Raw genomic sequence first — 144,179 nt, 5'->3', positions numbered from 1 at the left:
ACTTAATCCTATTGTAGAAAATAGTAAGTGATTCCTAAAAGATTCATGAATGTTTCTGGATGAGCTTCAACTTTTTAAGTTCCAAGGAGATGAAACATTTCTGTGTACATTGGATTTATGTTCATTGTATACTGTAATAGATCAAAATGAATGAATAGAGTTCATGAGGCTTTATTTTGGATAAAGTGAAGTTTAAACAGGACATTTTTTCACTTGTCAGCTAATGGAAATTGTATTACATAACAACTTTTTTATGTATGGTAAAGAAGTTTACCAACAAACAAGTGGCGTAGCAATGGGGGCACACATAGCGCCTGTTTTTGCTAATTTAGTTATGTGTTGGTGGGAAGTCACATTTTGGAGAAGATGGGTTTATTTAAGTATGCCAGATATTACATGCATTATATTGATGACCTGTTTTTTGTCTGGGCTGGTAATGGTGAACAGCTAGATGCGTTTTTCCAACAAATTAATCAACCAGTGTCTTGGCTCAAATTTACTGTAGGTAATAAAGGTACAGAAGTCCAATTTTTGGATGCTGAAGTTAAAATAGATGTTGGTAACAAAGTATGTTGGAAGCAACATTTATAGAAAGAAAACTTTCACTAGCAATTACTTGTACTTTGATAGTTACCTTCCCAAATATATGAAAATTAATGTATTCAAAGGGCAAGTGATTAGACTTAGTAGAATGGTCAGTGATGACCATCAAATTACAATAGAACTGGATACACTTAAACAGTTGTTTACTGACAGAGGATATCCCAGTGAAACCCTTGATGAAGGCATATAATATGTTAAAAATAATGGGAAACATAGATTTTCACCCATTCTGAAAGTAGGATTTCAGAAGAAGAACTGATCAAGTGTGGGTGAGAATGAGGGGTTAAAATGCGCATTTCCGGTGCCTATGAGTACTGATGGGCCAAATATTAAAAAGCTGATTCAGGAAAATTGGAAGATTATTTTGGGCAATGAGGAACTGACTAGAATTATTGGAACTAAAATGAATTGTATTAATAAAAAGACAAGAAATTTAAAATAAATTTTGGAAGGGGAGCACAAGAATGAAGGTCAAGATAAGAGTTATTATCCATCTACGAACAGTTTCTTGTACAAACTGTAGTCAGTGCAGATTTATGATGGGGATGCAGAGTCACCATTTCAAACATCTAAAGTAAACTTTAATAGCTAAAGATAGGTATGACTGTCAAAGTGAAGGACTGGTATACCTTGCAGTGTGTTCAGATTGTGAAAATTTCTATATAGGTAAGACCATTAGAAAGTTAAAATACAGGTTTGGAGAGCACATTTTGGCTATAAAGCAAAAGGATATGAGTAACACTTTAGCCAAACATTCTGTAAACTGTAAAAATTTCAGAAAGTTTATCTTTTTTGTAGTTGAAAAAGTGAATATAGACAAATTTGTGGGATCCTTTAATAATTTTTTAGAAAAAAATTGAACTTAAATGGCAAATATTTTTAAGAGCTGATATAGCACCAGGTATTAATGACAAGATTTCTGTCAAAAGTTATTTAAAATATGTTAACTTTTGACTAAGAAACAATATTGGCTAGTATTGTTCAAGTTTTTATAATATATGTATGGTTACATAATAGAAGATTCCTGTATAAGTTTTAAGGATTGTTTTATAGTTTATTATTATTGAAAAGTATGAGAGAAAGTGATGTTTTGGGTAATTATATGTTAAATGTGTATTCCTTTTAAGGATTAGTAATGTAGGAAATGATGTCAGGAGAATAATGGTATAAAAGGAAATGATGTATGTAATTTATTTTATTGTTCTGAAGAAGTTCTGTAATAAACGAGACAAAAGTGCTCAACTTATTCTGGCTCCAGTGTATGTTTTTTGTTTTATAATACGAAGCATTTATGTTTCAAATACACAGTTATGAGGAATATGTGTAAACCCTTGATGGAATAATGTATATATACACAGAGATGTTATTAAACCTTTTGTTTTGCAATTACACAATTATCTAATGTAGTATTAAATTCTTTATTGCTGCCCTCAGTTAAGCTCCACTAAGGACAGCTAAGTCTTGCAAAGCACTGCTTAAACCAGGAATGGTTTTGCAGTGCTTGGATGGTTTGCGTATTGCTAAGCAGCAGGAAATCTTGCTAAGCAAGGTCCATTTAAGCACTGCTCAGCCCAGCTAAGCTGGTTTGCTCACCACTAAGCACTGCCAGTTTAAGCAATGCTCAGCTAAGCTCAGCGGGTTTCTGCAGTGCTAAGCGAAGCATCACAATTTAAAAAATGGCTCAATGGCACTAAATGGCAGGAAAACAGCCTTATTTAAGTGCCACAGGCAGGAATACAGCCAGAATCTGTTGGAGTTTGATCTTGGCAGCGACTATTGCAGCAGTTGGAGAGGGCGCATGCTTCTGGGTGCAGCTGTGGGGCATTCTGGACAATAGGTCATGGTTGGACTCCCTGTTAAAGACCATGACTTCTGGCTGCTGCAGGGCCAGTTCCAGGGATCGGAGTATAAGGCGGAGGCCCGGGACTGGCTGGCACATGATCTCACCAGTGGAACTAGTATCCCCTGCACAGGTGAGCAGGTGTGTCATCATTATGATCTGTAACATCGTAAGGGGGATCTCTCGGCCACTTTGGTCCAAGATGCCAGAGATGGGAATGTCCCACCATTTTGTAAGTATTGTTATCATTGTTTTACCAAATTCTACTCTGAATGTGTGATAGACAGCTACTCGTAATGTTGTGTTTCTCTCCCCACAGCTGCAGAGGAGAGCTAGCAACCAGGATGCCCATGCAGGGCACCTGGCCCGGTTGCTCTATGAGTGTGGTGACTACAGATGCATCTTGCAATCTATAGTCATCTAAACAATAAAGAGTAAATTAGCAACTGCCAGTAAGTATATTCAGTGTTGATTGTACTGCAATGAACGTGGTCATAGACCTGGACTGATATAACTGAATAATGCCAGGCACAGTTCAATACAGATGAAAGCATGAAACCTGATAATGTTAAGGAAATAAAATTCAATTTAATTAATAATATGTTAAGGAAATAAGTGTTTTATAGCATTACTAATGCTAAGGAAGTGAGGTTCTACTACATTCATAATGTTAAGCAAATAAAAAAGTTTCTACTGCATTAATTGTGGAATTACATCTGTATTGCAACACCTGCATTATATATACAGTTCAAATAAAGACTGTAGACATATACCGATCAGTGCATGAAGTCACCCCAAATAAAGTTGTGTTGTGCAATATGTGTGTATTTTGGGCTGTTATAAAATCAAATATTACATCTGCTGTGCAATACAAACAGGAATAATACCACTAAGTGACTGAAGGTTTGCTAATAAAGAGTGTTTTGCTAAACTGTAGATGTGAAGCTGTACTACAAAATATAATGCATTATGATATTTTTTCTGCACTAAGACCTGAAACAATAATAGGAACACCCACTGTATTTTGTGTATCTCAGGATTGTCTTGTGTTAAGCATTGCATTTCAGCTATATGCATTATTGCTTTTAGGTGCGCTGCTGCAGGCAAGTGTGAAACTGTAATAGCTGTAGACTGCAAATATACCATCTACAACTGTATATGGGCCAGGTAGCCAACCCAGCAGTCTGATATGGTCTGTACACATAACACATATTCCCACCCACTAGGGGTTCATTTTCTACACCTGCATTCCATATATTAATGCACAGTCCACCTACTATCTCTATCATGCATGACTCTCATGTATGTGTGTTAAACTGTTAGTGCAGTCTTTTATAACAATCAACTGCTATTACCAAGTCATATTATCAGGTGAGCTCTAAGCACATATCAGTGAATCAATGTTCAGCAGTGGCTCAGTAGCTTAGTTTGATAAATGCTAGATGTGCTGTACATTTTTCACACAGGCTGGAGTTTGAATCCAGGGACAGGTACGACTAAATATTTATTTCAACAGTTATATATTGTTAACAGATGTTCTCCCCCACAGGAATGACAGGTAAATAAATGGCTGTAGTAGTTGTTCAAATGGGTTAATCATTTCTTTGTTCAGATGTACCAGAGTGTTAAAAGCATTGCTCAGCAAGGTGATTAAGACATCAGTAAATAAAGTCAACAAGTACAATACTAATAAAAGTTAATAAAATAAATAAACATTTTTAATCTTGGTACAGCTGTATGCCTGGTGTGTCTGTGAATGTCTTCTGATAGTCTAACCCCATGCCTGCCAAAGACGGCATGATAGGTAATCTCACTGTACTGTGCAAGATACATGTCTCTCAAGTATCACGCTATCACAGACTGTGATCAGTTTTGCCAAATGCCTTGGACACAGATGTATCATCCACTTAATTTACATCAATAGCACAGTCATACAACATCAGTCCATAGTGCACCTTGGTAGTCATATATGTCCCCCTGACATGTAATACTCCCGTGTAGTTGTGTACCTGTAGATGTTACAGCTTGGCACATACTGTCCCATGCAGATAGCTTGAGAGGTATGTATGTGCTACAGCAGCTATTGGGCACTTGTATATATAGGTTCATAGGTTCATACTAGGCTATCTGCCCATGGGCATTTATAAGCCTAGCCCATAGTTATGTGGCTTTCGCCACCCCTTTAGTTTGAATAAAAACTATGCCTATCATTTTGCTGTGCCTCTGTCAAGCAGTGACACTGAAGTAATCCCTGGGGTATATCTGCAATCTCTCATCCATTGGTCAAGATTCCTCTTGAACAAGGCCAGAGAGGTGCTCTGCCTCACATGTACCGGGATTTTGTTCCACAGCATAGGGAGTATCTGGGTGATGAATCTGTCCCTCCAGCACATTCTATTTATAACCGTGTCAAGGTTTAAGTCTCCCGCCCTTGTGGTTCTGAGGGATCTAGATTTTTTGAGGTGAAGCATATTCATCAAATCTAGGTTTGACATGGCCTTATATGTCAGGCACAGGTCACCTCTGAGCAAGCGGTATGAGACTGAATAGAGCTGGAGTTCTTTCAGTCGGGCAGCATAAGACATATTTTGAGACCCTTTATCCTTTTGGTGAGGAACTTTTGGGGCCTTTCAAGCTGCAGCAGGTGTCTGGTCAGATACATTCGAACGGGCATTGTACTCAATCATAGGTCTAATGAGTGATGAGTACAGGGATGACCTCCTTGATCTAGATGTGAATCCCTTCATGATCAGGTGGGCGATATAGAAGGTTTTCCTAACTACTTTAACAACATGAGTGTCAAACGAAGGCTACTGTCAACCTGGGTCCCCAGATCCCTGATGACTTTTTCTGTGCTCAGTGGATTGCCACCTATATAGTAGCTAGGGGTAACCTTGTTTTTCCCGAAGGGTATGACTATGCATTTTTGGCGTTTAACTTCAGGCCATGGCTCTGGCACCAGTTATCCGTTTCTGTGAGGCCCTTCTGGAGGATATCTGAGTCATCTGCAAACTTTGTCAGCCATAACCCTCCTGTGTTTGCTTGTACTTCAGAAAAGTAGATGGAGTGGACCCAGGACTGAGCCCTGTGGGACACCACTTGTGACAGGCTTTGAGTCTGACATGGCTCCAGCAACTCTGACCCTGTGGGTTCTGTCACTTAGCCAGTTTGCAACCCATCTTGTGATGTATGGGTTTACATTCAAGCTGATGAGTTTTTCAATGATACCTGGCCTTTGCCAGGTCGAGGTAGGCTGTATGGACTGCCTTTCCTCATCAATGGCCTTGGTGACTGTCTCAAAAGTCAACCAAGTTTAAGAGGCAGGATCTGCCTTTGACAAAGCCAAACTGGGTTGGATCCAAAGTCTGCAAGTTCCTATGTCTTTATTTATGAGTTCCATTATGATCCTCTCCATGGCTTTGCAGATAAGGCTTGTCAAGCTAATGTAATTTCCAGGGTCTGTGGAGGCACCGCCCTTATGAAGTGGGACCAATCCTGAGGTGAGGCTAAGATTAAACAGCTGTCCTAACTGTGGGTTTAATTCCTCATTGAGTTCGTGAAGCACACAGGGGACACCATCCGGTCCCATGGATGCTGTGTTTTTGCCTTAGTGAGGGCAGTTCTCACCTGGAGATGTTTGGGGGCTACAATCCTCTGGAATAGATATCTCTCCTTTGGGGGGAGAAGTTTGCACTGAACCTGTCAGCCAGTATGTTGGCAATGTGTGTAGGTTCAGTAATTTTCACATCATTTTGAACTAATTCTGAGCATATCTGGGAGTTTCCTCCTAGGTTTCTAACATAGCTAAAGAAGGCCTTATGATTCTCTTTAGAGTCCTTGGCGATTTTTCTCTCAAAATTTGCCTTGGATGATTTTATGAGAGCTCTTAGTTTTTACTTATAATGATCAAAGGTGTCTTACCTTTCAAGGATTTTGCTCTATCTTGTAGTAGCTTCCTCCTTTGTTGTAGAGCTTGTTTATGGCTGGGGTCCACCAGACTGGACGCTTGCCTTTGGTACAGAGAGTCTTAGTTTTGTTTGGGATTGCCTGATCCATGCAGTCCTGTAGGTGCTGGTAGAAGGCATTTGTAAGTGATTCAGCGGTTTGAGTAATGTTTACCACTGGCTCAGGGGCCTTAAAGGAGACCACACTAGTTTTAGAAGTGTGAAATCGGCTTTTGAGAAGTTTTTCACTGTGGTCTTTTTGTTTCAGGTGGGTTTATGATCTGATCTCACCAGTCATTTTGATCCCATGTTTGTGATGATGAGATCAAGTATGTTTTCTCCTCTTGTGGGGATGGTGACTAGTTGTTCCATGGCATTTGAGTTTATGAACTCCAGGAATCTTTGGGTTAGAGTGTTCGGGCTTGAGTAGTGTTCCCAGTCTATATTAGGGTAGTTGAAGTCACCTAGTATGATGGTGTTTGGAGATACATTTATCCCTCCAATGTTTTCAGGAAGGCCATGTGAGGTTCCTGAGTTTGAGAGGGTGGCCTGTAACATGCTACAAATTGCAGAGCAGTCTTGCCTATGGTTAATTGCACCTGGATGGTCTCCGATGCATCGAACCTTGAGGTGTAGGTGTCCTTTATGAATATGGACACCCTCCTTTCTTGGTGTTGTCCGGATTATGATATGAGGTGAAACCTGTTAGTGCTGGGGTGCTCTCAGGAGCCTTGAACCAGGTTTCTGTCACAGCACAGACATCGATGTTCTCCATATTGAGAAGGGCCTGCATCTTGAGATTGAGACTTCTGGCATTGAGCAGCATTACCCTTAGTTTTTTTCCTTTTTGGTGTTCTAGGGTGGTAGGTTTAGAATTTGAGCCTTGCCTAAGGGCAGACCTGTAGAGTATATAAGTTCTATTGCAAACAATACAGCCTATACTGGTAGTGATGGCGTGTATTTCTCTCTTCTCCCACCCCTTATCTGCATCATAATTTATTATTTTTATACATCGGGTATGGTTTACTTTTCACATATGTTGTTCTCAAAACATTATGTTGGGCCTTGTGTTTTATTATTGTTATGTATTACAATGGTTGCATACTGACATATCTTGTTAAATTACATATGTTTCTGGCCTTATGCTGTAACTGTTACTGGCATACTGTTACAATACTGACTGTTATCACACTTACTGTTGTGTTCTATATACCACATGTTCTTTTCATTGCTAACCTATATACATTGAAAAACCTCAACACCATAGCTCATCTGGGCAGACCGGTTCCTGGCAATCCACCTACCCTACCTCTGCCGCCCATGGCATCAGGACTCAGCATGTCTAGGACCCAAGCTGGTGCTCCCCCATCTGCTGGTTCTGCACCACCTATGGATGGAACCACCTCAGGGGACAAGGCTTGTCCCCCACCTGGGAGCAGGTGCAGAGATGGTGTAGTTACCCAGCAACAGCTACAAGGAATGGTGCACAGGATCATGTAACATGGCTACAAAGATCAACTCCACTGGATTGAGGGCAGACTGGTGAACCTGGAGGGAGAAGGTGGCCCCAGTGCCCATCCTCTAGCACAGCTATCTTCAAGGCAGTGATGGAGCAGTGTTGACTGCACAAGGGTGGGGAGCTCTGTCTCACTGCTGCCATCTGGGGGCACATGCCTCTCCGATTCCACAACACCCTTCCTGTCCAAGGTGTTTACCCCCCTCATGTGTCATACGCTGCCCTTGTATACTGTCTTATCTGTCTTGTCTGTTTGCAAATGCTACTTCTCCTTTCCAACTTACCTCCCTACACATACTTATATCCCTTCCCCAACATTCCACTCTTTCCTTAAAAAGAAGGGCATCTGTTCCACAAAAAATATTGCCTCATACATTGCTCTCCATTTTGCACCTGCATCCACTGGCACACTTTAATCATTACATGCATCAATCAAAACATTTATGATGCCCTTAGAGGCTCCAAATTCTAAATTGTCTGTAACCTGCATAGCTGTTGCTGTAGAAGAAAAGGAGAGCTATGGTCCTTTCCTACACCTGTCCTGCACATCCCTACCTGTCTTTCAGTATGTTTCCCCCTGCTTGCCTCCATTTCACCACTTTCCTATCACCCCATTTTTCTTTTCTTTTTTTAAAATTAGTGCAGGTTTGAGCAGAGGTAAGTGGTGTGCACCATCGCAGCACATTGCAAAAACCTGCGCAAGCACACTTAAAACTGCCGTAATCACCTTCTGTGTTTCTGACACTGTTAGTCACATCTGCAAAAACAATCACCCTTGCCGAGTCTCAAACCTGGGACCATATCCGCTATAGCATAGTGCATTGGTTGTCTACTAGGCCACTCAGCTCTGAAATAAAACTGGTGCTTCCATAAACATATCCTGATTGCCAATGACACACTGCTTGTACATATAATTGGAAAAGTGGCAGTATAACTGGGACTGTAATGCAGACACCAAACCAGTACACAGCAAAATAAATAATGATGTATCTACATGAGGCCTGGGATAGAAGTCAGCTGCACTGACTGTTGCAGAATTTCCACAGTTGTGCCACCTACTTTTGGCACAGTTGTCACAAAGCCTTTTCTGTGCACTAAAGTACTGGCAAGTCAGTGCAGAGTGAAGTGAGAAAATCATGACAGACAGTTCAGTTTCACATGTCATACCCAGCCAAAGATGCTAATGCAAGTCTTGTGTAACAGACTGCATGCATGCACATATACCTTGAAAATGCACCTACTGCAGTATTGACTTAGTAGCCCAGTCTTTTAATTTTGCTACACACAGTCCTGGAAATAAATCCTATGTGTTGCACTTCAGTTACATGCTTGTGAATACAACAAATAATGACTGAGACCTGCAATTTTAGCAAAAACAGGTTGCTGCTAGTGCATGCACTGCTACCCATCTTAGCATTTCAAAAGCCTGTAGGTAGGGATACACTACACAAATATGTCTAGGCTACCTTTATGTCACCTAACACTCCCCGATTGGCACTGTTACATAACATATGTACCTTAAGCACATGCCTCACTTAAGTTCATAGGTTAATAGGTTCATACTAGGCTATCTGCCATAAGGCATTTATAATCCTAGCCAGAGTGTGTTTGGCTTTCGCCACCCATTTTAAATTAATTTTGCTATGCCCTTTTTCGAGGTTAGTATACTGTGCCTCTGTCTAACAGTGACACAGAAGTGATACTCGGGGTAAACCTACGATCCCCCATCCACTCATCAAGATTCCTCTTGAAGAGAGTCAGTGAGGGACTCTGCCTAACCTGGACTGGGATTTTATTCCAGAGTGAAGGGAGCCTCTGGGTTATAAATCAATCCCTCCAGCATGTCCTATTTATTTCAGTGCTGAGGTTCAAGTCTCTCAAGCGCGTAGCTCAATGGGATTTGGATTTTCTGAGGTGCAGCATGTCCATTAATTCCAGGTTGGACATGGCTTTATACGTCAGGCACAGATTGCCTCTGAGTAGGCAGTATGCCACTGAGTAGAGCTGGAGTTTCTTTAACCGGGCAGCATATGGCATCTGTTTGAGCCCTTTGATCCTCTTGGTGAGGTACTTTTGGGGTCTTTCCAGTTGCTGCAGGTGTCTGGTAAGGTACATCCCAAAAGGGGCATTGTACTCAATTATGGGCCTGATGAGGGATGAGTAGAGAGGCACGATGACCTCCCCTGATCTAGATGTGAATCCCTTCATGATTAGGTGGGCTATATAAAATGTTTTTCTAACCACTTTGGCCACATGGTTGTCAAATGAGAGATTGCTATCAACTTGGGTCCCCAGGTCCCTAATTACTTCTTCTGTACTTAATGGATTACCACCTATGTGGTAATTTGTGGGCACTTTGTTTTTGCCAAAGGGAATGACTATACACTTTTTGGCGTTTAGCTTGAGGCCATGGCTCTGGCACCAGTTGTCTGTTTCTATGAGGCCCTTTTGGAGGATGCTTGTGTCAGCTGGAGAGTCGATTATAGTGCCCAGTTTGTAGTTATCTGCGAACGTGGTCAGTCACAGTCCTTCCGTTTTGGCCTGTACCTCCGAGAAATATATACCGAACAGGAGAGGTCCCAGGACTGAGCCTTGTGGGATGCCACTTGTAATTGGTTTGGAGTCTGACATGGCTCCTGCAATTCTAACCATGTGGGTTCTGTCCTTGAGCCAGTTTGCAACCCATCTAGTGACATAGGGTTTATATTTAAGCTGGTGAGCTTATCTATAATGTCTGAGTGGGGTATTGTATCGAAGGCTTTTGCGAGGTCCAGGTAGGCTGTGTGGACCACCTTCCCCTTATCAATGGCCTTGGTGACTGTTTCAAAGAAATTGACCAGGTTTAAGAGGCAGGATCTGCCCTTAACAAAGCCAAACTGGGTAGGATCCAGTGTCTGTAGGTCCCCAATATCTTTTTTTATGAGGTCCATGATGATCCTTTCCATAGCTTTGCAGACCAAGCTAGTCAGGCTTATGGGGCGATAGTTTCCAGGATCCATTGAGGCACCACCTTTGTGGAGAGGGACCACTGTTGCTGTACGCCACTCTTTGGGTACATATCCTGTGGTAAGGCTGAGATTGAACAGTAGTTTTATGTTTGGGTTTAGCTCTTCTTGGAGTTCATGTAGGGCAGCCGGGACACCGTCTGGTCCCATTGATGCTGTGTTTTTTGCTTTGGAGAGGGCGGCTCTTTCCTGAGCATCTGAGATGTCAGGGGGGCAGCACTCTGCTCGGATAGATATTTGCCCTTTTGGTGGGGAGGGGGGAGAGAAGTTTGCGCTGAACCTGTCAGCTAAGATGTTGGCAATGTCTGTGGGTTCGGTGCATTTTTTGTCATTTTGGACTAATTCTGAGCATATCTGGGAATTCCCACCCAAGTTCCTAACATAACTGAAGAAAGCCTTGTGATTATCCTTAGTGTTCTGTGCAATTTTTCTCTCAAAGCTGGCCTTAGACGATTTTATGAGTGCCCGTAGTTTTTTGCTAACACTGATCAGAGATGCCTTCCCTTTTTGGGATTTTGCTCTATCATGTAGTAGTTTCCTCCTTCTATTGCATAGTTTGTTTATGGCTGGGGTCCAACAGACAGGACATCTACCTTTGGAGGATTGGGTCTTGATTTTATTTGGGATTGCATGATCCATACATTCCTGAAGGTGCTCATAGAATGCGTTTATAAAGGATTCTGCGGTCTGGGCCGTATTTTCCACAGGCCCAGGGGCTTTGAAGGATTCCACCTCGGTTTTGAGGAGTGTGAAATTTGCTTTAGAGAAGTTTTTCACTGGGGTTTTCTGGGCAGTGGGTTGGGTCGGGATGTGAATATCCAGTGAGATTAGTTTGTGGTCTGATCTTATCAGTGAGGGTTACACTTCTGGTCTGGAGCATAGAGTCCCCATGTTGGTGATGATCAGGTCCAGTATGTTTTTCCCTCTTGTGGGAGTGGTAACAAGTTGTTCCATAGCATTTGAGTTTATAAATTCTAGCAACCTTTGAGCTAGGGTGTTGGAGCTAGAGTAATGCTCCCAGTCTATGTTTGGGTAGTTGAAGTCGCCCAATATAAAGGTGTTTGGAGAGACCTGCATATTTTCCAGTGTTCTCAGGAAGACCTAGTGGGGTTCCTGGGTTTGGGAAGGTGGTCTGTAGCAGGCTATAAACTGGAAGGCAGTTTTACCCACTGTTAGTTGCACATGGATAGTCTCTGATGCTTTGTGCTGTGCCACCAACCTGGAGGTGTGGGTTTCTTTAATGAATATTCATACTCTCCCTCCTGTTCTGGTTCGGTCCAAGTTTTGGGGCCGAAAAGCATGGTATGAGGTATAACCTGGTAGTGCTGTTATGGATACCCTCACCCTGGCTCTGCTGTAATGATAGAGCTGACACTGTTCCCTCACTGGCATATACAGCTTCCAGTCCTCCAATGTGTTCATATTCCCCATTAAGAGTCCTGGGCATAAAATAGCAGCTGCAGCCTGCAGCATATGCATCACTATGTACAACTACCCGCTACATACCTACCATACCTCACAACCACCTAGAACAAGGGATCCATACAGCACCTATACATGAAGGAACGCAGGGCAGAGATCAAGCAACAGGGATGTGTATCACAGTCTACACATACAAATATACACAACTTATAGACCAGCATCTACTGCAGCAGCATTCATATTCTGATGTATATGATGTATGGCACTCACATCTATCTTCCTCTTTACTGACCTCAACCCACATTGTTTAACACTGAACTGTCGCATAGCCAAACATAACATGCAAAACTGTTGACATACCACATAAATCCCAACAGTGAACAGTATTTGTACCTACACTCTGTGATGCTGTATTCTTCATACCTCAGTGATATCCAACTCAAAGCCTAGGAAAAGGGTCAAAGCCTACATGAAGGCCTTAAGTATTGCACTGCTGGGCCATGTCATTGGCTAATGAAATTGCAACCCAGCTGTTCTGGATACAATTAGCAAGTCTGAGCCACTGACTGGTGCACAGGCAATCACCTGTTCATGAACATTACCTACAAAAGGCAAGCAGCTGCCTATGGTAAACAGGTCTGTGACTTGCTTTACAAAGATAGACTGCAATATCACAAGTATTATACTTCAGGATGTCTGCACAAAAGGAGTGCAGCATTTTACCAGGTATGTAACAGAAGCCCCCATGTAATGGGATGCACATGGGAGGAAGCAGTTATGGAATAGGGAATAATACAGCAGGTCTGTAGTAAATATCTTGGAATGACATGTTGCCAATAGTCAGCTGTCCAACATCATCAGGATTCCCTTTCAACTCTGTCTGCTGTGACATAGATCACAGCTCTGGCCCTCTGAGTCCCTCCTACAATGGCCATCTCCTGTATAAATGCTACTGGATTGTGTGTTAGACAATAATGATAGTAAGTAATGTTGGACACAGTTGGCATATCACATGATGTACTGTCATTCAGCTCCTCTCAGTCTGTGCATGTCACGCAGGAATAGTTCAAACATTGTACAGGTGTTCCTGACTGTCCCTGATGTACTCTGGCTAGCTCACTGTGTAGTCGACATCCATATCTCATCACTGGAGAGCTATGGTTATAATACCTGGTCTCTCTACAGCAGGACTTCAGGTCATAGCCAGTAGTAGTAGTAGGGGCACAGGCCCAAGTCAATGACAGAGTCTACATATTGAGCATACAAAGTAAGGGAATGCATACCATACCAGATATTACTGTACAGTAACTGTTTTCTGAGGGTTCTGGAGTGTGACAGCCAGATTCCCCACAGTCTGAGAATAGCCATTAAGTATTGTCCAACCATTTGTCAGACATCCACAATTTTTCTGGCAGAGGGTCCACATATATCAGGCACATGTACACATTCCATAAACATATGTGTACTGCAGAAGTTGGACATGTACAGGGGAGATACCCTACAGCAAGTTTGTAGTGCTGTTTGTGATTGCATCACATGGATGTTGCTGGACTGTCCCCATATACTTGTAGCAAAACTCACCTATTTGTCTGACAGTGGCTGTATGACATGGTACTGGGTGTAACCCATAGGGGACACACCATAGTAGACAGAATTGATGGGGGTGGAGATATAACACACTCCATCACAGCTCATGGGGCCATAAGCAGTATTTATAGGATCATAAGATCATAGGAGGTTACTAGGCTATTGGCCCTGAGGCCCTTAAAAGCCTAGCCAAAAGTTTAGCCCAAGTTTACACAAGTCAGCACTTGATACCCAAGTCCAACAGGGACACGGGTGGAGTCCCAAGGGTGTATGTTCTGTTTCCCATCCAGTTATCCATCTTGCACTTAAAAAGGGGTAGAGAGGTACTCCATGTTTCATGCAAAGGGAGTCTATTCTACAGATGAGGGAGTCTCTGGGACACTAATATGTCCCACCAACAAGTCCTGTTGATGTCACAGACCAGGTTGAGAGCACACATGTGGGATACTCAAGCTGAGCTGTACTTGGTATGCAGCACTCCCATTAAGGTAGGGTCTGTGATCTCCTTGTATGCCGGACAGAGGTTACCTCTGAGGAGTCTGTATGAAACTGAGTAGATATATAGGGCTTTTAGCCTATTAGTCTATGGCCATTGTTTGAGGGCCTGGATTCTCCTGGTGAGGAACCTCTGTGGTCTCTCCAGCTGCTGCATGTGCTTTGCAAGATACATGCCAAAAGGAGCATTGTACTCAATAATGGGTCTTACTAGGGAGGATTACAGGGATGTTATGAACTCCTTGTCCCTGGATGACATACCCTTACTGATGAGGTAGGCCATGTAGAAGGCTTTCCGTACAATGGAAGCAACATGGTGGTCAAATGTCAGGTTGCTATTAACCTGTGTGGCCAAACCTCTCACAACTGATTGTGTGCTTAGGACATTATTACTGTGATAATTTGTGGAGACATCACTCTCCCCACAGGTGATGATGATGATGCATTTTGTGGCATGCAGCGTGAGGCCATTTTTCTAGCTCCCATCATTTGTCTGAGTGAGACCCTCTTGGAAGATGTCCACATCACTAGGGGATTTGGAGACAGCACACAGCATGCAGTCATCTACAGACTTGGCCAGCCATAGCCCACTGGTTTTGCCCTGTACCTCAGACAAGTATATCCCAAATAACAGAGGCCCCAACACAGAACCGTGGGGGTATGCTACTTGTTACAGGTCTACTGCTTGAGGTGGCTTCTCCTATATTGACTAGGTGGATTGTATCAGTCCACCAGTTTGCTACCCATCTGGTAACATATGGACTGATGCCTAGTTGAAAGAGTTTATCTATTATGGCCATGTGAGGAATAGTGTTGAAGACTTTGGCCAGGTCAAGGTAGGCAGTGTGTACTGCCCTCCCCTCATCCATGGCTTTGGTGACTGTCTCAAAGAAGTCAACCAAATTTAACAGACATGATCACTTCTTGACAAAACGAAACTGTGTGTGACTGAGTGTTTGGAGGTTGCCAGTGTAATTGTAAATTAGCCCCGTGATAATCTTTTCCATGGCCTTGCATATCAGGTGAGTTAGGCTGATGGCTCTATAATTTCCTGAATCAGTGGATGCTCCACCTTAGTATACTGGGATGACAGTGGATGTCCTCCACTTGGATGGGACAAAGCTGGTACTTGGGCTTTGGTTGAATACAGTGCCTAATGGTGCTGTGAGTTCATGTCTGAGTTCATGTAGGATGCAGCCTGAGATGTTATCGGCTCCCATGGAGGCTGTATTTTATGCCTTTGAGAGGGTAGTGAAGAGGGCTGGTATTGTGGGTGATGGTGACTTTGAAAGTGGCTGCTTTATGGTCAGATATCACCAGGTAGGATGATACTGTAGGGATGCTGCAGTGATTACTCATGTTGTTTAATATTAAGTCCAAAATATTTCCACATCTTGTGGGGGTATCAAGCAGTTGCTCCAAGGTGTTTGCATTGACACTGAATCTCTGGCCATTTGTGTGCTGGCATGTGTAGTTCTTGCAATCTATATTTGGGTAGTTAATGTCGTCCAGGTTCAGGATAAAGGGTTAAATCCTGATAGAGTTGAACAGGTCCGGATAGGTGGAAAGTGCATCTTGAGTCAGATTTGGGGTCTGGTACTTAGCTATGTTTGAATACGGGTCTTGTCAATGGTTAACTGCACCTGGAGTGTCCCCCTGTGAATCATACTGTTTGACCAGCCTGGGGGTCTGTATGTCTTTGATATATTGTGACACCCCATCTCATTTGGCTTTACTGGCCACAGTTTGAGGTCTGGATGTATGATAGGATGGGTAATGAGGTAAGGCTGGGGTGCTCTCTGCAGCTCTGAACCGTGTTTCTGTGATTGCACCGATGTCAGCATTTTCCAGGGTGAAGAATGCTTAGAATGAGTGCAGTTTCATGTTTAGACTCCTAGTGTTTAGCAGTATGACTTTTAAGTTGCGCTTTGTTGACATTTTTATGTTGGTCGTCCTAACGTCATCACTTTTCCTAAAAAAGGAACCACTGGGGAGGCAAGAACCTTTGCCAGAAGCTTGAATCCTAGGTGAGACAGATGCAGGCCATCTCTAGCAAAGCATCATGGTCTGTTGACCATATCTTCCCAGGCTATCAGACACCGGATTTCCTGTAGTGGCACCAGAAACTAAGCCAGTTGTTAAAGTCAATCATTTCCTGTTTGTATTGAGGCATTATTCTGGGTGATGGCAGAATGCTGCTTAAGACTAGGAACATACCTGCCTGGGGCACATAATCAGCATGCTCAATCATTTCTCTCTGCATATAGTCCAGGGAGGTATGTCTCAAGTCTTTCACACCAACATGGAGTATGCAGAGTCATAACAGCACCTGCTGTTGAGAGACTTCAGTGAGTATGTGACATGGCAGATTCTGGGACCTGACAGACAACTAACTGTGACTTTTTCTTTATCCAGCCTGGTGAGAGGCACACCTGTGTGTCTCACAATAGAGTCTCCTATGACTAATGTGCAGGGTTTGTGTTGAAACCTTAATGGGTGTGAGATACAGGTGTGTGGACTATGCATGGTATGTTGTGTGGAGGGGTATGGAGATCATGTGTGTTTCTGCCTTGGAGGTTTCCTTTCTTTGGGATTGTTTATGTTGAGGACCTCCGCATATGTGGGTGTGTGTTGTGTAGGTGTGGGTGGAGTTTGAGATGTAGTGATTGTGTTGACAACCTTTCTGGTGCCAAATATACTGGCTTGAGAGTGAATGAGCATGGATTCTAGGTTCCTAATGTAACTGCATCTCTCACAAATTGTGTTCCTAGGTGGTGGTAGTTATGGTTGTCCATGTACATGAGGCAGTTGCTATACTGTGTCAGGACACTCATATCAACCAGACTGACAGGAGAAACTGTAGAACATTGTTCATCCATATTTGTCAGAATCTGAGGGATAAAGACAAGAGACACCTAATGTGTGGGGCTAAAGCCCAAGTGCTTACCAACCATAAGAGGCTTATAATAATAATAATACTAAAAATTTAGACAGACTATAAACAAGCAGTAATAAATGCAACAGAAAAGTGGCAGCAAGTGGCACAAGAAATCAAGGTGAGCAGGAAAGTGCAAGATGTATTGCCACTATGATGTTGATAGCCACATACATACTGTGTTGATAGATGGTGATGTATCATATGGTAGTTAGTGGAGGATAGTGCTGGCCAATTTGGATGTGCAGAGTGTGCACACAGTGGAGAGCAATGTATGTGGTCCTGTGACATGTTCCCCTCTTCTTGTCTTTCAGAAATAACGTACAGATGGAGGCACCCTCCTTTTTTTGCTGCCAAAAATAAACTGATCCTGGATGGCTTCAGACTGCATCACAACATCCTGCTGTCCTGGAGTAACTAGATTTGGGACCAATGTGCTGCAATGTGGGATGTCATCATCACATCAGTAAACCAAGTAGAACTACAGGAAAAACGCTAAGAGCAGATCCGACACTGTGCAACTGATATGATAACTGCTGCATAGCAAAGGACCACTGCTGTGATCAGGGACCATGCTGCCACTGGTGGAGGGCCTGCAGCACAACAGCCACACTTTGCTACAGTGGAGTTCCTCCCAAACCTGGGATTATCCACCAGCTCCAAATCATCCATCATCCCATACATCATGGTGGTGGGTGGCACAGCTTCCACAGCAGGGAAGCATGCAGGTAAGCCTCCTGTGCTCATCACTGTAGTACTGTAGCAGTCATAGTGGCAGCCTCTGCATACCAGTGCATGGATGTCAGGTCAGTCTGCATTGGGGGTTGTTTGTAGTGCACACTCATGCACACATACTAGGAATGTCAGCAATATGGGTAGTATCACAGTTCCTTCTGTGCATGTTGATATATGCACATATTATCCTGTAACAATGCCACATATGTGTTTGCTGACAATACCTCTCCCTCACATTTCCATAGGCACATCTAGTGTGGCTGAAGTCAAACATCCTGCAGTCAGTGAGTGTGAGACTGTTTGGTATGACTCACATATACTACAAGAATGTTAAGGGCTGCCAGTTTGTCATGGACACAGCTGTTATGCTTAGCCAGAGTACAATACTTGTATGTTCAGTGTTGGAGGGGTTCGCTGCATTGCATTGAAATGGCATTCACAGTAGTGTATTTGAAGGAACTGTAACATATTTGCACTTATTTTTGTGAAGGTATCTGCAGTCTGCTATACAGGGAGCAATAGTGTGGTGGGGACGATGCACTTTGTTTTTGGTGTAGATCCATCACATACATTGACATATCACTTATCTCACAGGTGTATATTACTTGCAACATTAACTGCACATAGCTACAGTGCATGTTATTAAGGGCCTCTGTTATCTGTATATTTTGTAGTCTGCTTGTGTGTTGTGCATGGGATCAGAAATAACATGTGATATGTATAATGCAGATGTAGCACCTCACCTGTATGTGTGTGTGTGGATCCAGCAGACATAATAGTACAGGTATTAATGTAGTTATGTGTTCTTCCTCCTCACAGTTGGCCATGGGAGTTGGAGTATGTCCCCGTCACAACCTGATGGCAGTGTCTCATTGGACTCTGATGATGATGGTGGCCATTGTGAGGCACAGTTGGGGTTGTTGGGGGCTGAATCTGTCATATAGGTTGACATTCCACTTTCTCCCCCAGTGGGCATGCATATACCCAGTCCCCACAATGTTGGTGTTGCCATGCATTGCTTCACTGATGTAGTGGACAGATGGTGAGGTGAGATATTGTCAGTTCTTGACTGCTCATTTTCTGTGCTAGAACATGTGGTGGAAGTAGGGTGTCGGACATGTGGCCATAGGTCAGCAACATCTGCTGAAAGTCCACTTGGCCGTGTACACTCACGCTCCCATAGTGTCAGTACCTCCAGCACTACACAAGGGAGGCTGCTGTCCACACCATGGTGTGGCAGGCCATTGGGACGTGCTCCTGAGCAGTCCCATGATGGACACAGGCCCAGCAGATACCAGTCACTGTCAGCAATTAGTACTGCATCTGACCCTGGGCATAGTGGTGCCATTGACACTCCTGGCAGAACCGGTTCCCGTGTTCATTGCCAAAGACAGTGAACTGTCCAGACTGCGATGTATGGTCCACTGCTGTCCAACATAGCCACATGTATGGCTAGCACATGGCTTGACTGTGTACACATGCACACACTCATACACAAATGTCACATGCAGGTCACCAACAGACACATACGACACCTCTCCATTGCCCAGCTGGCCACCACCCCTTCCTGACTCCCACACACAATTTCAACTGTTTGGCACAGCCTAGGCCTCTGGCACCCCCACACCACAACCTGTGCATGTGATGATACCTGTGCCACATCCCTGCCATCCATAACATCAATGCAGGGACATGCAAATATGTGTCAGATGCACAGGGTGACTATAGTACATTACATAACATTGTTTACTGTGGTTCTGTTATACAAGGACAGGTGTCTGTCTGCTGGCATGTGTCATGAGTACACATGAATGTGTTTGTTTCTTTGTTGCATGATGTTAGATTGGCAGAGGTGTCACAGACTGACAGGTGTCTCTCATAACGTTGTATGTTTCTGTTGCAGGGGTGTGAGTGGCTATACTGTGGAGACTTGGTGGCAACACAGTGGCTCAGGATAGCATGATAGCAAAGCAGAAATATGACATCAGCAAGATAATGCTTTATATGTGCATAGATACCTAGGTGCATCTGTGTAGAGCAGTGTGTCAAGGGCAATGGGGCAGACAGTGTACTCCTGCATGCATACCCTGTGACAAGGCATACCACCCTTGATATGTGTCACCTGGGTATTGTGTACCTACAAATGTAGGTGGTGGCAGATAGCATTTATACCTAGGTAGTTGTGGGCAATTTAGAGGCAGCAGGTACTCACAGGGCCTTAAAATGTAAGGCCATTGCACATGCACATAGGCAAGACAAACAAGCTGCTGCAAGGGGATATATTTACACACACACACATTCATAGAGTTGCCCTTTCTGAGATTAGAACCCCTACCTATCTAGTAGTATGCAGCATAGCACTAAGTAGTTATCGCATATGCCACAGAGCTTATGTATTTTGTACATTTTTGCCAGTGCTGTTAAGATGGATGAGATCAGAAGGCCCTGTAAAGGGGGTCCATTAGTGGGTGGACAGAGACTCAAAATGTATAACCATTGCACACAGGTGAGACAGGTGCACTGCTGTAAGGGGGTATAGTTACAACCACACATACACACATGCTCACAGAGTTGCCTTTTCTGAGATTAGAACCCCTACCTATCTAAGAGTATATACTGTAGCATTGTGTACGTATTGCCTGCGGCACACAGCTTACATGTTTTGCAAATGTTTGCCAGCGCTGTTAAGGTGGATGACATCAGCAAATCCTGTAAATGAGATCAATAAGGGGGTGGACAGAGACTCAAAATGTATAACCTAGGTGAGACAGATGCACTGTTGCAAAGGGGGTATACTTACAACCACACACACACACACACACACACACACACACACACACACACACACACACACACACACACACACACACACACACACATACACACATGCTCACAGAGTTGCCTTTTCTGAGATTAGAATACCTAGCTATCTAGGAGTATATACTGTAGCACTGTGTACTTATTACCTGTGCCACACAGCTTACATGCCTTGCAAATGTTTGCCAGTGCTGTTAAGGTGGATGACATTGGCAGATGTTGCCAGTGAGGACACTGTTGTGGAGGACACTAATCAGGGGACCATAAACACTAATCAGGGGACCATAAAATGATTGACCATTGCACGCAAATAGGCCTGATGGGTATGGCTGTATAGCTGTATGGGTAATATCTACATACACATAGAGACATACACACTCAAGGTGGCTGATATCACATAAAAACCCCTTCCTACCTACTATTACACACTACAGCTCACACTACTAGTTGCACATGCCACTGGTTACATTTGGTGTACAAGTGGCTGCAGCACTATATCAGTCTGCACCTTTATGTGGATATATATATATATATATATATATATATATATATATATATATATATATATATATATATATATATCATGTGTTATCTCTATATATTTATCTATATTTAGATATATAGACATATAGATAGATATGTAATATATTTATATGTGCCACATACTGATAGATTAGGGTGATCATGTCTGAGGGGGATAGGGAGAGATAGATACATATACATAGCTGTCTGTTTACACAGAGATATATTCATATCCCAGTTCTTTAGGCAGAGTCATCAGACCTGGGACGACAGTAGCTAAATCTGGGAGCATGTCCAATGTGACTGTCAGTAATTCCAAGGTTGACTCCAGGCCAGACTTACCTGTACTTCAGACCTGGAGTTCATGTGCTACAACCACTTGGCTGCTGCACCTGCTTCAGCAGTCCAGCACCTCTCTGATGTTATGTTCAAGGGATTCCCAGCTATGAGCTGCACATAATTTCTGAGTCATACCTAGGGTGTATACAGATTGTAACAGACTGTACAGGATTTTGCATCATATATCTGGTACATATTAGATAGGATTGTGATTTTCTGGTACATCAGTGGCAAATCCTTATAGATTGATGTTAGGTACTGATGAGAGACATTTGAGTTGCTGATGGCATACAGCAAGGAACCCATGCTACTGCATGACCTTTTATTCTCCGCACTTTCTACTTTTATCTGGCTTGTAATTAATCCTTCTCCTGATATATGAGTCTTTGTTCTCCTCCTGTTCATGGCTGTGTCCATATTTCCTGTTCTAAGTAGTTGTAGGTATGCTCTGACTGTGTTACATCATGTAACAGCACACACAGGGTTACAGACTTCACACCTCTGACTGTACATGTTTAGTAGGATGCCCAGCATTCCACCCCATATGTCTGCTCTGCTCCTGAGATGTCTTTTTGGTAATATACTTCTACATGGTGCCCACTGACTTGTTATAGGTACTGACACAGTTATGTGAAGGCCTTTACATCCTGCTGCTACTCTGATTTGTTCCAAGTTGCTGTTATACTAGCCACCTTCTAGGTTACTCACAGCATGTGTAATGTCCAAAGCCATGGCCCCCTTTCCATTCATTTTCTCTGACTATGCCCGTCTTTCTTGCAGTAACTAATAGTGACATAGTGACAGTCTTTGTGACTCCTACCATAGGAGTACCTCACATGCAAAATTGTAGGTGCACACAGCTTCGAACCATGGATATCATCAACCATGCTAATGTACTTAGCTCACTGAGCCAGACCAACCACCAGAAAATGAACTGTAAATCCTGAGAATATCAACAGCAGACAGACATACACTTTGACCCCTGCATATTGAGGAACTAGAACATGGCACCAGGTTGTTTGGGACATCCCTGGGATTGTGGGGGTCTGCTGATATAACCTTGCAAACAGTACTGTTACTGCAGTTGTATGGAAACACTGGTGTGTTGGGGATAGGGGGACTCTAGCATTGACAGTCATGCATCTGCCTTATCACCCCGCTGTTTGTCATTTCCCTCACATAGTGCAGTGGGTTTTTCTGCATTGTGGCATACTGCATATTATGTGGCAGCCAATACTGGACAGGGAGTTTCTGTTGTCCTACATAGATGTTAGTTCTTTGTATGTAGCCCAGTATCCCACTCTATTCACTTGCATTCATGCAGCAGGTCCATATGTATCCTACCATAGGTCTAGTACCCCATACATTTGTTGTAAAGAAGAGTGACTTCCCTTGTGCCTGCAGCAGTTGAGATAACAGTGCTTCATGTCTGCTTCTGTGAGATGCACACAGTATGCAGCCAATACATGGTAAGGTACAGGTTGTGTAGTGTGGCTGGCATCCTTTTTACTATGTATGTGAGTTGAAGTGAGGAGTCAGTCCCTAGGACCCTAGGTTGTCAGTGCATGTGCTGTGCATTGTCTATTTGCCAAGGCCAGGGCATACTGGGCATGCCTATGTCTGCCTACAGTGACAGACTAAGGGGGTCCATCCTCTGAGTCCCCCTGTGGAAGGTTGTGGGGACCTTGGCACTGGTGGGGGGCTGTGTGTCCCTTCCCTGTGATGATCCTGCTGCAGTTGTTTCCACAGGATCATATTGTGTAGCATGGCACATACTGTGAACATCTGTGCACATGTAGCTAGAGACTACTGCAGGGGTCCACCAGATATATCGAGGCAGGGAAACTGTGAGTTGAGCAGCCAAAATACATGCTCTATGATGTTCCTAGTTGTGTGTGTGCCTCATTATGGTGTTCTTCAGTAGGTGAGTGTGCATTTCTGATGGGTGTCATCATCCATGGTTCCAATATGTAGCCAGCATCCCCCAGTAGATGGCTGTATGGGATGTCACCCTAAAAAACACCTGGTATGTGATAAGTGCCAGATATGGTAGTAGTGATAACTACCAGGTCTGCCAGCACACACATTCATGATAATGCCCTGAACATTGACATTACTTGGCAGTTGATGGAGTGATACATGTTGTGGTTGATGGAGATTCTATCTTTCTCACCAGGCGGTGCTTTGATGTGCATGAGTGCAGTCTATGGCACCCAGTATCTCAGGGTAGTGTGCTACATGGTGGAAGAGACACATACTGATGGCCCTCTCCTCAGGGATGTGGGGTAAATAAATGTGCTCACTGGCATGTGTTTCCATAGCATCCAGGAAATGGTAGAGTACCCTGGATGCTGATTCCAGTAAGACCCACAGCATGTCCTAAGTTGATCTTTGAAAAGTAAATGTAGCTAGTATTCTAAGGTCTACACATACCTTTGTTTCCACTGGGATAGGTTCCTCCCTGTTGGCTGAGGGTCTAAGTTGAGGGCAGCAAAGCTCAGTGAGTTGTTGTAGTATGTCCCTGTCCACCCTATAGTGCTCTACAATTGCCAGCTCATGTTACCCTGGGCCTGAACACTCTTCTCCTTTTCATTCTAGGCCTACTGTCAGCATAAGCATCAGCAATGCCCTCAGTCTCCAGCACATACAGATGTAGCCAAGCAACAGTATCCCCTAGCATTCTGCCAGTTAAAATTCCCAAGTCTGCACTCCGATGGTGCAGAGTATGGTTGAAAAATCAGATTGTAGGATGTATGCATGCTTTATACTGGTGTGCTGCAGATGCTGCCTGTGTGATTGGCTAATGATAACTTCAGACATGGTTTGTTTTCCCAGGCTATTTCCTTTCATTTTTATTTTTTAAATGCCTTCCCTGCCAAGCAGTGTGGCACACAACCCAGTGGTGCTTGTGTAAACACTGCTCAACCTTCTGGACACCTCTTATTCACAGACATGTTCAGCATAGTTTAAACCAGCTAAAACCTGTACCCCAAAGCTAAACAAAGCTTAGCAGCAGCAGACACCCACCTGCTTAGCTGTGCTGAGCTACATGCAAATGGGCACCACAGAGTTCCAATCACTTTATACATAATGTGGCACACCCGCTTTTGATGTCAGCTACCTCCTCTGTGGACACCTACATGGTTCACGGCTACACCAACTTTATGTGCAGACACGGTAGCCTATTTTTGCTATTCAGTAAACCCAGGTCATTTGCATACTGATCCATGCACGCAACCTTGATACTTCACTATTCAAGGACCTGGCTCTTTTGAAACCACTGAAATCTACCATAGTACATACTGCTTACAGGGCTCTATAATGCATTATTCTGACATATGTCTTTTTTTTGACACGCAAATGTGATATGACTATTAAAAAAGTATATGATTTTTAATTATTTTGTATTATTTTTTGCATATACAGGGTATAGTTTTGCACATATCTAGCCCTAATATGAAATCCCTGACCTTCTAAATGGGGTTTTACAGCCTATTTTCAATTTTTGCTTTCTTGTACATGATAATTTTCTGTGTACACTTTGGACACCAACACAGGGTCTGCACAACTACCTATCTGCTTGCTGGAAAGCTCCAGCACCCTCATTTTACCTCATTTGCATGAAATTCACCTCCTTATGATGTGATTTGCATTTCACAGACACTTTCATGTCTTCCTGCTCATACATGCCCTTCTGCTCTTTTCACAAGATCCCACGTCTGCTAGTTTTAGTGTTGGAGCCATGTCACTTATGCCTAAATGGAAAATCACTCCATGTAGGCTTTACTGAATCCCCCCCCATTATCTTGTTTATGTGCAATGCAACAACCCAAGCTGCAATTCTCTCGTTTTTAACAAAGAGCTTATATACTGACTTCCCCTAAGTACTCAGGATGCATTTCTACCTCTTCTAAATATCACATGATGTTTCTTTAGATCACAGGTTATTTAGTAATGTATTATTTAACAAAACTGTCTGTTACAAAATATCCTAATATTTTACCTCTACAGCCAATTCTCTAAAAACATAATAAAAGATTTCTCTGACTTGTGTTGCAAACTGCTTTAAATCTTTGAAATTATTTTGCATTTGCTGTATTATTTATTTTTGGAGATGCTTTTCAATGCTTTTCCAAAAGTACTGTATGTATTACACTGATTTATCAGTTTCTCCAAAGGTAGGATACAGTGATGCCAAATGTGCCAAGTTTATTCATTTGTTCATTTATTTATTAATTCAGTCATTCATTCATGTATTCATTCATTCATTTCATTTGGTAAACAGTCAGACTGCTTTCCCTTCTGACAGTCTATGATCTTAGCTGGTATACATAAATAAGAGGAGAGAGTAGAAGACCAACAAAAAAGGAGTGTAAAGAGGTACCTTACTGTCCTGTCTTTTGATTGCCAATACATTTTTTGCACTATTTTTGGACCTGTTTTCATACAGACTACCATTGCTGTGCTCCACATCCTTCACCAGGTCTACTTAGCAAAACATTCACTACCCCTGAGTAATACCAACATTTTGTACTAGGGCCTGTAAGCAACCTAATGGAGCCCTATGTGACATGGTATCTAACATCCAGCCTGTGGCAGGGCTACTTTAAGCCTACTCCAAAGTGCTTTCTCCCACCTTCCTCCTAGGAATGTGCTCTGACAATCTCCATGGGGGTCATGGTATACACAAATGATACTAATCTACTCCCCATGGAACTGATGTCAATATGCTGCTCCATCCCTCAGCTGTAGCACATAATGTCTACGGTGATCTTCTGTAAGTGCATTATATCAGTGCATGGATACAACTATAATACATGTAATGTATATCTGCTAAGTGCTCAAGTTTTCTGTTTTGCTTTTCTTATGACTATTTATGTTTTGTGGCACATTTTACTTTAATCATTTGCTATGAATGTTTTTGTTGCCTCTGTCTTCTTAGCCTGAGTTGTGGTTGAAGAGGGTTGACAGACCAACTCATTTACCAGGTTAACACATGTAACAAATAAAAAATTAATAGTAATATAAATAGATATATTGCCACATAGTTTGCTAAAAGATACAATATTCTAAAAGTAGTATATGCTGTAGTCACATGATCACACTTACAGGTATATATTTTATATGTTAGCTTGCTTCACAGAAGCTGTTTAGATGTTTTCAACAGAAACATCCAGGTGTCCTTCAGGTCTTTGACATCATCAGGGAGTTTCTGACCCTTAGGTAACACCAATGTGCTTTGTAATGTCTCCTCACAACTTACACACATATGTAAGCACGCACACAACCACACATGAGTGTGTGTGTGCTCACAAACAGACACGTGCACACAAATATATTTAATATCATGGCACTCAACTAGAATCTTTTTACTGATACATAATTTTAATCCACCAGCTTTGCACCACATCATGGGGAGAATTCGATAAAGCCTACATGGAGTGATTTTCCATGTAGACATAGTGTCACAGCCCCAACACGGAAACCAGCAGCTGTGTGATCCAGTAAACATAGCAGTGGGGTGTGCACGAGCGTGCGAACACAGAAGTATGTGTGTGTGTGTGTGTGTGTGTGTGTGTGTGTGTGTGTGTGTGTGTGTGTGTGTGTGTGTGTGTCCAAATATCCCCCTTTCTAGCAGCATGACTGTGTTAGGTGCACAACCTGTTCCACCATGCAGATTGCAATCTATGTTCAGCCCAGGTGTATTCTGGGAAAACAACTAAACCAATGTATATGTCCCAAGAGTATAGGACAACAAACATGTCCTACTTTTGTGTAATAGGTGCATTAATGAGTCATTTTACATCAGAAACACCTTAGTGTTATGATAAATAACATAATCTATGCAAATGCTACAAAAATAAGCTTTCATACTGGCAAAACAAGAGAAGTCATGTCTTTTGCACTTGCCATGGGTATGGTGTGTCCTGGCCACTCTCATGATAGTACAAAAAGTGTCCCACATTGGCCATTTGATAAGGTGGCAACCCTATTCTGTCTTGCCTATGTGTGTGCAATATGTATACATGTTGAGGTCCATTGAGTAGCTGCTGCTGCTAAATAACCCACATGTATCTAGGCATGAATGCTAACTACCACTACCCACATTTGTGATGACTGTACGTTGTGTGCTGTCTGTCACTGAATCACCAAATGATGTTAACACACTGCAGCAGGGTCTTAGTACACACTGGTGCCAAGGTCCTGGCCTCAAGCTAAATGCAGAAAACTGTACCATCATACCATTCCGCAAGAATATGGCTCCACTTTTTGCCACAGCAACGGAGACCCCTTAAACACACAACCTGTGTTGAGAGACTTGGGTACTCACGTTGATAACAATGTCGCATTCAACCATCGTATAGTAGCAGTGGTCAGAAAAGCCTTGTACATGGTTTACCTCATAGGTAAAGGGATTGCATCCAGAAAAAATGTAGCCATTACCTCTGTATAGTCCTCAGTCAGTAGACCAATAATGTGCTGCAACACCCTGTTTGGTATGTACCTATCCAGACAGCTGCATCAACTGGAAAGGCCATGGTAATACTCACAAAGGTGATCCATGGCCACCAACACCTATCCCATGCAGACAGGCTTGAATCAGTAGTGCTCCACTTGGTATCAGACAGGTTGCCCAGAGGTGGCCTGTGTCACACCTAGAAGGGAATGTTCTACCCTGCCCTTCAACAGCTGCTCCATATATGTCAGTCTAACTCCTTGGGTATTACCAGCACGAGAGGGCTGAATCTGATATGTGACATCAATACAACCTGGTGGAGAGACAGGTTTGTCTTCCAGAGGCAGTCTTCTCTCAGGAATGCACTTCCTATACACGTCAAACAGAGTACTATGCAGACCCTCTTCAAGTGCAACCATGACTAGTGGATGAGAATCCACAAATCTGTCCCAGGGATCCCACCTGTGTCACTCAATGACAGGGGCAGCAGGTGTTGATTGATTATTCTGTTTGGGATAAGCTAATGGCTAGCTTTGTAAAGGGCCCAGGGCCATTACACTAGTAACCTTCTATGATCCTACGAACAAATTATCCTACTAAATTCCCAGGTGGCATGTATCAAGAGTAGCATGCTGTGACAAGGGATATGAATGCAAGATTACACTGTCTTCCCCCATTGTGCCTAAAACATTGTTCTATACATACACCCCTAGGTAACTATCCACATATACAGCCGTACCTTGGTGAAGTCACATATCTGCATTACCACCATGCCATCCTGAGCCACAGTATTGGCACCAGGTCCATGCAGTGTAGACACATAGCTGCCTGGAACAGAAACAAAAACAGGTCTGGGAGACAACAGTCAGTCAGCAATACTAACAGCAATGCAGCATCATGGAACAAAGGTACATACACTTGAATATTAACTTATTACACATGGCAGCAGACAGCACCCTAAAAGGCATAACACTACTGCACTACAAACTGGTATTAACTGTACTATATCACCCTGTGTATCAGACACATATTGGCATATATCTGCATCGATGGTATGGATGACAGGGATGTGCACAGGTATCCTCAGATGCACTGGGTGTGGTGTGGGGGTTGCCAAAGGCCTAGTCTATGCCACACAGTTGACATTGTGTGTGTGTGTGTGTGTGTGTGTGTGTGTGTGTGTGTGTGTGTGTGTGTGTGTGTGTGTGTGTGTGTGTGTGTGTGTGTGTGTTTGTGCATGTGTGCGTGTGTGTGTGTGTGTGTGTGTGTGTGTGTGTGTGTGTCTGGAAGGGTGCTGGTCAGCTGGGTCATGGAAAGGAGCTGTGTGCATCTGGTGGTCAACTACATGTGACAGTGATGTGTGAGTGTGTGCATGTACCCAGTCAAGCCACATGCTAGCCCTACATGAGGGTATGTTGGGATAAGCTAATGGCTAGCTTTGTAAAGGGTCCAGGGCCATTACACTAGTAACCTTCTATGATCCTACGAACAGCTTACATGGATGCTTCTCTACTGTGTAAGCTATGCCACCCACCTCCATGACATATGGAGAGATGGATCTTTGCGAGCTGGTCGCTGAACCCAGGTTTGCCAAGAAGCTGTGGACCGTACATGGTAGAATGTACAGTTTACCGTCTCCAGCCATAAACATGGAAACTGGCTCTGCCAAGAGTAGCACTGGCACCACCATGCCCAGGGTTGGTGGACAACATCTCCATGCACATCAAAGAAGCAGACCACAACAGACACAAAAAAGACAGCCCCTTAACAACAAGAAGTGCAGCTACATCCAGTTAATGTTACCAGTATTATACACCTATATGATGAGCAACATGTCAGTGTATGTGATGGACCTTCACCTAAATTACAGTGCACCTGTTTCCACCATACTATTGCCCTCCTTTATAGCAGACTGCCTAGACCTTCACAAAAATATGTGCAAATATGTTACAGCTCCAGCAAATATGTTACTGTGATTACCAATGTAATGCACTGCAGTGAACCCCTCCACAAGTGAATATTCAATTATTGCATTATGGCTAAGCTCCACAGTTGTGTCCATAGCAAACTGGCAGCCTTTAACAAGCCTATGATATAGTTGAGCCACAACAAAACTGTTTCATGCTCACTGGCTACAGGATGTTGGTCTCTGGCCACACCAGAGGTACTTATGGAATTGAGGGGGAGAGCTATCATCAGCAGACACAAATGTGGCATTAGTACAGGGTAATATATGCATATAGAAAACATGTGCAGTATGCACTGTGATACTGCCACATTGCTGACATTTACACTATGTGTGCACAAGTGTGCATTACAAACTCCACCAAATGCACATTGACCTGACATCCATGAACAGGTATGCAGAGGATGCCACTATGACTACTACAGTATTACAGTGATGACCGCAGGAGGCTTACCTGGATGCTTCTCTACTGTGTAAGCTATGCCACCCACCTCCATGACATATGGAGAGATGGATCTTTGCGAGCTGGTCGCTGAACCCAGGTTTGCAAAGAACTCCCCTGTGGCTGAGAGTGGCTGTTGTGTCACAGGCCCTCCACTGATGCCAGCAGCATGGTCCCTGGCCACAGTTGCGATCCTTTGCCATGCATTATTTATCATATCTGTGGTCCGGTGTTGAACCTGCTCATAGTTCCTTTCCTGTAGCCCTGATGTGATTTACAGATGCTATGAGGTCTGCCCACAGTGTACTGCATTACTGCTGATCATGGCGACTCCTCTTCAGTAGGATCTGATGATGGAGTCTCAGTCCGTTAAGTATGGCATCATTCTCCGCTGATGAAAATGGTGTTTTCCTACATCTGTACATCACTCTTGAAAGACAAAAAGAGGGGAACACATCACAGGACCACATACTTTGCTCTCCATTATGTGCACACCCTGCACATCCACATTTGCCAGCACTATCCTCCGCTAACTATTACATCATACTCCACCATCTATCACCACAGAATGCATGTGGCTGTCAGCAGCAAAGTGGCAATACATCATGCATTAGCTGCCTGATCTTGTTGTTTCCTGCTACTTGCTGCATGTTCTCTAAGTTGTTCAACTGCATCTTTTCGACTGCACCTATTACAGCTTGTTTATAGCCTGTCTACATTGTATGCAGTAGTGTCAGCTGCATACTTTTGTTTTAAACATCTGTGCTGTTGGCCCACCCCTTAGGTCTCTCTAGCCTTTCTCCCTCAGATTTTGGAAAATATGGCTTCACAATGTCCTAAAGTTTTCCATACCAGTCTGGTTGGTATGGGCATCCTGCCCCAGTGTAGCAACTGCCTCATGTACGTGGACAACCATCTACAAACACCATCAAAGAATGCAATTTGTGAGAGATACAATGACATTAGGAACCCACAGTCCATGCTATCTCTCCCTCAAGCATGCATATCTGGCAACAAAAAAGTTCTTGATGCAATCAATAGACCTCACACACCACCCACACCTACACAACACACGCCCACATATGAAGAGTTCATCAACATACACAACCACATCCACAAACAAAGGAGACCTCCAAGACAAAAACACGTGTGAACTCTGCAGCCCTCCACAGCACATACAATGCATAGCCACACACCTGTGACCCACAGGTACAAAGGTGTCACCATTAATCAAACATATTAGTCAAGGGAGACTCCATTGTGAGACACACACATGTGCCTCTCACCAGGCTGTATATGGGGAAGGTCACAGTTACTTGTCTGTCAGGTGCCAGAATCTGACATATCACATACACACTGCTGTCTCTCAGCAACAGGTACTTTTATGAGTCTGTCACAGTCCATGTTGGTGTGCCTGACCTGAGAGTACTTCCCTGAACTATATGCAGTGAGAAATGAATGAGCACGCTGATTATGCGTCCCAGTCAGGTATGTCCCTAAACTTATGCAGCATTCTGCTGTCACCCAGAATGATGCTGCAATACAATCAGGAAATGATTGACCTTAACAATTGTCTTGGTTTTAGGTGCCATTCCAGAGGATCCAGTACCTGGCAGCTTAGGATGATATGATCAACATACAACGATGCTTTGCTAGAGAAGGTCTCCATGAACTTCAGGTGTCTGTCAATGGTTCTTGCCACCCCATAGTATCTTTATTAGGAAAAGTGGTGAGCTTAACACTACCAACATGCAACTGTTAGCATATTACAAATTGAAGACCATGATGTTAAATGCTAGGATTCTAAACATGAATCTGTGCTCATTGCAAGCAGTCTTAACCCTGGGAAATGTTGACATCTTTGCAGTCAAAGACACATGGTTTAAAGCTGCAGAGAGCCTTACATGGTCAACCATCCTATCATACAGTCATACCCCAAGGTTTAAGCAGTAAAGCCATGGGATGTGGTTTTCACTATGTTTGAAAGACATACACACCTCCAGACTGTTCAAACAGTACGACCCTCAGGGAACACTGCAGGTGCAGTTAACCATTGCAAACACACCTATTCAAAGCATAGGTAGTTACCAGCCCCCACATGTAACCAGGAAGCCCATTCTGCCTATATGGACCTGATCAGCTCTATAAGGATTCAAGTCTATATCCTGATCCAGGGTGACTTTATCTACACAAACATACATTGTAGGATGTACTCATGCCAGCACACAAATGCCCAGAGATCCATCAACAATGGAAATGCAAACACCTTGGAGCAGCTAGATTCTACTCCCACATTAGATGAAGGCCTGTTGGAGTTGATATTAAACAAAATGGGTAACCACTGCAGCATCCCTACAGTATCATCCTCCATAGTCAAACTAACCATACAGTGGTCATGTTTGCAGTCACCGTCTCCCACAGTATCCATCTAGCTAGGGTCAGACATCCAAATGATTCCATAGGTGACTGCAGCCTCCTGAGGGATGATATAAACAGCTTCACATCCCTCACCCCCTCTGTAGGAACTGTCACTGTCACCAATATCCAAAATACACAAAAGTGCTATCCATGCATTTGTATACATGTATAGTCAGGTATACCCAACAGGACTACTTCATCCTCTGCAAGCATACGTAAACCTGTGTGGTGGACATCTGCAATAAATAGTGTCTATAACAAGGATGAAATACTGCTGTCTGAAACAAGCGGGGTGCAGGTGCCCAATCTGAAGCAATGTGTCTTTAGTCTGCACAAGTAAATAAGAGCACTAGTGGAATCCTGCAAAGCAAACCCCAAGGCCGCATTGGCAACATCCACTACAGACAATCATATCTCCTTCTTCACATATCTCTGCAACATCAAAGGAAGCACTCGGATCTGCTCTGTAGTCGTGTCAAGGAAACCAGATATACAAGTGCTGTAGGTATAGTATACCTGATGCCTGACAGCGTCAGTGTAAGCTTCACCTCCAGCTCTCCCATCAGTACATCAGTACATCCCCAGTACCTGCCCCCTTCCCCTTATGTGTAGGGAGCAGGTCATCACTGCCATCTCATAGTCATTGTATACAGCCACCATGGGAGCCAAGCACATCAGAGGATACATCCTACATGACCCCAAGCATAACCTTGCAGCAGAGGGCACTGTATTCAGCCAAAGCCTGAATACCACCTTTGTCCCAGCTGTGTGAAGGACACCCACTGTTACACCTTTACACTAAGGTGGGGTGTCCACCAATCTGGCACATTATAGACCCTTCAGCCTAACTAGGCTGATCTGCAGGGCCACGGAACAGATTATAATGAACCTCATTAACAAGGACATTTGCAACTTCCACACACTCAGTGACGCACAGTTAGGCATTGTCAAGGGGGGATCATGGCTGTTACATCTGGTTGATCTCTATGACTCAGTAAACAATGTCATGGATGAGGGCGAGACAGTGAACAGTGCCTACTTTGACTTGGCAAAAGACTTTGCCAGTATCCCCCACTTGCACATAATAGATATGTGCTCCCAACTAGGCATCAGTCCATATGTTACCAGATGGGTAGCACACTGGCACACTGACAGAACCCAGCTGGTCCACATAGGGGAAGCTACCTCAAGCGGTAGATCCAGTTCAAGGCTCCAGAAAGCACCCCTGCAATACCAGGCTACAACTCTTACCACACTTTTCGGTCACCAAACCAGGAACAAAACACTAAAGGTTGAGGAGTGTCCATATTCACCAAGGATATTCAAAACACTAGGCTAGTTGCTCAACACAATGCATCTGAAATTCTCCAGGTGCAACTAATACTAGGCAAGACTGCAATCCAAATTGTAGCTTGCTACAGATCCCCCACCATGCCCTAAGATTCTGACTACACCTTTCTACACATACTGGAAAATATTAAGATACAACCAAACAATCTAATACTGGGTGATTTCAACTACCCTGCCATTAACTGAGAAAACTACTCGTGTACCAACACCTTTGCCCAACGGTTCTTGGAATTCATAAATTCCAACACCCTCGATCAACTAATCCTTAGTCCCACCAGGGGCTCCAATATCCTAGACCTGCTGATTATCAACATGGGAAATCAATGCTCAACACCTATGGTCACCCCCTCATTGGTCAGGTCTGACCATAAGCTAATCACCCTTGACACCCACATCCCACCCCCCAGGAAGGAAACCTCTGTAAAAAAAACTTCTCCAAAGCCATCTTCATGCTACTCAAGTCAGAAGTGACAAGCTTCATGACACCCATGCAGACAGGAACTGAAAGTTTGACTCCTGAATCCTACACTAAGGCACTGTATGAACACATCCACTCGTGCATGAATCATGCCATCCCCAATAGAACCAAGACACTCTCCTCCAAAAATAGGAAGCCAATCTAGTGGTCCCTTGCCATAAGCAAACTTTACAATAAAAGGAAGAAACTGTTGCAGAAAAGAGGAAAATCCCAGGATGCAAAAACCTCCCTTACCAGCCTCAGTAAGAAGCTAAGATCCCTCATAAAATCCTCCAAAGCTAGTTACAAAACTAAAATTGCCAAAGATTCCGAAGACAACCACAAGGCATTCTATAGCTATGTCAAGAATCTAAATGGCAATGTTCAGATCTGCTCTGAGCTACAACAGAATGGCATTAAGAATACTGATCCCAAGGATATTGCCAATATCCTGCCAGATCGATTCAATGCAAACTTCACCCCCCTCTCACCCCCTAAAGGGCCAATCTCAATACCAAAAGTTTGCCAAATTCCAGTAATAATGGCCACACAGGTAAAAATTCACTCTCCAATGTGAATACAGCATCCATGGGACTAGACAACATCCCAGGCTGTGTACTACATGAACTACAAAATGAACTGGCACCTCACTTAAGTGCCATGTTTAATGATAGTCTCACCTCAGGCTTCATGCCCATTGAGTGGTGCACAGCTACAGTTATTCCACTCCACAAGGGGGGATCCAACTTGGATCCCGGGAACTACTGCCCCATCAGTCTGACTAACCTGATCTGCAAGGCCATGGAACGGGGTCTATATTAACAAATCGAAAAACCCTTTAACTGAATACCTAAATGTTGACACCTATAACGCGAACTGCAAAAATCCCGAATGCACTAAACAGCGAAAAATAAAATAACGGACTGTCATAGTCGGCCAACCCTACCACCCGCTACATACTACCTACCCAAACAAAATAAATAAACCACATACATGGAGAAAAGATGGCTGCAGTTCTGTAAGCACTGCTGAACTGCAGCTTTCTAATTAACCTGAGGAAATCTAAACCCTGGGTGGATAATATAAAGCTTTTAACATCAAATCTTCGATAAAATAACTTCAACTACACTTAACTATCTATTACTAAGAAGGAAAACCGGAAAAAAGGAATATATTTCACTGGATTACAACAGATTAGCTGGCTCTGCAGAGAGAAGTAAACAAGGGAACCATGTGCTTTCTATACTGCAAGTCTTTATGTTCAAATAAGATGCCAAAAGAGGAAAAAAACATGGATACAACCACTACTAAAACAAAACTTTCGGAATTGCAGTCACCTGAAAAGGATGTGATTTCTAAAAGACAAAAAATTACTAAAATACAGGAACAACAGAAATCAGGGACCAAATCTAAATCTGAACAACCATTAAACATGGAAGATATCAGAAATGCTCTGCTACCCATACAAGAAGCTCTGAAAGAACTGACTTGTCAAATACAAACATTTGGGAACTCATGTACTCAGTTGCTGGAGAGAATGGACAAGACGGAAGCTTGAATTTCTGAAACTGAGGATAAATTTATTTTACTTGAAAAGAAATCTAATCTACATGATGTGGGTATACAGGCTATGCAAAACAAGCTGATGGACTTAGAAGCAAGATCCAGGAGAAACAATATTATTCTCAGAGGGATTCCAGAATCTATTCAGTATAATGAATTAATTCCATCCATTTTACAAATATGTGAAGTGCTGTTAAATGAGTCTGATGCGGTGAAACAAATTATTATTGAAAGATCGCACAGAGCTTTGAGAGAGTCACAAGCATCTTACTTTCCTAGACCTGTATATGTTAAAATACTTAACTATCAAGATGTAAGCAGAATACTTACTACTGTAAAACAAACTGGAGGTTATATCATGTGGAAAATTAATAAAATATCCATGTCACAGGATTTACCCATACAGGTAAGACAAGCTAGACAGTCTTTCATACTGTAAATTTCTTATTGACAAACAAATTAAGTTTCAAATGAAATACCCACATATGCTTATATTTACAATGGATGGGATTAAACATGCTATTTCCACTAAAAATGAGGCAAAAAATCTGTTTCTTAAAGTTTTCAAGGCTTTACCTGTATCAGAGACTTGAACTGAACTTTCGTTGAGACTGGCATGCTGCTGAGGTCGGATCCATTGTTTACTGTGTTCCCAGGACTGGATAATCCTTTGTTTGCATTTAAAAAGCTCTAGGCCTCTTCCAGAGTAATAAAACTGGTTGTTTTTGCTTATCTTGATTATCTGCATTCGTTTCCCATCGTTTTATGGCTTCTATGAAGTGTTTTCAATGAGGAGGAAGACAGGAAGTGCCTAAAATGCTGTTGTGGGTGCAGATTTCATTGTGACACTTCCGGGAGTCCATCTGTAAAAGCGGTCCCCCGTTGCGAATATTTCACAGGGTTTCCAGGCTTGGGAAACCAAAGAAAACTGCCTTAACATCTTTTTATTAATTTAACTTCAAAATAACACTGTTGTATGGTAAAGTAAGCACATAGGAATGTTTTATTTGTTTCTCTTATACATGTTAATGTAGAATTTTGTGGTTATATTATTTAGAGAGGGTGCAGGGATTTAGTAATGTTTGTATAAATATGCTTCTCATTATAGTTCATAATGTACTGTGTTAAAGTGATAATGCATTTTATATTAGTTAGTTAGTAGCTTGCTTTAGTATAAAACTATGATAGTGTGGGTTTATAACTAGGGATACCTGTATTTACCTATATATTTATTTTAATACAGTGTTGTATTTTAATATGGGTTTTTTTTTGTGTGTGTCTCTATGCATGTGGTTTATCTATAGATAGCTAATTCAAATACTAAAACTTCCTTTTTTCAATTTATTTTCATATGTACTGTAATATTGTGTTTTAATTTGATTTGCTTAAATATACTTGATTGGGGAGATGTAGCTCAATGCAGTGCTTGTTAGGGAATGTTTAGTTTAGGCTTTGTTGTAGTTAAGTTAGATTATATAGGTCTCAATTATGGAACATGTTTGAAATTTTATAATGTGATGTTTTCCTGTTTGTTTCTTTTCTTAAACCTCCTCTTATTCTATATTACACAAGACCTATATATGTCCTGGTCCGGGGTTAGAGTGGGTAAGCACTGGTTTAGGACGGGATATATGGATTGCTTCCAGATCATGTATGGTTTTGAATATACTGTATTTTTTTAATCTTTTCTCTCCAAAACCTTTATTGTACAGTCAACCCTGGTAATGTGGGAATTAGATTCATGGAATGTTAAAGGGCTCCAGAATTTAAAGAAGAGGAAACTATTGTTACATGTATTGTTGTAGGCTAAGGCGTGGTTTATTTTACTGCAAGAAATGCAGTTAATGAATGATCAATGGGTTGATATAAAAAAAAAGAAGTGGATCAGAGAAGTAATAGCATCGGAAGGTAAGTCAAATAGTGCTGGGGTAGCTATAATTATTAAAGACCAATATAAGGACAAAATTTTAGATTCTAATACAGATAAAGATGGACGATGGTGCAATGTTATTCTGGCATCTACCTTATTTGATAAACCTATTTTACTTTTAAACATATATGCACCTTGTAATGATCAACAAATATTCATAACATCACTATATTCAATTTTAACACAATTTGATAGATACTACGTAATTGTTAGAGGTGATTGGAATGCTTATCAAAATCCAAAGTTGGATAGATCTTGTCCACACAAAGCATTTAATAAGCATGCTGTATTGGCACTGGATGATATTAAAGAAGACTTTCAATTATATGACCCTTTTCACTATTTAAACAATGCTAATAGTACAAATAATTTTACATTTTATTCCCCATGTCATACAATGTGGTCCAGAATAGATTTCTTCCTGATTTCAAGAACATTGATTAGTTTAGAACCTATAGTTGTTATACATGCATGGTATTTATCAGATCATTTGAAAATTTCGCTGAGTTTTGCTAAGGAGATAAAAGGTACCTTGCGGCAAAGAGGCTATAATTGGTCTCTTAATCCAAATCTGCTGAATAAGGAAGAAATAATACAGGAAATTACAAAGTACCTTAAAGACTTACTGGTTAGTCTAAAGAAACAACTATATGCCCCAGATAATGAATGGGCAACAGTTAAAAAACAAATGAGGGATCCTTTTGCAAAAAGCCTCTTATTATAAAAAAATACTAAATAAAGATATTCAAAACTTGGAAACAAAAATTAAATTATTGGATCAACAACTGATTCAGAATTTTAATGAACAAACAGAGAAAGAACTATTTAAATGTCAGAAGGATCTCTTCTTAATACAAAATAGTAGATTAACATTCCAAGAATATAAGATGTTAGCGAGATATGCTAATCATGTTCAAACACCATCGAGAGCGTTGGCTAGGCTCATTAATCAATCAAAAATGACACTACAAATTTCGGAAATACAATTTAATAATAAAATATATTCTAAAACAGAGGATATTATTAATAATTTTGAGAAAATATATACAAAAATTTATGATGGGCAAAAGGATATGTCCTTGCATAGAATCTATGAACAATTTTTACAATCAATTAAGTTTCCAGAAATAGGAGAGGATATTCAAAATGATTTAGTTAAACTGATATCTGAAGAAGACATAGTATATACAATTCAACATTGAAATCACATAAATCACCAGGTCCTGATGGGATGACAGTGGAGTTTTATAAAAGATTTGCGGATATTTTTGGTAAGATACTTTCAGTTATATTTAACTACATAATTAGAAATACTATTAATGTATCCTCATCTTAACGCCTCAAAGACTATTTTTATACATAAAGCCAATTCATATCCTCACAATCCCGATAATTATAGACCGATATCATTAATGACTGTAGACATGAAAATTCTAACCTCCATTATAGCATCTAGACTGAAGAAAATCATGACTCATATAATATCCAAAGAACAGGCTGGATTAATGACAGGCAGACAAACCAGTGACAATACTCTTACATTACATACTATGATAACACATGCTAAACAAAATAATCTTAATAAATATGCCCTTATAATTGATGCACAGAAGGCCTTTGACAGGGTTGATACAAATTTTTGTTTGCTCTTTAACCTTATTTTAATATATCCTATGAATTTGTTCAAATGTTGCAAATATTATATAGTAATCCCTATACTACACTGTGCATTAATAGAAGCCTCTCCAAAAGAATACAGATTAAGACTGGAACACACCAGGGCTGCCCTTTATCCCCTTTACTATTTAATCTTTATCTTGAACCTCTGTTTTTATATATTAAACAGAATGTCTATCATAATGTCCCAATAATTTATGGAACTAAAATCTGAATGGCAGCTTTTGTGGATGATCTTAATATTTATTGTGCATCTCCAATATCTGACACTGACAAATTATTGAAGGCTGTTAATGATTTTTCAGAAGTCTCTAACTACAAAATTAACTTGGAAAAAAACAATATTTTTCCTTTAAAGACACCTAAACCTTTTTTGTTATTGCCTTTGGTTGGGCAGGTAACATTTAAAGAAAAAATTAAATATTTAGGTATTGAGTTTTCTACAGACAATAAAGACTTCTACAATAATAACATTAAAACAATTTGGGACCAAATAATTTCTGATTTCGGGAGGTGGAAAAATTTACGATTGCCACTACTAGCAAAAGTTTCAACTGTCAAAATGAATGTGTTACCACAATTACTTGATATTTTTAGGTCAGCCCAATTAATACTTTCGAAGACATTTTTAAAAAAAATTCATAAAGAATTGGCTAAATTCATTTGGGAACCAGAAAAAAAAACAGGATATCTTATGATAAATTAATGACCCCAAAAAATAAAGGAGGACTGGAGTTGCCTAACTTCGAATTGTACTACCTAATCGTGAACTCTAATAGAATTCTAAGAATTGCCAACTATGATACAACTACTACTAAGCAGACACCAACTTGGGTGATTTTGAATTATAAATATATTTTAAAGTTAAACATTAATCCTAAAGCAATACCCTTTTTAGGTAAAGATATTTTGAAAATTTGTGGGATTATTGAACACATTAAAACTAACATATTATCTATACAAGATTTATTTCAATCTTTGGATCTGGGTCAGTATATGATGGTTTTTCAACCATTTCATAGGAATCTTAATTTAAAATTGAACAATCAATTAATTGATCTTAAAAAGTTTCCACTAATAGTTAATTTAACTTTGATTGATATATACAAATATCTGGACCGCTCGGCCAATCAAATAAGACAAGAATTTAACTTACCCAAAAATGATCTTGTTATTTTGAGACAAATTAGAGAACTTGCTATGAGCTACTTTATAAATTTTAAACCTGAAGATGAAAATGTTGATAAATGCTTTGAGTTGTGGCAAGCCCTCCAACAGGATATTAAATATATAACAACAACAAATAAATTAATTAAAGACTTTAAATTTCATGATAAAATTCTGTTATCCAACTACTGGGAAGAGAAAATTTTAGTGACAGACAAAAGTAATATGTTAAAAGCAATTGACCTGACTATCAAATCTACTTCTCTTCAAAAATTGATGTATGCCCAGTTGATGATATGGAATAATGCATATTATACATGCCTTACCCTGCATAAATTTAATTCTAAAACCTCTCCAACTTGTCCATACTGTAAAAATCAACCGGCTGATCTTCTTCATATGTTCTGGAGCTGTAAATGCATATATAAGCTTTGGAATTCACTTATGATCCAACTTCAGAAGATGGGTTACCAAAGTACAACGTTGTCATGGAAATTTACGATTTTACATATTCCTCTGAAAGAACTCCCTAGATCACAAAGTATTATATATATTAATATTTTTCTGTTAATGAAGCTTTATATAACCACTAATTGGTTAGATCCATCTAAAACATCTTGGGAAAGCTTTAGAGTTTTGGCAACAAGGCATATATTAGCTCATAAACTACTCTTAAGTCCAGATAATAAAAACATTAATAACCCAAAAATTTGGGAACAGATATTTAATATTATATTAGCATAATACTTTTAACTTGAAGGTATTCACATTTATATACTTGCTTGGAGAGAATTTTGTATTTAAACTGTATATTACTGGAAATGTTATTAACTACCTTTTGTTTTTTCTCTATTCTTAATGTTTACATGGAAGCATTCTTGTAAATATTGTATATTTGTTTGGTGTGATAGTTAGTGATATTAGTTAGTAATCTTTTGTTTTGTATTTTTTCTCTTAAAATTTTCTGTTTGTTTTTATTTGTGTATGAAAATAATATAACAATAAAGATTTATTATGGAAAAAAAAAATAAACCACATACATACACTAACCAAACCCTACTTCTAATCTAAAGTAAAGCACCAAAACCCTACTTCTAACCCTACACTAAACCCCTCAAACACAACTAACTATGCACTATTCTTAACACCTCCCTAACCCTAAGGTCCGTAATTACTGCACAAGTCCCCTACAGACATACACCCAAAAAAATAAATACACATACATATAACAAAACCCCACTTCCGACACTACACTAAACTCCACATACACAACTATCTATGCACTATCCTTAACCCCTCCCTAACCCTAAGGTCTGTAACTACCGCACACTTCCCCTACAGACATACACCCAAAACAAATAAATAATACACATACATACAGCTAAATAAAACCCTACTTTTAACACTACACTAAATCTTACATATATTACCTATTAACTTACCTTAACCCACATCCTAACCCTAAAGTCCTATCTATCGCACACTTACCTTACAGACCTATACCACAGATGGGCCAAACATTGCACTTCGACATTTCCATTTTCGCTGTTTTGGACATTTGGATTTTCCATATTTCCTACAATACGTGTCACTCTTTCCGTATTTGCGATTACGGTCTTTTGCTCTGCTAATAGGAACCCCATGGAATGTATTATCATGGAACTTATAAACAAAGACATTGGCAACTTTCAAACACTGGAACCCACACAGTTTGGGTTTGTGAAGGGCCAATCTTGTCCCCTGAACCTGATTGTCTTCTTTGAATCAGTTTTCAGAGCTGTGGACAAGGGTAAGGTGGTCCATACAGCCTATCTGGACCTTGCCAAGGCCTTTAATACCATCCTCCACTCTGGAATCATAGATAAACTTACTAAGCTGGGCATTAATCCCTGCATCACTATATGGGTTGCCAACTGGCTTACTGACAGAACCCACACTGTAAAAGTAGCCGACTCCAAATCCAGCTCCAGACAAGTGACAAGTGGAGTACCTCAGGTTCAGTCCTGGGACCGCTCTTGTTTGGCATCTACTTCTCTGAAGTACAGGCTAACACTAAGGGACTCTGGCTAACAAAGTTCACAGATGACTGCAAACTGGGAGCCATTATTGAATCCCCAAATTATGTGGATATTCTACAAAAGGGCCTTACAGAAAGAGATGCTTGGTGCCAGAGCCATGGGCTGAAGCTCAATGCCAAGAAATGTATAGATATCCCCTTTGGGAAAAAAACATGTACCCATGAATTACCACCTAGGTGGCAGTACATTAAACACCAAAAGTGTGATAAGAGTAAATTGCCAAAACAGTCAGGAAATCCTTCTATGTGGCACACCTCATCACTAAGGGCTTTTCATCCAGAAAAAAGGAGGTCGTTGTCTCACTGTACTCATCCCTCATTAGACCCATTATAGAATATAATGCCTCATTTGGTATGTACCTCTCAAGACATCTGCAACAACTGGAAAGGCCGCAGAAATACCTCACTAAAAGAATGACAGGCCTAAAGCAGATGCCCTATCCTGTCTGTCTATAAAAACTCCACCTATACTCTGTTGGATATCATTTACTCAGAGACAATCTCTGCTTAACATGCAAGGCCATGTCAAACCCAGAGCTGTTGATCATGCTACATTTAAAGGAATCCCAATCCCTCAGAGACACATGCTCCAGGGATATAAACCTTGTCATCACAATGAATAAAACATGCAGGAGGGATAGGTTCCTGACCCAGAGACTGTCCATACATGTCAAGCAGAGTGCCTCATTGGCCCTCTTCAAAAGGAACCTTAATGATTGGATGGGAGATAGGAAATTCACCCTGGGGATCACATCAGTCGCCCTGCTAGACAAGCGTCCAGGGAAGTAAATACTGTGGGAAGAAATAGCCAGGGAATTGTTATGGCTAGGATTGTATAGGCCCTAAGGCCGATAACCTAGTACCAACCTATGAATCTATAATTAGCAGCATAACCCAGTGTTATGTGTAATTTACCCTTCTGAGATGCAAGGCACAACCAGTGGGCTATGGCCAACCATGTATGCAGAAGAATGCATGGTATGTGCTGCCACAACATTCCCTAGTGATGTGGACATCCGCCAAGATAGTGTCACGCAGGCACATGACTGGTACCAGAAACATGGCTTCAGGCTACATACCAGAAAATGCAACATCATCCTCTTTAGGGAGATTGATGCCCCCACATATTTACACAGTACTAACAACATCCTAAGCATGCAATCAGTTGAGAGTGATTCGTGCACACAGTTTGATGTCAACATAACATTTGAACACTATGTTGCTTCCATTGTAAGAAAGCCTTCTAATTGGCCCACCTCATATGTAAGGGTATGTTATCCAGGTTCATGGGGTGTATAACATCCCTGTAATCCCCCCTAATAAGGCCCATGGGTGGCCACGGTGGTGCAGTGGTTAGCATTGCCGCCTCACAGCAAGAGGTTATCTGGTTCGATCCTCAGCTGGGGTGCCTTCTGTGTGGAGTCTGCATGTCCTCCCTGTGGTCACATGGGTTTCCTCCGGGTGCTCCAGTTTCCTCCCACATCCCAAAGACATGCTGCAGGTGGATTGGACACTCTAAATTGGCCCTAGGCGTGTGTGTGCCTTCTGTGGAAGTTGGGCGCTGGGCTGGCAACTCAGCACCGTAAAACTCCACTGCCAATCATGTGCAGACAAGGTGATCCGCTGTGGTGACCCCTAACCGGGAAAAGCCGAAAGAAGAAGAATTGAGTATAATGCCCCTTTCATCATGTACCTCTCAAAGCACATACAGCAGCTATGGAGATCACAGAGGTTCCTCACGAGGGATTACCAGGCCTTCAAACATCTAACATACACAGATAGGCTATAAGCCCATCCCTCTACCCAGTTTCTAACAGACTCCTCAAAGGTGACCTCTGTCTGCATACTAAGTGATCACGGACTCCATCATGAGGGGACTGCTGCACAACTGTAAGTCAAGCTCTACTCTAGTAAACCACACACCCTCAATTTGGTTCTATGACATCAACGGGACTTTTTAGCAGGTCAAATATGTGTCCCACACACTCACCCTCCTGTGGAATGGACACCCTGTCCACATTAGGTAGAGTACCTCTTTACACCTTTTCAACCAAAACCTGGATAACTGGATGGTTAAAAGGACATACACACTTGGGATATCACCTGTGTCCCTGTTGGACTGGGTCATTGGGTGTTGAATTGCATACACACCCTTGTATGATCCTAGGTATACCAGTTATTGCCCTGTGTGCTGTGATGGACTGTATTGTTATGTGTCCACACCCATCACTGCTATCTACTGTGGTGTGTCCTCTATGGGTGATGTTCAAGTACCATGTCATACAGTCACCATCTTACAAATAGGTGAGTGGTACTACAGGTGTATGTGGACAGTCCAGCAACATCTGTGTGACACAATTACAGAGAGCACTGCAAATGTGCTGTAGGGTATCCTCCCTGTAGTTGCCTGACATCCGCAGTACACAGATGTTTGGAGAATGTGTACATGTGTTTGATATATGTGGACCCTCTGCCAGACAAATTTGGATGTCTTGAAAACACTTGGACAATACATAATGGTTGTTTCCACACTGTGGGGAATCTGGCTGTCAAACACCAGACACCTCAGAAAATAGTTGTGGTACATTAATATCTGGTACTGTATTCATTCCCTTATGCTGCATGCTCAGTATCTTCACTCTGTTGCTGAGGTGAAGCCTGTGTCCACACACTACTACTGGCTATAACCTGCTGTTCTGCTGTAGGGGATCAACAGGTATGCTAGCCATAGCTCTCAGGCAATGAGATACAGGTGTAGAATACACAGATACCAATCCAGAGTATATCAACAACAGTCAGGGACACCTGGACAATGTTTAAACTATGCCCGTGTGACATTCGCAGACTGAGAGGAGCAGACAGTGCATCATGTGATATGCCAGCTGTATCCACCAGTACTTACTATCACTATTGTCTACTACACAATCCAGTAGCATTCATACATGAGCTGACCACTGCTGGGGGGACTCAGGAACCAGAGCTGTGATCTATATCACAGCAGACAGAGTCAAAAGGAAAGCCTGTAGGTGCTGGACAGCTGACTAACAGCAACATGTCATTCTGTGATATATACTATTGACATAGTGTTGTGATCTCTATTTCCCATGACTGCATCCACCCACCTGTATCCTATTATATGGGGAATTCTATTACATACCTGGTATAGTGATGTACTCCTTTATGTGTTGACACCCTGTGGTATAATGCTAGGATAGAGCAGTGTGTCATAAGCAAAGTCACAGACCTGTGTGCCATAGGCTGCAGCAGCTTGCCTTATCTAGGTAATGCTCATGAACAGGTGATTGTCTGTGCACCAATATGTGGCTCACAATTGTTAATTGCATCCAGAACAGCTTGGTTGCATTTTCATTAGCCAATGGCATGGCAACACAGTGCAATATTCAGGCCTTCATATAGGCTTAGGCCCTTTTCCTGGCCTGTGAGAAGGACATTATTGAGGTGTGAGGACTACAGCATCACAGAGGGTAGGTATAAATACTTTCCACTCTTTGAATTTATGTGGTATGTCCACAGTTTTGCATACTGTGTTTGGCCATTGTGAACAGACTTTCTGATTATTTGGCAGTTTATCGTTTAACAATGTAGGTTGAAGTCAGTAAGGAGACAGACAGGTGAGAGTATCATACATCTTTTGCATCAGAATATGCATGTCGCTGCAGTAGCCACTGTTCTATCTGTTGTGTATGTTTGTAGGGGAAGACTGTGACACATGTCCCTGTCACTTGACCATTTGCCCCACTCTTTTATATATGTGTGTTGTGTGGATCCCCTGCTCTAGGTGTTTAGAAGGTATGAAGGTCTGTAGCATATGTTTCAGGCTGCAGCTGTTGCATTCTGCCCAAGAATCTTACTGGGGATTGTGAACACATTTGGGGATAGCTAGCTGTATATATGAGTGAGGAGCAGTGTCAGCTGTGTTGTTACAGCATAGCCAGGGTGATGCTACCCATAACATCCCAGGTGAGACATGTGCCTCAGGTACATATGTTATGTAATAGTTCCATCCAGAGAGTGGTAGGCAACATTTAGGATGCATACACATATTTGTAAAGTGTGTCCCTACCTACAGGTATTTGCCATGGTAATATGGGTGCCAGTGATTGCAGTAGCAGCAACTGGTTATGCTTAAACTTGCAGAGCTCAGTCATGTATTTGTTGTTTGGACAAGCATGTACCTGACATGCAACAGACTGGAATAGATGTCAGACCTGTGGGAGGCAAAATGTGCAGCAGGCTAGGAATGACTGCAATAGCAGCATCTGGTTCTGCTTAGTGTCAGTCAGTTATTTGTTGTATTGACAAGCATGTAGTTGCAACAGACTGGAATGGAAGCCAGGACTGTGGGTGGCAAAATGTAAAGCATGCTAGGAATGTACCAGATTGAGCTACTGAATCAGTACTATAGCAGGTGTATTTGCAAGACATATGTGTATGCATACAGTCTGTTTCACAGGATTGGCATGATCATGTGTGTTTATATGGGTATGACGTGTGCTACTGAACTGTCTGTCATGATTTTCTAGTCTCAATCTGTACTGACTTGCCAGTACTTCAGCACACAGAATAGGTTTTGTGACAACCATGCCAACAGTAGGTGGCACAACTGTGGACATTCTGCAACAGTCCATGCAGTTGTCAGCTGTACCTGATATCCTAGGCCTCACATACCTCCATCAACATTTATTTGGCTGTGTACTGGTTTATCTGCATTACAATCTCAAGTACACTGTCATTTTCCCCATTATATGTACAAGCAGTGTGCCACTGGCATTCAGGATATGTGTATGGAAACAGCTGCTATACTTCAGAGCTGAGTGGTGGAGTGGGCTAATTCACTATGTTGTAGTTGACAGGGTCCTGTGTTCAAGGCTTGTCAGGGGTGAATCATTTGCTGATGTGCATCACTGATACTCAGGATATGTGTATGGAACCACCTACTATTCTTCAAACTTGAGTGGCCTAGTGGGCTAATGCACTATGCTGTAACTGACAGGGCTCTGGGTTAGAGAATTGGCAGGGCTGAAGTTTTTTCTGATGTGCATCACTGATACTCAGGATAAGTTTATGGAAACACCTGCTATTCTTTAAAGCTGAGTGGCCTAGTGGGCTAATGTACTATGCCCTACTTGGCAATGTCCCAGTTCCAAGACCTGACAGGGATTTTCATTGGCAGAACAGTGCCAGAAAGACAGAAGGTGATTAAAGTAGTTTTAAGTGGGTTTGCATGACTCTCTGCACCACTTAGCTCTGCTTAAACTTGTGCTAATTCCAAAAAAAAAAAAAAAAAAGAAAAAGGAGGTGAGAGGAAACTGGTGAAATGGGGGCAAGCAGGGAGAAAAACAATGTGAAAGGCAGGTAGGGATGTACAGGATCAGTGTAGGAAAGGACCATAGCTCTCCATTTCTTGTACAGCAACAGCTGTGCAGGTTGTAGACAATTTGAAATTTGGAGCCTCACATCCCAGACAGATGGGTGTGGGTGACATAACTTTGTCGATTATTGCTGTAATGATTGTGGGCAGTGTAGGTGTGGTCGAAATGGAGAGCTATGTATGTGGTGATATTATTCTGTGAGACAGATGCCCTTTTTTTTTAAGGAGAGAGTAGAATGTTGGGGAAGGGATATAGGTATGTTTGGGGAGGTAAGTTGGGTAGGCGAGGTAGCATTTGCAAACAGACAAGACAGCAGACAGGGGTGGTGTATGCCACATGAGGGTGTTAAACACCTTGATTGGGGAGGGTGTTGTGGAATCAGAGAACCAAGTGCCCCCAGACAACAGCAGTGAGACTGAGCTCCCCACTCATAGGCAGTCACCACTGCTCCTTCACACCCCAAATGTGGCTGTGCTGGGGGCTTGGCAACAGGGCCAGCCTGCACCTCCATGTTGGCCAGTCTGCCTTCAATCTGGTGCAGTCAATCATCAAATCCCTGCTGCACAATTATTCATACCATGCCTGGTAGCTGTCACTGGGTGACCACTCCCACTCCGTACCCACTCCAGGGGAGGGACGGGCCCCATCCCCTGACATGGTCCCACTTGTTGGTGGTGCAGGATCAGCAGAGAGGGCAGCTCCAGGTTAGAACCCAGACATGCTAGGACCCATTGCCATTGCTGGTTGAGGTAGGGTAGGGGGATCTGCAGGAACTGGCCTATCCAGTTGAGCAATGGTGTTGAGGTGTTTCTTAGTGTATAGGTTAGTAATACAGAGAACATGTGGTCAGTTGTAACAGCATGCCAGAACAAATCACATAACCCAGTAATGTAACACTGCATAACATTTAGAACACAACAATAATTGAGATGACAGTCAGTAGTGTAACAGCATGCCAGTAACAGTTATGGCAAAAGGCCAACAACATAGGTAATTTAACAAGGTATGCTAGTATGCAACCACTGTAATACATAACAATAATAAAACACAAAACCCAACATAATGTTTTGAGAACAAACCATACCCGGTGTATAGGAATAATACATTATGATGTACATAAGGGGTGGGGGAAGAGAGACATCATGCCATTACTACCAGTATAGGTTATATTGTTTGCAACAGAACTCTTTTATACTCTACAGGCCTGCCCTTAATTTATGTATACATGTGCCTATAGCTTCTGCAGCACCTACATACCTCTCAAGCTATCCACAGGGCACAGTATGGGCCAAGCTGTAACACCTGCAGGTACACAACTACAGAGAACTATTACACGTCAGGGGAACATATGTGACTACCAAGGTGTAATGTGGACTGATGTAGTGTGACTGTGCTATTGAGATAAATCAAGTGTCTATTAAATCTGTGTCCCAGGGATTTGGCAAAAGGTATCACAGTCCGTGACAGGGTGACACTTGGGAGACATGTATCATGCACAGTACAGAGAGTTTATGCTTATCATGCCACCCTTGGCAGGCATGTGGTTAGACTTATCAGCAGACATTCACAGAAACACCAGGCATACTGCCGTACCAAGATTAAGCAGTTTTATTTGTTTTAATAACTTGTATGAGTATTGTACTAGTTGACTTTTTATTTACTGCAGTCGTATCACCTTGCTAAGCAATGTTGTTAACACTCTGGCACATCTGGGCACACAAATTAGTAACCCATTTGAACAGCTAACACAGACATTTATTTATCTGTAATTTCTGTGGGGAGAACGTCTGTTAACAATACATAACAGCTTCTATTAATATTCATTAGTACTTGTCCCTGGATTCAAACCCCAGTCAGTATGTGAAAAAATGGATTTCAAACCTAGCATTTATCATGCTGAGCTACTGAGCCACACACTGTGACCTGTAATAGAGGTAGAGTTTTATACAAGACTGCAGTGACACTTGAACACACATGCATGAGATTCATGTATGACAGAGATAGTAAGTGAATTGTGTATTAATACTTGGAATGCTGCTGTACACATTTAACCTCTAGTGGATGGGAATATGTGTGATGTGTACAGACCATATCAGAGTGCTGGATTGCCTACCTGACCCATATACAGTTACATATGGTATATTTGCAGTCTACAGCTATTATCGTTTCATACTTGCCTGTTGCAGCTTAACGAGGTTCAGGAATGCATATAGCTGAAATGCAATGATTAACACAAGACAATCCTGAGATAAACATGCCATTATACCTTAGCCATTACTATTCTAGGGACAGATCTTAGTGCAGAGCAAATATAATGCACCATAACTTGTAGTACAGCTCCACATCTACACTTTAGCACAACAGTTCTTTATCAGCTAACCTTTAGTCTCTTTGTGGTATTATTCCTGTGTTTACTTCACAGCTCTTGTAACACTCAATTTCTTGACCAACAGCCCAAAATACACACATTTTGCAAAACACAACTTTATTAGGGGTGACATGAAACAGTGACTACTATACAGCTAATAGTCTTTATTGATGAACACTTTAGATAATGCAGGTATTACAAGACAGCTGTTATTCTACGATTTATGCAGTAGTAACTTTATTTCCTTAACAATTCTGAATGCAGTTGAACTTTTTATTTTCATAACATTGTGACTACAGTTGAACTTTATTTCCTAAAAAATTATGAATGCAGTTGAATTTATGTCCTTAACATTATGAATGCAGTTGTACTTTACTTTAACATTATTAATACAGTATAGACTTTTATTTATTTAACAATATTAACTTTCTTTCTTTAACATTAGCAGGTTTCATGCTTTAATCTATATTGAAATGTACCTGGCATTGCTCACTTATATCAGTCCAGGTCTATGACCACATTCATTGCAGTACAGTCAACACAGAATATACCTACTGGCAGTTACTACTGTACTCTTTTTTATTTATATTATTATAGATTGCAAGTTGTTTCTGTACTCACCACACTCATGGTGCAACCTGGCCAGGTGCCCTGCATGGGCTTCCAGGTTGCGAGCTCTCTCCTCTGCAGCTGTGAGGAGAGAAAAACACCATTATGCATACCAGCCTATCACATATTCATACTAGAATTTGGTAAAATGATGATTACAATACTTAGAAACTTGAGGGGTATTGTCAGCCCGAGCATCTTGGATCCAAGTGGCCAAGAGATCCCCCTTCCTACACTTCAGGTCGCCATAATGGTGATGCACCTGCTCACCTGTGTGGGTGATATCAGTTGCACTGGTGAGGTCACATGCCAGTTGGTCCCAGGCCTCTGATTTGTATTCTGACCCTTGGTACTGGCCCTGCAGCAGCTGGATATCATGGTCTTTCACAAAGAGTCCAACATGACCCTGGAATCCAAAATACTTCCACCACTGCGCCCAGAAGTGCACACCCTCTCTAACTCCTGTCATAGTCTCTGCCAAGATCAAACTCCAACAGATACTAGCTTTATTCCCACCTGCTCAGCTTAAATAAGGCTATTTTCCCACCTTTTGCTGCCATCAGGCCAGTTTTAAAAATGTAGCATTTCGCTTAGCACCATGCAAACCGGCTGAGTTCAGCCAAGCAGTGCTTAAACTGGCAATGGTTAGCGGTGCACAAATCAGCTTAGCTGAGCTGAGGACTGCTTAAACTTAGAATGGCCTGTCTGTGTATTCGAACCATGCACCTACTACACACAGGGCTTTGACTCTAATCATTCAGCTATGTGGATATGATGACTACTGCTATAAATTTCTAAATAGCTCTCAGCTACATTTAAGTGCTGCTGATCTCCGTGCCATGCATACAAACTCATATATGCTTAAACATAACCTTTAATTTAAAATTAAAAATATCCGGTTTCTATTTTTAGCTGTGTGGCACATGTCCATTGCTAAGCACTGTACAGCACAAACATAAAAAAAAATAATTAAAATTAAAATTGAAATAAAATATTTTACTTTTATATTTCCGTGCCACCTGGCACTTTGACAGTGCAGGGGGTGTGTTACTCATCTCTGGACACTGTAACACACTCCCTACACTGATTCAGTAACTGTGTTATACTGGTCTCCATCAGTAGCGGACCTTCAATAATTTGCAAGGTGTGCTGCCTGAGGGGGAGCCACAGACACAGCCATGGTACCCTCCATGTAGGACTTATACTATTCTTACACAGAGTTTATTAAATCCCCTCCCTTATCTAGTTAACATATAAGGTTCTTCTAAGGCTTTGTTCTGAAAAATGCTTTTTTCTCTCTGGTCATCTGGTGATGCTGCACACTAAGTTCATACCTTCTATCCATGCCTTTCTCCACCTGTATATTTGCCTACTTTGAGAACCTTCTCTAATTCATCAGTCCTTATAATTGCACACCAGTGTTCTTTATATAACCTGCTAATCCATTTTATTTCTTTCTCCCTAATTTATCCCCATGTTTTATGCAGATGTGCTTTCTGAGCATGTGCAATGCAAAAAATCACTTTTGCCTTTCAAACATACCCCACCATAGGTTCCAGCATTATATTGGGTTTCGCTACTGCTACCCCTCCCATAGATTCCACCAGTTCTGTTTCAGTGTTATTAGTAGGCTTACAGTTTACTCGCCCATTACTGCCTAAGTTATTGCATTGTATTTATTTTACTTTCTACATTTTTCATTGCATTTTCAGTTCCTTTCTAGTTACATATTTGTTGAATATGTTGTACCGAAGGGTGGTTATGAGTTCATAGGTCCATAGGTTCATACGTAGGTTCTAGGCTATTCTTCCTAGGGCATAATTAAGCCTAGTCATAAATTTTGTGCTTTAGCACTCCCTCCCAGGTGGTTTAGTTACCTGCACCCCTGTCGAGCAGGGCCACAGAAGTGATTCCTGGGGTGAATTTCCTGATTCCCATTCACTCATCAAGATTTCTCTTGAAGAGTGCCAACGAGGAGCTCTGCCTCACATATATGGGGACCCTGTTCCAGAGCAAGGGGAGTCTCTGGGACACAAATCTGTCCCTCCAACACGTCCTGTTTATTGATGATTATGTCCCTTGAGTGTGTCACTCTGGTGGATTGGGTTTTCCTTAGGTGGAGCATTTGTAGCAATTTGGGGTTTGATATAGCCTTGTATGTCAGGCAGAGATCACCTCTGAGTAGCCGGTATGTGACCGAGTACAGTCTGGGTTTTTTTAGCCTCATGGCATAGGGCATCTGCTTAAGGCCCTTTATCCTTTTTGTGAGGTACATTTGAGGCCTCTCCTGCTACTGCAGATGGCTTGCTAGGTACATCCCGAATGGGGCATTATATTCAATATTGGGTCTAATTAGGGATGAGTAAAGGGGGACAATCATTTCCTTATTCCTAGATGTAAACCCCTTTGTGATAAGGTAGGCCATGTAGAAGGATTTTCTAACCGTTTTAGTAATGTGGTTGTCGAAAGAGAGGTTACTTTCTACCTGAGTCCCTAGGTCTCTTATCACACTGTCTGCAATAAGTGGGCTGCCAGCTGTGTTGTAGTTCATAGGTAATTTGTTTTTCCCAAAAGGGATAACAATGCACTTTTTGGCATTTAGTTTGAGGCCATGGTTTTGGCACCACGTATCTGTATCCATAAGATCTTTTTGAAGGATGTCTACATCATTAGGATTCTCTATTATGATTCCCAGTTTGCAGTCATCTGTGAACTTTGTTAGCCATAGTCCCTCCATGTTTGCTTGTACCAGTGAGAAGTAGATACCAAACAGGAGGGGTCCCAAGACTGGGCCCTTTGGTACACCACTAGTCACAGGTTTGGAGTCTGATCCTGCATTGCCTATTCTCACTGAATGGGTTCTATCAGTGAGCCAGTTTGCAACCCATTTTGTTACGTAGGGGTTTATATTTAGGTTGGTGAGTTTGTCTATAATTCCCGAGTGGGAACTAATATCGAAGGCCTTTGCAAGATCAAGTTATGCTGTGTGAACCACCTTTCCCTCATCTATTGCTTTAGTGACCATTTTGAAGAAGTCAACCAGATTTAAGAGACATGTCTTTACATTCACGAACCCAAACTGGGTGGGGCCCAGGGTTTGTGGGTTCCCAATGTCATTGTTTATGAGTTCCATGATGATGAAGATGTTGGTCAGGGACATGGTGCCCCTCCATTCCTGAGTTTTTTTTTTTTTTTTGCAGTAATTTCTTCCTTCTATTATAGAGTTTGTTTATGGCTGGGGTCCACCAGACTGGTTTCTTCTTTTTGGAGGAGTGGGTCTTGGTCTTGTTCAGGATAGCATGGTCCATGCACTCATGTAATGATTTACAAATGCTGAAAATAAGAGTTGTGAACTGTGTAACAGGATCTATGTTTTTATGTTGCAAGTTGCAAAAATAAATCATGATTTAAGAAAGGGAATTTCTACTATTTTTATATTAGGAACCTGCTCTGCATGACATCTGAACTTTAATTAGTTTGTTCTGCTTAACAAATACATTTTATCTCTAAAGTATAAATGTCTTATATTTTTGCCAAATGCTATTTTGGGGATTATGTGATTCAATAAGGAGTAATGCTGTTTAGGAGGGAACAACCTTACCTGCTAATTCCTGTAATTGTGATCCTTCATTAGCAGTTAGTTGATGTATTTATGTCACAAAAGGTAATGATCTATCATTTTCATTAAATAAGAATGAGGAAATCTGTAGAAATAAGACACTTTATGAACTGGCTCCCTCTCATATGTATGAGCCCAAACACTGCACCGCCTTGTAATTCAAAAAATAAGCGATGATTCTGACAAACAGTGACCTCTAAAACACAATGTCATACATTTATAGTGTTTTTATTTTTATTACTGCATATAGCTGAGGTCCCTACACCACAATCTGTCAGGAGCTATGACTCACACAGCCCAACAACTTAAATATATTCTCTGTAAAAAAATTATGAGAGTTTTGTACTTTGGAGTAGGAAATACTTAAGGTTTCACAACCTCAGACTTAGCTTATTTTCCCACACATTCTTACTTTCATTTAGTTGTGTTCTTAGACATTTAGAGCTGCATACTAAAAAAAAATAAATAAATAAAAATAAACACTTTCTTAAATGCTCTCAAATCTTGGGAAAATCTGTGTTTGGCTTTTACTACGTAAAATGCTTGATATATATCCAATGCTAAACAACTCACTCCTGCTGACTTACATTCACCATGCATGTTATTAAAATGTACACTGCTGTTCTCTAGATATACAAACTTAACTTTGAATATTGTATGTGTGTGTGTTCTTTTATGCATGCACCTAAACTGTATTTAAAACTGAGGTGACATATGTTTGCTCAGAAATGACATTAATATTTCACTAAGATTCTGGGATGTGTATAAGTGAGTCTGGCCTATTACGTATAAGCTTAGAAGCCTTAGTAATAGAAACTAAAACACTGAGTAATTTTTTATTATACCTTCTTTTTCCTACTAGCTAAATGAAAAATTGTTACAAAACTTAGATTGTTCCTAGCAGTTCTCTGTTCTCTTCCTGTCTTTTTACAAATGTCATTAGTAACTGTTTCTTATTTAGCTGTCTTCTACCATCCCCATAAAGTCGTTCTTAACTGCATGCATCTTATTGACTGTAGACATCTTACTGAATGTGCTCGTAACAAACATTACAGACTAGACTTTTTGAATGTTAGATAAAACTTTCTTAAGGCAACAACTGTTTTTCTGAGTAAGTTCACAGATACCAATCTTTTTTTTTAATACAATGCTGATGCTAACTAATTCTCCTCATTGAAGACAGGTGCATCTGAAAATTAAATGTCATGTAAGCCACAATGTCAGAAATTCATCCACTGAATTGTTTAAATTATCTTATTCTATATAGCTATTAAAAAATAATCATTAATATAAAATTCAAAATGTTTTACTTTAATAAGGAGATATGATAGCATCAACAATAAGAACTTAGCTTCAAACAGGTAAGGGGGTTGGCTTAATGATTAAGGTGTTTTCCTCTCAGCCACAAGGTTGCAAGGTACAGGGTTTGATTCTTTGGACACTGGCTGGTTATTGGCAAGGAATGTAATAGTTTGCAGAGTGAGTGACTATTATTTACTATGAACGCATGACTCTGTGGGATTATAGTAGTTACTTCTTGAAGTTCCTCTCACTTTGCAAACTCCTGATGGGTATTTTCACCTTAAGGGTGGAATGTACTTAGTTCGAACCCAGCCCTAGTTGAACTTTAAATAAGTGTTTCTCCATTTGTCAGCTTATCATAGTAGTTTCATAGTTTCATGGTTTCATAGTATAGTACTAGGCTATCTGCCCTGGGGCATTTGTAAGTCTAGCCATAGTGATGTGGCTTTTGCCACCCCATGAAATGGTACAAAAAATGTATAGAATAAATTTAGAATACTGTGCCTCTGTCTAGTAGTGACACAATGAAGGTCCCCTTATATAATAGAATTAGTTTACTGTGCCCCTGTCTAGCAGTGACACAGATGTGACCCCTGGGGTAAACTTACGATCTCCCATCCACTCATCAAGATTTCTCTTGAAGAGAGTCAGTGAGGGGCTCTGCCTAATATGAACTGGAATCTTGTTCCAAAGCATGGGAAGCCTCTGGGTTATGAATCTATCCCTCCAGCATGTCCTATTCATACTTGTGCCAAGGTTTAAGTCTTTAGCTCTCGTGGTCCTGTTGGATTTGGATTTTTTGAGGTGGAGCATGTCCATCAGATCCTGATTGGACATGGCCTTGTACATCAGGCAGAGATCACCTCTGAGCAGGTGGTATGCTACTGAATAGAGCTGAAGTTTCTTTAGTCTGGCAGAATAAGACATATGTTGGAGACCCTCGATCCTCTTGGTGAGGTACTTTTGTGGTCTCTCCAGCTGTTGCAAATGCCGGGAGAGGTACATACCAAATGGGGCATTGTACTCAATCATGGGTCTGATGAGGGAGGAGTATAGGGGTAAAATGACATCCTTGGATCTGGATGTGAATCCCTTCATGATGAGGTGTGCAAGGTAGAATGTTTTTCTAACCACTTTGGCAACGTGGGTGTCAAATGAGAGGTCGCTGTCGACTTGGGTCCCTAGGTCTCTGATTACTTTTTCTGTACTCAGTGGGTTGCTGTCTATGTGATAATTTGTGGGTACTTTGTTTTTCCTAAAGGGGGTGACTATACATTTTTTGGCATTTAGTTTAAAGCCGTGACTCCGGCACTAGTTGTCCGTTTCTGTGAGGCATTTTTGTAGGATGTATGTGTCCGCTGGTGTATCGACTATGGCGCCTAGTTTGCAGTCATCTGCGAACTTTGTCAGCCACAACCCTCCCATGTTTGCTTTAACATCTGAGAAATAAATGCCGAACAAGAGGGGTCCCAGCACAGATCCCTGTGGGACACCACTTGTGACTGGCTTTGAGTCTGACATTGCTACAGCAATTTTAACTTTATGGGTTCTGTCCTTTAGCCAGTTTGCAACCCATCTAGTGACATAAGAGTTTACGTTTAAGCTGTTGAGCTTATCTATGATGCCTGAGTGGGGTATTGTGTCGAAGGCCTTAGCCAAGTCCAGGTAGGCTGTATGGACTGCTTTGCCCTCATCAATGGCTCTAGTGACTGTTTCGAAAAAGTCAACCAGGTTCAAAAGGCAGGATCTGCCCTTTACAAAGCCAAACTGGGTGGGGTCAAGTGTCTGTAGGTCCCCTATGTCTCTGTTTATGAGTTCCATAATGATTCTTTCCATAGCTTTGCAGACCAGGCTGGTTAAGCTTATGGGGCGGTAGTTCCCAGGGTCTGTAGAGGCACCCCCATTTGTGGAGTGGGACCACTGTTGCTGTACACCAGTGTTCAGGTACATATCCCAAGTAAGGCTAAGGTTAAATAGCATTTTTATGTGTGGGTTTAGCTCCTCTTGAGTTCACGTAACACGCAACCCGGGATACCGCCAGGTCCCATTGCTGCTGTGTTTTTAGCTTTGTTCAGGGTGGTTCTCACGTGGACATCTGCGATGACAGCGACATTACATTAAGCTGGGATAAGTATTTCTTCTTTGTGGGTGAGGGAGGGAGAAATTTGCACTGAACCTGTCAGCCAGAATGTTGGCAATATCTGTGGGTTCAGTGTATTTTTTGTTGTTGTGAACTAACTCTGAGCATATCTGAGGGTTTCTGCCCAGGTTTCTAACATAGCTGAAGAAGGCTTTGTGGTTATCTTTAGTGTCCTTAGCGATTTTTCTCTCAAAGTTGGCCTTGGATGTTTTTATGAGAGAACGTAGTTTTCTGCTAATGTTGATCAGAGATGTCTTCCCTTCATGGGATTTTGCTCTGACGTGCAGTAGCTTCCTTCTTTTGTTATACAATTTGTTAATGGCTGAGGTCCACCAGACAGGACGCTTGCCTTTGGTGGAAAGGGACTTGGATTTATTTGGGATTGCATGATCCATGCATTCTTGGAGATGTCCATAGAAAGCATTTGTGAAGGATTCGGCATTGTGGGATGTGGTATCCACTGGCACAGTGGGCTTAAAGGATACCATCTCAGTCTTAAGAAGAGTGAAGTCTGCTTTTGAGAAGTTTTTCACTGTGGTCTTTTGTGCTGGGGGTGGAGGTAGGATATGTATATCCATGGTGATTAGTTTGTGGTCAGATCTCACTAGTGAGGGGTATACTTCCTGTGTGGAGCATTTTGTCCCCATGTTTGTGATGATCAGGTCTAGTATATTATCTCCCCTAGTGGGAGAGGTGACTAGTTGTTCCAGTGCATTTGAATTTATGAATTCCAGGAACCTTTGGGCTAGGGTATTATGGCTAGAATAATGTACCCAATCTATGTTTGGGTAGTTGAAGTCTCCCAGTATGATGGTATTTTGTGATACATTCATATCCTCCAATGTCTTCAGGAAGGCTGAGTGGGGTTCCTGAGATTGGGAGGGTGGTCTGTAACATGCTACCAGTTGTATAGCAGTTTTGCCTATGGTTAGTTGCACCTGTATGGTCTCTGATGCTTCATGTGTTGCTACTAACCTGGAGGTGTGGGTGTCCTTGATGAATATGGACACTCCCTCTCCCTTTGTGGTTCGGCCCGGGTTTTGGGGCCGAAAAGCATGATACGAGGTATAGCCTGGTAAAGATAAATAAACAGTCAAACAGATTGGAACCATTCAATTGATTGAAATCCAATTTCATGCATTAGTATATGTATGGTTTGTTTTACTATATATGTTTTTATTTGTAGTGATTATAGCGTTATACAGATTTAACCTGCTTCTAGGCTTTTGACATTTTTTTCTCTGTTTTCCAGCCTTGGTGTTACTGTGAATAATGAATTTTAGTTAACAAGCAAAATGAACAACAAACACATGGCAATAATTATAAACCAACAGATATTTTCTGTCATAATGTCCATTAAAATGTATGAACTGCAACATAACAAAGAAAAAAAAGCTTCTTTCTAAGGTAAAACAACAGTTCACATTTTGTACTCACAGTATTTGTTTAAACCTGTTAACTAATTCCCTCCAGTAGAGCTCTTTTGAGTGTGTACCTTTAACTCCCAGTGGGTGTGGATTCAGCCTTTAAAAAAATGAAGTTATCACCTTACAGTTCTAACAAATATTAATTGACATAGGTCATATATCAATGCAAGTGTGTTTGCCGTCATGTATACTTCAAGATAAAATATTCTGATACCTTGTATGTAACATGGTTTTGGAATTATAATGCAAATATGAACAGTCAATATTTTATGCCTAGAGGCGCAGTAGGAGGTAAGTGCAGAAACACCTGGAGACATCACTAGGCTGTAATTTAATATATCAACATACATCACAATTTATCATTTCCTCATTTCAGTTGTGGAGTTGGTTCATTTTAACATTTTCAAACAGAAAGCATACAATTATCAATGCATAATTTTCAAACTGGAAAACATACAAGGTAGGAATGGTGTTACTGCAGTCCTTAACCATGTATGCTGCATTATTCTCTGCATATAACTGGGAGTTAATTCCAGAAATCCCAAATTTGTGTTTTTCATAGCATGTTAGTTGTATACCAGCATGATTTTATGCCATAACACTTGCATATGTGGGCAGGACCCAATCTAATTGTATAGCTTACCTCCAAATCTTTTGCAGTGTTAACAACTATGGCTGGTTGATATAGCTCCACAGACAGCAGGTGCCATACAATATCCGGTCAGCAAATGTAAATCTAGACAGCAGAGGCCATCTGTTGTTGTGAGTGCTCTGAAAGGATTTTGCCATTCATCTTCAGTGAGATGATCTACAAATATTCTATTCCATTTTCCAGTTAATTGGATGAGATTTGTTACTCATTAAACTCTGATAAATCTTACCTACTTTCACCAACTCCTTTGTCTGGTCCCTTAATAGATTCTTCATTCTAGTAAGTTGCTTATTTTCTCTTTTCTTATTATCAGTCCTCCTTGGACATACTTGCCATATTTCCACAAATAGCGAGAAAGTACTGGAAAGATGTTCTTCGTGTTTCACTGTTGCAGTCATCACGTTTGGGTTATCCTGCCAGGGGTAGCCCTCAGTCGGCCCAAATACCAGAGGCTTAGTATTTCTGCATCAGTTGCTGTCACTCCAGGACTTACATCAGGTTGTCAGTGGTATAAAATCAGGCAGCCGACACCATTACATCAGTCTTTCTTGCTGAGGAGCTCAAAGCAGAAGCAGTTCTCACGAGTGCCGGTCAGCCGCTAACTTAGTTTTTGTTTCCGAATTGAAGTTGAAGTCTTCTAAAGCTAAGTACCCCATTGAGGATCCTTTTTTCTTGCTCTAACCAATGTAAGAAAAAGTTAACAATTATCTTGCCTGTGGAAAGCAAATACCACATCGAGACTTCCACTCTTACTGCATCACCTGTTTAGGCCCAGACCACGATGTCCCTCGCTGTTGCTTTTGTGCTTTGCTCAATGCTAGTACTATACATCATTGTGCCCTTATTGTAGCTAGATATTTTCAGTCTCAGTCGTTGAATTCTGATTTGGCTTCAGTAAGGCATCTGACTACCAATCTTCCGAAAAAACATAAAGATAAACACAGAGACAGACCGCGCAGGTCCAAAACTGCCGATGACACTTCCGCTAAGCTAGTTGTCAGTTCTCCAGTCCTCAGTGAGACACTTTTGCCACCTCTAATGCCCACTTCTGTGGATTCGCAGGCTGGTACTGAGACTCTTTTGGAGTACAGTATGCCGCGAGACTCTTGTTCTACTAAGGATCCTGCAGATGTCTCTAACTTGGATGGGTCCGGAGCCGCTGAGCAGGAACAGGCCTTTGAGGAAGTACTTTGCACTACTGATACTCGACACAGACTGATGACTTCTTTCACATCTTCAGTTCTTTTTAAAACCACCAAGTTTCTAAGGCCCGGGGTATTAACTACTCCCAAAAAAACAACAACCCAAGCTCAGGCACCTGCTTCCTTGCCTCAATCTCAAATGCTAAAAATAGCAGAAGACCTCATTATGCTTATTAGGGGAAGCCAGGCTACCTTTCCCAAAAGAAAAAGAAACTTGTCTGCAGTAGTTTTATCTGAACAAGAGTCCAATGACTCTGATGTTTCTGAATATGAAAACATGCAATCCCTCTCTGCTTATGAGGATTCTGATGCAGAGGAATCCATTCCTTCTGCCTTTCCACCTGAGGATTTTTCATTTGGGAAACCCTTAATACTTTAAGGGAGCACTTCCAATGGGAACATTAAGACTATCCTCAGTCAAAAAAGAGACTCAGGGAATTCTTAGATTTACCACAGCACAGACCTTTGGCCATTTCTCCTGTCCAGTATGTTGTGGATGATGTTTTTATGGAATCCAGTTTGACTCCTGTCACCCTTCCTCCTGCTCCCAGGAAACCTGACAGGTACTATAGAGTCCTTGACTCTCATAAATTCCTTTTCAAAAATCATACTGTGGACCCAGAGGTCATCTCTCAAAGACCTAAAGGAATTAAAGCAACCTTAGCTAAGAATACCACCCCCTCAGACAGGGATTCCAGAGATTTAGACAGATGGGGTTAGAAAGTATACACTTCTGCTACTCTTGCTGTTAGAGCACTAAATTGTCAGTTCCACATGCTGAAATATCAGCAGCATACCATGGAACTCCTCAAACAAAAATATCTTCCTTTTCTGCTTGTGCAGAAAATAAAGAATTACAAGAGCTTATACATTCTGCAAGCCTAGTTACTAAGCATGATGCCCTAGAAGCATCTTGCAGGGCAGCAGTCACTGGTTCTGTCCTTAGAAGGCATGCTTGGCTTAAGGAACAGATCTTGCAGGACCATGTCAAATCCAAATCATTGGACGCACCACTCAACAAAGACAATTTATTTGGCACTAAGCAGAAGAGGTCTTAAAAAAGATGGACGAAAAAGCTAAATCTATGCAAACAATTAAAGACTTCTTACAGGTTCAGCCTCTGAGGTTCAGTAGGCATTGCCCCTCCAAGCACTAGTCCTTTCCTGCCCCCTCCAGGCCAGTTCAGTCTAGAGTCAGGGGAAGCAGCCCCAGGGAATGCAGAGATCGAAGCAAAAGAGTTCCTTCTCTTCAAAAACCGGGAGTGCAAAGCCACGCCTTATGGTAAGAACTCACAACGACTTTACACCTCCACCCCTTACCTCTGCCCACCTGCTTGTGCCCCTAGGAGGAAAACTCTCCTTCCATGCAAGCAATTGGGCCTCTATTACCAATGACTGATGGGTCCTCAACATAGTATCTCAGGGATACAAGTTTTATTCCAACACTCTGCCAACCCCAAAAGGGTTCCCAGATCTTCCTCCAAACCAGTGGGCAGAGGCCAAAAAGCAAGTTCTTTCCCTGCTCTCCATGAGGGCAAAACAGAATGTTCCTGCAGAACAGATAGGCCAAGGTTTCTATTCCAGACCCTTCCTGGTACCTGGAAAAGAGGGCACTTGGTGCTCAATCCTCGATCTATCCATTCTAAACACCTTTCTGGTGATACCAAAATTCAAAATGCTCACCCTCTAGCAGCTTCTTCCTATGCTTTCCAAGGATGCTTGGTTAGCCACCCTAGACCTAAAAGAGGCCTACCTATACATCCCAATCAGGGAATCTTGCAGGAAATATCTACGTTTCAGGGCAGGATCTATGCACTTCCCTTTGGCTTATCCACTGCTCCCAGAGTTTTCAGAAAATGCTTGGCTTCAGCCATTGCTTTTTGCAGACAAAGAAATATTCAAATTTACCTGCACTTAGGTGATTGCCTGATTCAGGCAGACAGTTAGGAAAAGTTGTCACATCACCTGACCTTTGTGAAGAACCTACTGACCTCCCTGGGGTTTACTATCAATGAAAATAAATCAAAACTAGTCCCCATACAAAAAAATTGTATTCCTGGGAGCAAGCCTGGACACAGCATTCCAGATGGCATTCCTTACTCCAGAAAAACAAGCCTACATGACAGGCTACTTCTCTCAACTAGCCACCAGAACCCAGTTATCAGCAAGGAAAATCCTGCAAGCTCTAGGGTTCATGGTCTCCTGCATTCTACTCATTCCATATGTCAGACTGCATCTGAGGAAACTACAATGGTACATAAAAAGCCTTTGGTGTCAACACTCTCAAGACCTGGAAACTATCATACCAATGATACCTTATCTAAGGAAAGATTTTCTTTGGTGGGCAGCAGCATGCAACCACAACAAGGGACTTCCCTTCTCACAACCCCATGCCACCCAGACCCTCACCACAGATGCATCTGACTATGCCTGGGGTACATACCTGGATGACAGGTGCATTCAGAGCCACTGGAGACCAAATCAAATACATCTGCACATCAACCAAAAAGACATGCTAGCTGTTCAACATGCCCTGACAGCTTTCAGACCCCTACTCTTCCTGGGGCCTCTACTGATCAAAACAGACAACACCACAGTGATGTGGTATGTCAACAAGAAGGGAGGGACTCACTCTTATCCTTTCTGCAGGCTCACCATAACCCTTTGGCACACGGCCTCAGCCATGCAATTACACCTGCTAGCACAATTCCCGCCAGGCTCCCTAAATTCTCTGTCAGACAACTTAAGCAGAAACCAGCTAGACCCACACGAGTGGCAGCTAGACCTCAGAACCTTCACCCGTGTAACCCAAAAATGGTGCACCCCGAAGGTGGACCTCTTTGCCTCCCACTCCAATCATTAGCTCAGCAAATTATTCTGCACCAGGGAACCTCACAACAAGGCTTGGAAAGTGGATGCTCTATTCTTCCATTGGGTAAAACTCTCAGTCTATGCATTTTCCCCTCCACCACTCATTTCAAAGGTACTGCTCAAAATAAAGGAGGAAAAACTGAGGACAATCCTGATTGCTCTAGAATGGCCATGCCAGCACTGGTACCCACTGCTGTGCAGCCTGTCACCCCTGCCACCATGGCACCTAGCTCAGATCCCAATACTCCTGACCCAGAGGAATGGAGAATTCAAGCATCCCCAATTGCAGACCCTCAAACTGGCAGCCTGTCTTATTCCCTGAATTCTCCTCAAGCTGCTAGAACAAGTCCTAGATGTTATAAGTGAGGCCAGATACCCCAGCACTAGAAAATCCTATGCTGACAAGTGGAAAAGCTTTTGCACCTGAATCCAGGCTAAGGGAGCCAGAAAGGCAGAGCCTTACCTACCTCTCATCCTGAATTACCTAGCAGACCTACTACACAGGGGTTTATCCTTCTCTTCTATTAAATTTCATACCTGTGCCATCTCTGCTTATTACAGCACAGAGACACCTCTCTTCTCACACCCTCTCATCAAACAGTTCCTAAGAGGGGCTAACAACTTAAGACCACCCAGAAGAGCTCCTACCCCAGCTTGGGACTTTAACTTTGTGTTGGAAAAGCTCATCCTACCCCCCTTTGAACCTGCAGCTTCAGCAGAGTTAAAATTTCTCTCTTGGAAGACAGCCTTGCCTCTGGCCATCACTTCAGCTAGAAGAGTATCAGAGCTACAAGCACTCATGGCTGTAGAGCCCTTCATCATTTTCCATGCTAACAGGTCCTCCCTCAGGACTAACCCATCCTTCATGCCTAAAGTGGCGTCTAGTGTAGCTCCCAACCAATCCATTCATTTGCCCACCTTTCTCCCTAACCCACAAAACTAGGGGGAAAGGATTCTGCGCTCTCTAGATGTGCACAGACAGCTCAGATTCTATCTGGACAGGACTAAATCTTTTAGAAAAACTGATCAGCTTCACAGCAGGGGCAGAGGGCAAGGCCATATCCAAACAAACACTCTCCAAATGGATAGCACACTGTGTCAATTTCTGCTACAAACAGCATGGGAAACTGTCCACAAAGGGGGTTAGGACACATTTCACAAGGGCAACCTTCACCTCTGCAGCTTTTCTCAGAGGGGTCCCCACAAGTGACATCCTGGAGGCTGCAACATCAACCTCTGTTCATACCTTCACCAAGCATTACCACCTGTCTATCTTCTCCAAATCCAGGACAGGCTTTGCTACTGTAGTCTTGCAGGGCATCCTAGCCAGCCACCAGTCTTCTTGACTGCCTCCACCCTTTTCTTCAGTTTTGGGAATCAACCTAAATGTGATGACTGCAACAGTAAAACATGAAGAACATAGTACAGTTGTGTACACTTAACATGAATGTAGATGTTGGAGTGTATTCACTGTTGCAGTCCTGGTGCCCACCCCCTATCCCCTTCTCTCTCTCTCTCTTCCTCTCTCCTTACAGGGAATTTTGGTATTTACTTTCTACTGGTGGTGTCCTTTCACCATAAACTAGCTCCCTATTTGGGGGCTCCTGACAGTTAGGGCAAGAAAAACTGATGTAATGGTGTCGGCTGCCTGATTTTATATCACTGATGAACTGACATCAGTCCTGGAGCCACAGCAACCAATGCAGAAATACTAAGCCTCTTATATTCAGGCTGACTGAGGGCTACCCCTGGCAGAATAACCCAAATGTGATGACTGCAGCAGTCAATACACTCAAACATCTACATTTATGGTAAGTGTACACAACTGTACTTTACTTGCCCGCTAAACACAAGAATACACATTTTAAGAATCATCTCCCATATATCTCTTAGATGAAAATACAAAAGAAAAACATACCTAGCCTTGAGCCATTTGTTCCACCATAGCACTTTGCTTTCAATCACAACACCCTGATGCTTCCATGTAAATCAGAGCTGGAGAAATTCCTGATCTCTTTCCTTTAGTTCTTTCCTTTGCCTTTTCTAACCATGTTTCTACCCCATCTCCTGGACACAGATGTTGAAGAAGGAGTAATTTTCTGAGAAGAGTTGGAGAGCCAGCACATATGGAGCTCCAGATAAACAAGATATTATTGCATTTGGATTCCTGGTTCTGTAGTGAAACCATATCTTATCCACTTTACCACACTGCAACAAATCTGAGCCTCCAAGTCTTCCTCCTCCTCTCTTTACTATAAACATCTTCTTCCTACTTATTCTGGCTTTTGTTCCTTCCCATATGTAATCCAAGATGACTTTTTTCTGCTTTGTTAATGGGGGGGGTTACATGATGCAGATAGTGTAACGTTGTTGTCTTTTGGCTTTTCCCAGTTAGGGGTCGCCACAGTGAAACTCCCTTCCACTAATGATTGGCAGTATATTTTCATGGTGCCGAGTTGCCAACTCGATGCCCAACCATCAATGAAGGCACACCCATTCATGCATGTCTTTCAGAACGTCACTCGACCCGTGGGGAGGACATGCAGACTTCACACAGAAGGCACTCCCCACACACTAGCTGAGAACTGAACAGGAGAACCTCTTGCTGTGAGGCAACAATGCTACCGCTGCACCACCGTGGATTAGATAGTGTAATATATGTCTATAAAATTTTGGGAACCACAATTTTTTGTCTGAATTATACTGAGAAAGTAGAGACTAAGCTTCTGCCACCCATGACTGCTCATTTTATCTGGTCCAGGATTGGAAGCATGTTTGGCTCAGTCCATTTACTCTTATCCACATTAATTCATATACCTAGGAAAGTCAATCCCTAGATAGGAACAGTAGGATGTGTTCCAGCAATGGGCCCACTTCACTGCTCTAACTTAGTCAAGGAGGTTCCCTAATTAACTGTAAGTCTAGTAACTCTGGATAGTTCCACTAATTTATTAAGGACCACTAATATCTGTTTCATAGGGTTATTTTGCAGATTACAGATTCATCTGTAAACCATGTAGTTAGAGGATGTACATACTTTTTCAACTGGATTCATGAGATGGAGGTATTTTTCTGTTACTGAAACAACTCAGATGAAAATTAGTGGTGATAAATGTCCACCTTGCCTGGTACCCTGAGACAGCAGATCTGGATCTCAAAGAATTAATTAGTAAATAACTGTGCTATGGCACTGTTGTAAATAAGTTGTAAATAACTAATACATTCTTGGGGAAAACGAAAGTACTCCAACATCTGCCATTAAGAGCGCCAGTGAGCGGAGCTGAAGGCTTTGTTAAAATCAGTTAACAGAGTCCCACTTTCCTTTTTTTTTAGTTGGCAGATACTTTTTAAATTTAACTAGATTCTAAGCCTGTCCAGTCCCCCAAACTTGGCTTTAATAAAGCTCATATGATTATCACGAATGATTTTATCCAGCACTTTCTCTAATCAGGTGGCCAGGACCTTTTCCAGAATTTTTTAATCAACATTTAACAGTGAAATCAACTAACTGTTGCTTTCAACTAGCACTTCCTTTAGGGGTTTAGGAATATCAACACCATAGTCATATATTCATGTCTTGTGGTAGACGTTTTACTTAGATAATGTGCTAAATAAGGTTAACTAATGGGGCGCTGACTTATAAAATCAATCCAGAGTCCATCTGGACCAGTGGTCTTGCCTTTTGCATAGTGTCTATAGCTGATTCTATCTTGTGGGTCATAATTGGTTCTTTTACTGCTTTGACTAGTCCATTTGGAAGGTCTATTGGTAAAATACTAGAAAGAAAGCAGTCCCTTAGATACTCTGCTCTGATGGTCATTGGTTCATAGGTTGGTACTAGGCTATTGGCCCTAGGGCCTATACAAGCCTAGTCATAACAATTCCCTGACTATTTCTTCCCACACTATTTACTCCCTGGACCCCTATCTAGCAGGGTGACTTACGTGATCCCCGAGGTGAACTTCCTTTCTCCCATCCAATTGTCAAGGTTTCTTTTGAAGAGGGCCAAAGAGACACTCTGCTTGACGTGTATGGGCAGTCTATTCCAGAGTCTGGGGAATCTCTGTGTCAGGAACCTATCCCTCTAGCATGTTTTGTTTATTGTGATGACAAAGTTTAGATCCCTGGAGCGTGTGGCTCTGAGGGATTGGGATTTCTTTAAGTTTAGTATGTCCAACATATCTGGGTTTGACATGGCCTTGTATGTTAAGCAGAGATCGCCTCTGAGGAGACGATATGCGACAGAGTATAGCTGGAGTTTTTTAAGGCGGTCAGTGTTGGGCATCTGCTTTAGGCCTGTGATTCTTTTAGTGAGGTATTTCTGTGGCCTTTCCAGTTGTGGCAGATGCCTTGAGAGGTACATACCAAATGGGGCATTGTATTCTATAATGGGTCTAATGAGGAATGAGTAAAGTGGGACAATGACCTCCTTTTTTCTGGATAAAAAGCCCTTAGTGAAGAGGTGTGCAACATAGAATGATTTCCTGACTGTTGTGGTGATGTGGTTATCGAAGGTGAGACCACTGTCCACCTGTGTCCCTAAGTCTCTTATCACACTTTCAATGTTTAGTGTACTGCCACCTATGTGGTAATTCATGGGTACATGTTTTTTCCCAAAGGGGATAACTATACATTTCTTGGCATTGAGTTGCAGTCCATGGCTCTGGCATCAAGCATTTTTTCTGTAAGGCCCTTTTGTAGAGTATCCGCATAATATGGGGATTATGCTGCACCATAGAAAATCCAAATCCTATCGAGCTACGTGCTCGAGAGACTTGAACCTCAGCACTGAAATAAATAGGACATGCTGGAGGGATAGATTCATAACCCAGAGGCTCCCTTCACTCTGGAATAAAATCCCAGTCCAGGTTAGGCAGAGTCCCTCATTGACTCTCTTCAAGAGGAATCTTGATGAGTGGATGGGAGATCGTAGGTTTAAGCCGGGTATCACTTCTGTGTCACTGTTGGACAGAGGCACAGTATACTAACCTCGAAAAAGGGCATAGCAAAATTAATTTAAAATGGGTGGCGAAAGCCAAACACACTCTGGCTAGGCTTATAAATGCCCTAGGGCAGATAGCCTAGTATGAACCTATGAAGCTATGAATAATGGCTCCCAGTTTGCAGTCATCTGCTAACTCTGTTAGCCAAAGTCCCTTAGTGTTGGCCTGTACTTCAGAGAAGTAGATGCCAAACAAGAGCAATCCCAGGACTGAACCCTGAAGTACTCCACTTGTCACTTGTCTGGAGCTGGATTTGAAGTCGGCTACTTTTACAGTGTGGGTTCTGTCAGTAAGCCAGTTGGCAACCCATCGAGTGATGTAGGGATTAATGCCCAGCTTAGTAAGTCTGTCTATGAGTCCAGAGTGGGGGATGGTGTCAATGGCCTTGGCGAGGTCCAGATAGGCGGTGTGTAGCACCTTACCCTCGTCCACGGCTCTGGAAACTGATTTGAACAAATCAATCAGATTCAGGAGACAAGATCGGCTCTTCACGAACCCAAACTGGGTGGGGTCCAGTGTTTGAAGGTTGCCAGTGTCTTTGTTTATAAATTCCATGATAATACGTTCCATGGCCTTGCAGATCAGGCTTGTCAGACTGATGGGGCGGTAGTTCTTGGAATCCAAGGTGGATCCCCCCTTGTGGAGTGGGATAACTGTAGCTGTGCACCACTCAGTGGGCACAAAGTCTGAGGGGAAGCTATAATTAAACATGACACTTAGGTGAGGTGCTAGTTAATTTGGTAGTTCATGTAGTACACAGCCCTGGATGTCATCTGGTCACATGTATGCTGTATTCTTAGCTTTGGAGAGTGTGTTTTTTTACCTGTGTGGCAGTTAATACCGGAATTTGGCAATCTTCCGGTATTGAGATGGGCCATTTAGGGGGTGAGCGGGGGGTGAAGTTGGCACTGAATTGATCTGCCAGGATGTTGGCAATATCCTTGGGATCAGTATATTTAATGCCATTCTGTTGTAGCTCAGAGCAGATCTGAGCATTGCCATTTAGATTCTTGACATAGTTATAGAATGCCTTTCTTTGGCAATTATATTTTCGTAACTAGCTTTGGAGGATTTTATGAGGGATCTCAACTTCTTACTGAGGCTGGTGCATTTCTGATTGATAAAAAAATACATTTCGTAGGTGTTCCTAGTATTTCCAGGCAAGCAGTTTGTTACAGGTTTTTCATGCAGCCTAATGGAGTAATCAAAACAACCTTTCTTACTTCTAATGCACCTTATGAAACTGTGAGTGATATTCATCGATGTTAAGTGAATGTGTTAAGACAATTGGCGCTGTTCAAGTGCAAGTATGTTATTTTGCAATAGTTCCATTACATAGAGAAAGAACGATACATGTTCTCATTTTTGTATCTGATTTTAATTCATTTTAATAATCTGCATCTGCTTTAGCTAAGGCCTTTAAGCCTATATTAGTAATTCCAGTACACGGTTGTGCTGCATTTTGTTGTGTAAGTAGTCTAGCTGCTTGTATTAAGTCCTAGTTTAATTCTTATGTGCTGATTATGTCAAGCTATTTCAGCACTAGTCATTTGCATTAATGTAGTTCTAGACCAGTCAGCTGAGAGTTAAGGATCTAATTGTTTTTCCTCCAAATCTGATTTGGAGGAATTATAAATAAATAATCATTATTTCTTCCATACTGTGTGTTCACTATCGTTTTTGCTGGTCATTGGTGGTTTACATTGTTGGTTTGACCCTGCACGCCATCCTTGCGGAGCGTATGGTTGTTTTCTAATTGTTTTTCCTCCCACTCACCCATGTAGTTGTGTCCGTAAGCCCAGTATATCTGTTGTTGCCTGCCCTTTATGATAATGACAACATAAGTCTTCCTCTCCCTATTTATTGACTGTTGACAATAAGCACATAAGTATCATTTTGTAAAGTCTCTCTCCTTAAACTACTCACTTAAAAGACTTTTGGTAAAATTGCGTAATATTCAGTGTACTGATGCTGCTTGCGCTGGTGGCAGAATAAGGTTTGTATAAAAAAATGTCTTACATGGATGTACCCAAAGCCCTGTAACTATACTTAGATTTTTACAGACTGCTAAGAGGTGATCTGTGTCTGGCATAGAAGACATCCTCCAACTCAATTCTGATGGATTTACTGCAGATAAGGGAGTGAAATACATCAGTAATACTCAGTCTAGTGATCTAAACCTTTTCTGCAACATCAGCAGAACGTTTTGGAGGGACAGGTATATCTCACAGAGGATAATACTACTCTGGAACAGACTCCCCAGCCACATAAAACAAAGTTCTTCCCCGTCCATATTAAATGGCAACTTAGAACTATGGATGGAAAACAGAATATTTACCCCAGGACTGCCCTCTGTTCTAATAATAGACAAAGACAGCTCCTAAATGCTTTATTCCATGCATGAGTCCCCTCAAATTGTCTATGTTATGATTCCATTTACTCTCATTAGGGGTGGTATATAATTATCAACCATGGGATGGGTAAGACTATTCTCTAACCCAATCTGATAGGTTAATTTGAGCATAAAAAGTGAAGCTGGTGAGGACTAAAATGGCCTTCAAGGGCAGGTAGCCTAGTACTTACCTATGAACCTATAAGTGCAGTGAATTCATAGAGGGTCTTTACGCTAACACGCCATGGCCACAAGTAAACTTATGCAAATAAAATGATAATGAGATGGCAATGAGAAATTATCTAAAATGCTGTATACTAATAAATCAGCCACGCTGTGCACAAATTCATTATAAAAGGTATAATCTCCTCATTAGTAAAATGACTAAAATTATCTTTCCTTTCTTGATCCCTGCTGTACCCCATTCATTCACATGCAAAAAATAGTAAACTAAAGCATGATCCACTCATTGTCCTAAAAACGCATCAATGAAAGCATTTCATTACTGATAAAGATCTAAGTAAAAAAATGATGGTGGCACAGCACCCATACTCATATACAAATATTACCAGTCCAGTTTCTTCCCAATAAAATTGTGTTGTATTAACTTGTACAGCATCATCCACAAAAGCATGACAGAATTGCAAGCAATTAAAATGTACTGTCATATCATGCCATTGCTAAGACAGTTGTAACCTTCTCCTAACACCTTTCTGTATTTATAGAGTCATGATTTGTCATTCACGAATGGCAGTCCCATATGCCACAGTAAACAGCAGGTATCTTGATAGCACATTACGTTGGTAGAACTCATACCTCTCAGCTGTCCACATTTTCACAAAATGTCCACATTTTCACAAAATGTCCACTTTTTTTGTCTCATGGTTTTTTGTCTGTTCTTCATATAATTTGTGGTTTTCTGGCAGATCACTGAAGATTGAAGGCAGTAAATAATTGCATACATTTAAGTTTCAAATTTCATATCCTTTAGAAAATGCATATTAACACAAATCCTGCTGTTTTAGTAACTTTCTAAGTTTTCAAGAGCAACTTTTAAAATCTACCCCTCTTTTTGTACTCCCCCTCCCTCATTTTAAGTTTTGTCCAAATTCCTTGCTCTAAGAAGTTGAAAGGTATAGTAGAAATAAAATACATCAAGGTTTACTCACTTCAAATTATGTGCTACTATCTTGTTCAGCAGAGATTATAAATTAAAAAAAGTATTGCAAATATTTATCTTTCACATTGCTATCAGTATTACTCCACACATTCACAGAGTTATCGTCATGAATTCCCATTTTTAAATTATATTCATTTAATCATTATTATTAACAAGAATCAACTGCATCTGACATTCACATTAATGAAAAATACTATTTTAAAAGTATTATGTAAATTTGGTGTGCAGTACCGCCCAATAATTAATAATCCTATTGCTATTTTTGTCTTACTTGATACATTTTGCGCTTTCCCAAAATACTTGCTGTGTAACTCAAGTGATTGCAACTAGATATGGTGGTATTAAACGTATTCATGCAAAATTAGGCTCATGCATGCATTGTGTATAGAAATTATACTAAGTTACACTTACCTGTAGGAATCACAGCACCGTGTATGTATGCAACAAATTCACATAACTAGATCTCGGATTGCTGTGGTTGAACTCTGAGAGCTTTTACATAGTACATCGCACATACTTAAGGATTAACTTCACCAACGTTATGCAGTTTGTGAACGTGTGTTTTGTTATCAAAAACATTCACATTTACTTAGCCTGAATAACCTGCAATTGCTAGATATCCATTTAGGTGCAGTAGCACTCTTTGAGAATAACCAATAAGAAAATGTGAACCTTCCACTAATATATGAAAACACCTGACCTAGGTATAAAGGACATAGTAATTATAGACTGGTTTTACATAGCATGGAGTAAAATCTCCAAGCTATAACTGTTGATACTAAAGCCTGGTTGACCAGTGAAATTCTTATTTGTTGGCTACATCCATTGCATAATTAACATAATCTGAATTGCCGATCTTTTTTGGTCCACCAAAACTGGAAGTCAGCATGTTACTGAGATCAACAATCTGTCTGTAAGGGAATATTCCCCCTCCCTGGGATTGTGAGATTTGTATGTTAGTATATCTACTTAACAGTTGGTACTGGGGGGGGGGGGTGCAGGAGGGCTTGACCCTGCAAAAAAAGAAACACTTGCTTCCAGTTGGACATGAGCACAATGTACTGATGCTCTGTTTTTCAACATTTTCATGTCTATGTCTTTGCTTCAATCCAGTATCCTTTCAATATAGACTACTATATTATACTATACTATAGTATACTATACTATACTATATTATACTATACTATACTATACTATACTATATTATACTATACTATATTATACTATAATATAATATAATATAATATAATATAATATAATATAATATAATATTAGTACAATATATATTATTTTTGTGGTTTAGTCATCTTTTCTCTATTTTATATCTCCAGTCAGCATTCCTCAGTGGGATTACTAGTCCATTCAGTCCCTTGGACGAAAGCTCCACATGGATCATTTATTTTCTGGGGCAATGCAGACAGGCCACCCATGTATGTGTAGGTAGTTGCTGAAACAAACATGTCAGTCAAACCATATATTAATACATATAGTCAAACAATACACATGTATGTACCCACAGGATATACCACCTGATAACGAAAAAGCCAGAGAACAACAAACAATGATATTCATAGTAATGGTAGATATTGCAAGTGGCCACTTCACAAAAAGCTGGGAGAAGGAAACATTAATTTATTTATTTATTTAAACTTTGTTGACTAGGAAGGTGGGCTAGTCTAGGGATGTTTTCAGCCGTTTGTTGGAGCGCATGAGCATATGCTTCAAATGCATAAAATATGTATGATACAGACTACATGCAAAAAGCACATAATGTCTACCTGAAGCAATATATTGGTATGTTGTCGTATGATGAAACTGCAATGTATAACTGGAACAATTCAGAAAAAAAGCATATAGACTACTTTGTAAATAATTACACTGTTGTGACTGTTGAAGACATTTTGCATAATCACAATGTAGGAACTATAGGAGATAGTTTAGATAAGGGAGTACCACCATTGTCAGAAGCATAGACTCTGTATAGATATATGTATATGAAATAGAGAGTTATATGTATATATAACAGAGAGTATCAAATCCCATCTTTGCCAGATATCAGCACTAATTATATTCCTGACATTAGCACTGGAGATGTTAAGAGTGAGAGAGAGAGAGACACCTTAGTACTATTAAGATTCACAGCCTCTACATACATATTTACAACTGAGATCTTCATGTAATATTCTAAATAGTAAATAATGTAGTATGCCTCAGACTACATTTTGTACTGTACCTCTGATAAAAATTAAGGCTATCCTTTCTTTAAAACACATGTAGTTGTGCATCTCTCTCAGTTGGTTTCCTAATTTTTTTATTTCCTAATACATGTCGTATCATCTTAGAGAAAATCCCATGAGCATTGCCATTTAGATTCTTGACATAGTTATAGAATGCCTTTCTTTGGCAATTTTATTTTCGTAACTAGCTTTTGTGAAAATGTGGACAGCTGAGAGGTATGAGTTCTACCAACATAATGTGCTATCAAGATACCTGCTGTTTACTGTGGCATATGGGACTGCCATTCGTGAATGACAAATCATGACTCTATATATGGTATAGTATAGTATAATATGTCAGTTATTTGTCCTATTTCAGCAGGCATATGATTATTATTTGCTGGGACAATCTTGCTATTTTTTTCCGCTTGTGGGGCGGGGGGGGGGGGTGGTTGCAGAATGCTTGTTTGTTTAGCAAAACACTGTTATTATCTCAACCTCTGAGTATTATGATGACGTCCTAATTTGCAATTTTCTTTTGAGAGAACAGCAGGAACTGCTCTGCAGGATTTTAAATGTGACTGAGAAGAACAGTAAGATGGACGTTGCAGTAACTGGCAGCAGCAGTGATCTGCCTGAAGTGTGGCAGACATTAATTAGCAAGTTGCCATTCGTAGTTATAGGGATTGTGTTTGTGTTCTTGTGTTGTATGTTGACTGAATAATTCTTGATCTGTTGGGTGTTCTCTATTGTAGGAATTAGTATTTTTTGGTACGGCTTTCATGGCCTGCCTGGTAAGGTAGTTGAAGCTGGTATAATAATATTTCAGTAATCTGTAACCTTAACTATTATAGTGCCAGAGTGTAGACTGAATGATAGAGAGGGCACTATGGTAAGACCTAGGTATTTCTAAAAATTAACTGTGTTAATGTGTATATTATTAGTACCCTTAATTATTATAGAATCAGCAGTAGCAAGTTTGGCTTTATACCCCCCAAAAAAACCTGTTGCCACATTTGTGTTAAGTGAGACCTGATTGTTGATTAGCCATTTACAGATGGCAATAAAGTCTGCTTGAAGGGTATTAGGGACAGTATTAGAGACAGAGATATGTGTCTGAAATTTAATACGGTTTGCTTACAGGGTGATGCTGGTGGAGGATGATCAAGATGTGATGTAATTTATAAATATGATAAATATTACAGGCCCTAATGTAAATGTTTATAAGATCCCTGCAGAGCATGCACCTTCTTGTTTAGTTATATCACCTGATTTAACAATGAGGATTCTGCTTGATAAGTAGCATCTAACCCAGATGACTGTGTCAATGCTAAACCCAATGCAGTTCTTTAGTATGTATGTATGCTGTCAGTTACTCTTTCAAATCCTCTGCTAAGATAAATGAAGGCTGCACCTGTTAGCCAACCTTTTTTCTTTGTTGTTGCAAATTTTATCAGTGATTGTAACAATAGCAGTAATGAAGTTATGGACATTTCTAAATCCATGCTGAGACTCAACTCGCAAACCATACTTGTTATTTTTTTCGAATATTTGGTCATAAAGTGTCTTCTTGAATGACATGCTAGTCTGACTGACAATGGAAGTAGAGTGTACTTAATGCACGAAGGATGCAGGTGGTGTTTGAGGTATGTGAATTATTAAATAGTGTTTGAGGTGTGTATGGTGGGATTTTGTCTAAGCTGATACAAAGATTTAAAATATAAATCTGTGGGTTAGTTAACGTTTTAGAAATGCAGGGTCAATATTATATGGACTATGGTTAAATTTTGTGTCTAGCATTTTAAGTATGTTCTTAACTGTTCCTGGTGAGAATTCCCTGAAGTAGGCAGTATGGTAAATTGAGAGTGTAGGATTGTGTCTTCATTGGGGTTGTTGTGGAGGCGAGACTGTTTTGTGGCTGAATGAGTACTACTGTTACAGCTATTAGTATATTTGTACTTCCTGTTTAGGTGGGATGTGACTTCCTGTTGTTATTATAGGAATCTGAATAAGCCTGCTATACAGTGCACCATACTCATTGCCAAGTATGCTGACCACAGTATTATATACAGTGCACCGTACTCATTGCCAAGTATGCTGACCACAGTATTATATACAGTGCACCGTACTCATTGCCAAGTATGCTGACCACAGTATTATATACAGTGCACCGTACTCATTTCAACGTACGCTGACCTCAGTTTTATATACAGTGCACTGTACTCATTGCCACATATGCTGACCACAGTATTACCACTGGCACTGATCTCCAAGCACTGCTGCTTCCTGTAATGTATATCACACGAACATAACCCAATAAGGTACATCAGGCATTTTCTTCCTTGTTCACTGCAGGTGACATTGTCTCTACTTATTCACAAATTTTTAGCAAAAATGTACTTTGCATAACTGTATAATTTCAATAAATATATGTAATTTATTTTGGCTAAATGCTTAAATTTTCTAAAGGTCATTCATGTTTTGTTTTAAATTCCACTTGTATTGTTTGCTATATTGTTTCTGTTGTATCTGCCTTTTTTTGCCTGGGTTGTGGCTGAACTTGGATTAAAGACCAACTCACTTTTCTAGTTAACAAATGTAAGAAATAAAGAAAAAATATAGACATATTGACACACTCTTTGCTCTGCCCTATGCCTTTGCTAAGAGATATAATATTCTCCGTGTAATATAGTCTCTGATCACACTTGGAGATATTTGTCTGTATATTATCTTTCTAGACATTCTCAACAGAAATATCCAGGTAGGCCCTGAGTTTCCTCAAGTCATTTGGATGCTTTGGTTCTTCATTCAGCATCGAAGACCTATGTAATGTCTTCCCACAGTCCCCCCCCATGCATATACATACACAAAAAGGCACAAATACCAACACATGTATGTGCAGAGACTCACATATTCATATCATCTCAAGGGACAAGAACCTTTTTAGTTATAAATAATTACCCCAAGCATTGTTCTGCACTGAATACACATGATACAAAGGGGCCTTTCTGTTCCCTTCTTGCTGCTTCCCTTCCTCTGATCCTTTGATGATGTTGTACACCAATATCATATGCTTTATTCACTCCGTCACTCCTTTCTTCCTCTGTATACATCCCCATTCTATGTACCATTTATGATTCCACATCCCTTACAATCACTGCCCAAATGTCCTTTTTTCTACTCTCTTAGGTCTGTTTCATAGTCCTGCTTCCTAAGTTATCTCTTTACTGTATGTGTTCTGTGCAGGGGATGGACAGTGGAAAGTTCATCCTTGTCTGTCTGATGCCCCTGCCCCTTTCCATAAACTCCGGCATTTTAGTGGGTGTCTCTATGACTAGCTCCCACAGCTTCCATCAGTACTATGTCAGTGTGACTGGTACCCACAGAGCATCAACACGCCACTGCTGCCTAAATGCCATCACAGTGTTCACCACTTAGTTATTGTTCCTATTTCTTTTACTTTGTATTGTTTCTTTGCATATTAATTTCCTTTCCAGTAGCAAATTTGTTGACTGTGTTGTACTGAAGGGAAGTTATTGGTCATCAACACATGGTGAAAGTAAAAGCTGTGAACTCTGCAAACAAGATTTGTCTTTATTTTGTAAGCTACAAAATTTGGACCTCATAAATAAAGATATCGGGGACCTACAGACACTGGATCCTACCCAGTTCGGCTTTGTTAAGGGCAGATCCTGCCTCTTAAACCTGGTTGATTTCTTTGAAACAGTAACCAAGGCCATTGACGAGGGGACGGTGGTCCACACAGCCTACCTGGACCTCACAAAAGCCTTCGACACAATACCCCACTCGGGCATTATAGATAAGCTCACCAGCTTAAATATAAACCCCTATGTCACTAGATGGATTGCAAACTGGCTCAAGGACAGAACCCACATGGTTAGACTTGCTAGAGCCATGTCAGACTCCAAACCAGTCACAAGTGGTGTCCCACAAGGCTCAGTCCTGGGACCTCTCTTGTTCAGTATATATTTCTCGGAGGTACAGGCCAACACGGAAGGACTGTGGCTGACCAAGTTTGCAGATGACTGCAAACTGGGTGCCATAATCGACTCTCCAGCTGACACAAGCATCCTCCAAAAGGGCCTCATAGAAACAGACAACTGGTGCCACAGCCATGGCCTCAAGCTAAATGCCAAAAAGTGTATAGTCATCCCCTTTGGCAAAAACAAAGTGCCCACAAATTACCACACAGGTGGTAATCCATTAAGTACAGAAGAAGTAATTAGGGACCTGGGGACCCAAGTTGATAGCAATCTCTCATTTGACAACCACGTGGCCAAAGTGGTTAGAAAAACATTTTATATAGCCCACCTAATCATGAAGGGATTCACATCTAGATCAGTGGAGGTCATCGTGCCTCTTTACTCATCCCTCATCAGGCCCATAATTGAGTACAATGCCCCCTTTGGGATGTACCATACCAGACACCTGCAGCAACTGGAAAGACCCCAAAAGTACCTCACCAACAGGATCAAAGGGCTCAAACAGATGCCATATGCTGCCCGGTTAAAGAAACTCCAGCTCTAATCAGTGGCATACCACCTGTTCAGAGGCGATCTGTGCCTGACGTATAAAGCCATGTCCAACCCGGAATTAATGGACATGCTGCACCTCAGAAAATCCAAATCCCATTGAGCTACGCTCGAGAGACTTGAACCTCAGCACTGAAATAAATAGGACATGCTGGAGGGACAGATTCATAACCCAGAGGCTCCCTTCACTCTGGAATAAAATCCCAGTCCAGGTTAGGCAGAGTCCCTCATTGACTCTCTTCAAGAGGAATCATGATGAGTGGATGGGAGATCGTAGGTTTACCCCGGGTATCACTTCTGTGTCACTGTTAGACAGAGGCATGGTATACTAACCTCGAAAAAGGGCATAGCAAAATAAATTTAAAATGGGTGGCGAAAGTCAAACACATTCTGGCTAGGCTTATAAATGCCTTAGGGCAGATAGCCTAGTATGAACCTATGAACCTATGAACCTATGAAGAAAGATAAGGGAAATTTTAATAAAGGAACTTTGTAACTTATGTGTATCAAGAACCTACTCAATGAGACAGCTACATTGCTTATTTAATGGGTTCTACATAACAAACATGTTCCGTCTCTGAGGTATACATTTCATATTTTTACCAATTGCTGTTTTGGGATTAATATGATTCAGTACTGAGTGATGTTGTTGAGGAGACAAAAACTTGTTCTGCTGCATCATTTAACTGACTCTTCAGTTCCAGTAAATTGTTGCATTGTTGTCACAGATGATACTTAACTATCCTCTTAATTAATGAAGAATGAGGAAATTATCTTTGAAAAAGTTTATTTCCTGGTCTTTAAGGATGTATATAAGGATTAAGTCCACAATGTATGTCCATAACTACTACAAAAACTGCAAGTGAAAAACATAATTTACTTCAGTTTTTAATCACTTCTATTTGAGCAGAACAGTGCAATAAAATGGACACCAGTAGCAAAACAGAGCTTACAATGGAGCCTCCGGTAAGTTGCATGAATAATAAAATGAAAAATGCATGTATCTATGGAATTTGCTTCTGTAAAGATACTCTTTAAGAAGAAAACAAAAAAAAAAAGACAATGATTTAGACCATTAAGGTAGAAGACAGTACTGATTTACACACTAAAGAGTAAAATAAGCTTATTAGAAGATGCTACATATGGATTCTATAAAATAATACTGGCACAATATATATTTCCAAACTAATTTATACATAATTTAAATATCTAGCAAAGTATGACTGGTACAGAATAAAATAAATGTTATTTGTCACTAAAGTAAATTAATATTTGTTTCTCTATTAGTAGATGCGACTTACTAGTGGTCAGGAGGTAAGCTGTGAGTTGGAAAAGTCCTATTATTCAACCTAGAATATATTGGATTGGGTTTTATTTAAAATAAAAAGGAAAACCAAACTTAGCAATGCCATCTTAATAATAGTAATAATAATAATAATAATAATAATATAAAAATAATAATAATAATTCATCCACAGTTTTGAAATAAAGTACTCCAGTGAACTCATCAAACATTTTAATGAACAAATGAATGCTTTTTTCTCACACATAAAAGTGGTTTTGTTAGAATTCCGATGAAGTATGTTCTGTATGAGATGAACATTTTTTATTATTTATTAAATGTTTTAATTATTTAATTGTAGTGTTCTATGTTGCTTTTTTATTTACATAATGGTACTCATTATTTGTGGTTTCTTTTTGTTTATTTAAAAAAAAACATAATTATACTTGTATCTCAGCTCATTTTAAGTGGATACGATGTCAGTTTAGTAAACAAAATTCTGTGGTAAATAAATTGCTACTTGGTACAATTGGTAGAAGAATATCTGATTGCTCTAATGTGATTTTCACCAAATTTTCTAGTTTCTAGTTTGCAGCTAGCTATAACTTGTCATGAAAAAATAAGGAAAATTAAACAGTTTTGGAATGTTTTTATGTTTTTTTTTTACTTTACCATCCATTTATGTAAGCAGTAGAGATTTCTAAAATATATGCTCACACAAAATTGTTGGCAGGTAAAACCATCTTAATATTCAGAATGTAACTTTCAAACATATTTTCTAAAATAAATTAGAGTCTGTATATGCTAAGACGTTAGAAACAAATTTTAAACAAATGCAGACACAAATGAGCAATCAGAAATATAAAAAATGCACTTCAGTTGTTAAAGAAGGATGCATTTTACTGAGTTGTCATGCAGTACACCCAAAGCATGATTTCATTAAACATGCTATACTAAGTCTACCTATCTATCTATCTATCTATCTATCTATCTATCTATCTATCTATCTATCTATCTATCTATCTACCATTCAGTCTACCTACATATCTATGTGTCTGCCTACCTCTTTATCTATCAGTCTGTCTCTCCTAGTCAGCTAATTTAGTAATGCATAAGACAGCATAATGTACATCATGAAACCATCTGTGAAGAAATTATCAGTATCTTTCTGATTTCATTTCAGTTTTGGGGCTACCTTTGCCAGTTGTTTCCACTTTTAAATCTGTTTTCAGTGGTACAGTTGCTGGACAACTGCTGTATGGTTTGCTTTGCTACACTGTAATAACATTCTTATGTTTACATTAGGCACTAATAAAAAAGAGAAAAATCAGCTTTATGTCTGCAGAAAGCTGCAGATATTAGAAAGAAAACTGTATAAGAGCATTGTGGGTAGCTTATTGTGTTTAAATAACCTCTATGCAATGGTCCCAGCACTGGCACTGTGCCACATAACAATACAAGTAATGGAAGTCTCTTTGCTTAAATTTCTATCCACTGTGGCAGCCCCTAACCAGGAAAAGCCAAAAGACATACACTAGAGTTGTTCTCCTGAGGTACCTGCTAGAGGTAATATCATTCCTGTGACATGTCACAGAAAGAGACATCTGAATGCTTAGTACAGTAGTCAAGGATCCAGGTCTTACCTAAACTGAGATAAAATATATTTGGGAAAGCTTGAGTCCTGTCAACTTTCAATGAAAGGAAGATTGCTGAGAGTGTATTAAAAGTATAAAGACACAACAAAATCAAAATCAAGGACTGTTGAGATATCTCAGTAAGTATGATGCTTAACTATATCAACTGAAGAAGGATTAAGTAAATAAAGCAGTGTTCTACCCTCCAGCAATGGTAAAGGTAAAGTAATAAATGGGGATGTAATAATGAAGTCATTAACAGAAAATATTTGAGATTAATAAATTACATGCTAGTAATGGAAATAATAGTGGATCCAGTTAATGAAAATAATATTTAAGAATACAACTTAAGAACTTACTAAGAATGTTGAAGTGCAATGTCCATACTTTGGAAATAAAGAATTTTTCAACTTTCACACAACAAACAGTTCAGTAATAATACGCCATCTAATTGTTTATGTTCTGTTTTTCAGGCCTATGGATTTGTTCAGCATGCACGAAATAAGAAGACAATCATAATTGCATGTACGACAGTTGCCTTGGTACTGATTGCAGTGATTGCCATTCTGATCGGTGTTTTTGTTACTCAAAAACACTATGAAAATGTAAGCTCAAATCTACTTCTAGTATCCTTTAATTAGGAAGTTCAAAGAGACAAATGCCTTTTTTGTAAGTAGAAGAAGCATTTTAAGTACTGTAAAAAGAAGACCTCTGGAACAAACTGTACTTTCCTAAGTTTTAAAACTAAAATAAAATGCAGTATTTACATCTTTATTCAACAACAAATTATTATTACTATGCTCAAAAATGTGAACTATATATATAGTGTAATCCTTTATCTGCTGACATTTTTTCATATTATTTCCCTCAAACAGCTGATCATTTTGCTAACTAACTAAACCTTCTGATACTATAACATAATCTATTTTAGTTCTATAAATACCCCTTTTGTAAGTCCATGAATTTTTGTTCCAGCGTTTTAACGTACCACATCTCATAACTTCTAACATTTTTCTTATATCATTTCCTTTCTTTTTACGCTTGCCTCTTTAATTGCAGTTAAAGTCTCCTGTCACTATAATATTCATATTTATCACTACATAGTCTAAAATCTGAACAAATAAGCTTTCTCTTTCTTTACACTTAGTATAAGTATATAATGTTATAATTATATATACCTGTTCTTTCAATTTTAAATCTACAATGGTTAATTTTCCCATTTTTGTTAAAATTACATCTAACATCTTTACTGTATTTCTACAGATAACAGCTATTCCAGAACATCCCAAATTCCAGATTATCTTTCTTCCCCATAGTATCTCTGTAATCTTTCTTCATTTGTTTAAAAACGTGTTTCTTTTAAAATAATTACATCTGCATCATATGTATTACACCACTGCAAACTTCCTAGTTTTCTTACTATGTTCTTAATAATATTCACATTTATAGAAAACATTCTAAAATGTTAATTTCTCCTTCTCCTTAGATTCATGGGTTCATAAATTCATAGCTAATTACCAGGCTGGCTTTTCATAGCAGATTTCCTTCCAAAGGTCAGAATCAAACACTGTACCATTTTTCTCTGAGTCACACACTTTAACCAATATAGCAAGCCCCAATCTTTCGCTGCATGGATTCTTGTTCATCCATTTCAATTCTTTGTTTTTTTTCTTTTGTACTTATCCCTTTAATTTTTTTTTCTGTCTTTTACTCTTTTACCAACAGAATTCTTTTTCTTCCCTTTTACTATCTCCCAGTTTACGTCTTTTTCGTCATTTATTTCATAACCTTCTTCTATGTCCTCTTTATTATTTTTCTCATGTCATTTTTCTTCAATTTCTACTACTGCTAAAAAATCTTCTCTGTTTTTCTTTTTCTTTACTGTTATTTTCAGTTTTGCAATCCACCCATAAATTTCCTATTTTGTTACATTTGTGACATTTCAATTCACATTTTTTGCATCATGTTCCATTTCCACACAAATATATCATTTTCTTTTGTCACAGTTACTTATCAAATGTCCTTCTTTTCCAAAAAAAAAAAAAAAACATGTTTTCAGTTGTCAGCAGTATTTTACAACACCCATATTCCCCTCCACATTTATCATGCTCAGTATATGTGTAATTTTTTTCTCTTTCTATTTTTAACACAATATCAAAATATCAAGATCCAAGGCACCAGTCCATTAACCATTTTTGTCATAAACTTTTGCAATGTCCAATACTTCTTTATATAAAGCTTTTAAATGTCCTTTCAAAGTTTCTCTTTCCACCTCTGTTCAAAATTGTACATGAATCTTCTTTTTTGTTTCCCTGTTAAATGCCTTTATCACATAAAGATTTCATTGGTTACAGTCTTTCTTTTTTTCATATTCTCTAAGAAAAATTTCCATTGAAAAAAAACAGTCTCAAATATACACTCGAAGGAGCTATTAAATTGTGCCACACTTCATACCTGTCCATTTCTTTGTCTTCTTTACTTTGAATCATTACCACATACTTCCGTTTTTCATTTTATTCTACCTTCTGTTCCGCTTATCCACTTTTACCTTCTTTTACTTTCTCTGCATATGTTTTCTTTTCCATCTCACTACTATTCTTCAGGATTGTCTCTGCATCTTCTTTTGTTTTTTTTCTCCAAAATGTCTTCCCAGGCAACATCTCCTTCATTTAATGGCTTACCCTGCATCACCATTTCTTTAATTAAATCATCACACAACCCTTCCGATTGGAGGGTTGTAATTATACATCCATCATCTGTTGACACATCTTCATCAAATAGGCTTCTCTGAAACATTTCCTCAGAATCCTGCGCACATTCTCCAGTCTCGATATTTGCTTTCTTCTTCATTCCTTTAACTACTCCATCATCTCATTCACTCTATCCATCTGCCTTCGTATTTCTCTGGGCTGTGTCTGAGCCTAGAATGGATACAGGAAGTGCTCCTTTAAAATGATTCCCACTCACAACAATGATGAGTAAGGGAAGTACCCCAATGCCCTAGCCAAATTTCCCCTAATAGTATAATTACCACCTCTGGTCTGCCCTGAAAAGAGGATACTACCCTAGTGGGAATAACCTGGTCAACAAAGAATAAATAAATAAAAATAAGTAAATAAATACATAAATAAAAATGTCCCCATAATGCTGACATTGTTCTTTAAGATGGGCTGCTAATGTAATGTGGACTTAGCAGCATCCTTGCCCTACACCCTACGACAGTGACAATTTCCAGGCATAAATCATTCTCTCAATCATTTCACAGGGCTACAGAGAAATGTCCAACCTACACAATCAAAGCATCTCATCCTTCTTCCAGGGAATGGTGAGTAGGTAATGCCTAATCATTCTTCCACCCCTTCAACAACAGCTCCAACAAGTACCCATTCTGCTATTCAAACTCAGATTACTTGATTCATTGACACAGTGGTATCCTATGTCAGACTGACATCTGTCAGGGCACTGTACTGGAGCCATATCATTTTAGATTACAGTTCAAGATATTTATCATCAACTCCTTTTTCCCCATTTTTATACGGGGGTCCAGGTGACATATCAACTGTCACAACTTCTTAATTTAAAGCCATTCTTCTACCTCCTTTTACAGTCATTCCTGAGTGAATCTCATGATCTGTCCATCGCTTGACAGGATGTCTTTATCTACTCTTGTTTTCTTCCTGCATCTCCCAAATACCTTACTAAAATTTCTTCTGCATTCCTGTACATTGACTGAATCACCCTAATCCTTGACCTTTTTCCTTCATTTGGAGCTACTTCAGTCTAGTGACCTCATTTCTATGTTTGTTTTTCAGAGCGCATCCTACTACCCATCGCAAACAATCACTTAAAGCTTCCTCATATATACTGCCTTCATTGCCAAGGTATCTTTGCCATACAGGACAAGTGGTCACACCAATGCTTTGTACACCTTATTTTTCAACTTCTTTAGCATTCTTCAGCCACACACTTCCCCTGACACTTTATGCCTATCATCTGCAACACTTCTATTTCTAGCTTTGACCTCCTTATTCAGATTTCACTTTTCCTCAACTACATCACCCAGATATTTGGAGCTATTAACTTGCTACACTATTTTATCTTCTATTTCACTCTTCGCCATCTTCTAATTTTTCTATTTTCCTGACATGCCTATTGTGTTGTCTTCTGCTTCATCACATGTGGCTAATTCTGAATTCCAATCCCCTCTCAATTGTGGACGTTCCTGTTCACAGCTTGCTTGTACTACTACATCATCTGCATTCACCAGCTTTGTTGATTTGTTCCCTCAAACCATTCTGTTGATTAAGTCTATCACAGGTGTGAACAGGACTAGGATAAGTACTGGATACTATGATGATTACCAACTCCCATCGGAGCCCCTCTGTGAGTTGAAAGTCAAAATGATGTTGTAGAACAAACAGTGTTGAAAAAATGGGTAATATGATTGCTTCACAGACAATGTATGAGGAATGATTCTGACATTTGCTCACTCTTTGTTTAGAGTTTGCATGTTATCACCATATCTGTGATGGGCTCTACTCACCTTACAAGCACATGCTGGATGTTTTTGCCTCTAGAATGGAAGTTAGCAGGTTCAAACCCAGCCTGTATTGCTGAACATGAGAAATCTGCCAACAGAATGCACCTAAATTAGAAATGAGTTATAGGCAGCAGTGCAGATGCTAGCTGGAGCTGCTGGGGAAAGAGTTATGTGGACAAACCAATTTATGTGTCTAATAATGGTATGCATTATCTTCTAGATAAAAAAAAACACGGATCACAGATTAAGTATTGCATCAGGGCAAGCCATTAGGAAGTGCAAAACATGTGTCTAGGTTACTTAGCCAAACTGACTTTTAAAAGTTTACTTCACAGATATAAGAGAAAGAAATAGGATATGGATAAGTGTGTGAATGCATGTGTGTGTGTGTCTTTGTATTTATGTGCCTGCATACATGTACATACATGTACATGTAAGAATGTTATTGTGTGTATCTGATTTACTGTACACATATAGGGCTGCTTGCACAGGGGTGTGGCAGAAGGTGTACAACATCTGAGAGACATATTTGACTGACATGAACATTAGTGATATGCTGAAAAGGGTAAGTGTAATGATGGATGTGTACAGTATAAAGGAGGAAGAAGAAATGTAATGAATAATTTAAGGAAGCATTTTTCAGTACAGTCCTAGGTACTGCTGGGGCAGCTGGCATGGTATGGTTTCAGAAGTATAAGGAACAGACATATGAAAGCATTGTCATATAAGGAAGGTGAAAAAAGTGAGAAATCTAAGTCTGATGTGTGAATTGCCAGAAAATGAGAAAGCTGAATAGGTCTTATGGTCTTTTTTGGCCACAAGAGCCAATTTATGTGAGATTGTATACAAAGAACAAAGCTACTAAGAAGTATACAAGCACTATTTGCTAATAGTTTTAATCAGATAACTTTTGAGGAATCCCTATCAGATGCTTGAGTTGCAGAACATCGAAGATCATATGGCTAAAGTTTTACAGCCTTGAACACTTTGTAATGAGATCACAGTACAGCGCAGAACTCATGAGTTGCCATTATTCAGACTGTAGTGCGATTTCAGAGTTGGTATAGTTAAGTAGCAAGGGGTGTGGGGGGGGTACAGGGGGCTTGCCCCCCTGCAAAAACGCATGGTAAGTTGGTTTAGCTCATTCTTGTGTTTTTTTTGAGGTTGTAGGGTTTTGGGCATATGGTCTCGGCTGTATGGTCTTCGACGTTCTGCAACTCAAGCATCTGATAGGGAACCCTTTTGATGCTATACGCACATGACAAATATTGTTTTTTTAGTGAGGTAAGTCATGCTGACTTAACTCTGTACAACTGTTCTGGACTGAGCATCCTTGAGTTTACAAATACTCACTTTCCTTGGAAACAGACAACAAACCTAGCAATTTCATATTTTAGTGATTCACATCTATTTCATGACATTGTTGTAAAATTTTATGTCATCCTGAGCAGCATCCTGCCAACTTAAATGCAATGCAGTTCTTCAGCTTACTGTCCACTAAGCCATAGGTGGGGAAAAAACAAATTCTATGAAACCTGTATGTTTCCTAATGCTGTCACTGAAATGTACTTATTTGTTTTACAGAAAGGTTGCAAAACTCAAAACGTTTTTTTTTTTTTGTTATTTGAGAGGACTTCAGAATGCAAATCTGAATGAAGCATTCCCATTTCTTTAACTGGTTACTGCTTTTTCAGAAAATATTCCTGTCATTTTTTTCATTTATTACAATGCACATCAGTAGTAGTTTCTTTTTCTTTCAGTGATAAACAGTGCAAAACAGCAGAACTATCTTTACCACTCATTTTTTTGTGTGTTTCAGATTTTTCAGCAGACTATAACTGGTTCAAATGGAGAAAAAACTGATCAGACAGTTACTGTCAGCAGCAAAGAAAATGTCGCTACATTTTACTCAACTATAGGAAACACATCAGCTACAGTTGTGTACGACTACAATCGTGTGAGTAAAAAAGATTATGTTTAAAAATCATTCTGATTTTTTCATAAGAAGCCTTTTTTGTGCAATGTACATTAGTTTTAAGATTCTGAAAGACAATAAATATAAAGATCACTTATTACAGGCAAGATCTTTTGAGAACTGTTATTTAAAACACATTAACACTGACAAAAATCTTAACTGATTTTGATAAGTATGTATAAAGAGTTCGACATAAAATCTAAAGTTACAAAGACCTTGCTTCTGTCTCTGGACAACTTCATTAATACCCATAACAAATGGAATGCACCTATAATGGTAGCTATACATCATTTTAAAATATTACCTTTGTTGCCAAAATTTCAGGTGAAATATGGATGAGAAAGCCTTTATCCAGTACCTCATCTAACAGTACTGTGGGATTTCAGCCTGTCATTAATTACTACTTCCGCAGCCACTGTCAAGCAGTGCAGGGCATCTTCTACTTCCACTTCCACTTCCCCAGCAGTGTTCGATGTCCATGTTCCACCCTATGTTGTTGCGTCTTTTGACTTTTCCCGGTTAGGGGTCGCCACAGTGGAACTCTGGTCCGCTAATGATTGGCAGTAGATTTTTACGTGCCGAGTTGCCGGCCCTGACGCACAACCTTCAACGAAGGTACGCCCATTCATGCATGTCTCTACACAGAAGACGCTCTAGCTGAGAATCGAACAGGACAATGTCTTACTGTGAAGCGACAATGCTGCCGCAGCACCACCATCACAGTTCGTGTTCCACCCTACATACAGCCTAATAACAGTCAGTGGCTATTATTTTATGACCAATCAGTGGCTATTATTTTATGACCAATCAGTGTGGCTATTATTTTATGACCAATCAGTGGCTATTATTTTATGGTCATTCTGACATTTAATCAAATTCATTTAGCAGTGCTGACTGTTTAACAAAACCCACCCCATTCCTGTCTTTGTACTAGAAGCAACTGTACATTCAAAATGCCACTGGAATATTTTTAGATTAAGCATGTATTATTTTTCAACATGCAATCAATCTTAGTAAACCCATCAGATTTCTAAGACATACAGTGGCACATTTTAATATATGACCAAACAATCCCAAAGGGGTGTCAGAACCACTATTTCAAATATTTCAATAAAAACATATTTGGAAAGACAAGTGAATTTTATAAATATTTGTCACTATAAACATGTAGCCAGGGAAAATGAAAAATGAAATAATTCATTCATTTTGTAAGCATATGTTATGAAGATTCCATATTATAGCAATAACCCACGCCTGGGTGTGGGTAATGCTGGATTTACCCACGGTTGGCGTGGTTTGGTCCCGAGTGCGTTGCCCGAGGGACCAAACAAAGACAACCGTGGGTAAATCCAGCATTACCCACACCCAGGCGTGGGTTATTGCTATTATACAATGCCATTATTTAAGAAAAGAAATAATTACTTTTCTTAAATAATGGCATTGTATAATGCCTCTTTGCTGCCCTTCCGCAGCTGTCTGCTGTTCCGCGGCAGTTCTGATGTACTGCGCATGCCTACGCAGTACATCAGAGCTGTGGGCAAAAGCAACGGAGAACGCAAGTTCTCCGTTGCTTTTTACTGTCTCGCTATGTTAAATGGGTTTAACATAGCGAGACAGCTTTAAAATAAGCAACGGAGATCTCCGTTGCTTATTTTAAAGCTGTCTCGCAATGTTAAACTCATTTAACATAGCGAGACAGGTTTAAAAAAAAGCAACGGAGATCGCAAGATCTCCGTTGCTTTTTACACACTGTGTCGCTATGTTAAACTCATTTAACATAGCGAGACAGCTTTAAAAAAAGCAACGGAGATCTCCGTTGCTTTTTTTAAATCTGTGACGCTATGTTAAACTCTTTTAACATAGCGAGACAGTGTTTTATACTAACGGAAAAAGTCCGGGCGACCGGACCTTTTTCCGTTAGTATATTGAGGGATTTACAACGGGCACGCTGGTTGGGCTGGCCAATCAGCGTGCACGTTTTTAGAGTAGGCATTGTATAATTTGCATTACAATCATATCTGTGTCAGAATAAAAGTAGTTAACAACAAGTATTTTTCTCCAAATCATTTTGACATATTTTAAAGAATATGAACAGAATTCATGAAGAAAGATGAGAAACTTGCTTTATGAAATCATAGCTATCATGTATTTATCTGTTTTATGTATTTAAAATTTTGAAGTGGGTGCATGATGGTACAGAGATAATTGTGGGTTTGAGTGAGTTCCATAATTTGGCTATGGCGCAAGAGAATAGTGCTTCACCAGCAGAGTTATTGGCTTTAGTGATCTGCAAGTGATTTTTGTTGCTGGATCTTAGTGGTCTGGTGGTGCGATAGGGTTGGAGTAGATTCTGGAGGGATGGGACATTTAGTGGATGGTTTATTAGTTTGTGGGCAAGTGAGAGTTGATACCACTGAAGGAGGTGAGGGAGTTCAAGCCAGCCCAGTTCAGTAAGTGAGAGACAGTGGTGACTATGGTAGGATGCCTCTGTGGTGAATTTGGCAATTTTGTTGTAGCAGGTCTCTAGCTTGTTTAGATCACATTGCCTTAGGTTGGTATATATTGGAGAGGCAGTTTAGCTGTTGCTAAACATTTATTTATTTATTAATTTAACATTTGTTAACTGGGAAAGTCCGACTTGGAATGAAGCCAATTTTCAGAGGAGGCCTGGGGAGAAAGGCTCCAGATGCCTGTCTTTGTAATGTGGGAGGAAACCAGAGCACCCGGAGGAAACTGACACAAATGCAGGGAGGACATGCAGATTCCACACAGAAGGCACACCAGCCGAGAATCGAACCGAAGAACCTCTTGCTGTGAGGTGACAACGCTACCGCTGCACCACTGCGCCATCCAAGCATCTCCTCCAGGATGAGCATATATCCCCCACATAACATGGTTTCCATCTCACTCATAGTATGGACACTGTATTTCTAATTTTTATAGATACTGTCAATTAAGCTATAAATAATGGCAAAATAGTCTCCTGCTTATTTTTTGACGTCTCTAAAGCTTTTGACACTACTAGTCCACCCTTGTAGGCATCAAAATCTATTTTTCCAATATGTATCAGTCTATAAATTAGCACTCCATTCTCACTCCATACCTCTCAGTCACCACTGATGTACCATATGGCTCTATATTTGGTCCACTCCTCTTTAACATTCTCACCGACACCCTCCACACAGCCACACAGCTAGCCTCTGTAATACAATACAATACGCAAGTGATGCCAAATGCAAATGCACATCAGACAACCTTGCACATTTCAAAAAAATTATCAGGAAGCATTAACATACACTGAAACTTGATTTTCTATCTCACAACTCTTGCTCAGGCCAGAAAAAAGCAATATGCTTTTTTCTTCAATCCCTCTGTCATGAAAAAGCAGAATTTAAAAGATTTTCTCTTAGTAATACAACCATTGAAGGAAGTTTAAATAGCAAATTATCAGGGATGATTGTATATTATAATCTTAAATTTGATCTGTATATACAAAAATTGCATACAACTTCACCAAAATCTAGGTATTCTGTATACAGCAAATTCACTTTAAAATTATTTACAGAGATTAGGGTGGTATCTTGTGGTGGGTTTCAAAGGATTAGAGAAGGGCTCAGCCACAAAGGAGTAGTGATAGAAAAGCCCTATAGTATATTAAACCAATGATATTAGAACATGCTACTGATTTTCAACTTGTAATTTGTATCAGTGTGTACTTGTTAGTAAGGAACAACCTAACGCAGATCAGTGTGCATTTGTCACTAAGCAATGACTAAATGTAGATCAGTGTGCACTCGTTAGTAAAAAAATGACCAAATGCAGATCAGTGTGCATTCATTAGTACAGAGCAACCAAATGTAGATCAGTGTGCACCCGTTAGTACAGAACAACCAAATGTAGATCAGTGTGCACTCGTTAGTACAGAACAACGAAATGCAAGTCAGTGTGCACTCGTTAGTAAGGAATAACCAAATGCAGATGGGTGTGCACTTGTTAGTACAGAATGACCAAATGTAGATCAGTGTGCAATCGTTAGTACAGAACAACCAAATGCAGATCAGTGTGCACTCGTTAGTACAGAATAACGAAATGCAAGTCAGTGTGCACTCGTTAGTAAGGAATAACCAAATGCAAGTCAGTGTGCACTCGTTAGTAAGGAATAACCAAATGTAGATGGGTGTGCACTTGTACAGAACAAATAAATGCAGATCAGTGTGCACTCCTAAGTACAAATGCAGATCAGTGTGCACTCATTAGTACAGAACAACCAAATGGAGGTCAGTGTTCACCTGTTAGTACAGAACAACCAAATGCAAGTCAATGTGCACTCGTTAGTAAGGAATAACCAAATGTAGATGGGTGTGCACTTGTTAGTACAGAACAAATAAATGCAGATCAGTGTGCACTCGTAAGTACAAAACAATCAAATGCAGATCAGTGTGTACCTGTTAGTACAGAACAACCAAATGGAGATCAGTGTTCACCTGTTAGTACAGAATGACCAAATGCAGATCAGTGTGCACCCATTAGTACAGAACAACCAAATGGAGATCAGTGTTCACCTGTTAGTACAGAACAGCCAAATGCAGATCAGTGTGCACCCATTAGTACAGAACAGCCAAATGCAGATCAGTGTGCACCCATTAGTACAGAGCAGCCAAATGCAGATCAGTGTGCACCTGTTAGTACAGAACAACCAAATGCAGATCAGTGTGCACTCATTAGTACAGAACAACCAAATGCAGATCAGTTAGCACCCATTAGTACAGAACAACCAAATGCAGATCAGTGTGCTCCTGTTAGTACAGAACAACCAAATGCAGATCAGTGTGCACCCATTAGTACAGAACAGCCAAATGCAGATCAGTGTGCACCCATTAGTACAGAATGACCAAATGCAGATCAGTTAGCACCCATTAGTACAGAACAACCAAATGCAGATCAGTGTGCACCCATTAGTACAGAACAACCAAATGCAGATCCGTGTGCACCCATTAGTACAGAACAACGAAATGCAGATCAGTGTGCACCCATTAGTTCAGAACAACCAAATGCAGATCAGTGTGTACCCGTTAGTATGGAACAGCCAAATGCAGATCAATGTGCACCCATTAGTACCAGAACAACCAAATGTAGATCAGTGTGCACTCGTTAGTACAGAACAGCCAAATGTAGATCAATGTGCACTCGTTAGTATGGAACAACCAAATGCAGATCAATGTGCACCCGTTAGTACCAGAACAACCAAATGTAGATCAGTGTGCACTCATTAGTTCAGAACAACCAAATGCAGATCAGTGTGCACCCGTTAGTATGGAACAGCCAAATGCAGATCAATGTGCACCCATTAGTACCAGAACAACCAAATGTAGATCAGTGTGCACTCGTTAGTATGGAACAACCAAATGCAGATCAGTGTGCACACGTTAGTACAGAACAACCAAATGCAGATCAGTGTGCACCCGTTAGTACAGAACAACCAAATGTAGATCAGTGAGCATTCATTAGTACAGAACAACCAAATGCAGATCAGTGTGCACTCGTTAGTATGGAACAGCCAAATGCAGATCAGTGTGCACTCGTTAGTACAGAACAACCAAATGCAAATCAGTGTGCACCCATTAGTTCAGAACAACCAAATGTAGATCAGTGTGCACTCGTTAGTATGGAACAACCAAATGTAGATCAGTGTGCACTCGTTAGTATGGCACAGCCAAATGCAGATCAGTGTGCACCCGTTAGTACCAGAACAACCAGTGTGCACTCATTAGTATGGAACAGCCAAATGCAGATCAGTGTGCACTCATTAATACAGAACAACCAAATGCAGATCAGTGTGCACTAATTAGTATGGAATGACCAAATGCAGATCAGTGTGCATTTGCTAAAAAGGAACAACCAAATGCATTCATTACTACACAACAACCAAATGCAGAGTGGCTGTTGTAACATCTGGATAGCTACCAGGATGGTTAGTGTGAACAAGAAGAGTATTGGAATGAAACTGTGCAGTTCATATGAGGTTTCATCAGAGTGTGTTTACAAACTTAACAAGTCTATAAAATAAAATAAAAAATAAAAGATTAATGGAGCACCCCGACTATATATGAGGGTCATTATGTGTGGGCCTTCAGTTGGATCTGAACAGCAATGTTTAAACTGTCATTTCTAACATTAAGAAGCTATGGTCTTCTCCAGACTGCCTTAAGAGATCACAACATAGTGCATGAAAACTGCACCAGTTAATGTGCTGCTAACAAACTGGGCAATGTATAATTTTATTTTTATTTTATTTATTTTACATTTGTTGACCGGGATAGTCCGACTGGATGCATGTGCATTTTCAGCGGAGGCCCAGGGAGAAAAGCTCCAAGGGTAAGCAGATACAACATTACATAATACCAGCATTACATATTACAAACAGACTATTTACAGAGATTACATAAGTAAGCAAGTTAAACAAGTTCCACAGGTTACAGTTAACGCTGAGCACAAGTCAGGATTAAATTAAATTACACAGTAAACTGGTTAACAGATTTTTACACATTCTAGAGAGAGTTATCCAGGCTTGATACATTGACATAGCCAGTTAAGTGACAAATGTTGTTTGAGTCTAGTTTTAAATTGACCTAAGGTGGAAAGTAAGGTAATATCAGCTGAAAGAGAGTTCCAGGATCTACTTACAGAGTTTGAAAAGAGAGAATCACCGGCTGTGCTATTAATTTTGCTAGTCTGAATTAGTAGTTTGTTAAGAGGATCGAAGCTGTCTAGGATTGTTATAGGGGGTGATAATATTTTTAAGTGCAGGAGTATTGTCCGGATTATAGAGGATTTTATAGGCCATAATCAGTTGGTTATACTGGATTAGGCTGGGTAGTTCAAGCCAACCAAGCTGATTTAGATTGATGCAATGATGTGTCCTAAAAGGCAGCCCAGTGGCAAACCTGGCAATGTGGTTGTAGCAAATTGAGAGTTTGTTAAGGACAGTTTTGTTTAAATTCGAGAGTAGAGGGGATGCATACAGAAGGGTTGAAAGAAGGTGAGAGTGAGCTATGGCAATTTTAGCTGGAGGGGTTAGGAAGGCTTTTATTCTGTAAAGTGACCCTAGTTTTTTATTGATGATTTTGATAGTTTGGTTAACATGTAGGTCAAATTTTAGATTATTGTCTATGATGACACTTAATATTTTTGTAGTTGGGTCAGGGGAGATTATTGTGCCATCATTTGATTTTATGGTAAAGGTGAAAGCGGTAGACCTATGTGTTGGTGAAAATAACAGCATTTTAGTTTTTTTGGGATTTAGGATCAGACGATGTTCAGAAAGCCAGTTTTCTATTGTATTAAAGGTGGCCTGGGTAGCTGACCATAACTCTACTGGAGATGTGGCTGAGAAAATCAGAGTAGAGTCATCAGCATATTGGATACAGCTGACTTTTGGGATGACAGTATAAAGGTCATTAATGAAGATAGAGAACAGCAAGGGCCCTAGTATAGAGCCTTGTGGTACTCCAAGGGTGTTAGGTAGAAGGTTAGAGAGTTTGTTCTGCCAGAGGACAGCCTGCTGTCAACCATTCAGGTAGGATTGAAACCATTGGAGGGCTCCAGTATCTAGACAGAATGTTTGTGGATTAAAAGTTGGTGATCAACCATATCGAATGCCTTGGAAAGATCCAAAAAGAGGGCTGAGGATATATAATTATTGTTGCGATTATGGTTTATGGTGTTAGTAAAGGCAAGGAGGGCTGAAGTAGTGCTGTGATGAGGACGGAAGCCATGCTGAGTGTCTGCCATAAGGCGATTTTGGATTAGGTGGTGCATGAGTTGTCTATGAATACATTTTTCCATACTCTTTGCAAGTGGAGAGAGTATAGCTATTGGCCTATAATTGGAGAATTCAGTAGAGCTGCCTCCTTTGTGAAGTGGGATTACATAAGATATTTTCCAGATGGTGGGAATTTTAGCTTCTACTATGGTTCGATTGATTAGTATTGAGATGGGGTAAGCAATAGCATCAGCTGATTTTTGTAGGTACTCGGCAGGGAGTTGATCAGCAGAAAGTGTAGTGGGTTTTAATTTTTTGATCAAGGTACGGATAAGTGAAGTGGCGACTGGTTGGAAGCTGAACGCAAGTAGGTTTCTAGTGGTGCTACTTTCAGGACCAGGGGAGCTAGGAGGTAGTTGGCTAGCTAGGGCTTGAATTGTCTCAATAAAGAATTGGTTAAAACTATCAGAAACATCTTCAGGGGTTTTATCAATAGTAGTAGCAGGGATTGGGGTTGAAGTTTGTCCAGGATGTAATAGATTATTTAAACCTGCCCAAAACTTCTGAGGGTTATTTTGATTTACTGTCTGTAAATTACAGTAGTATTGTTTTTTGTCTTGTAAAATTGATTTTTTGGTTTTCTTCCTGGATTGCCTGTATTTAATGTGATCTTGAGGGTCTTTAGAAGAACGCCATAAAGCACATGCTTTGTTTCTAAGGGTAATTTTGAGTTTAGACTCTATAGAAAGCCATGGTGCAGTTTTTGCCTTGGTTCTCTTTGAACAAACAGGTGCATGCAAATCAAGGATCTCAAGGAATTTGTTGTTAAAGTATGCTACAGCTTCCTCTAAGGGGAGGTGTTTTAGAATAGACCAATTACATGAGTTTAGTTCTTGCTGGAATTTGGCAGGGTCAAAGTTTTTATTGTTTCTAACCTTTCTGAGTAAGGGTTGTTGGGAATTAATGGTTTTGTGCTTAATTACATATGTAAGAAGATGATTGCTTAGGCCATTAATTCAAGTGCATGTTTCCCCCTAAATTGCATCCTATCAGATGCCACTAAAAAGGGCCACTCCTACCACTACTATTAGTCAGTCCTACCACAAAAGCATTTGTTTATCTCTTCTGATTTATGATATTCAAAACAGAGAAGCTCTTCTAAAACCTTACACTTCTCCCAAAATAAACTCACCAATGTGTGATCTTGGTCAGTATCTAGTACATATTGATAGACCCTGGCAGACTCATTCTCCACACGATGACCTGGTTTGCAATTTTGCCATATTTCAGCCATCAATGGTCATATTTCTTCAGTGTGTATTCCTGAGTGTAATGGCATTACACTTATTTAGCACTTAGATATCACATTACCCTACCTATTTGTTCAAAATTCAATTCTTAGGCTAGGAAATTCACAGTGTGTGTACATAGTTAACATGCAAACTTGGAAGAAAAAAGAATGCTAATTCCAAACTTCTGGTCACAGCTTCGTAGTACTCTAATGTTAATTTTGACTTCTTTGTGTATCAGAATTTATCAATTTACAAAACCAAAGACAGAAGCAAAAACAAAATAAGTATATGAAAATAGTCAACTGGTTCCCTAGGCACACTCCAATAATGTCCGTCTTCTAGTCAGTCTTACAGTAATTCATATAAAATAGCCAAGTGATTACCAGGAGGTCTTCCTGGTAATCACTTGGCTGCTTTATATGAATTACTGTAAGACTGACTAGAAAAACGAACATTATTAGAGTGTGCTTGGGGAACCAGTTCACTATTTTTATCAAATTATCAATTTACTCTGATCTTCACATAGGTACATTTATACGGGTCTATACTCACTCATCAAATTAGAATTAAAGTGTACCGCTTATCAGCGAATGTTAAACAGAGAACGTTGAAATTACTGAACATGCTTATCTTTGAAAAATAATTCATCAAATAGCCATGCCATAGTTGACCAACATCGCAAACTTTATCAGCCAAGGTAGGGGGCTCCACCACCCAAAACTCCCAATATGGCGGGCTGTGCCCCACCCCCGAACTATATATACCAACTCTAAGATCACATTTCAGTGGGAAATAGGGCATTTAAGAAAGGGTTTCCATAGCTTAGCTTATGAGTCACAGTACTTCCTGGTTGTTGGCCAGCTATGGACATTTGATAACTGATTTTTCGATAATTAGGTTGTTCGGTAATTTCACTGCTTGCTGTATAATGTTTGAGGATAATTCGTTCACTGAAATTCTAATTCAGTGAGTAAACATAGACCACATTTATGCTATATACATAGTCACACAATTGCATCTTTCTTTTCCCATTTTCAAAGTTCTATAACATAAGAAATATCAAGCTCTTAATTCAGTTGAAGTATAGAATGGCATACAGACTGTTAAGTACAATGGTCATTTAGATGTCTTCAGGGACTTTGTAACCATGGAAAGGTATACAGGATGATCTCTTGGATCATAACTGGTTAGAAATGAAAGATGTTTACCAGTGTCAGTGTCAGTCTTGCTCAGTTCTTATAGATGTAATGAACTTAAGGAACTGAACACTATCTTTTTAGGTGCTGTCATCCTCTATTGGCCGTAATTACTGTTCCTGTTATTTTCTCTCTTCATAAAGATACATACTGAATTAATGCCGTGCTTTTAATTCTGTACTCATTACTAAAACTTTATGGCCCTAATGAAATGCAAAGCTTTCCAGATTCTCAAGTCTTTTTCTTTCACAAATTCTGTCTTATAATCAATGTTAATTAAGAAGCAGAAGGGGAGAATTACCCCAATGAATTTGTGACCTCAGATCATGTTATGTTAAGTAAAGGGGAGCAGGAAGCAAAGACCCCTTGCATGGAGAAAGAGGGGGCCTGTTATAAGTTAAATGTGTTTCATTTTAACAACCACTGCAATATTTATTGCAGTTGCATATGTATCATATGGATGTTTCTTGGCAATGACCTTTTTTTTGCATCCTGCAATGTCAATATTCTGATAATAATTTAAGCTTCTGATTCCATTTTCCCCTAGAATCTTCTTGCATACAAAGTAACTAACAGCAGTTCATGCCTTGTGGTGAACCTAACCAGTGACAAATTTCCAAGCCTTAAGGAAGTTGCTGATGGATTTCAGAACGGAGATGTAAGAATAATGCTGATTTCTATACATTATAATTTTAAAGCAACTGTCAAAATATAAGGAAGAAATGTATATTTCTAAGTATTTGACATATGTTCTTACCGCACATTATAGCAGACACAGAAACACTACCAAAAATTGCAATAGATATAAGTATGTGTAAAAAATATTTGTATTTCCATAGGCTTGGTCAAGCATAACTAAGTGAAATCTGTATTGTTGACCTATTTTGGTTGTCAGTGCAGATGGTTGACAATTGTGTGATTTGCCTTCCTTAAAAAAATTTAGACATTATATAATATGTTTCAAGGAATAACCTCTGTGCATGTGCAGTTGGGTGTCTGCATGAACATTTTGAAATATTGGATCAATGTGAGACATGTAAATGTTGATTTGTGCTTATGTCAACTTGCTTTTTAGTCAACAGCTGTTTTATTGACACCCTTAGGCTGACAGAACAGCTGATTGACAGTTATGCGAGGTTGCTATAATGCTGATGCTGGGGAATATGCCATTTTCCCAGTATTTTTTGATCTGTGAGTATAAGTAGCAGACAGTGTGGGGACACACCTCCTTTGATGTTTTGTTGCATGATCTGAGGCTATTTATCAAGAATGCATTATTTAGTCCTGATTTTTTTGATTGACATTAAGGATGTCAACATTGTTCAGTTTTGACATTAGCCAGTACACTCACAAATACATATACATATATGGATTCACTTTATAATCTCAAAATACTGAAATCTCGAATTTCAGTATCTTCAGACTATAAAGTCGAACATTCAAAATACCGAAACCCCAAAAGCGAGAAATTCAAAATCGCGACTTTTAAGTACACCTTCCACCACACAAACACACATACACTTTCCACCCAACACTACAACAAACAAACAAAAATCACATAAACATAACAACACAAATACACACACCTACCCTACATATAAGTAGGGGGGCAAGCCTCCACACCCTCGATACTTATATATACTAACTCCGAGGTTGCACTAAAAAGGCAAAGACACTAAACCCACCACTACACACTCTATATTCCCCAAGCACAAACACACATCACATATGTACAAACACCACCATGCTCAGCACTTACACACTCAAACTCTTACCTACATACCGTAACCTACACCTACAACTTCCCAATACACTCACACACACTAAAATCCCTACCCAAAACCCTTAAAAAATAAACACTTAACTGAACCTCCAGCTATCCATTAACACAGTGCAGCACCATAACCGCTAATTCGACATTTCCGGAATCGGTCATTTGCACTTTCCCGCAACTGGGATTTCAAGATTTTAGTCTGGAGATACAGAAATTTGAGATTTCAGTATTTCGAGATAATGAAGTGCACCCACATATAAATATTCATATACACATGTATGTTATATAGATTTGGATATAGATATGAATATAAATACTTATATAAGCATCAGCAAAGCACAACTCAAGAACGATGAGTCGAATTTCACTCTGCTTAACCACCAGAACATGTACTGCCAGTGATGATCCTGCTGCGGAACCCTTGAAAATAATACTTCACTACTTCCCCTTCACCCAAAGTATCCTGACCAAATATACTGGGATTTATGAAAAGTGATTCAAGGAACCTCCATTCAACCATCCGGACTGCAATCATATAGATAGGGATAAAAAAATATACCAAAGATGTCTGAGTATATTACAGTGAGTCCTAATTGTAAACCTAGATGTAATTGATTTGACATCATTCTAAAGTGAGAGTAAAACTGAAGATAAAAGACAATCTGTTCTTGTTAAGCACCAGAGAGTTCTATCACAAATATCTCTGGCTTACAAAACTTGCTGATCCTGAAAATTATCTGTCAAAAAAAGACCTTCATCAGGATTCTCTCCAGCTAACAAATATGAGTAGACTAGCTAGAAATTATGGTAGGACAATATTCTCAGAAGCAGGCAACTGCAAGCCCCACAGGTCTACATTTTTGTGGAAGCCAGTAAAATCGACCTGGCATTTAACTGATTCAGCATATGACACAGACTTTTCATGAACATGTTCTTTTGAAAGCACATTCAGGATTTCATTGCATTTAACATAACTTGTGCCTTAACCCGCCAAAAGTCCTCAACTCTCTGCGAACCCCAGTACAGTCTTAGTGATCACAGATCATTAATCTCCTCTCTTTCCGAAGAATGGGTTATCTTTTATTTCAAAGCAATCTGTGAAAAATGTTCTCAAGCTTCTTCAGAAACTTAATAATTGACTCTCAGTTTAACAAGATTCATCCAGCTTTTATCAAGCTGACAGCACATTTGCATCACACTGAACTCCCATTGCTTTATGCTAGAAAAAGGCAAAGACTATCTTCCATTTTAATTTACGTAACATTATCCCTCTCCGCTATCCAAACTCTTCTCATCATTTTCCACCTGCCCGATGCCCTTTTGAATACTTCTCTGGATGTTGTATCGAATATGTGTTATGGTAGGCTATTCCATGAGTTCGCAACATTCTCTGTGAAAACATGGTTCTGCAGATCCAAGTAATAGCTACTACAGTTTCTTGTCCTGCTGTCTTCTTCCTCCACTGTAATCCCTGCTCACAATGAACCTTTCACATCTCTTCAACTTAATGTTGTCCACTGACACTGTATTTCCCATCCCTCCGTTTCAAAAGAAAAGCCCTGTAGTTCCTCTGTATTGTAGCTTTATTCCTTCACCTCCATCCCACATATATGTCCAGTAGCTTTCCACTGAATTCTTTCCAGAAGCCTGATGCTCTTTTCTCCTTATACTCCCACACAAATTGTACAAAGTACTCAAGATTTAGCCTAACAAAGGTCCAGTAAGACGGAAGTGTTACATCACTGCACCTAGAATCTATCCCTTTGAGAAACAACCCAACATTCTGTTTGGTGATGCCGGCAGCTTCTCACTGTATTCCCAGTGGGTCAGATCATGTGTGATCATTTATCCCAGACCATTTCATGCTCACTTGGGAACAGATGGACTCTTTCCAGTTGATACTTTGAACCATGGCTATTGAAGCCCACTTGCTGTACTTTGAATGGCTTTTCACCATACTTCAGCTGCCACTTTCTAACTATTTGTTCATCTTATCCAAGTCATGTATCAACTCTTCTCTCATCCTTCACTGTTGAACTGGTCTTGCGCCATCAGCAAAGCATTCTGTCCTGTTTAGTGTTCCCTCAGATAACTTAGAAACAGACACTGTATACTGTTTAACCTGCTACAGACTCTTGCAGTATACTGTTTGGCCTGGGACAGACTCCTGCGGTATTCTGTTTGACCTGGGACAGACTTCTGTGGTATTCTGTTTGACTTGGGACAGACTCCTATGGTATACTGTTTGACCTGGGACAGACTCCTGCGGTATACTGTTTGACCTGGGACAGACTCCCGCAGAGGACTGCTTGGCCTGGGACAGACTCCTGCGGTATTCTGTTTGACCTGGGACAGACTCCTGTGGTATTCTGTTTGACCTGGGACAGACTTCTGCGGTATTCTGTTTGACCTGGGACAGACTCCTACAGTATCCTGTTTGACCTGGGACAGACTCCTGCGGTATTCTGTTTCACCTGGGACAGACTCCTACAGTATCCTGTTTGACCTGGGACAGACTCCTGTGGTATTCTGTTTGACCTGGGATAGACTCCTGCGGTATTCTGCTAGTTATGTTCCTAATTACTGACATTGTCCCTCTCAGTACAACCCTCAGTACTCTATCATTGACCCATGATGCTAAACATTCCCTCAGTCTTGATCCCTCCTCCAAAACTGTTGCTATATCACTTGCTGAACCATTAGCTTTTCTGTACAAACCTTTCTGTTATCACTGTAGTTATTCATACCCCATTTAAACATGGTTTAAGTATTCCTCTGGCAAAGACTCCCACCTGTTCATCATCCCAATCTTTATACACATAGTCAACCAATGTCCTTAAACAAAGATATTCAGTCATCATTTACTCATATCCTAGAACATATTAGTTATATCTAGCCTTTCAATGATCAGCATGGGTTCCATATCCAATATGGTACACTGAATCCAGCATAAAAATGTTACTGCAATTTATACCATAAATTCAGGATTAATTTACCTATTCAACTCAGTAGTTTATTGACATATTAAGACAAAACTAGAAATTATTCATTATGGATGACACATCAGTTAAGTTCACAGGTTCATAGGCTCATAGATTTATAAAATACTTTGGATGAACCATCAACTCTTGTTTTCTTTTTTCTACCTCTGAAAAAAGAGTGTATAAATTTAGCTCTAGCACCATCTTTTCTGATGCAAGAATATTCACTGCCTAAGATGCTCAAGAGTCTGTACCAAAACAATTCCTATTTATCCTTCTACTCAAATCTCAGCCAAGACGTTCCTTCAATTTAGCTATGTGTGTATATGCACTTAATTTGTGCAGATGGTGTACTGTCATTAAACTCAAAGGTCATTCAATAAGTTAGAAAAAAAGATTGCAAAGTGTGTTCATTGTCATCATCAATATGGAATTGAATGTATCAGACTAACTCAAGTATTAATCAAAACAAGTCAACTGCAAAGATGTTTAGTATCCCATACAGCTAGAAGTTGACAGACCAGTAAATATCACAGACCACTTAAATAATAAAATGTCATGTTTCCCATCCATAATTTAAATTGCAGAAAAACATGGCCAAAGCACTGTAGCAACTAGACCTACATTAAATGATCCCCAGCCTTTTCACCATAGATGCCTGAATATCCCTAGGAATCCAAGTCTTCTTACCACAACTAGAGAATGTACTGCCAATTAATGCACCTAACTATTTGTAGAGCACCATCTGGATTTTGATTGCTGAAAACATAATTTTGAGTTTTATTTTCCTTGGACCCTGTAGAATCTAGTCCTGTTTGAACTTCAGAAAGAGCAAATTGATAATGAAGCAGCAGCATCTTCCAGTACCCACACAACTGACCAAGAGAATCCTCACTTTCTACAACCATGTTTTTAGGACTGCAGTGGGTAAAATAAATAAACACATTTCAAAGACTGGCCTGAACTGTAAGAAACAACAAAAATAACTAATTATATTATAAATTAGCATACTTGTGATGAGTTTCTAACAAAATACAAGGCAGATATGCTCTTTGAATAAGAATGTAAATGCTTCAGAGACACAGAGTAACAATATTGTTATAATACACATTTATGATTCATGCTATGGTAACAATGTACTATTAAAGGTTATTTCATATTACTACTCATTATATATAGCTTTTCTGATTATGCATTTTGCTTGGTGTTAATCTTTTCGAAGCTTAGAAGATAAGCGACTGTGCCTGCCAGGTACTGAAACTTAAAAAAAATCAACATCTCTGTTATGTGATGTCAATGGTCCTTGTGGAGCCCAGGTTGTGACTGGAAAGGGTCACTGGACCAACTTATTTACTTCTAAAAATGTAGCAAACAAATAGTGTAACACAAGGCGGGAGTGCAGAAGGAGTATAATTTAATAAGTCTTTGCTCAATATGGTATGGCCAAAGATCTACAACTGTCTGCTGGAGCAGGAATGATTAATGTCCTCCAGAAGCCAAAACAGGATGGGCCTGTAGTTAAGAGAAAGCTAAGGCAGAGTATATTTGTAGTAAGAGAAAGATTTAAAAATCCTTCAAGTGGGAGGTAGCATCTTTGTAAAAAGAAGTCATTTCCATCTCTGCAAAATTAGAGTATTTTGTCTAATGGACTTTCATTAGAAATGACAAGGGCTTGAACTTTAACCTGAGATGACAAGTACTAGTTTCTGTAGAAACATCTGAATGAGAGACTAGCTGGAGTGCATCTCTTGAAACATTGCTGAGTGTGCTATATTCTAATACTTATGGGCGTGATAGTAGAAGGAACTCTATTTGCTGGTCAGCAGAATCATAACTATTATTTCTGCAGTGTATACTTAAACCTACAATATACTAGTAAAATATTTGTTTATTTTATTTTACTTAACATTTGTTTACCAGGATAGTCTGACTGGACAACAAGTGTCCATTTTCAGCAGAGTCCTGGGGAGAAAAACTCCGTAAGTTTACAGAGAGAAGAAAAATTTGCAAAGGAAACATTACAGAGTAGTAGCATACAGACTGTAGACTTTACAGCCGTTAGTATACAATAAGAGGATATTCCCCTTTTTGATATTTAAGGAGTGTGTTTTCTTTTTGGATCTGTTGCCCAAACTGTACTGCTTTCTGTTATGAATAATCTGTATTGTGAGAAACTGAAACGAGTCAATAGTGTTCCTGAAACTGGTCGAGATGACTAACCGTTCTTCCCCTTACTTATATGTTGGGTGAAAAAACTCGACCTTGTTTAATATCTAATTTGAAAACTTGAAGACCATGGTTGTTTTACTCACCAGTCTGGGGTTGAGAGGCCTGATGATGTCACTGTATGATTGTAATAACAGTAACTATCTGAATATCAGGACCGGCTAGAGTGAGACCCAAATACAGCCTGAATGGCTGAAAGAACGGCCTTACATATACTATATCCATGATGCCATTTCTCAGAATATTCCCTTTCCTCAAAGGTATGGCCATCTCAGAGTTAGTATATGTAAATCTGGGGGGATTGGAAGTTTTTCACCCACATGGGGGCTGCAAAAGGGGCTTGCCCCCCCCCCCCACAAAAGACATTTAAAGGAGAAGAGTGGCTTCGTAATTCACTCTTCTTAGTTTTTGGTCTTTTTTTCAGCTTGTCAGCACTTGGCATTTCAAATCTGAATTCTCAGTATATTGTAGGGAAGCCATTTTTATCTATACATACATATATATATATATATATATATATATATATATATATATATATATAGTTATATGCACACAGGTACATGAATTCCCAAAAATTAATTGCTTGCCCTTTGACAGACATAATGGAATACAACACATTTTGACAGCCACAGGCCTAGAAGACTACAGAAAATATCATGCCATGCTCCAGACTGTATAAAGATTGATATCACTGCAAACCACATACATAAATGTACAGGTAAATTAAGTTTGTGAACTGGTGAAAGTTAAGCTTTAGCGATGCTACAATAAATTATCAGTATTCAATGCTAACCTCTCCTCCATTTCCTCTCACTGCTTGCCCTTGAACTAAATGGGACTAACCAATTATCTCTCTTACCCCAAATTAAAAGTAGCATACAGCATTTTTTGCCAATTAGATAAATGCCCATTCTTAAACAAAAAAGCTTATTCTTGCATAATCCCCCACTAAAGTCCTTTATTCCATAGACAAATTCATTCCCCTCTGCATAAAATCACAAAATACAACATTTCTTTTCCTGCTGGACTCACAGAAAACCTTCAGAAGTTTGAAACTTATCATCAGTTACATCTAAAAATGTCTTGCTGTGTCAGTGCATATTATCACCTGGTTAATTTCATCTCTATTGCTACCTCATATTCACTCTTTATACCTTACTTCTGTTTTGGGCAACTCCTCTATTCACTTATACATATGAAGCTGCCTGACTGACAGCAGCTTCTAGTGTGATTATCTTATTTAAGCCAATAGCTAATTTTTCCACACAACCCACTCCTCATTACTACTAATGTGTTGTAGATTTTCAGATCTCCACTCCAAATCAGACAACGTACTCATCTTCATCTACTCTTGTACTGCTTAATTGTATAACAGCTCTCCAAGTTGTAACCCTCCTGTCTTGAAACCACTGCAGTTTATTTAATTTCCACTAAGCAGATGTTCTTTGCCATTGCCCCCTTTGGTTTTATTACTGTCTACAACACAGTCTTTGCCTGATCTTTTTCTCTGTACCTTATCCAACTTCACCAGTCCTTATTGATATGAATCATGAGAGATGATTTATACATTCATAAAGATTTAAAGGTCATGGGTTCCCATGGCCATTTTCACCATGATAATAACCTTGATCAGGCAACATCTCTTTTTCCCATGAGGGCAATACTGATCAGGCCTGGAGTACATATCTAAATATCCATCTGGTCATCTAGTTTATGTTTTAAAGAGGATTGTGAGTCAACTTCAGAGAGTTGGCATAATAGTTAAGGTCTTCACCTCCCATGTGCAAGGTACACGACTTGATCGTGACCTCCAGTAAATGCCTGTTTGGAGTTCGCATGTTCTCTCTGTGTCTCAGTGAGGTTCCTCCAACCTCTGAAAATATGCTAAGTGTTTCCAGTTCAAAATCACCAATGAATGGAGCTTTGGGCAACAACACAGATGTTACATGGTGCCCTATGCTTGGAAGAGTTGTGTACAGCAATTATTTACAGCATCTACTATGGTGCACAGTATTCTTAAGATAAGAAATCACAGACTGTGCCCCATGTTATATGCCTATATATGGTTATAGGTGATTCGGTCATGTTGACTAATGTTGCCAAATGGTCATGGTTATTTGCCAGTGATAAGTGGGTTGAGGATCCCGCCTAATCCGACCTATGCCAGGGATCCACTCTAATAGTGGGAAGGGTGCAAGTGCCCCAGTTGGCCAGTGTGTGCCCACCATAAAGCCCAGAAGCCCTGGGTAAATAAATGACTGGCCAGTTTCCTGTTGCCCAGCCTGGGTGACCTTGTATAACTCTGTTGAGCAAAAGCTATATGTAAAATCAATCAACCTGCCAAATATGAACTAAGAATTGCTACACTCAGTTTATTTTCACTGACAGGACAGAGCACAGAAGTGGATTACATGAAGGTACTGAGGATGCTGGATATCCTATGTACCCAAGAGATGATGAAAGGCCAATGCAGCAAAGCCACTTGGCTTGGGATCCAGTGTCCTATACACAGGAGGAGGACAGGCTAGAAGTGGTGTGGGGTTGTGGTGGGAGAGAGGCTTCAAAAGGCAGTGAGGGATGCTATCGGAATTAGTAACAGCCTCATGGCAATCAAACTCCAAGCTAATGATAGGACAGCATTCATAATCTTTGCCTATACCCTACAACAGGGGTGGGATTGTGAGGGGAAGAGTACACGCAGATAACAGTTGCAAGACATACTAGATAAAGCAGGACAACATGAACTGGTGTAGATAATGGGGGACTTAAATGCATATATCAAGACAAACAGAACAAGGTATGAGGACTGCCTAAATCTACAAGGGTGGGGTAACAGGAATACAGCTGGAGAGGTCACTCTAGGCTTCCGTCTGGCAAATGTTTTGATAGTAGCCAACACATGGTTCAGAGAGACAGTCATAAGATCACATGCAAGAGTGACCAACATGCAACTCATGTAGACTTCCTCCTATTAAGGAGAGGGCAAAAATGTAGAATCAGGATTTCAAAGTCATCCGCAGTGAAACAGTTGCCACAATCTTCTGCAAGCAGTGGCCAGGGAAGACTCTAAGGTCAACAGAGACCACTGGACTGAAGACCCTGAAGTTGACTGGAGAGAATGTACAACAGTTCAAGGAATTACTCAGGGATCTAACACCACAAGAAGAGAAGGAAACAGGTGGAAATGAAGAAGAATGACAGTGCCTCAAAACAGTATGCATGAGGACTACAGAACAGATATATGGCCAAGCTAGATATGGAAAAAATGTACATAAGGAAAGCTGATGGTGGAATGCAGAAGTCCAGGAGGTCATCAAAAGAAATAAGGAGCACATGAAGAAGTGGGAGATAGAAAGGACGAATAGGATAGGAAAGACTACTGGTTGGCTAACAAAGAGTCTAAGAAAGGAGTTATAGTAGCAAAGACCAGGGCATCAGAGGTGCTCTACCAGCTTCTGGAAAGTGACTCAGTAGCTGGCATAAAAAAAAACTGTATCAGGTTGTAAGGTAAAGACAGAAAGATAAAGAAAATAGTCAGATACCCTTCATAAGGGATGCCAGCAGCAACCTGCTCACCAGTCCACACAACGCCAAAGGCAGATAGAAGGAGCAGCCTAGAAGAAGTAAGAACAGCACTAAATAAAATGAAGTCAAGGAAAGCAGCAGGCTCAGATGAGGTCACAGCAGATATGATAAAGATGTTAGGTGAGATAGGAGAGAAATGGCCCCTGAGAATATTCTCAGCACTGTGGAGAGAAAGACATATGTCAGATTATTGGAGAATAAGCATACTAATCCCACTGTTCAAGAACAAAGGAGACATTCGCAACGGTGGACAGTAGAGAGCTACCAAACTCTTGTCACACTGCATGAAAGCTCTAGAGATGTTAACTGAAAACAGATACACAAGTAGAACAAAGCAAGATGGGAGATGCACAGTTTGGATTCAGATCAGGATGCAGTACAGCTGACCAATGTTTGCAGTGAAACAGATAGTTGAGAAGAAAATAGAGATGAGGAAGGAGTCCAACTGGGCATTTCTAGACTTGGATAATGCATATGACAAGGTCCCAAAAAGCTCATTTTGGCAGTCCTGTGGTGGTTTGAAGTCCCAGAAACATTGGTAGAATTAGTGCAGGGGATGTACAAAGATCTAATGGCTCATGTACAAACAGGGCTCAGTCCGGGTTTAGCTCTGAGCCCACTGCTCTTTGTATTGCTGGTGAATCCTGCATCATGATCTCTGGATGGCACAGTGGTGCAGTGGTAGCATTGTTGCCTCACAGCAAGAAGTTTGCTGGTTTGATTCTTGGCTGGTGTACCTTCTGTGTGGAGTCTGCATGTCCTCCCTGTGTTTGTGTGGGTTTCCTCTGGGTTCTCCAATTTCCTCCCACATTACAAAGACATACATTTGGAGTGTTTCTACCTGAGCCTCCACTGAAAATTGGTTTTGTTCCAAGTCAGACTTTCCCGGTTAACAAATGTTAAATAAATAAATAAATAAATAATAAATACATAATTACATTAGTAAGCAGGTCAGAGGGGACAGAACAACAAAGTTGCTGTATACAGACAAAGTGGCATTGCAGGCAGAGACAGAACACAAACTTCAGCAAAGGATAGGGGAATGTAATGCAAAACTGAAGGCACATGGAATGAAACTAACTACAGAAAAAATAGTGATAATGGCAGCAAATTGAGGAAATCAGAAGATAAAAGGGAAGATAGTGGAACAGGTTAATAGCTTCAAATATCTAGGAGGGGTGATTGAGGAACAGGGAAGTCTGAATAAAGAGGTCAAAGCTAGAATTAGGGGGTCTGCAGCCAACTGGCATAGAGTGCCAGGTGTAGTATATGACAGAAAAATGCCAAAGCAGCTGAAAAGTAAAGTGTAGAAAAGTCTGAGTAGATGAGGAAGGTATAGGGGATGATAATGACGTGCCTGAGATGAGTGGTAGGATGCACACTGTGAGACAGATGAAGAAATGTGGACATAACAGTAGAAGCCAAAATAACTCCATTTGCAGAAAAGAGCAAAAAGAACTGATTAAGGTGCTTCAGGCACAAGTGCAGCAAAGTACAAGACAATCTGGTGAATGAGATTTGCAACAGACAGGAAGAAGGTTGAGGAAACAAGGGCATCCAGCAAAGACTTGGATGGATTGTGTGTAAGAAGATCTTCGACAATCAAGAATGAGTGTTGAAGAAGGCAGGAGTGTGGCATTGAACAGAGAGAGATGTCAACAGTTAACACCCCAACCCCATGTAGAAAATGGGAAAAAGGGGGGTGATTACGGTGAGTGAGTCACACTGCTTAACATACAAGTGTAATTTATTCTAGAGGTCAGGGAGGTGCTGGGTTATAAATATGTACCTACATTATGTTCTATTTGTCTGATGGTGAATTATCCCTGCTTCTACTATTGGTGGACATATTGGCCTTGGGGAAAAACAGGAGTTCCAGAACAACTGAGCCTTTAAAGGCACATTAAGCAAGACACAGATCTCAACTTAAAGTCTGTAGGACAGAGAGTAAAGGGATAAGGCCTTCAGCCTTTCTTGGTAGCTCAGGGACTTTAGACCTCTAATCTTTTTGGTTAGGAACCTTTAAAGTCATTGTAATTATTTGATATAGTTTAGTGAAGTATATCCAAAAGGTGGAGTTGTACTTGATAATTATCCTAATCTATGCTTAGTATAAGGGATTGATTACCTCTTTAGACCTTGATGATGTTCCTTTGGCAATTATCTAGGCTAAATATAGGATTTAATAACCATAAAAGACACACCCAACCAAGTAGCAAACACAACAAAAGATCAAAATGGCATGAGCAAGCAGACACTGTGTAAAATTTTAATAGCATTCAAATGAAAAAATACAGACTTAGTGCTTTCCTCCTCCTCCTTACAATCTAGGCTTCATCAGAGTCATATGTAAAGAACGATCATTCCTTTAAATATGCTAAAACATTTAAGTAGCAGCCATACAGAATCTACAATTAACTGATTAATTAAAATAAAGTTAGTTGCTCATCAAATGAATACACTTCTTAACCTCAATTAAAACCAACCTAATATGTACACTGTGATAATAAACATTTATCCAAAAATATTTGTATATGTATAAAATAAAAAACTGTCTCTACTATAATCCTCATATAGCTAAACAATTCTAGCTTTGAACTTCAAAATGACACTGATTGAACAATGATCACTAATGCCTGGCTTTCCCTTAGCGTTCCATCACAATTGCCATAATGTTTCCCTATACTCTAAATTGCTGTCACCATCACTGCCCCTTTCATTGCAATTTAGTCTGTCTACCACAAAAAATACACATTTTTTGAACACAAGACATTCCTTATAGTGCTTATATAGTGCATTGGCCACCTTTTTATTTTCAATGGCATTGACATGCTCACTGATGCCATCCTTAGGTCTTCTGTTTTTTCTATATAAAATGCTTGGCATGACATACAAGAGACTAAATAAATCAACATTTTGCTGTTACAATTCATTTAACCAGGGCAGTCAATGGTCTTGTCATATTTAGTTACCATCACATAAAGCCCCTCATTAATAAACTTACAAAATTTACTTGCACCACATTTGGTCATGTGAGACTTAGAGGTCATTCCCTGTGACTCAGAGTTATTCTCTACCCAGCCCTTCATGTTCCTTCCCCTGCTAAAAACAAACAGTAGAGCACTAACCAAATGATAAACTGCAAAATCCCAAAAAAATAAGGCACTGCGCTTGGAACAACAAATTAATTTATTATAAAACACTTTTTGTCCACACCAACTAGTCAAACTTCATCAGATATAAGCACTTCATTCAGAAGAAACAGTTTAAATAATCCTCTCAGTAAGTCACATAACATCCAAGCTCAGTAAGTCATATGACATACCAGCTAAACTTTTAAAGTGCTAGTCAGATCTAGTTAAGAAATAACAGCATATATTTAAAATGACCATGTTAATATTTCTAAAATCCACAATTATACTAGTTTAAACAAAAATATGTTAAACTTCTGTCCAGCAATTTAATAGAACAGTGGATATGAGTATAAAACTTAAAAATGTAAAAACGTATTTAGGGAAAAGGTCCCCAATACTATCTCATTAGATTTTTCAATTTCAAAATACACCTGAGGGAACACATATCATTGAATCCTGGGTGGTTGTAGGCATTTAATGGAATTTGCCAAATAAGTTCTAGTCTTTCGAGTTCTAACTGGATGGGGCCTCCCCTAGGATTCTGTGCCACCTGATCTCTAAGTCAAAATTTAAATGTGTGTTCAGGATTCATAAAGATATGCTTTGCCAAAGTGTTTTCCATTTTTTTGTTTACTGATACTATATACATGTTCGTAGACTCTGTCCCTAAGCCTTTTTTCTGTTTTGCCTATGTAGAATGATTCACACTACTGACACTTGGCTAAGTAAACCACCATCATAGAGTTACAGTCATGTTTCATTCTGCAGGTTATCTTATTATTGTTCACTATTGTTGTGAGGCCCACATCCATGTACCTACAGTAACGGCAATTCCCGCATTGCTTAATTCCTGCATAATTTGAGTTGGATTTAATGTTTTGTTCGAGCAACTTTTAAAATTGGTAGCTCTTCTCAAAATAAATTTAGGAGAAGGCCCCGATTTTGCTACTAATTCCTTGTCTTCCATGAGAATATTCCAGTTTTTGCAAACTATATCTCTTATGTAGCTAAAGTCCAAGGTAAATGTCATGACAAAACCTAAACTTAAGTTACATTTTTATTTTATTTTTCAAGATATGCTCACAATGAAATTCTATTAAAGCTGCAGTGGGTACCGTCTTTGACCCTCGTGCCACTACTATTGGTCTTAATTGTGGATCAAACACATTTTTGTATATCTTTGGAATTCCAAACATAGATGTAATAAGTAATTCATCAACACATAGATAATCAAATTATGTTTGTGACATTATACTTTGAATGAACACATCAGATAACAAATAATAGATTTTAGCATATGCAGTGTTAAATTCATTCCTTGACACTCTTTCATATATTGTGTCATCATTAAGGATATCATTTTTAAAACATAATCAATTTGATTCATTATAACAACCCCCCCTCCTGTCTGATTTCATAAATCAAATATTCATATTCATTGTTAAATCATGTAAAATAGCTCTTTCATCCTGGATCAGGCTATCTACAAAAAACACGTGGTCTTAAATTGTCAGTCCCAGCATGATCGTCATCAGAAGGGGCTGTTTTGAGAACATTAGGCAAGGGGTAGGTGCATTTTTCAACATATTCTCATGAATCTCTTAAGGATTTGTGTGATTTCTTATCCTGGTTATGTTTCACTAAAACATCCAAATCACTAAACATGTTCTTGTAACTAGAAACATATGAATTAAACAAAAGATTATTCACAATACTATAATTTAAAACCTTGATTTCCATATCAAGTTTGAGCAACTTATGCTCATTTTCTGAGATGAAGATCTTCATTAATTCCATCCCTGTTCAGTCAAACAACTTCAAAAGTTCACTATGCATTACAGATCCAGCTTCTGCCCCAACTAGGTATTTTCAGACCCAAAGTCCTCTGGGAACCTGATTTAAAGAGACACATTTGCAAAGCCTTGTACTTCTTTAACAATCATTCAATGGACCACAATTGTACAGGCAGGGATACCTGTTTGTTGGTTTCCTTGCCTGTTGTACCCAATTCAAACCTCGGGGAATGAAATAAATGAGAAATGTTCACCATTTCATTCTCTCTTGGGTTGCTGACTGTGTATTACAACAACACATTCAAGGAGTTGTTGCAATTTCCCAATATGTCTGAGGCTGATAATGTAGTCTCAACTTGCATAGACATGGTGGGATTTACACCACTGCTTATAAAATGACTTCTATTAGGAATGTAGGCGGAGAGCTGCTGCAACAATGATGTTAACTCACCCAGTAAGGATGCCATACTCATACCCAGTAACAACAATCACCATCACAAGATGCCATTAAAACTGACAATAACAGAGCTCCCTAACTACATCTTTCTTTTGTAGAAGTGTATTGTCTATACAGCATGATAAAAGGAGGGTGTTGTCGACCAAAACTGGTGATAGTGCTCATTTTGGCAATTAGTTTGATTCAATTTTTAATATTTCAAATGTTTACAATAGTAAGTTCATTGCAGAGAGTTTGGGTTTCATAGAGTACATAAACAACAACCTCTAGTTTGCAATTTTCTAAATCCTTTGTTTTCCAGAGATCTTGACTTTCTAATTGGAGATCTGAAAATTAAATATCAAAATGGAGAGGTCCCAACAATGTGCCCTGAGGGATACCGCTGGTCACTTTCATACTTTCTGATGAAGCACATGCAACTCAGCACTAGATGGATTCTGTATTTCAGACAGTTGGCTATCCATCTTACCACACAGTGGCCAATTGTTAAAATATTTAAGCTTTTGTATGATGCCTGCATGGGGAATTGTAATGAAGGCCTTAGCCAGGTCTAGATACATCGTGTGCTCTGCATAACCACCATATACAGCCTCCATAACTCATTCAAAGAAATTTAACAGATTAAATAGACAGGCATTACCATTCACAATATCAACGTTTTGGAGGTCAAGTTTAACAAAATTATTGATATCACAGCGTATGAAATCAGTTAAAATATATTCCACACTGGTTTTCTCAGAGTAGGAAATATAATTATAATAACCTTTCTTAACAAGACAGTGAATTTAGCAAATCAAAAAAACCCAAAAATCAGAAACTGCTGCTTTTTAAAATGTAAGCGTCTAAGTTAAAGTTAGCAGCTACATTTTATCTGGTTTAATTTTAAGTTACAGTTAGCAGCTGCATTTTGTCTGGTTTAATTTTAATTTACAGTTAGCAGCTGCATTTTGTCTGGTTTAATTTTAAGTTACAGTTAGCAGCTACATTTTATCTGGTTTAATTTTAAGTTACAGTTAGCAGCTGCATTTTATCTGGTTTAATTTTAAGTTACAGTTAGCAGCTGCATTTTGTCTGGTTTAATTTTAAGTTACAGTTAGCAGCTGCATTTTGTCTGGTTTAATTTTAAGTTACAGTTAGCAGCTACATTTTATCTGGTTTAATTTTAAGTTACAGTTAGCAGCTGCATTTTAACTGGTTTAATTTTAAGTTACAGTTAGCAGCTGCATTTTGTCTGGTTTAATTTTAAGTTACAGTTAGCAGCTGCATTTTGTCTGGTTTAATTTTAAGTTACAGATAGCAGCTGCATTTTGGCTGGTTTAATTTTAAGTTACAGTTAGCAGCTGCATTTTGTCTGGTTTAATTTTAAGTTACAGTTAGCAGCTACATTTTATCTGGTTTAATTTTAAGTTACAGTTAGCAGCTGCATTTTGTCTGGTTTAATTTTAAGTTACAGTTAGCAGCTACATCTTATCTGGTTTAATTTTAAGTTACAGTTAGCAGCTGCATTTTGTCTGGTTTAATTTTAAGTTACAGTTAGCAGCTGCATTTTGGCTGGTTTAATTTTAAGTTACAGTTAGCAGCTGCATTTTGTCTGGTTTAATTTTAAGTTACAGTTAGCAGCTGCATTTTGTCTGGTTTAATTTTAAGTTACAGTTAGCAGCTACATTTTATCTGGTTTAATTTTAAGTTACAGTTAGCAGCTGCATTTTAACTGGTTTAATTTTAAGTTACAGTTAGCAGCTGCATTTTGTCTGGTTTAATTTTAAGTTACAGTTAGCAGCTGCATTTTGTCTGGTTTAATTTTAAGTTACAGTTAGCAGCTGCATTTTGTCTGGTTTAATTTTAAGTTACAGTTAGCAGCTGCATTTTCTCTATGATGTTGGCATCATTTTCATACTGTTTGATAATAAAGTGTAGGAAATGTTGATTTGCAAGTTTATAGGTGTAGCCTGGTTGCACTGAGGCTACAGAATGTGTATTTTAGAAAGCTTTTCAGATGCTTCATAAACATTGCGTAAACAAAATGGCTGATATAATTATCAAAATCTGGCAATTACTGCACAGGATTAAGGGTCTTAGCTTTTAAACAGCTGTTTCTTCTACTGCATGGTTTGATTCCCTCAGCATCCATTTGCCTACTAAGTGACTTAACCAGATGGTGCTCATAACTCACCCTTAGAAAGGAACATTTAGGTTCATAGGTTGGTACTAGACTATCGGCCCTAGGGCCTATACAAGCCTAGCCATAACAATTCCCTGGATATTTCTTCCCACAATATTTACTTCCCTGGACCCCTGTCTAGCAGGGCGACTGACATGATCCCCGGGGTGAATTTCCTATCTCCCATCCAATTGTCAAGGTTCCTTTTGAAGAGGGCCAAGGAGGCGCTCTGCTTGACATGCATGGGCCTGGAGCGTATGGCTCTGAGTGATTGGGATTTCTTTAAGTGGAGCATGTTCCAACAGCTCAGGGTTTGACATGGTCTTGTATGTTAAGCAAAAATCACCTCTGAGTAGACGATATGCCACAGAGTATATCTGGAGTTTTTTAGAAGTTCAGCATAGGGCATCTGCTTTAGGCCTGTGATTTTTTTTGTGAGGTATTTCGGTGGCCTTTCCAGCTGTTGCAGATATCTTGTGAGGTACATACCAAATTGGGTGTTGTACTCTATAATGCATCTAATCAGGGATGAGTACAGTAGGACAATGACCTCATTTTTTCTGGATGAAAAGCCCTTAGTGATGAGGTGTGCCACATATAAGGATTTCCTGACTGTTGTGGCAATGTGGTAATCAAAGGTGATACCACTGTCCACCTGTGTCCCTACATCTCTCATCACACTTTTGGTGTTTAGTGTACTGCCCCCTATGTGGTAATTCATGGGTACATGTTTTTTTCCAAAGGGGATAACTATACATTTCTTGGCATTAAGCTTGAGCCCATGGCTCTGGCACCAAGCATCTGTTTCTGTAAGGCCCTTTTGTAGAATATCCACATCATTTGGGGATTCAATAATGGCTCCCAGTTTGCAGTCATCTGCAAACTTTGTTAGCCAGAGTCCCTTAGTGTTTCCCTGTACTTCAGAGAAATAGATGCCTAACAAGAGCATTCCCAGGACTGAACCCTGAGGTACTCCACTTGTCAGCTGTCTGGAGCTGGATTTGGAGTCGGCTACTTTTACAGTATGGGTTCTGTCAGTAAGCCAGTTGGCAACCCATCGAGTGATGTAGGGATTTTTGCCCAGCTTAGTGAGTTTATCTATGATTCCAGAGTGGAGGATGGTGTCGAAGGCCTTGGTGAGGTCCAGATAGGCTATGTGGACTGCCTTACCTTCTTCCACAGCTCTGGAGACTGATTCAAAGAAGTCAGTCAGGTTCAGGAGACAAGATTGGCCCTTCACGAACCCAAACTGGTGGGGGTCCAGTGTTTGAAGGTTGCCAATGTCTTTGTTTATAAGTTCCATGATAATGCACTCCATGCCCTTGCAGATCAGGCTCGTCAGACTGATAGGACGGTAGTTCCCGGGATCCAAGGTGGATCCCCGCTTGTGGAATGGGATAACTGTAGCTGTGCACCACTCAGTGAGCACGAAGCCTGAGGTGAGGCTATAATTAAACATGACATTTAGGTGAGGTGCCAGTTCATTTTGTAGTTCATGTAGTGCAGAGCCCAGGATGTCATCTGGTCCCATGGATGCTGTATTCTTAGCTTTGGAGAGTGTGGTTTCTACCTGTGTGGCTATGATTACCAGAATTTGGCAATCTTTTTGTATTGAGAAATGCCCTTTAGGCGGTGAGAGGGGGGTGAAGTTGGCACTAAATCGATCTGCCAGGATACTGGCAATATCCTTGGGATCAGTATATTTAATGCCATTCTGTTGTAGCTCAGAGCAGATGCCCAGCTTAGTAAGTTTATCTATGATTTCAAAGTGGGGGATGGTGTTGAAGGCCTTGTTGAGGTCCAGATAGGCTGTGTGGACCGCCTTACCCTCGTTCACGGCTCTGGAGACTGATTCGAGGAAGTCAATCAGGTTCAGGAGACAAGATCGGCCCTTCACGAACCCAAACTGGTTGGGGTCCAGTGTTTGAAGGTTGCCAATGTCTTTGTTTATAAGTTCCATGATAATACGTTCGATGGCCTTGCAGATCAGGCTCGTCAGACTGATGGGGCAGTAGTTCCCGGGATCCAAGGTGGATCCTCCCTTGTTGAGTGGGATAACTGTAGCTCTGTGCCACTCAGTGAGCATGAAGCCTCAGGTGAGGCTGTGATTAAACATGACTCTTAGGTGAGGCGCCAGTTCATTTTGTAGTTCATGTAGTACACAGCCCGGGATGTCATCTGGTACCATGGATGCTGTATTCTTAGCTTTGGAGAGTGCATTTTTTACCTGTGTGGCCATTATTACCAGAATTTGGCAATCTTCCAGTATTGAGATGGGCCATTTAGGGGGTGAGGGGGGGGTGAAGATGGCACTGAATCAATCTGCCAGGATATTGGCAATATCCTTGGGATCAGTATATTTAATGCCATTTTGTTGTAGCTCAGAGCAGATCTGAACATTGCAATTTAGATTCTTGACATAGTTATAGAATGCCTTGTGGTTGTCTTTGGAATCTTTGGCAGTTTTATTTTCATAACTAGCTTTGAAGGATTTTATGAGGGATCTCAGCTTCTTACTGAGGCTGGTAAGGGAGTTTTTTGCATCCTGGGATTTTCCTCTTTTCTGCAACAGTTTCTTCCTTTTGTTGTAAAGTTTGTTTATGGCAGGGGACCACCAGATTGGCTTCATTTTTTTGGAAAACATCTTGGTTCTATTTGTGATGGCACGATTCATGTATGAGTGGATGTGCTCATACAGTGCCTTAGTGTAAGACTCAGCGATTGAACTTTCAGTTCCCATCTGCATGGTTGTCATGATGTTTGTCACTTCTGACTTGAGTAGCATAAAGTTGGCCTTGGAGAAGTTTTTTATGGAGGTTTCCTTATTGGGGGTGGGGATGGGATATGGCTGTTAAGGGTGATTTGCTTATGGTCTGACCTGACCAACAAGGGGGTGACAATAGGTGTGGAGCATCGATTTCCCATGTTGGTAATGACCAGGTCTAGGATATTGGAGCCCCTGGTGGGACAATGGATTAGTTGATCCAGGGCATTGGAATTTATGAATTCCAAGAACCGTTGGGCAAAGGTGTTGGTTGATATATATCTATATGTATATTATATATTTTATTTATATATATATATATATATATATATATATAGAGAGAGAGAGAGAGGAGACATATACACTTGTACATAAAGCTGGTCAATATGTCACATTATTTTTGATGCTCATCTGGAACTTGTTAACTACATTTGGCTTTTTTCAATCTACTTTACCTATATAACAAGTCATGGCTCAGTGGAGTCTCAGCACTGTTTATCTATCCCTTCTGAAGTGCAGTTTTTGTCAGCTGGGTGTACATACCGAGGAGCTTTAATCTCTGTCCATTTAGAGTTTGCATGTTCTCCCTTTGTATCCAGGTACTCCAGTTTCCTCTTACCTACCAAAAACATGTTAGTTAACTGGCTGTTTTAAATGTATTTATGTATTGTTTTTACACATGCCCTTGTGGCTTAGGATAGATCTGTAAAGTGTCAATCCAGTCACCTACTTAGGAAAAAACAAACAAAAAATAATCAAATAAAATAAATTATTATATATTTTTTTAATACATGCAATGTTTCCCCACATAAGAGAATAAAAATATTGAATGTTTAATGTTTTGGCATTTAATTAGTATCAGATTACATACCAGCTAAGTCCCTTGTCAGCTGCTGTATGTTACTGCTCATCTGAATCACTAATCCAGGTTCTTCAACAGACAAGAAATCAACATGAGTCATAGTTTCTCTATATGTCTGCGATGTATATGTCTAACACGTTTTACTACTGCAACCTAGATACCTATACCATTACCGACAGACATCTCTGCAGGCCATGCAGAAATCTTTCATTCCTCTAGTATTCAGAGTAGAGAATTAAGATCTTCCACTGCCTCTCCAGGTAGTAAAACCGATGCAGTGAAATTAAGGATAATCACTGCAGCTGCAGCAAAGCACATACAGCACGTATGTAAACAAGAGGCAACAATAACAAATATGTATTATCAGAGATCTGATAAAATATAATGCTTCAGAATTAAATAAAAATAAGCTTTATTGTGTGCAGTAGGTTAGCATGTATCTTAAATATTACCAGTGCTCATACTACTGTGGAAAGATATAGCTAAAAATATGACTTTAATATGAATGCTTTCTTTCCTCAGGCACAAAATTCAAACACTGCAAATGATGGCAAAAAGCTAACCATCTCTGCAACATCTCAAGTTGTGGATCGTAATACATTGGGATCTACCATGAATATATTATGTGCTAATGATCAGATGTATTGGGCTGTTCAAGGAAACGGTTTGTATCAGATTTGTATGCACTTCTCAACTAGGGCATGTATAAATGTGTTGTGTAGTACAGAATATCAATTGATTTTTTTATATGGTACAGTGATGTCCATTCTCAAATGAACAGCAAACTGGAAGGTTTTTGGTCAGTAACACCTGAATTCTACTGTAGCTATCATCAAACAGTACCAATGAGGGGAGCGTATATGAAATAACTGAGATTAGGAGACCTTTATCAAGTATTCATCTCACATTGGCTGTTACAGAGATAGATCTGCATAGCCTACATTTAGCACTAATACCAGATTGCTTTGAGAGTTTTGTTACTATAACTTGAGAAGGAAAAACTCAGGTCCATACATGCAAGCATGTAAATACATCCACACATTCTTTGGAAACATCTTTTGGTGAAATTTATGTGAGAATACTTGGTCATTGCATTTTATTTATTTCCACTTTGTGCTTGTTAATTGGGATAGGAGGCTGCCACAAGGAAAACTGATTTCAGACATGATCCAGACCAAAAGTATCTCAACAACAATTATAGAAGCAGGATTATAACTCAATACACAACAAATACAAATAATTCTTATTAAGGTAAATACCCCAAAGTTTCCTAGATACAAGAAAAACAGGCAGTAATTTAATGCATTTATATAGATTTATTCAACAGTTCTATAAACTGTCAGTGTCTAAGAACAATATACAGTCTGTCTCTTAAAGCACTGAAAAATGTTGCTTGATTAATTACCTCACCCAAGTATAAACCGGTACAAATGCAGGAATAAATTCAATGTTAGATAAAGGCAATGCATAAACAAGCAAGAAATGGAGAGAAAAAGAAGAGAGTAGCTTATGAATTAAATTACCATATAATCTGCATTATCTTAAATAAAAACAACATAGTATATTAGCCACAAAAATGAAATACATTAAATTAAGTATATATTCCATGACATGCCTTATCCAGACTAATGGCTGGTGCCAGAAGCATGACCTCAAACTGAATGCCAAGAAATGCATCATTATCCGTTTGGGGAGAATGGCATCCCCACTAATGATCACATTAATAACAATGTACTAAGTATGCAGTCAGTCGTGAGGGACTTGGATACCCAGGTTGATAGCAACCTGGCATTTCACGACCACATTGCCTCCATTGTACGGAAGGCTTTCTACATGGCCCACCTCATAAATAAGGGTATTTTATCCAGGAACAAGGAGGGCATAACATCACTGTCCTCCCCCCTTATTAGACCCATTATCATGTACAATGACTCATTTGGCATGTTCCTTGCCAAGCACATGCAGTAGCTGGAGAGACCACAGAGGTTCTTGACCAGGAAAATCCAGGGTCTCAAACACCTATCCTATACTGATAGGCTAAAAGCCCTGTCCTTCTACCCAGTCTCATACAGACTTCTCAGAGGTGACCTGTGTCTGGAATACAAGGCCATGTCAGACCCAGCCTTGATGGAGTTGCTACATATCCGTAAGTTAAACTCCACACCCACAACCAACATGCAAGGCCTCAACCTGGTCTGTGACATTAATAGAACTTGTTGGTGAGATAGATTTGTGTCCTAAAGACTCCCCCATCTTTGGAATAGACTCCCTCTCCATGTCAAGCAGAGTACCTCTCTAGCCATCTTTAAGAGAAACCAGGAGGACTGGATGGGAAACAGAAAATGCACTACTGGGATCCCACCTGTGTCACTGCTGGAAAGGAGAAACAGGTGCTGAGTTTGTGGGAACATTGGCGAAATTCTTGGCTAGGCTTATAAGGGCCTGCAGGCCAATAGCTTAGTATCATCCCATGAACCTTTGAACCTATGAACAGTCTTTGCAGCTTGGTTAAGATGGACAGACTGATTAAGTTGTGAATAGGTTGAAGTATTCCTACAGAATATACAACTCTCTCATTCTAACATCTCAAATTATGCTGATGGAGTATCAACTTTAGTACATTCATCCTCTAAAGCTCGTTGTAGCAGACATCAAGCCATTTTTTTCCATGCATCCCCGTATCTAATAAACCATCTTCATTCCATGTGTTTTCAAAACTGGCTGTCTTGGTGGCTATTGTAGAAATAAAAGCTCATCATTGAAAACCACATGATCTTATCCCAAGCAATAATCCCTACATGATACTGCTGGATCAGATCAACAGACATTCCCACTTGGGATGAAAGATATTCCCTGTATGAACTGGGTCTCCTTTATAACCAATGGACTGTACTTGGAACACCTGCCATGGAAGGTGAGCAAAGGGGATTCACACAAGACTCTCACATTACTTCAGCTGTTAGTAAGGAATCACAGTGGCTGCACTTTGATATCTTCAAAGATATCTGAGTTTCTCACTGTGTAACAGAAAGTAAATCCACCTACCCAGTTAATAATTTAATTTCTGACATTTGTATCCATTATTTCATGTTCTTGGTCACTACCCAAAGCTCAGGCAAGTAGGTATGGAGATATGGAATGATAAACTGAAAGTTTTATAACTAAACATTTGCTTTATTACCATGTTGGTTTATTGTAGCGTTATTACTGCACCAATAAGCTTCTCAATTTCTCAACCCCCCCCCCCTCTAACTTCAGACATGATGCATCTGTTTGGCCTTGCACTGCCCTTTCCCCATCATCTACAGAGGACAGTACACTCTTTCTTGTGAGTGCATCCACTGAGATCATTAGATGTACCTTTGGGAAACCAAAGATATACATGCAGTATCAATTGTGCCAGGATTAGGGAAGATAGATATTAATTTAGTATGGAAAATGCTGTTATCTACAGCAGAGAGAGAAAGAGCAGGAAAGATCATTTGTGGTAGTGCATCAGTACAGGAATTTTTGTAAAGCTGACTGAAAAAATTAATACCATTCTAGAACAGTCTAGAAGGCATATTTAGAAGGGTTAGTATGGCATTAAACTGGAAACTTTTTTATGATTATACTGAGTATAATGTTGAAAAAGAAGTCTTGCTTTGTCAAACAAACAAAAAGGAAAACAAACCCCTTTGGTGGGACTAGGAAAATTATTAACTCGAAAAATGAAAAGAAACAAGGATGGGAAACACCAAAATGACAGAAAAAAGATTTTTTGTACAGTATAGAAAAGGAGGCCCCAAAATTGTTAGAAAAACAAAAACAAAAATGGACCCCTGTAGTGAACTAGCAAAATTATTAATATAACAAATACAAAAAAAGCATGAACTCCTTTTTCCCCATTGACACAACAAACAAACCATATTTTCATGTTACTAAATATTTATTGCCATGCCACAAACATTAAAAAAACAAATGCAGAATTTCAATGAAATTCAAGCAGTGTTGGATGGACCACATGCATCCATCCCATGGGAAATGGGCAGAGTTCACAGACTGCTCATCCATTAGAGTCACATTTATACAGCTCCCACTCATGCCAGAACACAGCATGATGTTTAAGTGTGCATCCAAATCTGTTCCATCCTGAAATATATCTAGATAAAGACTGCAAGCAAAAGGAAGAATCCACTTAATGACGATAAAACCACACAGCAGGTGCATACTTTTCAGCCTATTGTCCCCCTTTAGCTAATTCAAAATACACACTACCAGCATCCTTGCTCTTATTCACTTCCTTGAGCACCATCTTTGAAAACAAAGAGATGTGCCCATTAAATAAATCAAGACCTATGCCACTTAGATGAATTATATACCTTCTAAATCAAATTTGTTCTATATCCATAAAATCCCATAGCTTTACCATAAACATCCCAAATGAAGAAGCTGCTCTTGCCACCCTGTAATTAATAAAATTCCTAGAAGATTCTAGACATGAAGCCCTGAGAGCAGTACACCAACAAAACCTCCAACCTACCTAGGAATACTGACAGCCTAAGCTACCAAAGCCCCTGGAAATATCTAAAGTACCACTAAAAAATTCTTAATTAATGACAATAACTTTCTTTTTTGCTACAGCCCGTAAATCATTTCTCCCCAAATTAATCAAAATCACTTTAAAACTATTGTCTGCACTTCTCAAATTTCTTAACATGGATAATAATTTCCCCACACTATTTCTCATGTTATTTTCCAAATCACATCCCATTCTCAAGTATGAAGATCCAAGTACCTTACTCACGGCCTTACAGCTTTGAGTCTTGCAGCCCATAACACAAATGAATGTCCTGCAATCAAGACTCTGGTTCACTGTGCAAAACTGAAACACATGGATGACAAACTAAACAAAAGTCAACTGATACAAAATGTCTAGTCCTCTGAAGACCATCTACTTTTCCTCTTAATAAACTCAGTAAGCATTCCTTCTTATACCAAATCAGATGTTCTACTTATCCAGAAAGGAAGTGACAAATACTTCTTACCTGCAATACCCTGGGAGGCTAATTCTGTTTGAGCATTAAACTAAAGAGAGTTTCTGATAATGGCTTCCTATCTAGTGCTCTAAAAATCATAATCATTACTCTTGGCCACAGTGACCATCTTCACCGAACAGAGCCAAAGTAGAGGACATCACATCAGATCATCATTCTTTAAAATCACTTGCTGCCCTTTACCATCTTGGTCCATTTTAGTCTTTGAAAGTGATTTAAGTCTGAGTCACCTGCCAAACAACTTCTTGCCATCTCAAACTCAACAGTTCACTAACCCAAACCATACCCTGGCACCAACTCGCTGCTAAAGATTCCCACAACACATATCAGTCCAATGTAGCTTCCACAAAATGCAATACTTCTTGAAAGCAGTTTTAAGGGGTATCTACCAATTGACATCCTTTCCAAACCCTTCAACATCCTGTCAATAAAATCCCCAATACCTGATCACATTGACACTTTACTCAATGCAGATGAATGCACCCAAACTGGTCTTAATTATTCATCATTCACATATCTGTAAACCTCATACTTTACCACCGACAAGCTGACCTGTCCAGCAAAGCCAACACAAAAAATGTTTTAAAAATATGGCAGCATAGCTCCATGAGACCAGTTGGTAGAATTTGATCAAAATTGTCAAATTAACCTCCTGGCAGTCTCTGCACAATCTTCCAAACCTACTCTGTTACTAGCTATATCTGCCCAAACTCCCACACTATAAATGGCTGTTGGTAGCTTTTTTGTCTCTGGACCCAATGAATAAAACCTGTAAAATTGAATTCAATGTCCCAGGTATATGCTTTTCAGAAAAAAGAAAGACTGATTTCAAGAGAATGCAGCACCAATTTTCTGAACAGCAAGTGAACCCTTGCATCTTTTGCTGACTTTTTCAACATTATCTTTACAGTATCTTTACCTCATTATCACAATGAAGAATTATAATCTCATACAGAAACTCCTGTTCCCCATTTGTACAGTTTTGGCGGTTTATCATTTCCAAAAATGTAATGTTTTTCTTACAAACAGATGTCCATTGCATTGGCCAAGCAACAGAGAACCACTTGTGTTTGAAATAAGGCCCCATGCCTTAATCTGTATGTACATACAGCTTCAAGTCATAAAATTAAACCCAATCATCTTGCCTAATGGGAAGACTTTAAAAATGTAAGAATATCACTCCAAATAACCAAATCATTAATACTAGAAGACACCTTCACCTGTGATGATTATTTTTATAACCTGTTAAAAGATTAGCCAATGCCCTGTTAAAAATGTTCAACTTGGTCATACCACTCTACAGGCAAAATTTAGTCTTAATCCCACTTTTAACCTATTTATCATACTACTGATCTTTTCATGCAACTTAAACTTAGCTTCTTGGAGACTATAACGGAACAAAGATAAGCCCAAGTATGTTAACACTTTCTTGGAGATCTCCTTGTTTCTTGCTGGCTAAAGGTACTCCCAATGCCTCATAAAGGTCTAAAACAATTTAGTACCTTCCAATATCCATCCATACCTTCTCCCACTAACAAAAAGTCATCCAAATAATGAACAGTCCTTTGACCTAAAACCTTATGCTTCCAAATCCACTGGAAGGTTAAATTAAACGTTTTAAAGGTACACAAGCTACCATACAACACATGGGCATGGAAGTCAAAATAGAAGAAAGCCCTGAGGCACATCATCTGCATTGGCCAATCTTCTTTCCTAACTGGTAATAAATGAAGAGCTGATTGAGTGTCTAATTTAACTAACCATGGGTCTTGGAAGCACCAAATAACTTTAACTGCATTGTCTAAAGATCCATACACCACCTTTACATCCTCTTATCTATGTGGTTATTCACTGACCAATCCACTGAAAAGGACAGAGGAGATACATTGGCCTATATTTTCCTTGTTGCTTCTTGGGTAAGTCCTAATGGTTATAACTTGTATTAATAAAATGGAGAGAATCAAATTGGATGCAAAACCCTACCCGCCCATGTTTCTTCAACAATGACCACTCAAGTTATGCACATACTGTTAGAAACGTTGTTTATCTGCCTGAGAGATTTCATATGAGCATATGCTGTTCTGTCTGTGCTACTTGGTTATCAAAATATTTAGAAAAGCATGTAATTTATGACAATATAAATATATGAACAACAATTGATATCACTTTACCTGCACTAGACAGAGGTTAAATAGGACCACAGTTGTGTTTGCCAGTGTGCAAACTTTAAGATAATGTATTTTAATAATTATATAGCACGGTTTTAAATTATTGATGCAAATATTAAATAGCAATATTTGATGCCTAGAGGTGTCAGTAGGATATAAATGTAGAAAAACCTAGAGGCATCACCCAGAGGTAATGGGTTAATCAAAAGCCCCTGCCTAAACACTTCTGTCAGTTCCTCTGCAATGGCCTGGTTGGGGTAATTTCTCAAGCAAAACTCCAAAAACTCAAGGCTTGTAGGTAAGCGCTGCAGCTCGTTACCTGGTCACTTCTCAAAAGGGAATCTGGCCTCTGTCCTCTGAAATAACCTCTACCCTGGGCATTTTTCTAAACTGACTCCTTTCCCTGACACTTAAGTCCACTATACAGACTGCTACAATGCACCCAAGCTTGAGCAAGCTTGCACATGGCCTAGCTACACCTACCAACACTGAAGACCCAACATACTTTGGCTTTGCCTACACATTCTTCTTGTCTTGGCGTGTCAGAACTCCCTATTTTAACTATCCTTGTACCGAGCCACATATCAGCATGCTTGTATTCTCAGCATACTGATCTGTCACCTGCTTCCAAGTCCCTAAAATGCCGATCATTCCACAACCAAGGGTTGCTTCTTCTCAACTATTGTGCTTCCCTTAGTGTTAAAAATATGCTATCAATGGGCGTCCTTATTTGGAGTGCCTTTTCCAGCAAAACGGCCATAAAGTGTATGAACCGCAAAACCTGATTGTTCCAAGACTTCATCCTAAACTGCCTGGGTTGTTTTATCCAGTGCTCCAAATAAGTCCTTGAAACCCATTGCCTCAGCATTGGCAATCCACTGAATTCCATCCTCATCAATAAGATCAAAAACATCTATGAACTCTACTTCAACACCCACCCCCCACAGTATGTGCAGAATGATGGAGATGCCCTGACTATCCTCTTGAAAGAAAAATTCTCCTTCCAGCCTCAAATCTCTCTTGTGTAACCTTAGAGTACTTTCTGCCACTACTAACTGCACAAAAGGTAGTTCAGGAAAACTATTCTTATCCCAGGGACAATTTTACCTTCCCACCATCTTTTCTGTTACCACTGCCACTCCTGCCTTAATTCCTGTAGTCATACAAACATGTAATGGTAATTCATGCAGCTTTGTCCTACTCTCCTTATCTAAACCATGTAAAACAGATGACAAATCATAAAGTTCCTTACTAATGGTATTATCCTCCTGGGTATGAGAAACAAAGTCTTAGCTATTTGCTCTGCACAGTCCAAACTTTGGGTGTGTCTGTCTCCTCCTGGCAGTCAATCACCTCTGCCTCTGGGGCCAGTCAACTGTAGTTTTGACTTTCCTGTGATGGCTGGTTCCACCTCCCATTTCAGCCTGGAGGGAGTTTCCTCTGTGTCCATTGGTGACTGCTCTGGAACTCTGACAATGTAGACATCCTGAAACAAAGTAAACAACATGAGCACCTAATCATGATAAGGCCATCTATAAATCCCAACCCACCTCCCACATATCATATATATATATATATATATATATATATATATATATATATATATATATTGTAATTCTTATATATTATACATTTTATATATGTATAGATATATCTATTTTTTTTAATTTCTCCAAGTCTTTTAGGACTATAAACAGGAATGGACCTCATTCCTAAGCCACCATATGATTAAAGTTCATGAAATTAGTATTGTTTCAATCTTTGATGTCAGACAGAAGTGCTGTCTGCAGCACCTGCAATGTACCCACAAAGGACTCGTGCAATTCATATGGTGTTACATGTATCGACAGCATATCTAAATACAACTGTAGATTTTTTTTTTATGAAACCCATTGTTTCTGCTACTATTAGAACTGTCTTTGTATCCTTCTTCCACATTTCCGGCTTTACAGCCTGCAGATGCTGGTATTTTATGACTCTGTGTCTCTCTGTATGTAAATCACTGTAATCACTGGGTGTAGCAATTTCCGAGATCAAGACTTATTTTGTCTTCTTTTTATTGACTACTATATCTGGTTTTCTCGCATCTATTTTTTAACTGTTAATAATGGGTGATCACATGTGGTCTAAACTTCATCATTCTCCATAATGCTTTGTTGCTCATGTTTCCAATGTTTTTCAGCTACTTCAGTATTATAATGTTTCTTCAGTCCCCAGTGCAACAGTCTTGCCACATTATTATGCCTTTCAGTATACAAGCCCTCCGACTGATCTAGTTTGGCTTTTTGGAATTACTACTGTTAATGCTGTTTTGCACATTTCTCTGAACAGAAGTTACTACTGTTATATTTATGGCACCAAAAAGTGTTGCAATAAGTTTAAACTGATTCAGATGGTGGGCAGGTTTTCCACATCGGGCAGTGCCTCTGGTTCATTCCAAAAAGGGAAAACCCATAGAGGCAGTTCCTTTGGTTCCCTCCAAAAAAGGGGAATGTCCATGGGGTGTTTCCTTTATTTCCCTCCAAAAAAAGGGAACGCCCTCAGTGATGGTCCTCAGTTGTACACACCCACAAATTTCTGTAATAAACACAGTTGAACCTTCTTGAGTCGTAAATCATCTGCCTACAAATAAAGATAAGAAGATGAATTAGAAGTGGAATCTGTGTCTTATTTCTATTTTTGTTTATTTTGGCTTTGCTTTTATTCATAGTTTTTACATTTGCCTTTGCTTTGATTGATGGCTTACTTCCAGTTTGTTTAGACAGCTACCAAGTATCCCTACTGACAATCGAAGTGCCTCCTACTAACTCACTTGTAGGTTTATTGCTTCTTATTACTTTTTTCATCTACTCAGCTTGTCCTGAGGATGAACAGGCACTTCTACAGATACATCAATACTATTGGGTCAGACCTTTTGTTTGTTGGTTTTAAATGTTCCATATCCAGATGCCTTGGCCTCTATTTCTTTTCAAAAATCTTTAGTGCTGCTTTTTGTATTGTTTAGTTTTGCTTTCTCCTTTACATAAATATTGCACTATATTAAATCCCTTTTTCTTTCCCATTTTCATATTTCTTATTCAGATGTCTCCCGCTCCCCCTGTTCCCTTCACTTTGGAGACTCATGGTTCCATCTTGCTATGCCATAACCTGTGTTAGACATTCTACACTAATTCCTTCACTTTGCAGGTATTCCGTGACTTTAGCTAGTATTGAACTTCTACTTTACTAATCTTTCATTCTGTATTCACCCTTTGGGTTGTTATTTTTTTGTATTGTGAAATTTTCCATATTTGGGTGCCTTGTCTGTATTCATCTTCAAATATCTTTGGAGTTGCTTTTTGTATTAATTATTTTGGCTTTCTCCTTTACATAAATATTAAAAATATCAGATCTCTCTTTCCCTTGCCAGTGTTTTTTTTATACCTTTCAAAAATCTTTAGGTTTTGTTCTTAATATTTTCCCACTTGCTCAGTTGCTTATTTTTCCAAATGGCCCAATATGTCTCGGTCTATATAATGTTTTCATGGATCTGTTGTATTAATGAACACAAATTTGCACTTGAAGATTTTGACAGTTTTTTCCTGCAAGTAATTTTCTTTAATGTCTTTCTTAATCTTGTTGAGTATGTTCTATCTGGAAATTCTGGGCTTCCTACATAATAGTAACAGTACATGATTTCTTTCTTATAATGAATAGTCCACTTTATCATTTATATGGCTCTTTTTGGCCTGGGTGGTATATCTTTTGTGGACTACTACTTCCTTCTACAGTGGGCTGTCATCCTCCCCCGAGCCTGGCCTAACCTCATTATAGGAATGTTTCCATGTATTGAAGATTGTACACTATCATTTTTTCTAGTCCTGGCACCAGTGTGCATACCAGGATTGGGTACTTTTTTATACTGGGACTTGTGCACCCAGCTGTCTTTTTTGTTTTTTAAATCCCTCTGTCCATGATATATGCTATATAAAATACAGTGTATATATCAGTGTCATCTTGGTGAGAGTTTGTAAAAACAGGGTGCATGTTGTGAAGGTACTCACCAGGACTTGATGATAAACTCAATTCCAGCAATACAACTCTCCTCTGTTTGCTGATTTTATCATCTCGCCATTTAGACACTTAGACTTATGTAACTCTATATCTATCTGTATATAAAGGATTAGAGGCCTACCATGACTCACCAATGGCTGTCCTGATGACCATGTGCCTGGTGATCATAAGGGCCACTTTACTTAGTTCCTAATGCACTGAAGGTAGAACAAAATCTAATGGCCATAAATTCAGAGAAGGAAGAAAAGAGGCTGGGTTTGTGATCTAACTTATCTCGATGCAGACATTGCAATCATTAACAAATATATGTACCGCTTGACTGTATGCAGGTATTTATTATTATTTTTTTTTATTTTTGTTTATGTCTGTCCTATCCATCTATAGTGTAACCCCATTACCACAAAAAAACAAATGGCCCCTTGGGGTGGGATCTAACAGACCTACCCTTCTATTCAATAACAACTAATGGACCTGTTAGTCCCTGTTTTCAACTTGCTATAATACATAACCTACAGCACCAACTAACTTGATTCTACGCCAAAGACAAAAAACAACAAACATAATCCACAAAACGTCACCAGCAGTATATGTGGAATGAGTGATAGAAGTAGGTAATTGATTGTGAATGAATTGGGTGCAGTTAATAAGGTGTTTAATTAATTGCTTTGATAGGAGTGTTTTAATACTGTGCAAAATATGGTAGAGTTTTGTCTGAAGAAGTCCAGTGAAGCTACCGGACGAAAAGCGCTTCACAATAAAGTATTTTAGTATTCATAGTATTCTAAGCTGCTGGTGATGTTTTGTGACCTTGATTCTACAGCATCCCAGTACCTAATTTTGCTAAAGGGCTTGCAGGTCTGGTTATCATTCACTTGAATGTTGGAAACCTTGAAACACCCACTCCAAAGAGACTAAATGGTCCACCCTCATCTAAAATTTTCTTACCTCACTTCCTAATCTAAATTATTTCCTGGACTAACTAGCCACCCAACCTACCACTCTAACCTTTATCAAGGAGTTGTTCTTGAACAAAAACCTCTTCCTGGAAACACTAATCCTGGATAAGATCTGCAAAAGAGTCACCCTGAGGAAACATTAAAAGGAGGCATCCTGGGACAGGACAATCTTCAGGATGGGTTCACTGAAGGAAGATTGTTTCTTTAATGTCACACTCTTGGGTTAATATGACTATATGATTAGATCAAGGATTAGCTGCAAATATCTCTTATCTGTATCTATCAAAAAGTCTTTGAACTTAGTCTCATATAAATTCTTCATGAGGTAGGGAAAAAGAAAAGAAAACAAATACAAATGAATAAATTATTAAATGGGTTAAAAATGTCTTTATGAAAGAAATGCAGGGTCATATAACAGATTCCTGTTCTGAATGCATAATCATTACCAAAGGGATAACACGGGGTTCAATGCTGAGATTCTGTTTATTTCAATCAATATTTCCCATTTAGACAATATATCTAGTTAGACAAGTGTGCAGAGGAAAATGGAAACAGCGATGAAGAATATAGGTCATTCAGCAATGCAACCTAGCCAAGACTTTCTGCATGATTGTGATGTGCTAAATTATGTCAGGTTCAATGCCAGCAAATTAAATATTTTACACTTTGTGAAGAGAAACAGGAAGTATCTCTATGTAATTAAAAATCAGATACTCTCAAAAACAGGAGGAAACAAGGAATCTGAGAGCCATGATAAAGAAATCAGTAAAATGTAATTTCAGCATGACAGCAAATGTAATTTCAACATTACAGCAGTTGTAAGGTAATGTTATGGCACCATTAGTAAAATGCTTCAACCTTTTAACAGTAGGAGAAAGGAAGTTATACATCCTTTGTACAGAGTGCATATCATACCAGTCAGAGACTATGGGGATTCATCATGCAAATACAATCTAGAAGAGTTCAAAAAGCCTCAAGGAATTCATTTTTTATCAGAAGCATAGCATGACTGAAATATATTAGACAGCCAGAAAGGTAAAAAAAAGAAAAGATTTTCCCCGTCAGCTGTAGGATGTGGAGGGGTGACCAGCACATGATGTTCAAGAGTTTAAACATTACTTTTTAACAGTTGCAGTTGAAATTAAATTTACCTTATGTGAAAAGAATATAAGAAAAAATTGGCATTAGTATCTAATACAAAAAGCAGAATAGTGAAGAGCAGTTTCTTAGGAGATTTTGAGGCATTCACTATCACTAAGGATCAAACAAGTTTAATTATAACATGTAAAAATTAGGTGGGTGATACAGCTAACAATCCAAGGTTTTTTAGTATAATGCTCCAAGCTAGCATCATGTGAGGCTGTCAGTCCATGATGGGACAATACTCTGAATGTAGCATATCGTGCAAAGCAGTTTATTATTGCTTGGGAATGGTACACCCCTCATTGCATGTTAGACCATCCTTCTAAGACCAGTTCTAAATAGCTTAACATTTGATTAGCAAGGACAGAGTTACCAATACCACAAAAGGTAGGTATATGTATACTACCTTTTCCTGATGTTCAGATGCAGGCTTGCTTTGATAGAACAATGCTTATCTCAGACACCATTGCCTGTATTACCTTTTCCATAGTAGTCTCATACTGTGTGTTAGAAATATACCTGAACTGCTTTACCCAAGAGTCAAATTACTGGATATAGTTACATTTCAACCTTTGAACTCACATCCATTGCTAAGATGCTTGTCTTCCACAGATCAGTTTTCTTTTTCCACAGCACACTACCCAAAATCCATATAGTCTATTTCAACAGATTAACAGATGAGTCATGGATTTTATCTGGGACCAGTGGAGGCTAAAATAATTTCATCAAGTAGACCCACTGAATCAGTCGAGGACCTTGAGGCAAGCTGACAGCCAACACTGGGAGTACAAAAATAGATGTCATGACTGTTGAAACTGAAAATTAAGACATTAAAAGTGGATTTTTTTTTTGTGCTGGAAAACTTTGAGAGAATATAAAGCAAAACATCATGTTTAAATGGTCTAAAATATCATAAAAATAAACATAATTATTGTAACATACAATGTGGACAGTAAATTTGGTTTTGTTATTTAAAGAAATAATAGAAGTAGTAGAATTAAGGAGGTAGACAAGCTGATATAATACATTCAGGGGAACATGTTTCACCTCAACAAGACAGGCAGATGTTCAGAAATGCATAAGGAAATGTATCATTTTAGCAGGTCATGATGTGGGTAACTCCTGTCACAATGGTTATCAGGAATGAGTTCAGAATGTGGGCTGATGAATTAGTAAAGCTAATAGTAATTGCTGCAGGTCTTCATCATTCCCATAATCATGATAGTTGATACAATGTTTTAGTTTGCGCATTTATTCCTATAGTTTTGTACTAGAGATCTGCATAGAAACACAAGCTGCATACAGCCAGAATGTTTTACAGACAATAATCTGCAAAAGGACTTTAAGCATAAAAAGTTTAACAAAAGTGGCTATTAAAAGAAACTACGCTAACTATATTTTCTCCTAGTTCCTTGCACCTCTGATTGTTGTTATTTTATTAAATATTTCAGAATGCCTGTTTCTAATGATAACTTTTATTTCTCTCTTTTCAGGCAATGGACGCTTATACTACTATTGTTACTGCCTCTATTATTATTATTATTCTTACCCTTATTATATCCGTTACTGCTACTACATATGCTATTATTATTATTAACAGGCTATATTCAACCTGCTGAAAGCATATTCTTCATTATATGTCTGCATTCTGTTTGATGAATCTCAATAGTATAGTGAATTGCAATACAAGTTTAGTTTATGCTGCAGTCTGCAAAAATATGTAAAATATATTTCTGATGCTGTGTCATAGAATAGTAGTGTTATTATTGCACTTCTGTTTTCTTTCTAATTACACATTTGCTGATATCATATTAGATATGCATAATTTGAAATAAGGCTACTCTATCACAGTTAGCAATTCTGGTAAACATTCTAATTGCTTTATTAAAGGATCTCTCTCCTTTCTCATGGCCAGACATCACACAATCCTACAGTTGAGTAATGCAATCAAAGTGGCACCCCATAAAAGTGTAGGGGTGAAATGAGCCTTCAGTTTTATGTGCTTCCATGCATTTATATACACGGCCATACCACACATGCAGAATATATGGTAGTGGGCATAAAGGTCACATATTTGTAGTTATAGGTATTTGAACACCTATGGAGGTTAGCATCATTGCTTAACTTGTTGTGAATCCAAGTTATCTGGCATTTACATTTTATATACAATTTAATAGAGAAATAACAATTATATATAGCACATCTGTTCATCTGTCAGTGATGATTTATTGCACAAAATGTATTAAATCAGTATTAATTTCAAAGCTGCAAAGTTACCATTAAAACTATTTACACAAAAATGAAATGCAAGTGCTTTCTTGTGTGACCATTTTCTGTATCTTTAGTTTTTATTTCATATTGTCATTTGCTGCAGGACTGTCACCCCAATCACACTGGTGGTGTTTTGTTATTGAATATGTTTATTATACATTAAATTCATACAGTGGTAATCTAAATAATTTTTCATCTAAGGTAGGAAGTACTACTGAAACTCCAAGTGTCATATATCAATGGCATTTCTCAGTCAAGTTATTTATTTTTGATATACATAGAGTATTTGTTCACTTACTAAGTTCTGAAACTGTACTTTTTCCACTGCATAATCAGTTTCTCAGCACTGGCTGATAACATCTATCACAGAATGACATCACGGCATTCTACCCCCAATAAATGGTTTGTTTGTTTTGTAAAGTATTTGTTGTCTTTATTCATACACTGCAAAAGTAAATAAATAAAAATAAATACAATACACCAACACTATATTTGGTGTTCTGTAATTAAATGCGTGTTGTTATCTAACTCATTTTCACATAATAAATCCTGCTTTCATCTGGAAGCATTAATATATTTAAACACAGATGTATGTTTCTGTATTCATCTCCCTAACAGTGTAGATAATCCATTTTTATTAATTTACAAGCAGCTTACGGCATTGTTTGAGACTAAAAAAATACAAAAATATGGAACATGTAAAGCATTAATATGAAAGGAGTCCACTCCAATTAGTGTATCAAAGACTATATGAAACTGATGATAAAATAAAGTTTATTTTAATGAAAGATGATAAAAAGTAGTATTTAGATTAGAGTGAGATGGGCACCACAACAGCATGTGGACCACCTGGTTATGACAGCAAATCGTGAAACCAAAGTCGAAGAAAATTTGGATGAAGTTGTATTTGGTGCAGTGTTGGAGATTACTAGTAAATATGACAAGTACAAGAAAACAACTAAAACATGATAAAAGGCAGGATGAAAAGAGGAATTATAACTCAAAGACACTAATCTACTCATCATGCAAAAGTGTAAAATCATAAAAGGCAATGGTTAGAATTGCACGTGAAACTGGCAATGGTTGAACACAGCTGTCTAAAGTAGAGGATAGGACCTGAAGAAAAAAATCTATGTTTGTGGTCGAAGAAGCAGAAGAAAGGCTGAGTTATGCTGACTAAATGAAGGAAAGTGATGTTGCATGGATTGGTTTCTCAGTCAGAAGAACAACAAAATAAGAAGTCATAGTGACTTCCTTCATGGTTATAGGACACTACTGCACAATTTTACTTCAATGTGCATCCTGGTTTTTGAAACAGAACGTTCTGCATCCTATTTAGAGACCAGGCAAAATGCTCAATAGTAAAGTATTGTTAACCTTGACTTTTCTGTGTAAACAATTAAGCAGTGGTCTTGAATTTTGGAAAACATGATAGAACGACTGATGAAAAACTATGCTAAAACTGATGTGTCCTGCTTTCCTTATAATTAACTTCCAGATGTAATAAAACTAATATATGACCCACTGTTAATGTTGGTAGAATATCATTTTTTTCGTTAAGGAAGAATTTGGATATCAGGAATAGGATTCAGTAATAGAAATTGAGATTCATTTAATGATGACTCCAAAAAATCTTTTGGAAGGTAAAGAAATACTGTTGGTTTGAAGAATGTAGTTAAATGTAAATTCTAAAGACTCCTTTTCTCTCTTGTTTAGCTCTCTATGTATGTATATATATATATATATATATAGAGAGAGAGAGAGAGAGAGAGAGATCCAATATCAAACACTCCAAAGAATGACTATGAGAGTGAATCTAAAAAGATTGAAATATCATAAAAATCCATAAAAAAATTTTTTTGAAGGGGGCAAGCCCTAATGATCTCCTTACATCTCCTGCTAATTGTATATCCCAACTCAGTGCACATGAAACAGTGGGTTAAAGGGAAAATTCCGATATTATGCTGTACCATGATATTGCATACAAATCAGCCGAAAAGCTAAAAAAAACAGGGTGAACGAGCATTTACCCATCTGAACACTCACTTTTATATACTGCAGCAATATATATATGGGTTACATTCATTTGACTGAAATTCATTTGACTGAAATTCATTTAACTGACAAGTAATACATGCAGTGCAATGTAAGGCAAATAACAGGGATATGTCCTCTTCCCCAGTGTAGTGCGACCCTGGAATTAGTATATATAGTTAGCGGGGGTGTGGGGGACACAACCCCCCACACTGGGGGCTGTGAGGGGCAAAGCCCCCCACCTAGTTTGGTTTAAATTCTTGAATTTTTGTGTTATATTGTTCTTTAAAACCAAACTATATATACTTATCATATATACATACATATCTATATATATATATATATATATATATATATATCTCTCTCTATATATATATATATATATATATATATATATATATATATATATATAAATCCCTGATCAACATATTCAGATGGTCGACAGCTGTTCAAAAACTGTCTCCAGGGGTAGTATTATATGCCCTTTCCCACGAGATTGTTTGGAATTTATATATATAATTAGGAAGGGGTTTGGGGGCACAGCTGCCCCACATGGGTGAAATAGGGGCTTACCCTCTACAAAACCATTACTTTTCTTTGCATTTCAGAGGATTAACCATTGGTCATGTGAAATAGTGTATTAACATTTTTTTTGTCAGTGTAAAGTATGTCAGCATTTGACTGGATTGTCTATTAGTAGTAGATTAAAATATTTATAATAACGTACACACACACACACACACACACACACACACACACACGCACAACTGAAAAAAATGAAATTGATATTTTTATCAGTTTTATAAAGATATAAATATGTGTGGGGGTAGCCACATTCTTTGATTTCCTGTCCTTGCCTATTTAAGTGGTACAGTGTGAAATATTTTCTGCTTAAAAACCTCAGCTTTGGCCGGCTAAGAACTAGCTGTATTTAACTGCACGTATAAGAGAATTTAAGTACCTTTATCTGCACTTTTTTTTTTCCAAAAATACAGTATTTAAATTGATTTTAACTGTGTTGCAGGAATATTAACTGAGCTGGAAGTTTTGACTCTGCTCTTCAGTTAGTCCCACCCACCCTCCCTGTTTTTGTTTTGGTGTTAATCTTAGTGGCCTTGAAACTGGCCGCCCCTCTTGTAAATTTGTGTTTGGATACTCCTTCTGGGCCCATCTCATTTGCTCACTCAACTGAGTGCAGTGAGATCATATTCTGATTTCAGGCACTCCTACTGTGTACAAAGAGAGCATCTGGGAAACAGAAAAAAAAAATTTAAGCTTGTTTCCTGCCTTTCCTGTTAAGTGGTATAGACTATTTGTAGGCTTCTGAGCCCCCAAGCCCTTCTGCATTGGAGGGAAGCCTTCTAGCTTAGTTTTTTTTTCTTATAACTAGCCAGTTTTCTAGTTTCAGCACTCAAATCTGTTTCTTTGATCTCAGCACTTGTTCAGAAAAAAAAAAATAAAAATTTCATCTGCATTTACTGTACTTGTGTTTCTACCTACTTTATTTTACTTTTGCATCATCTTAAAAGTACTCAGTTGTATTTATTACTGCTTGGTGTAACTCATTCTAAGCCTTCTGGTTTAAACACTTGGGCTTCGGACCAGTTGTTTTGCACTGAGAGGGTTTGTGGTCTGCACTGTAGTGGCAGAACAGGTAGCTTACATCCTTCTAGGTTGGGAACTGCTGATTGAGGGCTCAGTGTCTGTTATTCTAAAAGTGTATTAATTCTGGTTTAAGCACTTGGGCTTTCAGGCCAGTTATTTTACATTAAGAGGGTTCGTGGTCTGCACTCTTGTGGGAGGAGAGGCTGGACTCTGCCCTTCTGAGCTGGGAATTTCTGGTTAAAGGCTTATAGTGCATGCATATCTGAACTGCTTCTTACTGAAGTTGGTGCACCTTGTTTGCTGTGGCATAGACTGGATTCGGGCCTGCTGGATCTAGCTTTGTTTGTGTAACTTGAGCACTAATCCAGGCATTCTCTAAAGTATTCAATTGTATTTATTACTGCTTGGTAGTAACTTGATTAAAGTGTAGCTATCATTCTAAGTCTTTTGGATTAAGCACTTGGGCTTCAGACCAGTTGTTTTACATTAGGAAGGTTTGTGGCATGCACTGTGGTGGCAGGACAGGTAGCTTTCATCCTTCTAAGTTGGGAACTGCTGATTGAGAGCCCAGTGTCTGTTATTCTTAAAGTGTATTAGTTCTGGTTTAATCACTTGGGCTTCAGGCCAGTTATTTTACATTAAGAAGGTTCGTGGTCTGCACTCTTGTGGGAGAAGAGGCTGTACTCTGCCCTTCTGAGCTGGGAATTTCTGGTTAAAAGTTTATAGTGCCTGAATATTTGAACTGTATCTTACTGAAATTGGCACACCTTGTTTGCTGTAGCATAGACTAGATCCAGGCCTGCTGAATCTAGCTTTGTTTATATGCTTGTTGTTTGTTTGCTTGTTATTTCCCTGGAAAGCTAATTCCACCTAATACGCGGCTTCTCAGCGCTTCTGTGGATCACTAGTGATATCTGCATTGCTTACTGTACTTATTTCCTTGTTTCACTTGAAAGAAAGTTACTGTTTGTCATTTTTGCATTTAAGTTACCTGTAACACATTGCACTTAAGTTACCTGGCACTTGCTCACTAAAGCAATTATATAAGTCAGCACTAAAAATTGAAAGGACTACACCCTCACTCCCCACTGGCCCTTGTTTTCAATTATAAAGGAAATCCCAATATTATTCTAGCATGTCCAAAGGTCAGTTGTCAATCTCCTCTCCGGTCCAGCTGGTGAATCTGGGAATCTAGAGGCAATGTTACAACTGCCTCATGTACACAGACAACCCTCTCCTCCTCCCAACAAATTTCAACACATGTGAGAGATGCAACCATATAGCCAAACTGGAGGCTAAGCTCTCTCAACTCAGTACTGGCATAACCAGTCAGGAAGAGAAGGAAACCACACTCACTACAATTCCAGTCTCACATAGACCTACCACGACAGCAAACCAAACACATAATCACACAAAAACATACTCGGAGGCTCTAAATAAAGATCTGCCTAAGCAGCAGAGACCTCCAAAGCAGACACCCAAGCAACCGCTACCCCAAAACAAAACACGTGCAACACATATCTCACAAAGCCAGTGTGCCGAACAGTCACAGCCCTTAAGACTAAACAACACACCTGATACACTTGTAATAGGTGACTCTATCAACAGGCACACTGACGTCCCACTCACCAGGCTGAACAAGGAGAGGGTCACGGTGAGCAGCCTGTCGGGCGCTAGGATCTGCCACATAACACAAGCACTCAGGTCACTCCAAGGCAAGTACAAATATGACTCAGTCATTGTCCATGCTGGTGTGAATGACCTGAGACGTACCTCCCTGGACTACATGAAAAGAGACATAGAGGAGCTCTCTGAGCATGTAGCCCAAGCCGGTATGACCCTGACCTTGAGTAGCATCTTACCCTCACCAAGAATGATGCCACAATATGAAGACAAGATGATAAATTTCAACAATTGGCTTAAGTACTGGTGTCATTCAAAGGGGATCCAATGCCTGTCAGCTTGGGATGATATGCTCGACAAGCCACAATGCTTCACGAGGGATGGCTTGCACCTGTCACCCCTGGGCTTTTGGATATTGGCAAAGGCTCTTGCTACCCCCATAGTGCCTTTTTTAGGCAAGGCTCAAAAGACAAACCCACCTCCATAGGTATCACAAGGGATAAGAAACTAAGAGTAATGCTACTCAACGCCAGAAGTCTAAACCTCAAGATGCATGCATTCGAAACTCTCCTTAGCATGGAGAACATCGATATCTGTGCAGTAACAGAAACCTGGTTCAGGGCTCCCGAGAGCACCCCAGCACTACCAGGTTATACCTCATACCATGCTTTTCGGCCCCAAAACTTGGACTGAACCACAAAAGGATGGGGAGTATCGATATTCATCAAAGATACCCACACCTCCAGGTTGGTGGCAAAGCACGAAGCATCAGAGACTATCCATGTGCAACTAACAGTGGGTAAAACTGCCTTCCAGTTTATAGCCTGCTACAGACCACCCTCCCAAACCCAGGAACCCCACTCGGCCTTCCTGAGAACACTGGAAAATATGAAGGTCTCTCCAAACACCATTATATTGGGCGACTTCAACTACCCAAACATAGACTGGGAGCATTACTCTAGCTCCAACACCCTAGCCCAAAGGTTCCTAGAATTTATAAACTCAAATGCTATGGAACAACGTGTTACCACTCCCACAAGAGGGGAAAACATACTGGACCTGATCATCACCAACATGGGGACTCTATGCTCCAGACCAGAAGTGTATCCCTCACTGGTAAGATCAGACCATAAACTAATCTCACTGGATATTCACATCCCGACCCCACCTCCTGCCCAGAAAACCACAGTAAAAAACTTCTCTAAAGCAAATTTCACACTCCTCAAAACCGAGGTGGAATCCTTCAAAGCCCCGGGTCTGTGGAAAATACGGCCCAGACCGCAGAATCCTTTATAAACGCATTCTATGAACACCTTCAGGAATGCATGGATCATGCGATCCCAAATAAAACCAAGACCCAATCCTCCAAAGGCAGACATCCTGTCTGGTGGACCCCAGCCATAAACAAACTATACAATAGAAGGAGGAAGCTACTAAATGATAGAGCAAAATCCCAAAAAGGGAAGGCATCACTGATCAGTATTAGCAAAAAACTACGGGCACTCATAAAATTGTCTAAGGCCAGCTTCGAGAGAAAAATTTCACAGGACACTAAGGATAATCACAAAGCTTTCTTTAGTTATGTTAGGAACCTGGGTGGTAATTCCCAGATATGCTCAGAATTAGTCCAAAATGACAAAAAATACACCAAACACACAGACATTGCCAACATCCTAGCTGAC

At 39.7% G+C, this 144,179-nt stretch overlaps 1 protein-coding gene across 2 annotated transcripts; it reads left to right on the top strand.

The window, feature by feature from the left end:
• Window positions 1-81,021: 81,021 nt before the first annotated feature.
• LOC122806382 (gastrokine-2-like) lies at window positions 81,022-138,766 on the top strand. Of its 2 annotated transcripts, XM_044076739.1 has the most exons (6): window positions 81,022-81,156; window positions 83,580-83,711; window positions 89,466-89,603; window positions 100,419-100,529; window positions 122,131-122,272; window positions 136,458-138,766. In XM_044076739.1, exons 1-6 carry the CDS (start codon window positions 81,115-81,117, stop codon window positions 136,559-136,561), a joined length of 669 nt encoding a protein of 222 aa, XP_043932674.1. In that variant the 5' UTR covers window positions 81,022-81,114; the 3' UTR covers window positions 136,562-138,766. The 2 variants fall into 2 exon arrangements, with proteins under 2 accessions (XP_043932674.1, XP_043932675.1); XM_044076740.1 differs by lacking the exon at window positions 83,580-83,711.
• Window positions 138,767-144,179: the final 5,413 nt, after the last annotated feature.

This window comes from Protopterus annectens, chromosome 7.part0, assembly GCF_019279795.1.
Source record: "Protopterus annectens isolate FY-2018-M chromosome 7.part0, PAN1.0, whole genome shotgun sequence".
In the NCBI taxonomy this organism is placed as follows: Eukaryota; Metazoa; Chordata; order Ceratodontiformes; family Protopteridae; genus Protopterus; species Protopterus annectens.
Note: the sequence above shows the minus strand (reverse complement) of the source record. Positions and strands in the feature narration are given on the sequence as shown.

Excerpts from the sequence above, each read along its gene's own strand:
- LOC122806382 (XM_044076739.1), top strand. The coding sequence starts at position 81,115 with ATGGACACCAGTAGCAAAACAGAGCTTACAATGGAGCCTCCG. Across the intron at positions 81,157-83,579 it reads AGCTTACAATGGAGCCTCCG|GCCTATGGATTTGTTCAGCA; the intron begins GTAAGTTGCATG and ends TCTGTTTTTCAG. Across the intron at positions 100,530-122,130 it reads ATGGATTTCAGAACGGAGAT|GCACAAAATTCAAACACTGC; the intron begins GTAAGAATAATG and ends TTCTTTCCTCAG.